The sequence below is a fragment of the Parasteatoda tepidariorum genome, chromosome 8, assembly GCF_982258835.1.
Source record: "Parasteatoda tepidariorum strain Cologne lab strain chromosome 8, Ptep-v5.0, whole genome shotgun sequence".
Taxonomy (NCBI): Eukaryota; Metazoa; Arthropoda; class Arachnida; order Araneae; family Theridiidae; genus Parasteatoda; species Parasteatoda tepidariorum.
Genome location: NC_141762.1, coordinates 5633961 through 5756066, shown reverse-complemented (window position 1 = coordinate 5756066; position 122106 = coordinate 5633961). Strand labels below are relative to the sequence as shown.

The 122106-nt window shown below is 28.8% G+C and overlaps 4 protein-coding genes and 1 non-coding gene across 5 annotated transcripts; 2 read left to right on the top strand and 3 right to left on the bottom strand.

The window, feature by feature from the left end:
- Window positions 1–5007: 5007 nt before the first annotated feature.
- On the bottom strand, window positions 5008–70522 carry LOC107436566 (spliceosome associated factor 3, U4/U6 recycling protein). The gene is made up of 23 exons (XM_087149753.1): window positions 70091–70522; window positions 64113–64239; window positions 63286–63390; window positions 61101–61294; window positions 58718–58805; window positions 57141–57274; window positions 54773–54928; window positions 53025–53163; window positions 47655–47771; window positions 46204–46266; window positions 40177–40232; window positions 38176–38285; window positions 36061–36173; window positions 31911–31987; window positions 30083–30157; window positions 29226–29460; window positions 25606–25727; window positions 23858–23941; window positions 20068–20181; window positions 18780–18869; window positions 15580–15663; window positions 13648–13811; window positions 5008–8169 (listed from the first exon to the last, which is right to left on the bottom strand). Exons 1-23 carry the CDS (start codon window positions 70202–70204, stop codon window positions 7992–7994), a joined length of 2739 nt encoding a protein of 912 aa, XP_087005879.1. The 5' UTR covers window positions 70205–70522; the 3' UTR covers window positions 5008–7991.
- Window positions 70523–77101: 6579 nt separating this feature from the next.
- Window positions 77102–78463, bottom strand: LOC107436569 (nicotinamide riboside kinase 1). The gene has a single exon (XM_016048334.4). The coding sequence runs from the start codon at window positions 78264–78266 to the stop codon at window positions 77700–77702; it is 567 nt and encodes a 188-aa protein (XP_015903820.2). The 5' UTR covers window positions 78267–78463; the 3' UTR covers window positions 77102–77699.
- A 130-nt stretch (window positions 78464–78593) lies between these two features.
- On the top strand, window positions 78594–78666 carry TRNAF-GAA (transfer RNA phenylalanine (anticodon GAA)). The gene has a single exon. It is a non-coding gene; the product is annotated as a tRNA-Phe (tRNA).
- A 21141-nt stretch (window positions 78667–99807) lies between these two features.
- LOC107436573 (histone H1) lies at window positions 99808–101292 on the top strand. Its single transcript, XM_016048337.4, has one exon. It carries the CDS (start codon window positions 99903–99905, stop codon window positions 100461–100463), a length of 561 nt encoding a protein of 186 aa, XP_015903823.1. The 5' UTR covers window positions 99808–99902; the 3' UTR covers window positions 100464–101292.
- An 11881-nt stretch (window positions 101293–113173) lies between these two features.
- On the bottom strand, window positions 113174–114447 carry LOC107436574 (histone H2B). Its single transcript, XM_016048338.4, has one exon. The coding sequence runs from the start codon at window positions 114173–114175 to the stop codon at window positions 113801–113803; it is 375 nt and encodes a 124-aa protein (XP_015903824.1). The 5' UTR covers window positions 114176–114447; the 3' UTR covers window positions 113174–113800.
- Between the last annotated feature and the right edge of the window lie 7659 nt (window positions 114448–122106).

The following is a 122106-nucleotide window of genomic DNA, read 5'->3' as shown; positions in this document are numbered from 1 at the left end:
CAAAAACTGAGAATAAGGTAGTTATTTTAATAATGTTCATCAAGGTGGGAAAAAGTCGCCAAAAATTGGCGATTTTCAAACAAGTTTAATAACTTTTAAAATATTTAAGTTATTTGTCAGTTCTAAAGCTCAGATAATTCTTCACGGCAATATGATAGATATAATGTAAAATCATCGTCTTGCTTCAAGCTTAAGACACTTCAACTGTGGCATTTTTTTTTTAAATTTTCTTTGGCGATAGAGCTTCGAAAAACCTCCTTGGTTACCTTCTGGTTCACTTCCTTGGGAGTCGAACGCTCTATCCCCTGAGCCACCGCGACTCTAAAATACCATTAGAGATTAAGCATAATTTAACATGAAAAGTTCCTACCGGGGTATATAGTGTTTTCTTAAGACCCGACCCGAATGCCTTCAGGTGCTTATTTTGCCAGAATCACAGACAATTCGTTGAAAGATTTAGCTGATGAGAGATAGTGGCATCCAATAGCCGTCTTTGTAAGATATAGAATTTTTTTTCAGTTTGAAAACTAAGCTGTGTGCGTCTTCTGTATTTAAAACATATTCTCTCCTGATAATACTTAAAATCGTCTGATTCGCTGCCCCTCCCTGTATTAAAAAGGTATTACATATCACCACAGAGATGCATAAGCAAAACAAACATCCAATTCAATAAATACAGTGAAACCTCCAGGAATGACAACCACTATGTAGCGAACTACTTATTGTAGCGACTGTGTAGCGAACTAACTGATCATTTACGACCACTTTTGGGAGGCACGGAATTTGTTTCCATAGACTTTGTACTGAAGAAAACCTTCAGGAGAGACCGTTAAAACCTCTCCCAGCGACCGGACAAACATCTACACCGAATGCGGTAAAGGTCAAATAAGGAAACACGAAATAATAAAACAAAAAAAGTAAGCGAAACAAATAAGTAGAAAATGTATTCTAAATATTTGTGTGAGACTCTTATTTAGAGAGTTCTTTTTGACGATAACAACCTCGTGTTGCATTCAGAGTGCATCAAAGATGATGCCAATGATTTACTTTTAGAGATGAAAGTTAAATAAGAAAAAAAAAGTTATTTTAGAAAAAACAAGCATCTCAAACAAACCTCTTCTCACTTTTGAAACCTAACTAATTTTTATGATATGAAATTAAATGCAAACTTGAACAAAAAACATAATTGTCTATTTATTTAAAATGGATTTATCATTCATCATTGGTAAATTTGCTTTTGCAAATAGTTATATCAGTAGGGATCATTTTTATAGACGCTAATTTTAATTCATAGATTTGTCTTTTCATAACGCCTACAGAAGTGGTATTTCCGCATCAAGAAAATGACAGACTAAAAATAAAATCGTTTGCAAAAAAACCTTCGACAACAGTTTTGAATTCGATGGAGGTAACCTCTAAGAACGACCCACCTCCATTCACGACCATTTTACTGTGGAACGGAGAGATGGTCGCTCCCGAGAGGTTTCACTGTATTACATTTAAAAAAAATTTTAAAAAAACTCAATCGAGTAATGACATAACAGGTCAACTCTTTTACTAAGTGATAAGTTCTGCAAATGAAAAGCGAGTAAGGTCATACTCGTGAACTATCTGGAAAGATCAACACATCAGAGGACATCACAGGCGAAACATATCTGAGAATGTCGTTATGGAGAATAAATTTAACTGAAAGATCAAAGAACTGTGATAAAAGGTATGAAGAGTTAGTTGAGAGTCAGAATTAAATCAAAAGTAGCTATAAAGTCACATATAATGCTTGTAAAGTAGAAAAATGAAACTAGTTTTATATAATACAGTCCTGCTTACAGTATATTTGAGAAATGAATAAAACCTATCTTCATGAACTAATAATGTACTATAATGTTTTCAGAAAATATGAATTTTAAAATAAAATCATTGGAGTTTTAATAAAGACTTGTTTGTCCTCTTCATTCAGAACAAGCGTTATACAGAACATGCACAGATCACAACCTCGAATGGATGGTTGACCGTATAAAGCTAAGCACGGGTGGCGCTAAGGTTTGAAATTCGCCGTAAGATTTCCGGGTTACTGCTTCTGGTTGATTTTTAAGCCTAAGCTTGAAAAACCACCCCATCTAATATTATTATAACCGTAGTGCTTACAAAATAACGTGTTCTTTCAATTTAAATTTCAGCGAAACAAACAACAAATGCTATGATGCAATGCAAAAAAATGTGATACTGTGATATTTTGTGATAAACTGTGATATTTTGCACAATTATAGCCACATAAGGGATAACACTCGAAACATGGCAAACCTTAAATTTTATTTATGTTTTTATATTAATTTTCTTAAATTTGTTTTAGGCTCACAACCTGTTAAAATTTGTAAATGCCAGGGAAACTCTTATGAATGGTGAAATGACGCGTAAATTTAAACGCAAATTACAATAATAAAACTTCCTAGAATATTAAGCCTATTCACACATCGCCTCGTAAGCATAACATAAGCGGAGGGGTACACCGGAAGTTTTCTAAATTTCTTCCGGTTTTAGGAAGCTTGTTATTGTTTACATTCGGTCAACCATCCATTCGGTTTACAAATTTCGAAATATTCATAAATTAATGGCATAGGGTTAAAAATATTTCTATTAATCGCCTAGTCTGTACATAATGGACAGTTACAATTTTTATCAGGTATTTCATATATACCAGTATGTTATACATTAACATTTATAGTTACAACATTTTAAAAGCCAGAAAAGTTAGTGTAGTCACATATTCGCTTACCCCGTCTGGGAAGAAGACCGGTTCCATATCATAACCCTCCCCCTTTCTCTCTCCTCCTCTTCTTGGTTGTATAAGAATTTACTACGATATTTTCCCCTTTCTTAATATTTTTGGTATTTAATTGTCCCAAATATTTTTTAAATTTTCCACGACGCCTTCTTTCAGAACTATGTTTAATGAAGTTTGCAGTTCCAAATAGTTGCCTAACTTAAGAAGTTTTTATTCTATTTAAAAATCAAGAGAGAAACTGGTGAACTCCCTTCTCCTATGACTCTCCAGCAGCTAACGGTGAAAACATGCGAAGAGTTGCGATAGGTAGAGAGTTCTGCTCTACGCCACGCCACCTGTAGCCTATTTCGATAGTCAATAACAGGAGAGTTAACCTTCTTCTCAAGAACACGAAGGATTATCAATTATGAAAATCTTCTAGTATTTTTTGGAGCTCTTGTTTTAGTTTTCTTTCAAGTTTAACAATAACTTAGCCTATTGACTCGTTAGATTGATAGCAAGTTCCAAATGCTATTTTTTATGAAGGTTCGGATTCAAATATGTAACTACTAATTCAAGTTTTAAGACTGAAAATGCATTAAAAACTACGACCCGACCGTTTGACCCAGCGCGGCTGAGCAAAACCCAATAGCGGCTTAGCAAAACAAAGCATTTCAATGTTTTTTTTTGCTTTTATTTTTAAGCAGAGGAGATGGAATTGTTGTTGTTGTCGTAGGCCATTAAGGCAAGGAGTGTGGTTATTCTTGTTTTCCAGTGGCGCCATCTATGGCCAAGAATTCGACTTCTGACAAATTCATACATCCAAAAATCGTGATTTTGAACCGAACCAAATCTGTAACCAGTTTCAATTCAGTACCCCCAGAGATAAAATTTGTTATGGGAACATGAAGGACTTTGTGTTCCGACAGATTTAACGTGAACCAATCACCATTTGCAACACGGGAAGTCTGGGTTCGAACTCCCATTTTCACGAACGTGAGTCCAGCGCTCTGCCAACTAGGCTATCGGGAGAGAGAATTAGCAAGTGAATTTAACTCAACACCGGAATCCCCCTCTGAACTTTTAAAAGGCTGTGTGTTACCCCTAAAAAAAGGCACATACAAAAAATTAAAAAAATAATTAAGTTTAAACAAATTAACATTAAAAAATTAAGTTTTAAAAATTTCAGCTTTAGTTCATAACCACTGGAAAAATTATTTCACAAAGACCTTAAATAAAGGGTCATTGAAATTAAACTCTTTATTCCGATGAGAAATCTTTTGCTTTTTAAAGAAAAAAACTTAGTGGTAGTTATAGGAAGGAAATATCTCCTTAATTTAAAAGTAAATACCTTTTTTACATCAATGTTCAGAATCCATTCATTAATATTGTTGTAACCATAAATATATAGAGTAAACATTGTTATGCCTATATATTTATTATGCATTAAAATATTTCAAAAAAATAAAAAATTTGTATTAACATTGACATTGTTATACCCATATAGAGTAATTTATTATCCATTAAAATATTTCAAAAAAATTTTATTCTACCGTGTGTTAATTAAACCAAAATTTATAATTAAAGAACCTTATTGAAATAAAGTTATAAGCCACAAAAAGCAAATACGAAAAAGTGATAGCTAATTTTAAATAGAACCAAAGGCCTAAATCTCAATTATAAAATCAATTCATAACTTTCCTATAATTATTTCTGTATTAAATTACTATGGTACAGGCTTCCAAGTTTAGGGCCATATTATAAAAGTTGAATCAGTAACCACGTTGTTGCTGTCTTATGCTACTTGTCATGCAATACTGACAAGCCTATTTTTAAAGCAGAGGGGGGCGCTTCTTGTTTTCCAGTGGGATATATCTTTGGCCAAGAATTTGACTTCTACCCCACACATAACGTCACAATCCGTTTTACAGGGAGGGCACATTCACGCACAATCCATGCGCAGATTTTTAGACCTGAATCAGAGCACTATCGATCTCTGATCCAGTATCCCCAGAGGTATCGATTTGTTATGGGGATTTGGAGGACTTTGCGACCCTGACGGATTTAGCGTGCACCAGTCACCATTTTGTACCATTGGCCGGCGGGAATCGAATTTACGACCTCTCGACCATGAGCCCAACGCCCTTCCAACCAGACAACCCCGGCCATTTTTTTAAGATGGTAGATTATTTTTTAGTTAATTGCCTACTTAAAAACATGGTGGATTATTAAAGAGTGACATAATAAACAATTTGAAGAACAATTTATTACATTCAACTCTTTAAAAGACAAATACAAACATAATTCTTTCACACATAACACATAGACATAATTCTTTCACACATATAATAGAAATCAGAATGGTAGCAGTAGAGAAACTATTAACTAATTTGTCGTGATAAATGAAGAGTTCACATTGAAAAACAACTTTGTACAAAACATCAAAATTAAACTGCCGACAACAAATTATCGTCAATCCAGAAAAATTTCAATGCTTTCAAACGTTTATTCTACTAAGCTCTTCAAATAATACTACTTTGTCAGAAACCTGTGAAATGAAGTGCCATTCTCAAGCAATTTGAAATGAAACATTTTAACTTTATGTCAGTTAAACATTTAATTTATGAATACGATGATTGTATTTACAAAAAAAATAATGCCTTTTTTTAGTCATCAATAAAAATGAATAATTTTTAGAAAAATATTAATTTCCAACAATTATTTGATTATGTATATCATCCAACATATAACGAGTACAAATATAATATGTTTTAACTGATAAGGGAAAATTTAAATATTATGTAAGCATAGTAATGGGGGTGGGGGGAAGCAGAGATGTGATTCACTTATTTTTGATGACAAGGGGGGGGGAAGGGGTTGAGTAATGGCTGCAAATCACTTTAAAATCTCATTTTTAAATTTTTTTCAAATGCAAAATACAAAATTTAACAAAACATTACACTCTAAAAAAATTTCAAGTTAGAACTTATTTAAAACCAAATAACATAGTCTAGCTTTGTTTACCAGAATTTTCAGAAATTTGTAGCTTACCGATTGATAAATGTACCTTTCCGTGAGATTAGACCACATATCAATAACTAATTTTTCTTAATAATATTATTTTATTAGTTAATATTATTAATTAACATTATTAATTAATAAATATTATAGTTAATTAATATTATTTATTTTTTTAAATATTTCTTTTCTCTTTATTTTCCTAAGTTTTTTTTTTCAGTAAACAAAACAAAAATAAAAAACTAACCTCATACATTTTTTGAACCAATCGCTTAATAATGCACCATTAATTTTTTCTTCTTGTGGTATTATTCATATCTCTGCCCATTTTTTACTTAATCATCATTAATTTTTAGTCCTAGCTCTACAAATTTTATTTTTAAAGAATATTCCACCACAAAATTTCATAAAACTAAATTAAAACATAAATTTCTTTACACCTTTTATTTGAATTTAATTCTAAAATTAGAATACTACAGTTAAAGTAAACACCAGAGGATGTTGTGACTTTCTGACATAAGCATGGGAAAGCTTTGAAATTTGGCTCATGTTTGCAGACAAGGTAGTCCAAAATTGCCAAAAATTTTCATATGTAATATTTGAATGACCCCTTAATATATTGATTGGAATACATATATATCATAGGTTATTGAAAAATTTGGCTTTTTGCTAACAGCAGTTATCAATTACCAATATACCAGGCAAATTGGAATTATTCCAGTATTTTCTAATAAGCAAGACCACAAGCTTATTGAAACCACATATTTTTAGGCTAATTCAAAAATAAATAAATCTTTGATCAATTAGCCTGATTTGTTTCAGACAGTTTGCAATAAATCCAAAATAATGAAGACTTATTGCAAGTAGCCTTATTAAAGGTTTAATGTAATAAAGCTAAAGCAAATTTGACCTGATTAATTTTTTTCATATTTTTTAATTAGCCTAAAAGCATTTAAGCTAATTGTAATAAGCTTAAAGATCATCAAGCGTATTCGTAAATACTGTCAGATATCATCCTATTATGCGGGCACAGAGCAGAATGTCAGAAAAGTTTACAAAGATTCGAATTTTTCAATCAACCCACAATGTATGCCTATCCGTATTTAATATACAATAATTCCTTGTTTTCCAAATATCCATACATAATGTAATACAAGGAATGTGTATTCAAATACTTATATTGGATAAGTACAATATACAATAAACATACAGTAGAACACTGATTATCTGACACACACGGGACCAGAGTCAGAGTTGGAAAATTGAAATTGTCGGATAATTGGGGAACTTTTTTTAGATAATTTTTTTGCTACATAAATATAAAACCATGAATAAAATAACTCAGTATAATTAACAACCATAATAAAATTTTAAAAAAACACTAGTATTTTTATTTTTCAAAACTAAAAAATAACAATATTATGAAAAAACTGATACATTTTAATTTTTTATTTGTTATTTTCTAGAAACCAGATTTTACATTTGACATCACAGCCATAATTGAATTTAATTTAATTTGGAGTTCACTGGCACAGGAAATGGTATATAAAAACAACAACTGAGTAACAATACATGCTATAATCGTGAAATGTTGTTAGCTTGTTAGCTGTTAATGATCAAAAGTCACATGATGAGTTGTTAGAGAATCAGAGTTCCACCGCACCAATAAACTTTAATATATAATATACATAATATCCAAACAAAGAAAACGAGACTTACACCGAAGATTACATCACGTTTTCAAGCAAATGTGAGTTGAACATTGAAATTATAAATTAAATGAACGCCTTCACAAACGAGAAAGTTTTATGATTCTTAAATAATCATAAATAAAATGAGCAGCACCTAAAACAACAAAAATTACCATCCACTGGATACAGTTCTTCAGCAAAATTTATTTTTAAAATGAATTTGTAGTTTATAGTAAGATCAGAAGCATCATAAAAGTCATTGGTGCAAAGAAAGAAAAAAAAACAATTTATTTTTGCATACATGAACATTGAAATTATGAATTAAATGAACGCATTTACAAACGAGAAAGTTTTATGATTCTTAAATAATCATAAATAAAATGAACAGCACCTAAAACAACAAAAGATCCCATCCACTGGATACAGTTCTTCGACAAAATTTATTTTTTTAATAAATTTGTAGTTTTTAGTAACTTTCATCACAAACATCATAAAAGTCATTAGTGCAACAAAAAATATATTTATTTTTGCAGCATCTTTGCAAAGTCACTGTTGCTAAGGGGTTTTCGTTCTTCTTCTGAAGAGCTTGAACTAGAGTTTTGGCCATTTTGTATGGAAGGAAGAGAGGATTTCCTATTGAGTGGTTGACGAGCGACAGCTCGCGGTACAAGAGCCAACTGGGTTCGACCTCTTCCTCTTCTAAAATCAAAATAATATGTCAATCTTAACAACACATCCAAATCTATAATTTCGCATAATTAAATATTTTTCACTCTAATTTACAACAGGGTAATTCCACTACTTAATAATATCATATTTACTGACTTTAAAAGCATGTAACTCAAGTAAAATAAAAATCAAGCAATCAGTTAAAAAATCTTACATATTATGAGAAAATAAGTCTTGGCCTCATTTACACTTACACCAATTTTTAGTAACTTTCATAAGTTTAAAAAACTTTTACAAATTAAAACCTGGATGGTACAGACATGATATGTAGCGTCAGTAACAACCAGTTTTTAATTTGCAATTAAATTTTTAAGAGTACTTAAAAATTTAAGTAAGTGTCAATGATACCAAGATCTATTTTTGCAAACATTATCAGATCTACTTGAACTTTTTTAACTGAATTATATGCTTTTAAAATCTGCTAGTACAACATTCGTAAATGGTGAAATTGATAGATAATCTAAGAAAGAAATACCCAATTTTCAGTAAATTCCATATTAATTAATCTAAATGCAAAAGTTACTTTTTTAAAGTATTTTAGTTTATACATTAATTCAAATCTGAAATGTAAATCTCACCTAAACCCTGTGTCAAGCAATTTATTTTTGTTTTTTGCTTATTTATAACTTTTAATTTATAATTTTTAACAATTACAGTATATGAAGAGAGCACAGAAAATTTTAGCACATGTTTATTACTCACAGGCTTAGTTGCAAAATATATAAAATAATTTTGATGAAGAGACTATCACAAAAATATTTTTAAAAATTAGTGGCGAACAAAGGAATATTATAAAAATTTTATAAGATAACAATGATACAATAAATATGAATACTTTCAACAGTTTAAACATTTTCACAATTAGTCATTTCCTTTCATTTTTTGTAAGATATCTCAGGTGTCAGAGAACCCTCAATTTTTTGTCAAAAATATGTATATTTCACCGTTAAATTTTACTAAGAATTCTTAAAATTTACATAAGACTGAAACATTGATTTATACCAAAAAATGGTTATCCAAAAAATGTAAAAGTTACATAACATTTTAGGAAAGCAAATTAATTTTTTTTACGAATATTTTACCAACCACTTTTAGTAGGTATTCTTACCTAGTAAAAAGACGTTATTTTTACATAATATTTATGTCAATAATACGTTAAAATTTACGTAGATTTATGTTATAATGTGATGTTTAATTAAACATCACATTATAACATAAAATAGTTATCCAAAAAACGGAAAATTTAGGTAAACTTTTCAGTAAAAAAATTATTATATTTCAAGAATATTTTAACCACCACTTTTTACTAGTCAGGAAGTAACTTTTCTTTACATATAATTTATATCAACAGTACATCAAAATGTACATAAGTTGAAATGTCAAATTATAGAAAAAAGTGATTAGCCAAAAAACAGAAAATTAGCATAAATAAATTCAAACAGAAATTTAAATGGTAAATTTGCTTTGTCAATAAAACGTAAAATACACAGAATCATTTTTACTAAATCTAAATAATAAATATTCTTTTGACAATCTTTCCTAAAATATATGAAAGCAATCTTACAGAAGTGTAGTAGATAAAATTCATTTTGTTAATATTACGTAAAATATACCAAAGCTTTTTTACCAAATATATATGATATTACCAATGATCACTAATGAATAATATTACCAAATATCTCAATGGTAATAATATTTCGTCATTATTAGGTAAAATTTACATAGAAAGCGTATTTACTTCACCAATTTCCCAAAAATTTACGTTTAATTTACGTATCATGCTGCATGTGATGTCTTGAATTAAAATTGAACTCTAAAAAGTATAATATTGATAATAAGTGAAAACATTGATACATATTAGCTAATGTAATATACAACATACTGATATCTAACAAAAATATATTATGTATGAACTTCAGTTAATAAGCTACAAAATGTTTTAATGAAATTCCTAACAATTTTCAGAACACTTCAAGACCCTATTAAAATTAATTTAACAGCTATTTAAAATAAAATTTAAAAGTTTACAATATTTGCTTCGAAAATTTTTTAATATGCAGCAAATGAGAGCAAGACCTTTATTTATCACATTTTTTGCAGAAGATTAACATTACAGGGTTGCCACAGTAAAAAATGAACAAAAATAGTTGCTTTTAGTAGCCTCAAGCAAAAATTTATCAAAAACAGTAGCCAAATAATTAAAATTGCAGCTTAATTGTCAAATACTATGATTAGGACTGGTTGATGATAGAAATTTTAAATCGTGATACATCGTCCGTTAGACATCTCGATTTAGCATATGTTCAGAAATTAACTATGGGAAATCTTTAAATCAATCAAAAATAAATAAAAAGAAATAAATCTATTACAAAAGAAAATATTAATTCTAAACATATTCTACTATAACATCAATATCATTGCTTAATTTTTTCAATTAAAATAATAAAGAAGTCAAAGTAAAAGCAAACCCAAGCTTTATTTCATTTTTCTTAAATTAAAAATGATTTAAGATTTATTGGTTTAAAAATAATAATACTGTAACAAAATATTTTACATACATGCATTAAAATTAAAAGAAAAGAAAAACGAAAGTAGAAAAAAGTAGGAAGTAGAAATGTTCACTCTAGAAAAAAAATAATTTTTTTAAAATTATTTGTTGAAAATAAAACCATGCTTTTGAAACATCATTAGACCCTCTTTTATTTAATTATTTAAAATAATATAAAGTAGTATTAACTAATGGTCAAATTCTGTACTTAATAAATATAAAAATATTTTTACATATTTATTATTATTTTCGTTTTTGAAAATAAAATTGACTAAAGATTTATTTGTTTAAAAATGACACTGACTATCTAACAAATTATAAAAGTATTGAAAGAGTTTTAATAAAAATTAAAAAAAAAATACTTCAAGTACTAATGTTAAATTATTAAAAAGCGTCAAAACATTACTAAACTCTTTATTTAATTTTTTTTTTTAAATTTTGTTCTTTAACTCAGTGTTTCCCAAACTTATGACTTTTGTGTACCCTTTCTAAATTTTTCGTAATTCTGAGTACCCCTAATAAAAAAATGAATGAATTTTTTACTATGAAAAATCGCACAAAAAGTAAAAATCACAACTGGCTGTTGACACCACTAATTATTAACTGTTAACTCTGCAAAAAATATCCAATAGAAAAATACGTAATCGTAAATTTTCATGGCTAGCTTTGTTTTTAAATAAAATGTTTTGTAATTTTCGTTTGTTGCAAGATATTTCGCATAAGAACGCGTACCCCTGCTAAACTGTTCCCGTACCCCTGGGGGTACGCGTACCACACTTTGGGAAACACTGCTTTAACTAATAGCCAAATTTTTTAAAACTTTGTTTTCAGTTTCTCAAAAATAAAAGCAAATTAAATAAAGGTAAGCTTTGTTTTAATTTTTTATAATTAAAAACTAAACATTTATTGGTTTAAAAATAATCAAATTATTATACTTACCAACATTAAATAAATTTGAAAAAACTAACTTTTTATAACAAAGTTAAATACAAAATACCCCTATTAAATTGTATCGTTTAAAATGAAAAACAAGTGAAAAAAAGCAATGAAGAATCTTTCTTTTATTTATATTTTCTTTTCATTGATCTATTGAGTTCAGAACGAAAATGTAACGCAACAGAGATTGTGCAGCAATCGAAAGGTAACAGTAGGTCTACAAAAAATAAGTACAAGTATAAAAATAAATTCGCTAAGAGTAAAAAAGTCTCCCAATAGTCGCCTATTCCTGAAAATAGTTGCTTTTTCAGCTTTTTCAGGCAAAAAAAGTCGCAATAGTCGACTAAGGCCAAAAATAGTTGCAAATAGTCGCATTTTAGTAGTCTGTGGCAACCCTGCATTATTGTTGTGTATTATAGGAAAATAAATAACTGCAAAATTTTTTCAAACCTCCCATTTAATGACACCTTGTAAGCTACTACAGTCGAACCCCGCTATAGTGAACCTGGGATATAGTGAACACTCGGATGTAGTGAACTTTTTTAGCGGTCCCGTCCGTATTCCTATTTAAATAATGTTATTTTTAACGCTTATAGTGAACAGCTTAGAACTTAGAAACTCGGTTATAGTGGACTCAAATTTCATTTCTTTAAATATCTTTTTCAGTCCTCCATCTTTAAACTTGTAGGTGTTGGGACTGAAAATGAATGCATTCCTATAAAATGTGTCATATTACTCTCCTTTATGCTTATCACTTTTAACTATACTGTAATAAATGTCAAACAGATCATTTATCTTATACTCCCCCCTCCCTGACAAGCCTCGCTTTCTCTCTTTTCCCCAAGCTTGCTCTACAACTAGTTAACTTGGCCACCTGCTGAATTTTTGGAATTTTCTTATCTGTTCAAACCATATTCTTTACAAATCACCCCTTGACAATCAAAAAGGGGAACAATTTAACTCATTCTACAGCTGCTCTCTTCATATTCTTACATTATTTATTTGAGACAAGATTTTTATTTCAAAAGCAGTGAAAATGGCAAATTCTCTTAAGAGAAAAGCGTTTTCGATAGACGACGAAGTTAAAATTGTAAAGCATATTGATGATGGAACCAATCAATCGACACTGTGTAAGGAATTTTCCTTGTCAAAATCTACAGTTACTAATCGAAGTGCAATTCTTGCGGCATACGACAAAAACATGGTTTCATCGAAAAAACTGCGTGGAGCTGAAAGAGAAAACGTAGAAGATGCTTTGTTAAGATGGTTCGAAATCTTGTTCAAAATGTAAAAATCTTGCATTCTTTGCACATTGTAGATAAGAAAATTGATGAACTCAATTTAAAATCAAATTGTGTTCAATCAAAAATCACAAATTTTTTTCATAAAAAGTGAAAATAAAACTAATATTTAGCGACGTAATTACTTTTTCCATCAATTTTTGCTTTATTATCTGTTAATTAGTTAATAATTTTTTTAAATAACTTATGCAAAATTGCAAAGCCAATTTTCAATCATTCAACTGTCTTATGCAAAAAATATTATTCAAAAAATTTGGATATAGTGAACCATCGGTTATAGTGGACACATTACTGAGTCCGCAGACGGTTCACTATAGCGGGGTTCGACTGTATTACATTGTCATAATTTTAACATTAAATTATATTTTTTACATAAAAATTTTAGAACTGAGCTAAAAAAAAATTTAAAATTTTAAATAGTTCCAAAGATATGCAAAATAGGGAAAAAGTTAAATTAATATTAAAAGATGCAAGCTTTTGCACATTCTCTTTATCGACTGTTAGGAATTAGGACCATGTTTTCAGATTGCAGTTGCCCCATAGTAAGAGAATCAATAATATAAATTGATATATTTTGAATAGCTTGAATAACTTTTGATCCAATAACTAGATCAAAAGTTAAAAAGTTGTTGTTTAATTTCGTGAGGTATAAAGCAGACTTACGGTCCTTTTGTTTGTCCTCCACCTCCTCCAAGAGATTCAGAAATAGAAGCTACTGGAAAGTCCCTTTGCTGCTTTCTTGGGGGAGGATTACTAATAGCTACGGATATCACATTATCCAATATCTGAATACCATCAGTCTTAACCACTGCATTTGCAGCTGCAGCCTGAAAGCATAACAATTTCAGAATTCACTGTAGAAAAAACCATTAAACAACAAAGAATCATTTTTAAAAAAAATAATTATTACTTAAATAATAATGTTTAACATTTTGTAAAAATCAGACCATGATTGCAAAAGGAATAAAAAAGAAGAAAATAAAATCAGATAAGGTAATCAATAAGGTCCAAATTTTGTTGATTTTCTTTTTGTATTTTTGTACTTTGAACTTTTAAAACATTTTTTTCATTTTAGAGCTTTTTTTTTAACATTCTAAGACTTCTTTTGCATTTTAGGATAGCTGTATCCTTAAAAATTATACATAAAGACTTTATATTGTTTAAATTTAAGTTGAACTTGACAATGAAATAAAAATAGAAATAAATCCCTACACAGTTAAGCCTATAATCGAGTAACAGAAAAACAAAACTTTACTTTCTGTTTGTGATGTTCTCTGAATTCAGCGTTTCAATTTGAATTAAAAACAAATCCCAGAAATGTTTCAAAATGGAATCTCAGGTTTTTTCTCTCTGTTTTGTTCTCTTTTTAAGAAGAAAAATATAACTTAGATGAAAAATAATCTGCACTTAAACGTAACTTTTTTTTTTTTTGACATTTATAATATTTCAAACTTAAATAAAACTAAAATTTGATATTATTTAGTAATATGCACTGAACTTATTTATTTATTTTGTTTCATTTTAATATTTATTTATTTATTTGATGCTTTGACCAATGCAACACTATAAATGGAGCACATAAGTCACGTGATCTAGTTTAAAAGTACCATGATTGGAGATTCTAACAATCCATAAACTTGACCAAAAGCGCATTTTTGGAAGAGCAAACATTTGCAGTTCATTTTCTAACGGGGCATGCAATACTAATTTGTTTATTGATATTATTCTCTTTTTTTTATAAAAAAATCATTTTAAGATCTTCAATTACAGGCTCCAAATAGCTGAGTATAAATAAAAAAGATGAGAATTCAAAGAGACGGTTGAGTGAATGTGCAATATAATATGCAGACTACAAAGAGCTGTTTAGCACCAAATTTAATGACAGTATGTTTTCAAAGTAATAAAATCAAATAAGATTACTAACTAGGTCTCATGCAGAAAAAGAGAAAATGGTTATACAAACAAAATTTAATAAATAAAAAAGTGTCTAGAGATAGTGAGATCAGGGTTTACTTGAAAACGTGTTTTAAAAATGCTGACTTACAAATTCAAGGCATTATATTTTTTGTGGATTTGAAATTTTAAATTACAGTACTACATGTTCCATAGTTTTGAAAAAATTAATTAGTAAATAAATTAGAGAGTTTAAAGATATTTCATATGTAAAAAAAAAAACATTCGAACAACAATAAATAAAACAAATTCTCAATAAAAAGCAAACAATAGAAAAATAACATAATAATAAAAAAATTAATAGAAATTTCTATGAAATAATCTAAACATTTTATTATTAAAATGTTAATTAATTTAAACCAAATTTTAAAAGAATACTTTTATTAAAAGTGTTAAAATAAATGTAAGCAAAGACTCTACCCACCACACAAAATAGGCAGCCAATTTCTTAAAAAAAATTCTACAATACAAGTTAAAAATTATATTTATAGCGAGGAAAAGAAATCTTGAAACTATATTTAAAATGCCAGATGTCTTGGCAATGGAGCAGCATTTTTTTAAATGAATATTTTATTTAATTATGTGGTTGACTGATAAATAAGAAATAAAAAGGTTTAACTTCCATATAAACTGAAATCTCACCTCGTCTTGGAATTCAACATATGCTAGTCCTTTGGAGTGACCATTACGATATGTTACAATTCTAATATCTTTTAAAGTCCCATACTGGAAAGGTACAAAGATTACAATGTTATTGAATAAAAAATTTCATCACATAACTTAAAATGTACATCAAATAATAAATACCATAAAGAAATATGTAATAGTCTTTACTATTAAAATGCTGTAAAATACAAAATAGAAAACTCTGTAAATAACATATTTTCTTATTTATACATATTAAAAAAGTGAAAAAAAATTTTATGGGTGTATTTAATTTTTTCATTCACACAAAATAGAAGTAATGCTTCTAATTCAATTAACAACTAAAAAAAGTGGAGAAAAAGCAATGTAAATAAGATTCAAAAGTAAAAAGAAATTCCAAATTCTAATAATGAATGGTATCTAAAATGTTTTTATCATTGCTTCAATATAATGTGTTAAAACAATATATATTTAATCATTTACTCATGCTAAGTTTATATATTTAACTATTTTATAACAATGCAATCTAAATTGTTTTAAAATACGGAATTTAAAGCAGTTTTCTTAAGACTTTTTTTTAGATTGTTACTGCTGCGAGTTTGCAACTGTTACTCATGACTGTTAAGTCAAGTTTAGCCTCTCTACGCTTACTTTGAAAATGGCGCAAAACGTCAATATGGAGAAAACCACAGTTTTACGAAAATGAAAAGCGTTTGTGGTCATATATTTTATCATTAAAAAAATTACTCCAATGTTGCATTACTTGTACTTACAAAAATTTGCAAAAACTGAGAATAAGGCAGTGATTTTAATAATTTTCATCCTAGTGGAAAAGTGTCGCCAAATTGGCAATTTTTAAAAAAGTTTAACAACTTTTAAAATATTGAAGTTATTTGTCTGTTCTAAAGCCCAGATAATTCTTCATGGCAAGATTATACATATAGTTTAATATCATTGTATTGCTTCAAGCATAGGGCACTTAAACTATGTTTTTTTTTGGGGGGGGGGGGCGACAGAGATTCGAGAAACACGGTTAACTAATTTTATTGTAATCTATTAAAACTTAAACATTGCACTTATTTAACTTTTAATACAATAGCAAAAGTTTTAATGCCAATTTGCAGCACCATAATTCAAAATGGATACCAAATTATGCATCATTTTAAAAAAGCTTGGTTTGGCAGCATTAAAAATGCATACAGTAAAATTTATAATAATAAATCTCGGGTACACATATATTTAAAATTAATTTATAGTTTTTTTCCTACATTGTGAAACCATATATTTTAAATCAACTTGCTTGTTTAAATGCAGAGTTACAAATTCTTACTTAATCTTACAAATTCTTACTTAACTACTTAAACCAACTTGTTTGCTTAAAATAAAGGTTGTTTAGGTTAGTAATAAAATTTTTCCAAACTTTTTGTTTTGAATTTATATAGAGAATAAATAAACTCATTAGAAATCATCTCCAAATCAGCACAATAATCTACTGATAATTTGTTGCATTAGATAAGAAAACTTGTGCAAGAATTTTCTGAATGAACAGTGTTTAAATTTGAATAACATATAGAAAATTAATTATTTGTATAAAAAAAAGAGAACAAATTACCCTTTAAACTTATTTCTCACCAGTTGAACTCTTAAAACTGCTCAATCATATTTTTTATTTAAAAAAAAGTATTATAAAGAAACACAAGTTAATGAAAATATAAAATACTCAATGAAAACGCTTGCAGTTAACAATAGAAATGAATGAAATGAAGATAATGCAAAATTTTATTAGTCTGTAATGCTGTGATATAGTTTATAAATGCTCCATTTTAGATATAAAATACTCAAGTTGTCCAAAACATATGGAAATTGTCAAATATTAGGAAAAATACGTTTGGATTAAAAATCTCAAAATATATTTGTAATTTTCGATTTATCTGTTCTCATGAGACTATGATTTTCTCAGGAGATAGATAAGGGGAAAAAAACCAAATACAGTTAGGCATAAAACATATAATAATGACGTGAAAAATAATTAAGAAGTTAACTCAAATAAATTTACAATAAGTACAAAAATTTACTTGAAAAAACTATGTGTTTATGTAATTAATGCAAAAATATTTACTATGTAAAAAAAACGCATTTATTTATTTAAAATACATAGAAATTTTAGTTTAAAGACTCTCTTTTCTTATCAACGCCAACAAAAAAATTTTCGACAATTGCGACACACTGATGTTCTTTTTTCTGTAAATTAGTGTGAATGCGGAATGTTTCTCATTGCCTTAGGGGTTCTGCGAACTTCATCGCCAGTTTCAACTAAGGATTAAAGATCAATCATGGAAGTTACTCTTTTTCTTCCCAAAATAAAATAATTTAACATTTTTATTCAAATATCAGTAAAATTTCTGGGGCAATAGATGCAAAAATCTTCTAAATTTGGAAGGAAAAAAAACAGGTATTATTAACATTGCAAAAATATTTATGCCAGGAATGATAAATCTAGATAATATAGACGAAGAAACGAAAGAGGAAAAACTAATTGATGGAAGTTCGACTAAATTTTTCAAAGATGATTTAATGATACCAAACTGGACTCCCCAAATCTCCAACCCCTAGGGTTGGGAGGTCAACTCAAAATTCCGAAATAGGAATCCTCAACTTTAGATTTTCCGAAATTGCATTTCGGCTAACAAATGACACAGTAATTCTAAAATGAAAATGGAATACTAATTGTTTAAAGATGCCGCAAGAAATACATGCCAGGTCAAAAAATTAAAATAAGCATGTTTGATAATTGAAAAACCTAATTTACAACATTAACCCCCGCCTGCTTACTGGGTACTGGACCCTGATCCAACAAACTCCAAGCTTTTAGAGGGATCAAGTTTATCGACACTGATTGCCTCCTTAGAAAATCTTTCATATTTTTAGATTTTAAGCAAGATAAAGCGAGATATTTTAATGTTTCCATACTTTTGGGACACTCTGTATCGGTCAAACCATTGATTTTTATTATATAATAGGTGTCAATCATGAAATACAATCATATGCTGCAAAATTTGCATTGTTTATAAAATATGCATATTTTATAAATTGAGGTTTAAAATTTAAATCAATCTAAATAAAAATATATTAACTCATTTTGCTTCAATTAAAGCATTAAAATAGATTTTCAGAAATGAAATGAAGGATCCCCTTACTTCTTTATACATATTCTCTAAGTCTTCTTTAGTTGTGGTAGGAGGCAAGTTTTTAAGGAAAAGTTTGTTTCTCTCTAAACCAGTTCCAAACTAAAATAAATGGCACAATAAATAAATATTAATATTTTATTGCAAATGAAATAAATACAGTAGAGTCCCGATTATCCGAGTTAATGTGGACCACGACTAACTCGGATAACTGAAAAACTCGGCTAAAATGAGGAGTATAAAAAAAGAAAGAAAAAGAGTTGGTATAAATGTAATATATTTAAGAAATATAAAATTTATACGAGTATACAATAATTCCTATTATTATTAAAAAGCTTACTTGAACAAACTTAAAAAGTATACTTTGCTAGAATTAAAGAGTTTTTACTTAAAAAAAGTCCTTAATCGTTTTTTGTTTTACATAACTTTGGTGCTTTTCTGCAGCAATGTTTTGCCATTTTTTAGGGATAACAGGAAGGCTGGTGTCGCCTCTTTTTGTTGTTCTATGTATTCAGTAGCATTTTCGACAGCTTTAAGTTCATCTGCATGAGAGATTTTCATATGTTGATTTTCATCGTCACTGTCTTCATCATCTTCGCTAGGTTCATTTTCATTATTGACGATATTAACGATCATTTCATGGGATCAAGTTGTTAGATTTTGTTTTCTCGAGTGTTTGGAAGATAAAATTCAGATTTATTTTTCGGCGATATTTTTAAAAATAAAAAATAAACTAGAACAAAAAAATCCTTAAAATATTTGATAGCTCGGTTAAAGCGGAAACTCGGATAACCGGGGCTCGGATTATCAGGACTCTACTGTATTATTTTTTTTAAGTTTTTTTTTTTAATTTTTTAAATGTAGGCAAATAACTTAGTAGGAGAACAAGTAGCATTTTCTATGTCACTTGTTAAACTTCCGGTCTGGTGATCATGCACATAAAAAGTAACATTTAGAGCTGCATTCCTTTAAATGCAGCAAAACACTTGACCACCAGAAGGTTTGAATCTTTTAATGGTCACTCTGGTAGTCATTTCCTATTGTCCCGGTAAATTTAAATTTTTTACCCAAAGACAATATCTAAAAATGAACCTTATAGCGGGTAGTGAGTATAGAACATAAATTGAATTTATTCATCCGAAATCCAATTTAAAAACTCTTTTTAAAAAATATTCTGGAACCAGATAATACTCAACATTTTGAGATTAAATTTTTAAAATGTTAATTAACACGATCTTCTACTAAGTTTTACCATAATTGAGCTAAAACTAAAAAAAAAAAAATCAAATAACCCACTAACCTTGAATTTTGACTGGAATGAAGGATTGTTTTTTTTATCTTCACAAGTAGATATGTAAACTGGCCGACCATCTAAAGGTTCACGATCTTTAGACAAAGCATTTTTAGCCTCAACCTGAAAATTCAAATATATTAAGTATTGCATGATTTACATAATAAAATAAACACATAAGCCACCTATTAGAAATTTAAAGTAAACTGAAAAATAAAAAGTAGCTTTTTTTAATAAAGGTAGTTATGGTATGTGGACAATCATAAAAATATTTTACTTTTCTATGCCTCAATCAACCACATTTTACTTATAATAATTAACATTTAATGAAAACTTTGTTAGAAACGTATGTAATCGATGTTTCAAAAATTCTCTTTTCTTTTATAGATTTTATTTTAAGGAAAAGTGCACAAATTGGCACATTTTCAAACTAATTAATAAATGTATAATTTTATTTTATGTTCAGTAATGATCTTTTTTAATTCATTTTGCATCTTTCGAATTTCTCAATTTTTTTTCTCTGAAATTTCTGTATTTAAAGAGTTATTGTCAAAAACATTAAAAAAGTAGCTTACATTATTTTCAGTTTAATAAATATTCTGTTTAAAAATAGAATAATCTAAAAAGAAAATAAATACTTAGTTAAATATTAATATTTAAAAATTACTACTTTATAAAAGCATTTTTCAATGGGCTACAATTTTTTTTTATTTGTAAAATTTTTTAAGGCAAATTTATCTTTAAGTAATTTTAGATACTAATTATGTTTTTAATTAATTTTCCTTTTTCTTAAAAAGATTTATTCATTTAAGTCATTTATTCATTTCTCTTTAAATCTATGATATTATAGTAAATCCGAAGAAAATACTTTGAAACTATCAACAAAAAAAATTTAAAAAACTTAACTATAACATTTATATTCAAAACTTTTCAAGTTCTATTTTTTAAAATAAATATTCCATAACTAAAAAGGTAATTAATTGTTTTTTTTCGATTCCCTGCTCTATTATTATAAAAGCTTTTAAGTTGTTTTCCACTTAATAAAGCTTTTTAAAATTATATAAAATTAATTATTGATTTGCATTTATGAAAATTTAATTATTTCTAAAATTTAGTGATTAAAATTGAAAGTCTAGTAATTTAGTTAAACAATTCTTAAATTTATTTTATAAATTATAATTAAATTGTAATTTTATGATTAAGTATGTATAAGTAAAATCCACATTAAATATATCCTTTTATAAGTACATTTAGCATATTATCTAAGAATTGTTTTCAGTATTCATATTTAATTGCATTTGGTTATGAAAATTGGCATCCTATTTGTAATTATGCACTCAATGTGTAACTTGTAAGTATGATACAATAATATATAATTTGATTATAAAATTTTAAAAGCTCTTTTTATAATTATAAAATAAAGTTCTATACTCCTATAAGTGAAACAGGGAAAGAAATTACAACTGTTTTAGCTCCTTAAGAAATTCAAAACATTTATTTCCCTTTCCAATTTTTGCTTTTTTAATAATAATTTATTAAATGATTGGGAAATAATAATATTATTTAAAGTAGATTGAATTTATAAAATGACTAAAATTTTAATTTTCATATATCTTCATTGAAAATAGTTTCTTCCACTTAGATAAACAGATTAAGTTAATTACACTATAACATTACACTTTGCATTATAAAGATTACAGATTAAGTTAAAGAAATAAAAACCTATCAGTTACATTGAGTAAAAAAAATAGAATAACAATATTTGCTTATTCCTTTCTTTCTTTCATACAAGTAAAAAATTTCGTACGTCAAAATAATCAATCTTGTTCATAGCCAAAAAAAACTATAATGAGATTTTAATTATTTTTCATGCCCAGGATAGCCTGGTTGGCTGAGAGCGCTGAACTCACGAGTATGAATGGGAGTTCGAATTCAGCCTGCCGAAGGTTCCCAATGTAGTAAATGGTGACCGGTGCACGTTAAATCTGTTGAGTCAATAAGTTCCCCATGTTCCCATAACAAATTAATACCTCTGGGATTACTGAATAGGAGATTGATCGTTCTCTGGCTTAGGCCAAAATTACTATTTGTGAATGGATGTATGAATGAGTCTGCCCTATAAACAGATGTGGCAGAAGTCGAATTCTTGGCCATAGATGGCGCCATTGGAAAACAAGAACAATTGCATCCCTCTGACTTAATGGCCGACGACAACAACATTTATTTTTCATATCTTATTTATTCTTTGTATCTTATTTAGATATAATTTAGATGTCTGTATGCAATTTTGATATTATCATTCAAACTTTGGCTCGTATGACACAAAAAACAGATTTTATTCACTTTTACCATTTTCAAAGACACGTTTAATTTATTCTATATTCTGTAATTTTGAAACAAATAAATGAATCGGAAAATATTGGCAGTTGAAGTATAGAAACTATTTGGTTGCTCGGAAAGTAATTTCGTTTTTTGGGGGGGAAACGAAAGACAATTTTTGTATAATGAATAAATATTTCATTAAATTATATATTGGCCATTCTGGTCCAACACCTTTTGTCATCTTTCTGGTAGTAGCATGATTCCACGCTCATAAAAATTTTGGTCTTTGCTGGCAAAATACTGATCCAGGTGATTTTTGACATCTTCATTTGAAGTAAAGGTTTTACAGTCCAAAAAATTTTGTAGTGACCGGAACAAATAATAATCCAAATGTGCCAGATCTGGGGAATATGGTGGGTGTGGTAGTATATCCCATTCAAGCTGTAAAAGCTTTTGGCGAGTGACCAAACTTGTATGAGGTCTCACATTATCTTGATGGAACACTATACCTTTTCTGTTCATTAATTCTGACCTTTTCTGTTGAAGTGCCTCCTTCAGTTTGTCCAGCTGACGACAGTAGACTTCCTTGTGTTATCCAGTAAAAGATCAAAAGTATTCCTTTAAAATCCCACCAAACAGACAGCATCACCTTTTTTTGATGGATATTGGCTTTCAAAACGCTTTGAGCCGGTTCATCTTTTTTGCTCCATGATCTCTTGCGTTTGACATTGTTATAAACAACCCATTTTTCATCCCCAGTAATGATGCGCTTCAAAAACGGATCATTTTCGTAGCGTTTGAGAAGCAATTCACAGACGTCAAAGCGATGATACAAATTTCTCTCCATGAGAACATGGGGAACCCATATATCAAGCTTCGAGGTTAAACCCAGGCCTTTCAAGTGGCTATAAACAGTTGAATTCGATAAATTTAACCTCTCACCGATCTCACGTGTTGTTACACAAGCCTTGCTATATCAGCTCTTAAAACATATGATAATGCGGCTTAAGTGTGAAATTGGGTTTGAAAAAATACAATTAAATCCTCAATCGGAAAAACTAATTTACTTTCCGAACAACCCGATATTTATTAAACTGCAATTTTTGTTATATTTTGTTAGAGCTAATTTTAATTTAATTTTACTTTATTTTAAATTTAGTTAAATTTAATTTTAATTTTATTTCAAAATTAATTTAAATTTAATTCTATTTTAATTTAATTCAAATTTAATTTAATTTAATTTAATTTTAATTTATAGGTCCTCCATTTGAATCAGCCATATTTCCCACTAATATGATACAGCAAAGGTAGAGGATAATCAAATAATGAGCCAGTCAAACTTTATCTCCGATACTCTTTTTCAATCCAATACGCCACTGATGATATAAAATTATCGAATACCTAATGAGAGAATGAATAAGACACATAAAAAAGAATAAGAAGCAACACATTAAATAAAAAGCAGATTTTTCCTTACTTGAGTTTTATAAAGAACATAACAAAAGCCTTTTGATCTGCCTTTATAATCTTTAACTAATCTAACTTCTTCAACTTCGCCCATCTGCAAAGAAAAAATATCACATATAACTAAAAATAATATTTTAATGCACCTTTATAGAGAAAAAATAAAAAGAACGAAAATTGTGGACAATAAAGGAGTAATATATTTTTTATTTACTAACAAATTGATACCTCACTCACTGATTTATAGTTTGTTTATAGAAAAAACTCCTCTCGCTACAAAGTCTAAGGTCATCTGATAAGGAAACAAGAAATAGCACATTTCATAGAGAGGAGCTTCTTTCTCCCCTGATTCCCTTTCTATCACCGACCTGAGCCAAAGCCTGTTTTAAATATTGAACCAACGAACTTGAAATAGTTAATCCTTGTAACCATAGCAACCGCCATTACTCCAGAAAAATGGCAAGGGGAGTTCTTTACATAGACAAACTATACTCATTTTTCTTCTTCATTAATGTTCTGTCTCTTACTTGCCAAAACATTTTATTTTGTTTTTATAACCAATACTAAAGAACCAACCCATTTTTGGGTTTGTGACTATTAATGTTTGATGCTGTAGACTTGCAATTTTGCACCTAACTCAAAAGACAAGGGAACTTATGGATCAAGCATTGGGACAAACTAGCCTTGTGGATGACTTACTTTTTGATGAAAGTCGCCCACATTTGCATCATGCAGAGAAGAAAATCTCCCACAGTTACCCAAACAGCAAAAAGATTCAAACCACTGAGGATCTTTTATGTCAGGAGAGTGGTTAGTGTTAGATGGGAGCATAATTCATAATTGCAAATCCTAACTGCGATTCGAACCAGGCTCAAGTCATTAGAATGGATGCTCTATCCCCTGAGCCAATGCGAGTTTTGTCATACATTATGTATTTTTTAAACAAACTGCTATCACAATAATTATTTATTACATACATTGTAGGAGTGCACAACAGCCAGAAAAGAAACAAAATACACTTGCTGATTTCCCTACCTGCTCGCCAAAATTGAATTGGAATAAAATGTACAACTAAAATTTATAACTATTTTTCAATCTAATTTCATTAGCCTATAAAAAATATCAAAATTGTAACCTAAAATTGCAAAAGGTAGTGATATTAATTCAGGATACAAGTTCAACATTTTTTTTTTAATAAAATAGTTTTAATCAAAATATGTTCTAAACAAATGTAGCATAAAGAATCATTCCAAATGTAAATATGTAAGTAATTTGTTTACAGTAAAAAAAGATAATAATAAATTTGTTTTCAGATAAAACTGAAAAACTGCAATCATTTAATTTTATTTAAAAAGACAAAATGTGTAAAACTTTAAATATCATCAATATTCTAAATAATTTTTCTTTAAATTTAAGATTATTTAGTATTATTTTTCTTACACTTAGGAACAATTTCAATTTATATAAACTAAATTCATTGCCACCCTTGAAATGTTCCTTTCTACAGTACTTAATTAAAGATATTGTCAAGCATCCCTATTTTAGTGACACATTTAACATCAATGAAAAAAATAGAAATGATACTCATTAAATCCTATTCCATTCCTTTATCTAAACTGACATAGGTATTTTAAACCTATAAAAACCTTTATCATAACATTTCTGAAACATAATGTTGAAAACTAGAACGTGACAGCTGTAATATAGAGTAGAAAGAAATAGAATATTAACAGAAAGCTACAAAGCAAAGAAGGTGCTTACTTGAGAAAAAAATTCCTTTATTCTTTCTTCTTCTACTTTGAAAGATAAATTACTAGCAAATACTGTTCTGCTGTCTTTTAAGGTATCGTGAGTAATTAAAGAACCATGAGATTCAGGAGTTTCTAAAATTTGATAAAGATTCAATAGATTATTATAAAATATATCTGTTTAAAGAAACACTAAATAGTTGTCAAATAAATCACTGTTTAAAAGAAATTTTAATCAAATTCTTGGGTTGCTAAGATAACTGAGATTAGTATTTATTAAAAGGTGTTTCCTCATGCTTGCACCAGTTTAAAAAAAATAACACCAATTTGAGAAGATGTTCCCTTTTTTATACTTCTTCCAAAATAATGATTTAAAATAAAAAATACATTGAAATAAATTTTATAGTGTCGTAACAGTAAAAAATGTAAAAACACAAAAACAAGGTAATTATCTAAAATACCATCATAGATCTTTATCTATGTGTTAACATTCTGAATAAAAAATAACAAAAATAAAAAAATTAAACCTTTTTCTGTCTATTTCATCAAGTATAATACAAAAACCTAATCTAAAATTAAAGCGTTCATTGATAAATTTAAATTTTTTTCTTCATTCTTCAAGTTGTTTACTGAGATATATAAATGTTAGTGGCTTATTTAATTTAGAGACGAAACTATGAAGATAGGTTTTAAACAAAAATATCTGCTGTTCTTTTATTTCTGAAAACACAGACTAATCTCATTTTTTACAAATTAGTTTAACACATTTATCATGAAATTAAAAAATACACTCTATTAATTTACATTTTATTAAAAGAATTTTTTTTAAAAAAACAATAATAAATCATTTTAATAATATTTATACTATATTATATTGTACTGATTGTACTAATAAATAATAATTATATTGTATTGTATAGACTGTAAAAGAATGAAAAGCTTTCCATTTTTTCTTAGTTAACTGGAATTCTGAATTGCAGATCAATGTTTTAAGAATAAAGAAATAAAAAGTATTATTTGTTTCATCAATAATAGCAATACAAAAAATACAAAATAATACCAACATTTGTATAATAAAATTCCATATCAAATATAAAACTATAAAATCTAAACAATGTTGACTAATCCAGGTTTTCAAAAAATATTTTATTTCACAGAACATTTTTATTAATCACAGTAATTTCTTATAAGAAAATATCTTTTTATGCAAATCCAAAAAAAATAAATCTAGGAATAAATGTGTAAAAAAAAGAACTGAATTTTTCTTCTATTTTGAGCAAATTATCTGAATATTTTGCCTAGTTGCAATTAAATGTTTTATTAAACTTAGTAATTCCTCATAAAAAATACCCTTTTTAGGAAAATCTAAATAAATAAATCTAGGAATAAATCCGAGAAAAAGAACTGAATTTTTTTTTACTATTTGGAGCAAATTATCTCAATATTTTGCCTAATTGCTATAGAATGCTTACAAGTAATAATTCTAACAGACGTTAGAATTTTTTAATTTAAAATATTATTAACTACTTGTTGTTACTGTCAATTCAAAGATTGATTGTTATTGAGGCTAGTTGCAAAATTTATATTTCTATAAATTTTGAATATATATTCAAAAATAAAATAACTGAAAAATATTTCAGTCATTTTTTTTTCAGTCAGAAAATTCAGAAAAAATTTATATCAGTTGAATTATTCACTATAGAATAAATTTAATTATAGAGAGGTGAGAGATTTTAGCAGCTCTGAAAATGCATGCTACAAAATTTCTATTTGGTATATGAGTTTAAAAACATATAATTGTGATTTTTAATTTAAAAGAAATTAAGACATTTTTGGAAAAAAAGTTTGATATGAATGATTTACATTAACATAGAAATATATTGTTGCGACAGTTTAAATATTATATCAGCAATTTGCAAGGAATGGTGTTTGAAATTTACTTATTTTTGCTGAGAAGGGAGCAAAAGTACAAGCAAATGCTTATGCAAGACATTAAAATCCCTAGTTTTTCCAAACGTTCTAAAAACAATTACAAAAAAATTTAACAAAAACAAAAACTTTTTTTATTTTTTTACAGAAATATTTAAAAGGCCCCTTATGTGTCATTTCTGAAATGAATGAATGATGCAAGTCATTTGCCAAAATTATGCTTAGGTAATATTTAAATGACTCCTTATGTGTCATTTCTTACATAAATGATGCAAGTCATTTTAGAAACAGCTACATATGAGAACAAATTGGGTGCAGAAGTTCCGACTTCAGTCGCAACTAACAAAAATCAAAAAACTAAACACCTGAAAAATTCATAAAATTAAGATAATCAAAGATAAAAATCTGGAGAAAAAAAATTTGGGGAGAAAACCACTTTTTTAGATGAAGAATATGTTGTAACATTTTGATTATCTTCTTCACTTATAAAGTACAAAGGAATATATCAAAAAAGTATTTTACAGTTTCGAATTTCTATTTTACTACCATAAGTCATAATAAGATATACAAAATATGAATTATACTGCCATGGGGCTCATAATTTTAGGATGCATACATGGACTTCAGGATTAAAAGAATATAAATATTTCAAATGCTAAATCGCATCTAAAGTAGGAACAAACATGCATATTGTTATATTATGGTCGATTTAAATATGGTCGAATGAATATATTTAATAATTATTTAGAAAAAAAATATTACCCAAGTACAATGCAACACTACATTAAATCTCAGTTTCAAAGCTATTTCAATTATGCAAACCATACAAAATAAATTATTATTAAAAAAAATCTAATACTAATTATAAAAAAATATTTAATTTTTGGGGGTAATATATCAAAATTATGGATAAGAACACAAAAAGTTAAAATTATTAAACTGTACGTGTGTACATTAATATACAACAATTAATTAAAATACACATAAAAATATTACTGAATAGACATAAAATTAAATATTCATGATACTATAAGATTTCATTTGACTACTACGTTGTTATAAATTTTGCCATATGTACCGAGGTACACATACGTAGACGTTCATGTTCTTGACTGTATCGTTTTTAAATATTAAGCATATATAAATTTAAAAGCTTCATATGATTACAGAAGTACTAAATCGATCATTTTCAGAATAACTATATTATATAATATTTAAAATTACTTAAGTTTTTGAGAACCCAGATTTAGCGTCTTTTCTTTTTTTAAAAAAAACGCATCTGTTTATGAGGAATTCTACCTAAATAACAAACATGTTCGACATCTATTGGAATTTGAAGAAAGCTTAAACATCCACAAATGTTTCGGTGAGGGTAAAATTATAAATTTTCTTATAGAGTGTTTTTAGAAGTTAAGAAGCAAAGGTCCACAAATTTGGACCGAGTTATTAAAACTTCTGTCAAGGAAAAATTCTTATAGAGTGTTTTTAGAAGTTAAGAAGCAAAGGTCCACAAATTTGGACCGAGTTATTAAAACTTCTGTCAAGGAAAAACTTTGTTTTAGGGAGGTTCTACTAAAATAGTTAAGGCACTGAATTGTCATAGTGAAGAAATGGGATTTAATCCCCAGTGGCAGCCTGAAGCCTACCCAGATTCAGTCTGTTAGCAGGATTGCTCTACTTATTACTTCTATAGTTAATAAATACCTCTTCTCTTTTTAGATTTAGTGCTTTCCTCTTCATAGGAATTTTTCTTCCGTTTAGATTCGTAAGTATCTTCATCTAGAGAATTCAGTTTTCTTTTTAGTTCACTCCGATCAGTCTTTGCTTCCACTTCTGGTGAATGTATTTTTACAGGAGGAGGCGGTATTTTAAAACCTTCAGAATCCATCTGAACAGGAAGATTTGAATCTAATTTTGAAGAGTCTTCATTTCGAGATGCCTAGTTTTTTAAAAAATAATAACAATAATATTTACTCAGTTTCATAAACAGTCTCGACATTTAAATTAGTTTGAAAATTGTTGAATCCACTAAAAAATATACAAATTTATACGATACATTTCAGTACATCAAGAATTAATTTTTAAAAAAATAAAATTAAGAAATCTGAGAAGACAATATGTAATAGTTAGGTAAGTAAAAAAATATTTATTCTCACAAAAACTCCTCAGAGTTTTTATTCATTTCTAAATTTACTTTTAAGTACATTTCACATATTTTATTCAGGAGAATTTAACTTTTAAAAAAAAAGGTTTTAATGGATGGAATAAACAAATATGAAAAGGAAAAAATTCTTCAAAATAATTTTGGCACATAAACAAAACATAATGGAAAATCTAAGTTAAAAAAAAGCTCAAAGTGATATTTTTATGAACTTAGGAGCATCTGTATCGGGGAAAAAAAGGAAAAAGTGGTAAAAAGTTTATGAAATGCATTTTTCCATTAATAAACCATATTGCTAAATGACATAACAGAGAAAAACTAAGTTATTAATAATTTACTTGAATCAATTCAGGTCTGAATTGATTCAAGGTTATAAAGGTTATATGAGACTTTAACTAACCTTAGTTTGTCGTTTTGAAGAATGTCTTCTTCTATTATCTATCTCTGCATTGCTAGCAGCAGCTTCCTCTAACTTCTGTAAAATAAAAAATGCTTTAAAACAGTTTATCAATAAAAAAATATATTTCTAAAAAATAAAATTTTAGAATTTGTGAACAAAAAGTAATATATTTTAAATAAAACTTACGTAATTTCCTTTTTTTAAAAAATAAATTAAAATTATTCAAATAAAACTTAAACAATTTGTTTTAAATCAAAACAAATAAAAGAAATGTTATAAATGAAAATTCCACATAAAAAGTTATATTATTCAAATACTCAACAGTACAAAAAAAAAAGTGATTTTATTTAAATTTCTATTATTCCTCAACTAAAAATTTTATTTTTGTTGTCATATAATTTTGTTGTTTAATAAATCTGTCAAGCAATTAAGTTGTTATTCTCACGTTTATTCACGTTTATTACGTTATTATTCTCACGTTAAGTTGTTATTCTCTTTGTTTTGTTCTTAAGTCAAAAACAAAGCTCCTCAGTCATTTCTATAACCTAAATGAAAATATTCATTATTGCAAATTAATATTATTTATACACACTAATTACGAATCGTTATTTGCATATTGGTTAAAAACAAGAAAAATAATTAAGTTAAAAATCATTATATCAATCAATTATTGGTTAAAAATCAACTTTAAACTTTTGCATAGCACATAAACTGTTGCTGTACTATATCTAACCAAAATAAGTCAAAGTTAAATCCTTTTCTTTCTTCAAAGAAACGTTTCTATTTTTCTTCAAAGAAATGTTTTTGTTGAAAAACCATTTTTGGGTTATAGAATAGTGTTTTGTAAATAAAATATGAAGTAAGCAGAAAAGTAACAAATTATTTCATAGCAATATTTTGTTAGTTGTATATAAAATTAGAAAAGTAATTTTAATATTGTTTGTAAAATATAATGCACAGTTTGTTTATACTTTAACTGATTAAATGTAGAATTTAGACAGTGCATTTCTAAGTAATGCTTAAAAAAGTTTTGTGTTTAAAATTTGATATCTCAAGAACTATTCATCCAATTTTGCACAAATTTCTTAATTTGCCACCTAAAATGACATTTTTAAAAATGATGTAAAAAATTTTATACCTTACAATTCAAAACTTTTGGAATATTATTAAATAAAAAATTTTAAAAACTAATAAATATTTGCTAAAAGTTATTTTTGGATTGAATATCTTGCATCTTCGGATAAATTAATTTTATAATTGTGAGCAAAAAGTGAAATTAACATTAAGGGGACCACAAACTTTGGATCACTCTCTTGACCCAGCAATGGGGACCATTTTTCCCAGATTGCAGCTACTCCTTATATTTGAATCTCGTAAATCTGAATCAATCAAGGAAACATTAATTATTACTAAAATGAATATAGTATTTTACTTATATAAATGAAAATGAATTTTAGATAATAGTATGAGAAGTTTGTCATAATTATTAAATATTAGTAAATGTCATAATTATTAAATATATAAATAAAATAAACATTGCATAACAGTTTTGCTTTACATTTAAAACTATAAATGTAAAGCAAAAGTAAACTGAATACAACAGCCAGACGCAAATATTATCTGTATTTGTAGAATCATCCAGAAATTATAAGCACAAAAATCCTAAGTTTTGTTTTATTATTTTAAGACTGAAAAAATTATTATAAACTAAAGATTAACTCGAAGAGCATGAGAAAATTCTAAGCTCCGACACCAGGTCCTTTCTAGCACCAGTTAAAATATTAAAAGTATCAAGCAAATTTTTTTTTAAATAAAATTAACAATTTACTTTTTGGCGTTTATTTTCAATATGTTGTATCAATGTCTCACATCTGATCAGAGATTTTTCCAAAGATTCCAAAGTTCCTATAAAAATTTCGATTATGAATTTTTATTATGGAAAAAAATACAATTCATCGTAATAAAAAAGCAATTTCTCAACAAAATATGACTGCGTTTCACATACAAATTTAGAATATTTACAGCACATTCTCTATATCTCGAGCTTCAATATCTTGAAAACTTTGTAATGTCAAAAAAATATTTTTCCCCTTTGCATTATATATCTACCGAATGTTAATTTGAATTCCTATGTCGAAGAGTTTCTACTAAAACTTTATCATGTTGAATTTTTTTCGAAATAGAAAATGAATTTTTTTGGAAAAATTACAATGTAAGTTCAATGTAAACCAATTATTTTCTATTTAATGCCCAATTATTTTTGTCCTTACTTTTTAAAAATAAAATTATCATTGCTTTATTTAGAGTTATAGTCAACTATCATTACATACATATTTATTAGTAGTTATTCTTATGTTTCATGACTCTACTTTTTGGAGTAATATTTTAGAATATATTTTTTTACTTTTTAGAACATAATTAGTTCCAAATTTACTATTTCAAAAACTCCCTATCTCGAAAATCTTTTAGCATCCTTTCAATTTTGAGATATCAAGAGTAACCTGTATATCCATTAAGTCAATTTCAATGTAGGAATGCTTAATCACTTTTATTTATACATAAAAAAAATTTTATTAAACATTTCATACAGTATTTTTCTTTTGTTGTTTTTTTTTCCCTTTTTTTTTCTATGAACAATATTCTTCAATGCGCATAAAAATTTATTCTAGATCACATTTTCATACCTCCAAACATAATATAAAAATTCAAATATTTCGAATAGTTTTCACAGCATTTACTTAATAACCACATAATATTTATTTTATACTAACATAATAATTTTTAGAAAAAGTTTATCAAGGAAACGCGCAAAGAATTTATTAAAAATAAAATTACATTTATTTTGCAGTAAGAGATCAATTTCATATTTTCTGGTATAAGCCAAACTACATTTCAAACATAAAAAAACAACAATAAAAAAAACACAATCTAGAAGTAAGATACATACTATAAACTACAAAAAAAGTGATTGTTGAGTAAGTGCAAATATACAGGCACCATTGAAGCCTAACTTAGGCAATTTTCATTAAATCCTCTTCATATATTAAAGAAAAATGTAGTGCACTAAGAATGTAGGCAAACATATTTGAGAGTGTTTACTCATATTTTCCCCCTAGTCCTTTCAGTTTCTTTATAATTAAAAGTATGTATGAAAGATAGAATCAAACAAGTACACAAGTGAACCATAATGTCTCCTCACCCAAATAAAGTCAAATTTAGGTAACTTTTCAAACAAAGATTAATTTTTATCTCAGATAAAATAATAAATATAAGTGCCAATTTTTTGTAAAAAAAATTTATTTCATCTAAATTTAATTAAAAAATATATCATTTTTTAAAGAAAAATGAAATAAAATGATAAAAAATTTATTTTAAATTTGAAAAAGACAAACAAATAAAAGGAGATTTTTAATGAATTACAAATTATGTTACATTACCATTGATATATGTACTGATTCAGTTGGCAAAAGTAAAAATAAGCTAATTTAAATTTTAAATAAATTCAATTTAAATTGAATAAATTCATTTTAAATCAAATAAATATGTTGCCAACCCAGTCATTTGCTCAATGTCATAGATCACTTTATTATTTTCTTTTTACCATTTTGGTTCCCTTTCTCTATCGTTTGTTTCAATTTCTAAAACATCCCTTTAAATTTGACATTTCAGAAAGTTTGGAGTGTTTTGTCTACTTGACTTTTTGTAACAATGAAACTTTTAATCTTCTTCTTTAAAAAAAAAATTTTTTTAAGATGAGTTTTTACAATTGATAATTTTTAAGCTTTTTTCATATGTAATATTTGAATTTGGTTATACATTTCTTTCATTTTAATTTACCAATTTACTTTTATTAATTTTTCGAATTTACTTTTGTTTTTAGAATCATCTTTTCTTGCATAGTGTTGCAGAGCCAATTAAATTAAGTCAGTAAAAGAAATAATAGGGAAATTTCACAAATTTAAGTTAGTTTCCTTACACTTCCATATGAAAGATTTCAAGTATTTGCACACTTCTAGTGTGCATCTGTCAAGTCTGGTGAAATGCACGTGCGCCCGTGAAAAAATATCAAACTTACATATGTGAAAATAAGATATTTTGAAATAATCTGTAAGTTAAAAATGCTAACATAGTGGAATATGATTTTAACTTTGACCACAGAATCAAAACAAGCATTTACAATGGACGTAGACTACTTCCTTAAAGCTGTGGCATATGATTCAAGATGCTTTATTCTAAGTAAAACTGCAGATCTGTGAGTAGTAAAATTTGGTAGATTATAGATTTTGATGAATTCAGCGATAAAGAATGCAGCTTATTATTATTATTACCAATATTTAAAAAATATATAATTGAACTTCTATTGGATATTTAACTTCTTTTAGCTAAATTCTATAACTAAAATATAAATATAATTTATAATTTTAAAATAGCAAAAATATATCTAGTTTCTTATGGAACTTAGTACAATTAGTCAACCATAATGTTAAACAAAAACAAATAAAAAAAAAATTTTAATTTAATGAACCAATTTTTGTAAGATCACAGAATTTATTTCTAAATATCATCAATATATTTCTTCAAATTCGCAATCCATGTCCGTGTTTTTAGTTCGAAGGCTTAAACAGAAAACAACATTTAACAGCTATAAGCAACGTGCTTGCAGCTCTGTCTTGGTAGCATAAATCATGCCAACATAACGTAAAGATATGTAGCATGTAAAATAAACACGAGCATGTGCTTAGTCAGCTTCCGTACAGAAGAATAAGGAAGCTAACGTAAAAGTGCGAAATCTCCCTTATAAAAGCAAATCTTCATTTTCTTCCAGTAAACAAACAAAATAAATTCAATAGAAATTATGCAGACTAAACAGTTGGTACAATCAAATTTTTAATTTTCATTCCAAATCTGTTACAATTTACTAGTAGAATTTCTGGTAAGGTGGTAACTAAAACTTAACAAAAAAAAATCCATTAGCTGATAATACACTGTCATTTCATATTATTTAATGTTATAATATGTTCATATTGACAGGATTACTCAAGACTAAGTTAACCTGCAATAATTTGCATCCATTTCTTCAGTAAATGAAACTTCATGATTTATTTTTAGGTTTACCAGAACTCTAAACCTCAAGTTTTAAATTTTTTGAAAGAGAATTCGCTAAGAAAGGGTTTCAGCTATGTCTTTCTAAGGATGATTCCCATTCCATCTCAAAGAGTACTCTTGCTCTTGTGAAATATTAACAAACCCAAAATAGATTTTTTTTAGAGAATTTTATTTTAATTTTTTAAATCCATGGAGAAAATTGTGAATAACCCTGCATATGTAAATAATTTCACAGAAATCAAATTTCAAAACATAAAAATAAGAAACTTAACGCAAATACAATACAATTAAAAATAGAAAAAACTTTTCAACTGAAACACAATCCAGTAATAAATTTTCCCTAAAGCAATATTTTTAAAAGTTGAGATTTAAAGAAGAGAATGAAAAATGATAATTTAATTTTAATTTGCAAAATTTTTGACAGCCTTTTAATTATATTGAAGTTTGAAAAGCCAACCCAAATTTGGGTTCGTCACTACTAATGTTCAACTCCGTAGACTTGTAATTTTGAACCCAATCGAAAAGACAAGAGAACTTCTGGATCAAGTATTGGGAGAAATTTGCCTTCGTGGAAGACTTTTTATGGAGATAACCTGCATTTGCATTACATGAAGAGGAAAACCACAAAAACTTCCCATGGTTAGACAGCACAAGGACTCTAAACCATGATTCTGTCTACCACTGAGGATACTTTACATCAGCACTGTGGTCGGTGCAAGCCGGGGCAGGAATTCTTATCAACCAGCCATTACTAAGTTTCGAACCGGGTTCACCTTATTGGAAGGTGAATGCTCTATTTCCTGAACCACCATGGCTCTAACCTTTTAATTTTAAAAAAAAGAGAGAGAAAACAATAGAGTATATTTATTTACCTTCTTCTCTTTCAAATGTGATAAGTAATTCTAAAAATGTCTCAGGCCAGTCATTAACACTAGATAAAGCTTGTAATAAGGTCTTACGATAATGATCTGCATCTCCATAAAGTCTGAAAAGAATAATAATTTATTTTCAGATAATAAATAAACTACAATCTTCTTTCTCAGAAAAAAAATTTTTTAACTGCTATTAGTAATTTACATTCCAAAATCATAGTGAACTTAGAGAATTGTGAAGTCCTCCAAAGTTCTAATAAACATTTCTTTTTTCTTAATTATCATTCTCTCTTTTAAATAATTAAATAATTAAAAACTAAACAGTTTTGCGACTGGTTTGTAAACATGTTAAAAGAATAGCAAATTTTAGAGTATAGTGAAATTAACAGTAGTATTTTATATATAAACATTTTTTTCAATAAAAAAAAATAGTATTCCCTTGTGTGAAAATGTTATTATCAAACAATTTATAAAAATTACTTGGACTGAATTTTCTTTGAATTTTCTTTCAAACACATTTTGAGACACATATTTCATTAAAGCAAAAATACTGCTAAGTACAAATCCATATGCATATCAACAACAAAAATAAGCACTAAGCAATCACATATATCTTATACTCAAACTACAATACTTTGAGATCAGACTTCATCTAAGGGTGAGGTTGAGCTCACCTCTAGCCTAAGCATCAACAAAACAAAATTTATGGTCATGAACAATCAAGAGTTTGATAGTACCCCACTGATGGTGAATGATCATATCTTTGAGAAAGTTGCTGAATTTAAATGAAATTGGGACAACTGGCGCTAACAAAAATGAATTGAGTGCTGAAATTAATCACCAATAGATGCTGGCAAACAGAAGCTATTTGGGTTTAAGAAACCAACTAAGATCAGGACTACTGAACTTTCTTGTGAATTCTTTACAATCACGAAACTTATAATAATGATCAGCAACCAGTAGTATAAGTCATCAAATCAAACCAAATAAAGTATCTTGGTCACTTTTTTCAATCAGAAGATTGCAACTAGGTATTGACCTTCTAAAAGCCAATTGGGCACTGCGACAGCCTGGTTGTTAGGGAGCTAAACTCACGTTCGTGAGAACCCGATTTCGAATCCACCTGGTCGAAGACTCCCCGTGTAGTAAATGGTGACTGGTGCATGTTAAATCTGTCAGGTCACAAAGTCCTCCATGACCCCATAACAAATTATACCTCTGGGGGTACTGGATTGGAGATTGATCGTTAGCCTATAAATGGGGTGTGGCAAATGTTGAATTATTGATCATAGATGGCGCCACTGAGAAACAAGAAAAATCGCACCACTCAGTATGTTAATGGCCTATGATAACAACAACAGAAGCCAAGTGAAACTAAAAATGGGGAATATCTCTATTCAGCAATTTGATAGCATTGAGAAAAAAAATCTAAAAACATTGAAAATAGCTAATTAGAGACAACAAGAATCTGACAGACTCCATTTTAAGAGACTTGTTGGAACAGCCTTGGCCTGTTCTGAACTGTAGTGTCAAGAAATTTAATAAAAAATAGTTATTTAATTAAAGACTCTCGGTGGATTATTAAAGCAATTACTACAACCCCAAAATCATGCACTCATAATGAGCATATGACACTGACCATAGCTTTATAAAACAATAGGAATTGAATTCATCAATATCATTCTGGCCACATTTTGAAATATTTTTTTAAAATGACAAGAAGATAATGTAAACAATCATGTAATGTAAACATTTAAATTTATAAAGTAAGATTAAAATAAAATTTTAAAATAAACATGAATGCATTGCAGCTTTTCTCTGAATTTGTTCCCCAAAGCTCCATATGGAAAATGAATAAAAATATACAAAAACAATTCATATGCTGTACTTTAAATTCAAAATAATTACCATTAAAAATTAATGAATAAATAAATATCTTTACAAAATTCATCCAATCTAGCATCAATTTTTTCACAAATAAATGCATAAATCAAATACAAAAATAATAGGAGTTCACATATAATACATTTCATGACAAGGATCTTTATTGATAGGGGATAGTAAAAATTAATAAAAAATTATAATGTAATGACTCATTAATTTAAAGATTTTTACCTCTCAAAATTAGCATAATCTAGCCAAACATTTGCTTGATCTTTGTGCCCATGGTCAATGATTTCCTTCCAATATTCACGAGCAGTTTTTATGTCTTTCTTATATTTGACCTTATGGAAAAACAGTTTTTATGAAATATCAAAAAGTAATATGTAAATCACAAAGATATAATATGTAAATCATAAAGAAACAGCATTATCATATAAAAATTGTGAAGAAAAAGTAATTAAGATACACACACAACACCCAACCATGGCCAAGCTCCTAGCCCCATTTTTAGACGGCCTGAGCAGGAATGCCGCACAATTTTTACCCCAGTCCAAAAGAAATGTTGATTTAATATGCATCATGCCGTATATACATGCCAGTTGTTTATCCAGCTGTGAAGATTAAACTGGCAATCCCCAGGCATAGACAAGTGGAGTCTGGTAGGGTAGTCATACTGACTACCCTACCAGAGCGCCTAAATTAAATTACACATCTTTATTTTTTTCCACTATATTTTTCCTTTAAGTTGCTTTGGTAGGTGATCTGCTTAGTTCAATTTCAAATTGTTTACAAATGAATGACATTTATCAATCGGAAAAAGTTTCATTTCTTTAAAAAACCTTTTTAAACAAATTAAAAAATAAATAAAAATAATAATAATAACTAATTCCATGTGAATGTGTTTCAAAAAATACATAATGTATTATTAAATTAAGATACCAATTAATAGAAAACTCAGAATATTAAATAGATAGTTATTATGCGTATTTGAATATCTTAAAATAATTTATTTTAATTGCTCATTCGAGGAAAACTAGTTGGTTCTTTTAAAAGTTTTACCTTCTTTTAAAAAAAAATAACTTAAAATAAATATTTATTTTGAAAGAAGGCTCATGTCAACACTTGTTAGAACTCCTACAACAAACAATCTAAGAGATGTTACCATTTTTATAGACAGTTATCTAAAAAAGAGCTTTGCTTGCAGATGAGCATTTTAATTTGTATTGTGGAGAACTCCCGTTTAATGAAGGTGTCAATGAGATAAATGTAGGGATACTAATTGGTTGTTAAAATGTGGTATTTGTTTACGTTAGCAACTGTTCTTTCCATTTTATATCGAGTAAGCCAAGCTCATCAAGTATCAATTGCCTTAAGTGACACATTTTAAATTCTTTCACTATATACTCATATTTACATAAAGACTTCACACAAAAATAGGCACAAAGCAATGTTGAAAATAAACAAATTAGTTATCCATCGAAATTGCCAGGTACACAAAACAAAAATATGTCACGGTTACAATAAAATACATAAATCGATAATAATTCTAAGTTAAGTAAAAGAAGTAAACGAGAAAGAATTATATTTCAACTAATTTAAGGTATGATACGACACTGTATTTAATTAACATTCTAACTTATGTAGAGGAACTTAGCTCAACTTTAATACACCATTTTGCTGATAAAGATTAGATGGCGTTGGTGTCATAAGTCACATGTGTGGTTATTGTGATCTTCTCCTTCTTGAATAGCAAGAACCCAATTGCTACATGAATATCGAGCATACAGTTAAAAATGGGAAATTTTAATCCCATATATATTACTAATAAACTTTGTTCATTTGGAGGCCTTAGTCTATTTGACCAATAAAAAGTAAAAGAACGATTGGAAATAAAGTAAACTAATGTTTTTTGGTTAAATATTCAAACAATAATTCTTGAGAGTTCATTTTGTACATTTATCAGTTATATAATTTATAATAGATATAATATGTGCTATGAAATGGAATAATTTAGAAACCTGATCTATGCTTTTAAATTCACTTCTATATTTTAAATTTCACTCCTCAAAAATTAATAAAGGAGTAAAACTTCTCTTGAAAAAATTCCTTCGGAGCACGGCTCAAAGGGTTAGGAAACTACACTATCCAACACAACCAAAAGGATTTCATTCATCAAGCAAATAATAAGAAAATAAAATGTAAATTGATGCAAATAGGTTTATAAAAACTTACATTAAAAAAGGTATAATACTTCATTATAATGTATTCGGACTCAGTCCCCCAAAAGTCTGAAAGGGAAAAAAAAATTTCATTATAAAACAGATTTTGAAACTTCCCAAATTACTATATAATATAAATAGTATTTAATAAAAATAAATGGAATTTAGCTTTCAAGTCAACTAGTAATTGAACAATTCAATCACCTTACTAATTTGCTCAGATTTATACAGAAAAACTTATATAAAATCAGACAACATGAGAACAGACACAGCCTGTAAACTGAAAATCGAAATTGACCCACAAAATATTTTGACTCATCAGCCCTTGAACTGTCTTATATATGAAAGAGGAAAAAAAAGATGTGCTCTCTATCTAAACGGATCTAAGCTACTGATCTAGTTAAACTTTATATATATGTATGTATATATATATATATATATATATATATATATATATATATATATATATATATATATATATATATATATATATATATATATACCGGTGGGAGTGAGCTTTATATATATATACATATATATACCGGTGAGAGTGAGCTTATATATATAAATACATATATATACCGGTGAGAGTGAGCTTATATATATATATAAGCTCACTCTCACCGGTCATACACCTCAAAATGATTAATTAAAATTAATTTGTTTGCTCTCTTTAAAATCCTGTGAATTTCAAGCTAAAAAAATGCAACTTTTCACCATTTTTAAAGCATGTAAACAAAAAAATTTTGTCTTATCCATAACTAAAAATATTCTTAAGCTATTTCACCACTGAAAAATCAATCTTTCTCCTGTCACCTTGCCTTATCTTTGTAAAAAAAGGACAGAAAATGGTACTGCACTCCTGAAATAATTCTGACATCGGCATCTTTTGATGTTTTCATCTGGACCACACAGGTTATGAGACCCCTCAAGTTTAAATGACATCTCTCAATGCTTCTTCCCCATTGAAAATGTCTTTAATTTTCTTATCAATTTGAAGATTGTATTTAACACAACTGGGGTAAAAAAAAAAGAGAACAGAAGTATAATCTTTGAGGTTTTTATATAAATGAAACATTTATTCAGATACTTGATAGCTGATCAATTGTGAATAATCAACTCCATAGGTCCTCATGACTTACAGGTATGCATTACTTTTTTTTCAAGAAGGTATTAACCATGGTCCCTATCAAATGATAAGTAGGTGTAAAGGGATGTAAAACTAATAATTGAAACAGACTGAGGGCAGAAAGCTCCTATTCGGTACCATATGTCTAACTTGAGTATCTATGCTGATATGAAAATTATATTTATTTATTTATCTGTAGCTACATCCAGAATTATGTATTTATATCAAACTTCTTTATATATTCTTTTTTAGCTTTCTTATTGTTTAAATAAATATTCTTGTAGATATTTATAGTATCCTTGTAGATATTATTTAATTATTTCTACATCTTTGAAAATATTCTAAAAACAATTACGGTGTTAATTTTCGTTATTAGGGTACCCTTCCCGTAAACGGACAACTCTCATAAACGGACAAATTTTTTGGTCCCGTGAATGTCTATGCTGTCTATGCCAAAAGTGTGGACACTTTTTGAAAGTTTCATGTTTTTCAACTTTGTGTGCTTGTAGAATATATTAATTTTCACTTAAATACAAACGTTTATACATCAAATTGAAGGTAATTTAATGTAGAATTTCATAATAAATACAGTATTACAATATCTGTATTACAAAAAAATTATGCAACTAATAGTAAGATCTATCTTAGATTTGCATTTTTTTAGAGTGATACTTACACAATCAATACTTAGTAGGATAACCCTTATTTTTTAAGACAGCTTCACAGCGTCTTTTCATCGAGTGAAAGAGTGTTTGGAGTTCATCTTTCGTAATCACATGGAGCCAAGAATCAATTATAGCTTCAATAAGTTGTCTTTTATTGGATGGACGTTTTTTTTTGTACAAGAATATTCAAACTTCACCACAAATTTTCAATTGGATTGAGATCGAAGCTGTTTCCTGGCCATGGTAATATATCTATGCCTTTATTTTGAAACCATGCTTTGCATACTTTTGCTGTGTGGCACGGAGCTGAATCCTGCTGAAAAATAAATGGTGCGTCGTTGGGGAGGAGTTCCCTGATGGAAGGTTATCAATTTTGGTTTCAGGTCAGTTTCGGTGCATTTTTTGGCATTCAGGGTGCCATCAATCACTTGAATTCGGCCCACACCATCTACAGACATACATGCCCATATCATGACATTTGTTGGGTTTTTTGTAGTTGCTTCAATGCAATCAGGATGAAGTGCTTCACCTACTCTACGTCTCACGTATTTTCCACCATCACTACCAAAGAGCGATATTTTACTCTCATAGCTCCAGATTACTTGCTTCCATTGATTTTCTGACCATCTTTTGCCCACTTAACTCGTTTTTCACATTGCTTTTGATTTAAATATGGTTTTTTCCTTGGAATTCTAGCTTGTAGTCCAAATCCTGATAACCTTCTTCTTATTGTTCTTGAACTTACTGCAATACTTACAGCATTCATTTCACATCTAATAGCATCTGATGAAATTTTTCTATCTTGAATCTTTTAATTTTTCTATCGGCAGTAGCACTTGTGCATTTTTTTCGGCCTGATTTGGCTTTATTTTCCACTGATTTTGTTTTTTCATAACGTAAACAGAACTTTCGTACACCAGAACAAGTCACTGAACCACCAACTTGTCTTGCAATTTCAGCATAAGAGAGACCATTTTCTCTCAATATGACAATTCGGCTTCTTTTTGTAGATGTCCAATTAGTTCTTCTTGTTGATAACATTGTTTAAAATTAGTTTAATTTAAAAAAAAGGACTTTAAATATTCAAAAACAGCCATACTCTATTTAATTGTACTAGTATGCATCATTCCGCAAAATATTTCCACAACAATAACTCTTTTACTATCCAAATAACCTAAACTATAGTTACAGACATTTGATTGGTCCTAAGAACAGTGTTTGTGATTGGCTAGTACGCTTTTATTATGAAACACGTCCTTATTCAAAACTATTTGCGTTTGTTTGTTCGACTAAAATGAGCATAACTTTTTTTGTAATACAGATATTTTAATTCTGTTTTTTGTTATTAAATTCTACGTTAAATTTCCTTCAATTTGATATATAAACGTTTGTATTTAAATGAAAATTAATATATTCTACAAGCACACAAAGTTGAAAAATATGAAACTTTCAAAAAATGTCCACACTTTTGGCCACCACTGTATATATATACAGGGTGCGTTCTGAAAGTAATGCGCATTTTCTGGGAAAAATAGATTTATTGATCCTATGGGCACAAATGGTTAAAATTCTTCAAAATAGTTCCCTTGTGCATCAATACACTTGAGGAGACGATTCTGCCACGTCTGGAAGGCACCCTGGAACTCCTCGGCAGGAATGCGTCTCAGGAACCTTGTAACATGAGCTTGGATGTTCTCCACCGACTCCCAGTGCTTTCCCTTCAGTTCTCTTTTCAGTCGGGGGAGCAATAAAAAGTCACATTGTGCCAAGTCAGGGCTATAGGGAGGCTGGGGCATCAACTCACCAATTCCAGCAATTCTTCACTGCGCAAAACTCGAACACCTTTTTGCTCCTCCGTCAACACCTTCGGCACAGACCTTTTGCATTTGCAAATCCTTCGTCACAATCCCATGTACCACACATCTTGACAAGTTTAGGGTGTTAGCGATTACCTGAATGCTTAACCGACTGTCTGACTTCAAAACTTCACGCACATGCTGGACGTTTTCATCGGGTCGGGCTGTTGTTGGGCGTCCAGAACAAGGCTCGTCGGTGACCTTCCCCCGACCCTCCTTGGAGGCCTTGTGCCACCTTCCACACTGAGATCTCGAAATGCATTCCTCCTTAAAGTCGTCTTGAAGCATGTGATGAGTTTCCGTCACATTCTTCCCAAGTCGCACACAAAACTTTATCGCATACCGCTGTTCCAGCGAACGAACACTCCATCACGCCGTGACTCGATAGAAAAAAAGACTTTGCGCTAAGACACGTCCTACTGCTCCTACTGCTCGGAGCGACCTGAGACCAGGCTTGTTTGGAAGGATAAATCCCCCACTACCTTTTTTGACCAATCTGAGTGCGCTGCGATCAATTATCGCGTCACAATAAAATCATGCGCATTACTTTCAGAACGCACCCTGTATATATATATATATATATGAAATGCTTGACAGGTGCCATAAACCTGAAAACATAAAACAGGAAATATATACTAAATTAATAATTATTTAAAATAACAATTTTAAATAACTAATTAATGATTTTATTTATAAATTATAATATAAAACCTAGCCAATAATTCAAAGAATATATATAAGTTACAGTAGTAACTATCTTAGCTAACTGAGTACTAAGTCAGGGCTAAAGAGAATAGAAGGGCTGGTTCACTCCTTTGAAGTATCTTTCGCCGCGCCGATCCTCCGACGTCACTCTAGTGACGTCACTTTGGCGCAAAGCTCGCACTTTTACTTCAAGAACGGAGCGTTTGGCCTTACTAGCTCTAACTAATATTGGATCATTTCTTTTTGCGAGATATTCTAAGACATTTGTTATTTTCTATAATGACTTTCCTCAGTTTTTGCAGTGAATTTACAAGAATTTAAAACTATTATCGAAATGCCAGTTTGCGCGATTGCAACTTGCAAAAATTCTGGTATAAAAACAAAAGGAAAAAGTATAATTTTTCGCGTGTTCCCAAAAGTAAATGAACAACTATGTAAAGAATGGATTCCGAAATGACACAGTTAATATAAAACAGCAATACGTTTATTCTGTCGTAAAGAACTTTTATAAAAATTCATTATCTAAATAGAAACCGCCTCGTTACTTCATAAAGAAAGGCAGGTGAAAAGAATTAAAAAATAGATAAAGTCAAAGAAAATTAAAATGTAAGTAAAAAGTATAAATAAAATATATAGTATATAGTTGAAATTCTCCTAATTTCATAACATATTTTTTAATGTAGTTATTCTAAATATTTATGATTTTTTTTAAAAATTATATTCTCTTCAATTTAAATATCTATAAATTATATCATCGTAAATTTAAATGTCTATAAACAATTGTAAAATTTCTAATGTCATTATGAACCTAAATTATTATTTTGTTTCAGTAATTAGCGTTTATGGTTGATGTTTCCTAATGATTAAGTGTGAACAAATTGCTATTAACGACATATTTTAAAATCAGGAATTCTAAATTTAACTTAACTTATCTTTATAAAAGAATATGTAGATAAAAAAAGTGTCGATATATGCCTTCATTTTTCTTAATAGTTAAAGTTAAAACTGAACTTTTTAAAATAAAGTATTTATCGTGTCATTTTCACCAACTAGCAAAAATTTTTTATAAGTTTAAAATGGTATTTTTTTAAATATATATTTAATATATATATTATATATATATTTATAATAACCAAGAAAGTTTTTTTTGAACTATGTTTATGAACGGAAATAATGTGTTAATTACATAAAGTTTGAAGGCTAATAACCAGAAAAAGTCTAACTTATTTTTACAAAGAGAAAGATGCAAAGTTATAATATCTTTGCTTGCGATCTCCGAGATCCGTGGACACAGTGACGTCATGAGGAGGGAAATCGTAGCTTCAGCTCTAAGAGCGGAGTGAACTAGCCCTTGTATTCTCTTTAGCCCTGGTACTAAGTAAACTTAAAAATAATAGAAATGCTATCTGATTAAAAAGAAGATCTGTAACAGTAAAAAGTACAAATAAAAGAATTTAAGAGCATATAGCTTCCTCATTGCTAAATCATATTTCTGAATCATCTAAATTACCACTTGGACAGAATCAATAATTTTTAAAGAAATAAAGTAGCAATGAAAGTTGCTTTAAAAAAGTTATTTTTACTTTTATTGGCAGCTTTGCACATAAATAATGAACATCAAAATAAAAAAAATATTTACAGAACAGTTTCAAACTAAATTCCATTCAGAAAAAAAAACTACTTACACTGAGCCATTTGTGTTGTGGCATTAGTGAAAACAGCTTCTATTTCATTTAAATCAGTGATACCTAAAAATTCAATTTACGAAAATAAGATATCTTAATATAGCTTTTAAATGTATGAAATCAACTTTTATAAAACTAAGAATAAAGTTAAAAATTATAAAATATATTCATATTTTTTATTTCTTTTGCATTCTAAATATCATTTGTATAGTTACATGTGTAACATGTACAGGTGATTATCAAAATAATGGAAACACTTGTGAATAAAAGGAACCTTTAAGAATTCGCTTCATAAGCATTAAAATATTAAAATATAATCTAAGCTACCAGTTTTTTGAATATAAAAAGTACATATATTAGGTGGTATGAGAGAGCTTTAGTAGAGTTGTCTACGTTTTGATTTTTTGTCGAAAGCGTAAAATGTCAGACATGACAGATTTTCAGAGAGGCCAAATTGTAGGAGCCCCGACTAGTTGGACATCCCAGCTTTTAGGAGTTTCTAGAGGTACGGTGTCTAAAGTCATGACAGCATACACACAGAATGGAAAGACAAGCTCAGCAAAGCAAAATAGTGGACAGAAGGAGAAGCTGAGTGAAAGAGACCGACAGGTATTGAAGCGGATTGTAATGTCTAAAAAGAAAACAACTGCAGCCAAAGTGACCGCAGAGCTCAATCAGCATCTGGATTCTCCAGTGTCAACAATTACAGTTAGGAGATACCTTCATAAAGTGAACATTTATGGCAGAACAGCGATTCCCAAGCCTTCGAAATCTAGAGTGTTTCCATTATTTTGATAACCACCTGTATATGTGAATAGTAACATATGTAATAAACAACTTAAAAAACTGAGTTCATTACAAAATTAATCAAATGTGTGCTATGTGCACAATAGTGTGAAAAATAAGCTATGTGCAAAGGGAAACTACAATTGCAATAATGTTACAAGAAAAGCTGCATGTAAAGTACTTATTCATTACATATTAACTAAAAACATCATATTATTAATCCTACAATAAAAAGTAATCCATTTATTTCCCAATTGTTTACTTAATTCTTTATTTTCCAATAAAAATAAATAAAACCCATTCAAACTCGTAATCTTTCAGCCTTAAAACAAGGTACGAATAATGTGAATTGAATAACAAGAAAATGCAACTAATTTTTCAGCTTTCGTACATTCTTAAAAAAGTAAAAGGGAAAAAAATTTTAAAAATTGCTACAGTTAAATTCTTAGGCATGAATAGAACACATTTAAGCATATTCAACTTTTCTTTCATTACACTTTAATAAGCTAGTTTTTTAAAAGCTTTCTAATAAAAATAAAACTGCCGATGGAAACATTTTCCTTGTGTTTTCATGCATACCAAGGTCACCATAAATAAGAGGAAAATATCGATAAAAAATGTCAGGCATTAACTCACAAGCAATGAACAAAAAAGAAATTGCTTACCAGATTCTGGATCAGTAGATATCCTACGTCGTAAATAATCCAAGTAAGCAAGCCAAAGTTCTTTAAATTTTTCTTCCTCTACAAATCCACCCGTCATAAGAACATTTTCAAACATATCTAAGAAAAGTAAAAAGTACATACTATAAAAACAACAGACTGCCTTTTACATTCAAACATTGAACTTTAGTCAAAACAAAAAACAATGCATAACAGTTTTTTTAATGTCTCAATACTTAGATATTTCACTAAAATCAGTTGTTGTTTTAATTCATTTCTATGTTGCTATCAAAATGTATCACTCAAATAATGCAGTGTTCTCCCCAAACATTTTTGAAGGCAGCCCGCCCAATAAAATAAAATGGGACATATTTTGGTGGGTTTTTTTCCTTCAGACTAAAAATATCATACCTCAAATTCATTTTAAAATATTGGATATATATAATGTACAGAAGATCTTATTAGTGCAAAACTTGAGAAATGAGACTGCACCATATAGAATTTTGTGTTATATAGATTATGTCACATATCATTCAACTTACCAACTAAATATGACCATATATATCTGGAGAGCAGGTCAATATTAATGCTTTAAAATAATTATTAAATACAAATAATTTAAAACTCATATATACACTAAAGTAATTATTATTTAAGGAAAATTTTAAAACTATCAAAAGCTTTAGAAATTAAATCCAATCAATTTATTGATTTTACTTTGCTTCAGAGAAATATGGAGAATTGTGGTTAATACAGAATTGCATTGATGCATTTTAACATTAATTGCAGTTGATGTATTTTAACAAACTCTAAAGGGTTTCCAATCCAAATAAATAGTGCAATAAGTGCAGTGGCTAAGTATATTTCACATAGTTTGTTTTATAGATAAGTAATGAATTATAATTTAGAAATAAGTTTTTTTTAATGATGCATTTTTTATAATTACAAATTTTATATTTATTCACTTATATTAAATTTCATTTGCAAAAATTAAAAGACTGAAATATGTTTTGCTTGATATAATTAGGTATAAAAAGTTACAAAAATTAAATTAATAAAATAATAATTAGATAATTTCAAACAATAATTTAGTTTGATAATTGCAAAGAAAATTGATTAGAAATTGTAAAATGTGAGAAAAAAAACACTTGATGGGTATAAAGATTGCTTTTTTCATATGAGCATAATCTGAAAAAAGCCATCGGGATTTTTAGGGCTGGGCCCACCTAGCTAGCCAGCCAGACCCTGATTTAAAAAAATAATAATATTAAGATACAGTATTTGATGTAAATCACTCATGGCTAGGGCCCTATAAATGATGCGAAGATGCGGAAGATGCGGAAACCCGCATAATTCACAATTATCCGCATAATTTACAATTTTCCGCGTAATCGCAGCATATCCGTATAATTTTTATTTTTCAGCAAAATGTATTCGTTTACCAGATAAATTTCTCCTTAAGGGTTTTTTTTCTCAATTGAAATATATCTTCTTTTTCAATTCCAAGAATCTTTTTGGTCCGGTGGTCAGATCTTTCCAAGAATCTCCCCCCTCCCTCGGCACATAGCTTCTTATCAGTCGCCATCATCTTCAATAGGTCGCCATCATCTTCAGTTTACATAGAATTTTTTAGCAGTGAAATAAACATTACTCCTGACACTGCTTGTCTCAATCAGTGCAAAGTTTTGGTGGAAAGCAAGTGCGTTTGCAAAGACTTTCAGTTCATCGCAGAACACGGTCAGATATTAATGGATACTCTTCTCTTTTTCGAAACATGTGGTGTATCTATTCACAAAGCTTACAATAAGATTTTTGATCTACTGTCTAAACTTCGATGTAATTCTCAGGCATCATACTCACGAAAAGATTCAAGCAATGTATTTCTTCAAGAAGTGTTTCACAAAACAATTGCAAATTTGAATACTTAATAGTCTCCAGAACTAGACGTACTCAAAAAACGCGAGCCCAAGTTTAGTCAACCTGCATCAAACTTCTTGAAAGCTGCTCGAGTTTTCGATCCAGAACAAATAGTCAACCTCAATATTGAAGACGACGATGTATTCAAGAATATTCCAGGAATGAGTGGTCAAGATATAAAACTCGAGTATGCTGCTTACAAAGAATATGTAAAAGAATGTTCAAACCAGGACTTAATTAGATTCTGGAATTCAGAGGTAGTCTCAGAGAGATTTCCAGAACTTACAAAAAAAGCAAAACAAGTGCTCTCAGTGCTTCCTAATTCAGTAGATTGTGAAAGAGCTGTATCCTGCTACGGCCAAATTTTTACAAAACAAAGACAGAGTTTGAAAGAAAACGCAGCTTCTGGACTAACTTCTCTCCATTTTAATAAACTTTAATAATTGTTCTGATGTAGAAAATGAATGTACAATACATAAGAAGGTAATTTAGTTGAAATCTTTACTGTATTCATTAAATTTTTTTTTATTAAAACAGGAAAGAAAGTTGAACTTTTTTAAGAGATTTTTTTTCAGTTTCAATTGTTTTCTGGATCATTCGCAACCTGCATGCATAATTTTTAAAAGACACCGCATCCTTGACGCATAATTTTTAAAAATCGCCGCATCCTAGCCGCATAATTTTTAAAAAATTTCCGCATAATTTATAGGGCCCTACTCATGGCAAATGAGACATCTTCTAGAAAAGTAAGGCACACATCACAAATAGAAAAAATTAGATCTGTTTCAAAAACTATGACATTATGCATTTAAAACAAAGTGCATCAACTTTACACACAGCTTTTCAAAAACACAAGAAAGCTAACTTCGTTATTGCACTAATTTGTTTATTTGGGGGTCATAAAATAAAAGTTTGATAGACCTATATATCATTGCGGCCACTAGTTCAGATGGTTTATTTTATTTTATTATTTTTATATAGCACTAAAGAAAATGAAGAATTTATGACTATAAAATTAAGGCAAAATACTTTTTAAGGGGAAAAAGTTCTCTAAATAAAAAAAAATGTAAAAAATGAGAAAGAATTTTTTTGGCTGTACTAATTAATTATTCTCAAAAAAAATTACTAAAAATTTTAAATAAAAAGAATACAGGAAAAATCAGTTCCTGACAGTAGATGAGATGGCTGATATAAGCAAATGCATATAATGTTAAAATAGCAATAAAAAGACTAAAAACTTAGACAGACATAGATCCTTTTTAGTTTGGAAAACACAAATATTTTAATTTAAAATAGATATCAGGAATAGACTGCTTTTGCCTACAGAATGTAGACTGAATTATGAAGTTTTTCAGTTTCCAAGAAGATAATGAGATGAATGGTAATACTTTTTGATAACATTGATAATAGTGAATTGAATAAAGAGTTAAGAAAGAAAATAAGAAGGAAGATGAATGTGTCATCAACAAAAAGCACATTTTTTTTGGAAATGTGCAACAGGATTTCTATAAATAATAGAACTTTTCTTTCATTGGGAAGAAGATAACTTAGCCAGGGGTCGCTCAAACGTTGCTTTATAAAAATAAGGAATTAATATTGTTAGAAGGAAAAGATATTCACTTTTACATTTCTGTATTGATATAAGAAATAACGAAAAATGTGTTCCATTTAAACCCTTTTCGTATAATATTATGAGTATATAAAAAATAAGGAATTATGATTTTAAAAAGGAAACGTTTTTTTTATATTACTTTTTAGCACTGGTACTAAAAATAAATAAAAATGTTTTCCATTTAACCTTTTTTCACATAATATTTCTTCCTTAAACAACAGAAAAAAATGTCTTTTTCAAAAAAAAATTATAGTAATAACAGAAAGCTAGTAATTTTTAACTTGCCACAAGCATGCAATTTTCGTATTACTAATACTAATATTTCATATTACTAAAGGGTGCGTAACCAAATTTTTCAACAAAAAATAAGCACCTTTTAAGCATTTTTCAAGCACTCAAAAAATATTTAAGCACTTAAAAAAATATCATAATCAGGAAAGGTTGGCAAATTTTGTCAATTGACAGTTTTATCCGGCTTTAACTGCCTTGTCAAAAAAAAACACTTTTGACATAGTTTTTGAAAATTGTCAAAAAATCACAATTTTGGCTTTAAGGATAATTATCAGCTATTATAAATATGAAGAAATTTTAAATTAACCTATATGTAAAATTACAAGCGTTCCATCAATTACGTTCTAGAATTATATTAACATAAAACTTTCTTTGTTTTGAAAATTACCGTTTAAAACCCAAATTTTGATGTAGAAAATATTAAATAATTTTAAACAAAAATGTGTCAAATTGCAATTTATCCAATCCCTTAATTTGTTTAACTACTGAAAATAAAAAAATAATTTTCTTGTAAAAAAAAACACTTTTCCCCAAAGCAACTTATTATAACCTCTGCACTCCAAGTTCATTTTACAGTTTTGTATGAATAAGACCGGAATTTGAAACTGTTCTTACACTGTAAATAATGTCTTTTTGTATAATTAATGGCGAAAATCAACATGGAAAAGAAAAAAATAGCTGATTTCGGAAAAGACAATATTAAGCACTTTTTAAAAACATCCAATTAAAAAAGCACCTTTAAGGGCTTTTAAGAAACCAAAATCGAAAAAAAGCACCTTTAAGCACATTTTTCAAAACGTTACGCACCCTGCACTAACATTGGGCTGTTTTTCAAGTAAGGGTCGTTTTGTTGTATACCTGTGCTCAGTTTCAGCTGTGTAGGTAACTTGCACGATCAGTTCTGTGCTTTTAAAATGTTCAAATTTAACAAATCGCTCGCCACACACAAGATACAGTCAGTGATGTGTTTTTAGTCGACAAAAAACCTGTCAGCTGCATACACTCACTGGCAGATTTGTAAAGTTACGATATGTGATATAGCAAAATGCTCTGCCATGCTGACGGGGAATTTTTCTACTCTATGATAAAGACTCTCTCCGCAGCTCAGATCCCACCTTTATTGGACTCTTTTGATTGGGAAGTTTTGGATCCCCCCTCCCAACAGCTCAGATCTTTGGGTTGAGTGATTTTCATCTTTTCCGATATTTCGAACACCATTTTGGAGGTTATCACTAGAACGATGACGAATACATGAAAACGGACGTGACCTCTTGGTTATCGGAGCAGACAGAAATTTTGTATGAAAAAAACTTGGCAGCTATGCTGAAAATAAGAGAAACGTATGTAGAATCTGAAAATAAATTTGCTTCCTGAAATAATAATGCTTGAAATTTTTTTTGCTTGTTTGGTTTTTATTTTCAAATGGCTTTAATTAAAAAAACCATAGAAAACTGTATACAATATGTAATGCTTGGATAATTAAAAAAAAAAGAATACAAAATAAACAAATTTAAATTTTGCAAACCTATTAAGATAAAACTTCCATTAATTACCTCTTATTTGTTCGTGTGGTTCGTGATACTGTTCCAATGCTCTTCCATACCTAACCCATATTTGTACACACCAGGGCAAGTTTTTAACTGCTCTTTGATGAACAGGCAATGATATGTCTTTGTTTTTCAGATCCCTGTCCTGAATCATACAAGTAAAATAAAATAAATTACATTTAACATATAAAACGAAAAATAATAATTGTTCTTTTCCAAGATTTTGTTCTTTACCAAGATTTGACAATTTTTTTAAAGGAATAAAATTTGGATTTGTTGGATTTAAAAAAGATTTCTTTTTCAATCATAGCTCTGATAAAATGTATTAATAATAATACTTAATATCATTCAAAAATATATATGGTTAAAATATTTAATGTTTACATCTAAAATAGGTTTAAATAAAAAAATAATAATTATGACCACAACCTCATTAATTACACAGTGTAAAAAAAAATTACAACTTAAATTAATATCCTAAAATTAATGATTTTTTAAAAAATATCAAGTGATTTTAATAATTTAATCTTGTTTCTTATTCTTTAAGTACAAATCAGTGGTTTTCAATCAGTGGTATCTAGAAAGTTTTCAAGTGGTATTGGGAACAGGAATTGAGCAAAATGCTAAGATGTTATACAGAAGAAAGTAGTATTTTTTTAACATTAAGTTTATTAAATTAATAAAATATTAAGCGCCAGCTAACTCAACTTGCCATGTCGCCCGAGTTTTATAAACCCCAAAATAAATAGCATTTTTCATTCTTAATTTATTTTGTTTAAAAAATATCTACAGAAAAGTGCTAAAGGCTTACAATGAAAACAGATCTAGAACATAAGTGTTTATTATTTTATTGTTTTTTTGTTTGTTTGTTTTTTTTGATAAAAAAAATGCTTAGAAAATATAAAACCATACTACTTTGCTTAGTTTAAAAAAAAATATAAGAAGAAGAACAGTCTCAATAATCACTGAAGTATCTAATTCAAACAAGTTGAAATTTCAGTTTTTCGCTTATTGTAAAAAAAAAAAATCATAATATTAAAACAAAAAAAAATTTAGTATCTAAGCAGAAATAAGGAAATTAAAAAAATTAAAAGCAGTAAAAAAATCTAAACCTACTACTTTATTTGTAAATTTGAAATTGCAGATTACTTATGATGTTTTATTAGTATTAATTTCACATTTGCCCCACCTATTGAACTTTCGATAATTAATTCTTCCCAAAATAATTTATCATTATAAGTATAGCATCAAAAAGAAATTTTTATAATTTCTATCTGGCTGTTTCGAGGTTGCAGAAAAATATTAATTTTTGAAGTTAAAACAGGAAATTTTGCTACCTGAGCTTTCATAAAATAAAAATATTTCTTTATTTTCTTTTTAAAAAAAAAACACTTTAAATTTTAACTGAAATTTCTAACTTTAAAAAAAAATTATATTTTTTAAAAAAAATTAGATCTAATATTCATAATTATTATTAAAACTGAGTTGATCATGGGAGTTAAGAACTGTCAGAGGAATAAAATATTAATTAAGATCTGTTAGTGAAATTAAGTATAAATTAAAATTATTAGTGGAACTGATTATTAATTAAGAACTGTCTACGGAATCTAACAGTTAATTAAGAACTGTCAATGGATTTATTAAGAACTTTAAGTGGAATTAATTCATCATTAAGAACTTCATGTATAATTAATAATTAATTTCAAAATGTCATTGAAATTTATAGTTAAGATAAATTGCATTGCAGCACTAACCAAATATTTAGTGTAATCTAACCACAATTCTTCTTTTAAGCAATTCTCAACCAAAGCCCGTTCATACACGTTTTGCACACGGCTAGCATCTCCATTCCTTTTCTCATAATTAATGTATTCTTTGAATTCTTCATAGTGAGGAGATTCTGACTGGTACTGAAAATCAAAAGAGAAAAAAAAGTTAGTTCATTAACAAACTAAATTTTAATTATAAAATTATTTCATTTAAATAAAAGTCAACTTGAAAATAGAAATTTTATTCAGAAATTCAACTTTAAAATACATGATACCAATTTTCAGAATTAAATATCTGGATCAAGAAGGTGATTATATTCCAAATTAACCAAATGGTCAAAATTCTAATGGCCTATAAATGAATCTACATTAATAGAATCACTATATGAAATTTACATAAATGTTCAATAGTAAGTTTAAAATCAAATCTTATTTGCTTGTTACGCCATTAAAACTTAACATACACGAATTTTACAATGCTTAGGTGTAGTAATAAGGTTATATCTCACAGCATTTAATACATCTTAATGATATATCTGATAATGATATATAATGATAATCTAGATACAGTGTAAAGTCGCGTATCCGGAATCGGTGGGACTCCCAGAAGTCCGTATAATAGATTTTTCCGGATAATACACCCCCAAGGTAAACAAAGCTTAAAATGATTTAATAAACGATCTGAATCTAAGAAGCAAAAAATAAATAAACACTATTTTTAAGGGGAATAATGTTTTAGCATTAAAATATCTAATCAATCAAATATAAAATATTAGAAAAAAAATATTATTGCTGAAAATATGGAAAACGAAAAAAATTTAACAGTTACGAAAATATTAATCCGCCATTTTGAACTAGAATGATTCAACAGGAAGGGGAAATTCTGGAACAAAGCTTAAAATGATCTAAATCTAAGAAGCAAAAAATAAATAAACATTAATTTTAAGGGGAATAATGTTTTAGTATTAGAATATCTAATCAATAAAATATGAAATATTAGAAAAAAAATATTATTGCTTAAAATATAGAAAACTAAAAAAAAATTGACATATGAAAATAATAATCCGCCATTTTTAACTAGAATGATTCAAGCAAGAAAGGGAAATTCCCGTCATTCATTAAGGTGGGTAGATGGAGGAGAAAAATTCATTTCCTCCTTATTTGTGAAAGAAAATAAGTGTAAAGAGGAGATCATTTAAGTTGAGGGTGGGGAAGTAACAAATTATTGTTTTCTCTCCAATCATTGGCTATCAATCAAGCATAAAGGCGGGACACGCTGATCAGGTTCTCTTTGTTTTTTCTTTTATGACTGAAAGAATCTGCTAAAGAGAGAATGTTACTCCCTTTTTCCCCCCGCCTCCTAAATATTACATGGTATGGGGAAGAACGAATGTTTTGTTTCTCAAGGACGTGTATCCTTTTAGACCTATTCAAATTTTCCATTCTGACTCCCCCTCCACCTTAACGCTCGCCCCGTTTACCCTTTTCCACAGTATTTCTTCTTTCAATAAAAAGGTTCCAGGAAATGCCTCTTTTACTAGCCACCTGCATGGGAAAGGAGGGGGGGACTCAGTTGCGGTCTTTTGAAAACAAATCTCCCTCTTTTTCCTACATTCCAAGGGAGGAGTGTCACTAACGGTCACTCAATGGTCTTGGTAGATTTTCATTTCCCCTCTCTGGTGATTTATGGGTTCGATGCATAAATCAGAGGTTCAGTGCAAGCTAGAAAAAGAGAAAATTTGTCAAAAGATTTTTTTTTTTTTTTGGAAAGGGGAAGATGGAGAGATGTTTGTTTATTTTGATTGTTAAAAAGTGTCCGGGAAATCGACCCTTCCGGGAAAGGGACGTCCGGATATGGGACGTTACACTGTATATCTGTCTAGAAATAACTAATGTTACTTTCAGCTCAGACATATTTCAATATCAATAGCAATTTTCTTTACATTTCTAATACTGTTCCCATGTTTAGCATCAAACTTAAAATTGGATAACATGCCAAACAGACATACCAAAAATGTGCAACACTATATGGGCAATTCCACAATTTACGTACGTGCAGACTTTAAAAGCATAATTCGATTAACAAATCTGGGTGACTTGCTTCAATTTTTGGTAACTTTCATAAGTTTAAAAAAAAAAAAAAATAAAAACTAGGTGTTTCATGTTTAAAAAATTTTAAACTTCTGAATTTTAAAATTGGAATAAAAGTAAATAACATCAAAATTTATTTTCACTAAGATTCTTACAACTGATCAAATTTTTTTTTAACTGAATTATATGCTTACTATAATTTGCAAGCACAATAATCGTAAATGGTAAAATTGCCCTTATGTAAAACAAAACACAATCATACAAGAGAATTTTCATGAACGGCGATTTGATCCAGTTTCTGCAAGGCTTTCTTATATGAATATTCAATTGAATTTATATCAGGGTGAGAGTTCTCATCAAAAAGTTCTCTAAACTCTTCATACGTTTTATCCATGTCTAAAAACAAAAGAAAATGAATGAATTAATTTTTAAATAAATTGCACTATTTTACAAAAAAAATTAGTTAATATTTATTTTTTAACATAAAGTATCACTCAAAATAAGTATAATAGTAAAATTATTTAATAAGTATAATATTATATAAAATAAGTTAAATATTAAGTAAATTTAAAATTAAATATAATTTTCGTATATGAGAAGACTTTCAGAACGACTTAAAAATTTTATAATTAATCTAAAGTTAAAAAATTAGTCTGCAGATATTTATCTAAGAAATGATTTTCAAAAATTTGAAAATCATTCCTCATTTCTTTAAATAAAATTTCATTTAAATTTAAAAAAATAATAATAAAATGAGACAAAAATCATTTTTTTTTTCATTCTAATAGTTTCATGAAACTCATTAAATAGTTTCATGATGTATCCGTATTAAATCAATGTTTTTTAAAAGTATTATTGTACTAACTAAAGTAACATAAATTTTTAAAAACACAAGTTTTATCATAGTAGAATTTTGCTTTGCTAATGAATATTGAGTTGCAGATCGAAATCGGTAAATTCTGCTACCAGATTAGTATCTACATTGCAAGATAAAAATACATTTTAGAATTCAAATAAGTAAAAAATTATTGCAACTTCAAAAAAAGTCTTATACATAATAGAAAATAAAAAATGGTAAAAATAAATCGTTTTCAGTTGCATATAAGTTTTACTTAAGATTACTAATTATTATTAAATATTTAATTTTTCGTAACACATGTCTACATTTAAAGACAATAATAAATATTTGATCATATTTTCCAATAGATTTCAAAACTATTTAAAAATTTGAAATGTATAAAAAAGAAATCAAAAAATTTTTGAATATAAATAATTAATCTTAAAACTTTATTTTAAAACTTTATTATGCTAAAAGAAATGGATCACAGCATGTAAATTAAGTTGAATTAATGACATAATTTATGTATTAAACGTAAGGGGACATTTTTCTTAAAGAACTTACATTTCTAAGAACTACATTTTAAATGCTCAGATGCAAAATTTATCTGCTGAGTTTTAAAAATTAAAACAATCATATTGATTATACATTAAACAATTTATCAAAAGCTCTATTAATATATATTTCCATAATAAAATTCCAAATAAGATAATATTTTTTCCATAATAAAATTCTTTTAATTGGAAAAAGTCATCAAAAGAAGATTGAACTCCTTAGCACATTTTGAAAATAACAATTATTGTTTTACAAATTTATAACTTTTTGCAACATAACCAAAATGTTAACTAATTACCATTGATCAACTAAAATGGGATTTAAACATTGAAATTAGAAGAAAATAGAACTGTTTTGGCTCCTAAATAATTCTGGTCGAGCAATCTAATAAACAGAAAGCTTAAAATTAAATAAAACAAAAATCCTTTTAAAGATAATATAACTACCAAATAAAGGAACAGAGAGCTGCCTTCTAAAGATGTTATATATCTTTTCTTCTTGTTCTTTTAATTCCTTATCAGATGCCCCTTTATTCTACAAACATAATAAATAAGACATACTATTAATACACTAAGAAGAATATTATTCAAAAGAAATAAAATAATTAAATTGATTTTAGAAAAATATAATGAAATATTTAAAAAGATTCCACATTTCTTCCAGAAGGTATTGCTAATTGCATGAGTTATGTCATATAATATGAATATATATCATAGGCATTTATAACAATTTGAATGTTACTTAATAATCAGATTCAACATATAGAAGAGTCAATATATTAAAAAAAAAGCTTTAAAATACTTCCTATACTTCCCCACAAAAGTATGGCTTAATAAAAGGAACTGTTTTTTTAAATCGTATAAATATACAGTAGAACCCCCCTTTATCTAACAACTCCACAACTAGAGATATGTCAGAAAATCGAAATTGTCAGATAATAGAAGAACCTTTTTAAATCAATTTTGTGAGTATATAAACAAAAAACTATGAGTAAAACAACTCAAAATTTAGCAACAAGTAAAGTTCAAGAAAAACACTTACTTTTGTTTTACTTTTTTATTAAAAAATACCTGAAAATCTGTTCTCCATATAGGGTAAAAAAATTAAATAATTAATTAATGATTTTGCGTTTTATTACTTAGCTTATTGTCTTATTTTAATTAGTACTTATAACTCCAAAAGTAAATAAGCATCATCAGCTTCAATAATAGTAAGGAAATTTTTTACTTTTTTCCTAAACAAATTATTAGTTCCACATCTCTAATAATTTTGCTTTTTATTGTAGTACAAAATTTATTATTTTATTTCAGTTAGCACTTATTACCAAAATTAATTAAGCATCATAGGCATCAGTAATAGTATGGCGATTTACTATGCTTTTTTTAAATGAATTAGTACGATTTTTCTATTATTTTTAACACATACTCTGTTATTTTTATTTCAATTAGTACCATTTGAGCCAAGGTGGCTCAGGAGATAGAGCATCTGCCTTCCAAGGAGGTAAACCGGATTCGAATGCCAGCAATGGCTCATTGATATGTATTCCGCACCAGACTCGCACCGACCACAGTGCTGACATAAAAATATACTCAGTGGTAGACGGATCATGGGTTAGAGTCCCCTTGCTGTTAGGCTAACCGTGGGAAGTTTTCATAGTTTTCCTCTCCATGTAAAGCAAATACGGGTTAGTTTCATCAAAAAGACCTTCATAAATGCAATCTGTTTAATAGAGATACTTAAGCCAGGGGCTAATAGAGATGTCTAAGCTATTATCACTTAATCAATTGCTATGATATTGTAGATGTTGATGGCAACCAATTATTTACACTGTTTTTGATTATGGTATTATACTAGTACACTATTTCCAATTATTTACACTATTTACACTAAATGTATTCCAATTGGTTGCTATAACTGACTGATTGATTATTCATAAATGATCAATCAGCAAAAAATAACTATTGGTTAAGCATCTCTATAGACATTTTTTTGCAGTCAAATTCTGGAGTCCCCATCCAAACAGAAATTAAAAGGAAAAATAATTATAATAAGCTACTAAATGAATTTTTAATAAATTTTATATCTTTGTTACTATGACTCTTAGAAGCAAACATTAATTTTTAATTAATAAGCAGAAAGCTATTGAATCTCAATTTCTAAAAAATAAATAAATGAAAGAAAAAAAATTCCTGACCTTGCATAAATGTTTTAAAGATCTGCAAGATTTATTTATTTTTAAAATAAAAATGAATGACAATCTAAAAGAGTTTTATGCACCAAAAAATCAAATTCACATTAGATAAAGTAAATTTGAGTAAAAAAAATTTATAGGCACTGAATGCAATTATTTTGTGGTATAAATCACATAAACCAGTGAGGCCGGGGCAGCCTGGTTCGCAGGGAGCTAGGCTTACTTTTTTGAGAACAGAAGTTTGAATGCAGCCGGCCTAAGTCTTACCATGTAGTAAATGGAAGTGACTGGTGCACGTTAAGTCTGTCAGGTAACATAGTCCTCCATGTTCCCATAACAAATAATACGTCTGGGGGTACTGAATTGGAGATTGATCGTTCTCTGGCTAGGGTCAAAATTATGATCTGTGGCTGAATGAATAGATGTATGAATGGGGTCCGCTTTATAAATGAGTGTGACATATGGGTGCGGCAGGAGTCGAATTCTTGGCCATAGAAGGCGCCACTGGAAAACAAGAACAATCCCATCCCTTGCCTTAATGGCCTACAACGACGACAACAACAACCAGACCAATGAACACTCGCAATTAAACAATAAGTGCAAAACAATCTGAAACATACCAGAATATAAATACTCACTTTTAAAATGCTGAGATAGTCACTTTCGAATTGCCTGTATGCTTCCCATATTAAACACCCTTGTGTGACATGGATTCCAACAGCTGTGATTGCGTCTTCAAACGCCGTACGTGTCACTTCAAGACCATCGACATCCCACTCTTCACCAATATTGCCAATAGAATAAAGGCAATATTCTAGCCATAATTGAACAGCTAAAATTAATATAAAAATAATACAATAAATGACAGAAATGCTGTAAATATTAACATCTAGAAAACTCAGAGAATTCTTCTTTTTTTTTTGAGAAATATGTTTAAATAAAAGACCATTTTTTCTATCCATTTTTGTCCATTCTAACCATTTTTGTCCATTTTGCACATTCTATCCATTCTTATCATTTTTGTATTTTTTCTAAAAATAGTATCTAGTGGTAGATACTATTTTTAACCATTATTGACTTCAAAATGATATCGAAGGTACATGATACCAGATCGAAAACCAGATCGCTGAATAAAACTTATAAAAATGATCCCAAATTATGCGTAAAAACAAATTTACCCAATTATAATTATAGAGCTATTTTAAGTAAATAAACAATTATGTTTTTTGTTTAAGTTTGCATTTTATTTCATACCATAAAAATTCGATAACTTTAGATCAAGATGTTTGTTTGCTTAAAAGATGCCTAGTTTCCTTGAAAATAACTTTTTTTTCTAATTTAACTTTCAACTCTAAAAACAAATCATTTATGGTATTTCTTAGTGCATTCTGACTACGATATAAGGTTGCAGATCTCTTTCAGAGATCGTCAAAAAGAGCTCGCTAAATAAGAGAATGACACATTTGAGTCTACTTATTTGTTTTGTTAATATATGTAATATATTTTTTTTTTTAATATTTTTTAGTGCTTTCTTATTTGACCTTTTCAGGTCACTGTGAGAGGTTTTGATGGTCTCTCTTTAAGGTTTTCTTCAACAAAAATTCTATGGAAAAAATTCCATGCCTTCCATAAGTGGTCTAAATAGAGGAGATCGTTACACAGAGGCGGTCTTTCTTAGAGGTTAAACTATACAAATAAACTGGATAAGAAGTAATCAAATGCATAATGCACACAATAAAAAAAGATTCCCAGTGTTGGTTTCGATTCTTGACCCCCAGCTAACCTTCAATGTTATCTACATTTATGTAAACAAAGCTCCTTTTTGGTAATTTTTATCTTCTATTTTCGGAAGTTATCAGGAAACGGTCGTATAAAACATAACTGGGAAAATAGCTTTGCTTCGACATTTAAAAGTTAATAAAGTTGGTGGAGAGTTATATTTCCTGCGGGCTTTAAAGGACAAATTTGAGATCGGTACAAAAATTAAAAATAAAAAAATTTATGTTAATTACTTCTAGGTTCTTTGTTGAGAAGATAAATGAAATACAGGATTCCCACTCAATTTTTTACATAAAATTTCTTGACTTTTCCGGGTTTCTCAGGAAAATTTCAATAAAATTGGAGATATTTTTGCTATGCTCAACAATATTTCTTTAAAAAAAACATAATACTTTTTTAAATAAGCAATAAAACTTGCATTTTGACAAAAAAAATAATAATAAATATGCCACATATTATATTTTGAAGAAAAAAAATTTACTAGGAAAAGGGTGAACATGTAGGTATTATAATACTATAGATAAAAGCAATATTTTGCACAAAAATTAGAAAAATTTAAAATTTCGATGAAACAATGTTTATTAAGAGTCACATCAATTATATAGTCCACCGTCTAATATCTTAATTTTGATTATAAACCAAAGTTATTTTATACAGAAAGCTTAATTTTTAAAAATACAATATTATTAAACTGTAAATATGGTTAGATATATAGGGGGGGGGGGAATTCAACAAGAACTTTAAATAAAGAATATTTTTTTACAAATTATTCCAATTTTAATAATTCTAAAAAAAGAATTTACAAAAATATCCAGGTTACAGTTGGATTTTTTACAAGAAATAATTAAAATGGCTGTTAGACTTGTTTAGATTGAATATCATTGACTACTTATTACTTATTGTTATGGTCAATTTTCATATCCGTAATTTTTCAGGTTTTGTCTTAAAATTTAATTATTCCCTAACATTTTAACCCAAAATCATAATACCTGGCACTTCATGTACCTCACAGGAAAATATGTAAAAGAATTCAATAAAACTTACAGGAATAGTCCTTTAATGCTCTTTGAAATAAAGCTGTTAAATTTTCTTTTTGTTCTTTTGTAGTTGCCAAATTTTTTTCGTCACTTATCCAGTCAAGCCATAGCTCTAAAAAGTAAAATAATGAAAAGAAACATAAGAATTAAAGCACTCAATCATTTTGTTGTCTAAGTTTCTAAAAAAACAAAAATAAAATTCTTAAATAATTATGATCAGATTCAGTTTACAAATGAAGCTTTAAATCTTTTAAATGGATGCATTTACTATGCATGCTTTGCTTGGCATTTATATTGTGCATTTTACAGCATAAAATTTAAAACTACATAAACATTTATTCAATTTATGATTTAAAAAACCACCGTTGCAGTTGTTTATAGAAACTTCAGTAGATCAATAGATTTCGGAAATTAATTTAATTTTAATTTCATTTTTCTTATAGCTCATATTTGACACCATTCAATTTGTTGGAAATATTATTCAAATATACGTAATAAGAATAAAACTTAAAAAAATCAACCTGAAAAAAAATTAAGAGTTCAAAAATAAAGAAATTGAAATTGAATAAAACAACTATTAAAGAAAAATTAAAAAGAAGCTATAGAAAAGATGTAATAAAATTGAAAAGAAGTAATAGAATAGAATATAGAAAAGAAGTAATAAAAATAAAACTTTAAAAAAATCAACCTGAAAAAAATAAAAGTTCAAAAATAGAGAAATTTTAATTTTAATTAAATAAAACAACTACTGAAAAAAATGAAAAAGAAGCAATTAGAAAAAATATATTATTATACAAATACTTTAAATAAAATGAAATAAAATAAATAATGAACCTGGAGTTAAGGGAAATAACTTGCTCATCTTCTCTCTGGCAGATCGAAGTTCTTCTAAATTTCCACGCTTACGACAAAGATCAATGCACTGAACGTGGCGATCATACACATAAGGATCACTTTCAATCTATAAGCAGGTGTTTTTAAATTTAAAACATAAACAATATAGACATTTTTTTTAAATAAAACAAAGAAGTATTTAAAAAAGAACAAATAATTTTTTTACGAAAATAATTATTTAAAAAATAAGAATTGACGTCTTTTGAAATCATGCATCATCTTTCAGAAATCTCCAAGCAAAGTATTACACAAAATCCTTGTGCCAAAATGATTAACAAAAAAAAAGGGGGTAGGGAAATGGATAGTTAAAAGGAAAGCTTAATTATATAAAGCTAAGCATAGGTGGCACTAGCAGTTAAAATCTGTAATAAGATTTCTAGGTTACTACTTTCGGTTTATTTTTATGTCTAATTTTAGAAAACAAACTATCTTTTACAGTGAACCATTACTATTCCATATCCAAAATTTCAGGACTTTGGCAAATTTGGAAAATAGATTTTTCAGGATGACAGGAATAAGGTAAATAAACAACAAATCATGCATTATTTAATATATAAAAATAAGAAATAAACCATAATTTTATAAATTTTTTCAACGTTGAATGACCTTTAATTAGCTAATGCTTATTAAAGGTCACTAGAATGCTTAGTATGACAAAATACAGGGTGATTCATTAGGAAGTATACATTTTCAATGCGCTATAAATCAAAAAAATTTAAGACATTAATATGTTACCTGCAACAGAATTGTTTAGGACTATTTTAAGTTTTGATAGAGTTACTTGCAGATGTTCTATGAGAATCCTCTTAGTTCACAAAATACACCGAGCAGCCAAAACACCTATTAAGGTATTATTCAATATGATTACGTACCAATAAGATTACATAAAAAAACAAGGTTTTTGTTTATCTAGTGGACTCGAAACAATGTATCACAGGTAACGTATTTACATACCTTAACACCCTTTTATGCGGATATGGTTTATTAGTTTCATGGGAGCCCTTTGACTAAGGGGTCACTCATAGAACATCTGCAATTGCCCCAAACAAAATTTTATAAAATTCCATATAATTCTGTTGCAGGTGACATATATTATCTTGCATTGTTAGCAATTTATAAGTCATTGAAATCATTTACTTCTTCATGAATAACCTTGTATGTATGAATATAAGGCATTTTTGAAAAGTAAAAATAGAATACTGCCTACTCATAAAACATTATCCCCTGTTGTCAGAGCCACATTTCCACTTTTGTTTTTCCACAGTTATGATTTCATCACCTTTATAAAGGTTTTTACCAGCAAGATGTTTTTTTTTCAGGTAAAGAAATATGTGAAAGTTGCTGGGTGCAAGGTCGGGACTGTATGACAGATGATTGAATATTTTAAATTTGAAACTTTGAGTTGTGCTTTGGTTTGAAGCTCTGCGTGAGGATAGGCATTATCGTGCAACAAGCAAGCTCCTGCATTTGTTTTTAATTGCATGCATTTGATATACCTTTTTCATGACCTTCTGCAAACATAATGTTTTACATAAAGAAAACATAGCACGAAACACACTATATATCTGACGGGATTTTGAATCTACGCAGACATTACAAGGACGCGTCGCTCAAGCAAATTTCACCTTAAAAATTACAAATGATCTCAAGGGCAAAAGTGAAACTTTCAAGGTTACAGCCCCTGTTAACAACAGACTTACAGAAACTATTCTCTTACTGCTATTGTTGGAGTATCTCTTTACTTTCCAAAAAAAACCTTGTGTCAATAAATAAATAAAAGCAAACAGACAATAATTTGAGCTTTCTCTTTCAATAATAAAGAACAGATTTTACTCTCTTACTTTTTAATTTGATGTGAAAAATTAGCAGTGCAGATAAAAAGAACATTAAAAAATGAGTATTTAATTTTAAAAGTAAATTAATAGGATTTAATAAAATAAAATAATAAAACAAGGAACAGAATTGAAAGGTTTATTTTTATTGAAAACATTTATCAAGGGAAACAAATCTTGTCAGCTGGTTTTCCTTTCAAACACAGATGATATTCAGCTATATTAATATTCATCATTAATATTTATAAATGTTTAGCTATTGGAAAAGCAGCAAATAGAAATAAAAAAAGTAAAAAAAAAAAAAAACATTTCTTTTTACTAATATATTATTTTTAACAATTCACAAGAATAAATTTTTTTTTCTCGTAAGGGGAAAGGAGATTTATTCTATTTGATTGTTGAAAATCATCTGAAAAATAGATATTTCCGGTGTCCGGTGTCTGGGCCAGGGATCGAACCCGCAGACTTGGGCTCAGAAGGCCGACGACAAACCAACTGCGCCACCCAAGTTTAGAATATTGAACCCAGAATTCGGCAGAAAACCGTAATCAGTTGAAAGATAAGCATCTCATTTAATTTATTCAATTATTCACTGCTTTCCTTATGACAGCTGGACCAGAAATATTAATTGATAATTTCAGATCAGGTTTAGTTCAAACTGCGATATTGCTAAGGGACAGCAGAAATAGTTTTTGTTACGTTTAAATATTTTAAATAAAAAGAAACTTGAGAATGTATGCACAGTCGGAATGCCCAGTTCCATAGATTGTTCCACGAGAATGGAGCTCCAATTCATAAAGCTTCAAACCTTTTAAAAGAGTCCATGTGGAAAAAATATAATTTTACTAGAATTTCACCAGCATCTTATTTAAAAAGATCTAAGGAGAAAGGAAGGTTGTGGTTTATGGAGGCATTTATTTTTAACTACATCAGAATGTTTCCCTTTTTTTTAATCTAAACTACCTACTTAAAAATTATAGTTAAATCTTGCTGCCAAATTAAAAATGTAGAAAAAATTTAAAAAATAAGGCATAAGAAAGATGGAAAAGTAAGTTCTCATTTAAATATTTAAAAAATACATATTTTTAAAGTTTAGTTTAACATATTTTTTAGTTTTATGCCAAAACAACTTACTACCTAGAAAGAAAAATAGGGGAGATTTCCGTAGCGTTATCTGAGGCAGAATGATCGCCAAGTCTTGGCAACTTCCCGGCAATGGCCCGCAAAAAAAAAAATTAAAAAAACAGGAACCAACTCAAGAGGTACGACTCATATCCACCTCCAAGTAAACAATGGCAAGTTTTTGACACATGACGGTTTTTACCGGTTTTTATCGTCATGTCAAAAAACCCTTTGTCAAAAACCCATAGTTTTGGTAAAACTGTTTTTTTATTTGAGTTAATTGGCTTATTTACATTGCCTTTCCTTGCTTTACAAATTTTAGCGTCTCCTTTTAATTGTATTTGATAATTGTTTGTTTTACCACTTTACTCTCGGAGCATTTTAATTATTTTACTGCTGTTGCCATCAGACTCTGTAATGTTTACATAATGTTACTCTGTAATGTTACTTTTTGTATTTTATGTACTTTTTTGTTTTCTTGATTTTAATAAACATTTACCCGTATGCCCTAAATTGGGGCAGGTCAGGGTAAATATTTCATAATTTAAAATTTATTCATTTTTGGGCAATAAAATTAGAAAAAAAGTTGTTAAAAAATATTTAAGAACAGATTCTTGCATTTTCCCAACATGAATATATCAAAACATACTATTTGGAGTAAAATATTAGGATACTAAAAAAAAAATTCAACATTTCCAAGCATTATTTTGTTTGGCATATTACATTACTGAAGAATGTCAAGATTGATTACTTTCATTCTTAAAATCTTGCTATGAGAAACACATGTACACATAAAAAGAAAGCCTCATAAAATGAACTTTTCTTATCAATTTTGCTTTCAATATTTTACACAGAAATGAGACATGAAAAAGCCTGGGAAATCCTTTTAGAGTTTCAATATTTCTGTATGAATGTATATCCTTCTATAAGAATACATGTATATATAGTTGCAAAATCAATAGCAAATCATTTACAACATTCATTTATAAAGGCAATTATGTGAAAATAATATATTGTCCGCTATATGCCATAAATTAAAGAAAACAGTAGGTTTTTGACAGTTTTTACCACTGTCATGTCAAAAACCAGTTTCTGACGGCAAAAACCCAACCCTGAAACATCTAAATGTTTTTTCAAAAAAATTTGCAAGTTTAAAATAGCTTTGGCACCTTGGCAATTGTAGTTAGCGCGACAGATCACGCTATGGACATATCCCCAAAAAATAAATCAATATTTTATGTAATGCTAATTAAATAAAAAAAAGCTTTAAATCTCAATTTACTTATTTAAAAGTTTGAATTCCTTACGTTTCTGAGTGAGATAGTATATTTAGTTTTATAAATTATTACTATTTCAAATATTTTGATTTCTATTATTTTCAACAGATATGCTAGTTTATTCAAGAATTGTGTAATGTCAAATAAATTACTTTCTTTGTTAAAGAATTAATTATTACTATAAAAAAATTTTGATAATGTACAAACCTTTTTTTCTAAAAATAAGTAGGAAAATATTTCTAAAAAGAGATTTCAAATCACAAATACGGTGTTATTATTCAAACTTCACGTAATATCAAATTTTTAAGCTAAAATTTTTTTGAAATATCATATATTGTGATCTGTAGCAGCTCGCCAACTTTGAAGCAGAGGAACATCACAAAAAAACTAACTAAACTATTAAAAAACAATACAGAAGGGGACCAACTTGAAGGATATAACTTGTATCCACACCACACCAAACCTTCAAGTGGTTTTTTTTTAAAAAACATGTGAGCAAGTTTAAAGTCCATTTGGTGCAAAACTAATTATAGTGGCCATGTCAGATAACGAAGGGATATTTCCGTATCAGGATCTGTCGCACCAACTACAATCGCCAAGATGCCAATTAGATAGATTTTAAACTTGCTAATTTTTCTTAAAAAACATATTAATTTTTGCCCGGGGGTGGCTACGAGTTATACCTTTTGAGTTGGTTTCTTTATGAGATTTTCTTCTTCAGTTTCTCGCAGACCACTGCCCAGAAGTTGCCAAGACTTGGGAATTACTCTTCCACAAATCACAACGCGGAAATCTCTCCGATAACGATATCGAAATTCCCCCGATATATAAATTTTTGTGAAGAGACATATTTTGAGATTCAGATTTCAGTAAAGTGTCCTTATACAGACCCTAATTCTTTTGTAATTTAACTCGTGGAAGCATTGTCATTTTAATCTTTTTACACCTTAATGATATAAAACACATTAATGTCAATATTACATATTTGAAATGCGAAATAACCTTAAAAACTCTCTTTTTAGGGGTTATTTCCGTATCGTGATTAGCGCCGGCTACAATCGCCAAGGTGACCAATAGATTTTAAACTTGCAACTTTTTTTTAAAAAAATATGTAGATGTTTGCCCGGGAGTGGTTACGAGTTATACCTTTCGAGTTGGTCCCTTTCTGTGATGTTTTTTTTAGTTTCTCGCGGGCAAACTGCCCGGAAGTTTCCAAGATTTGGCGATTATTCTGCCACAGATCACGATACAAAAATCTCCCCTTTTTTACGCTAATTAAAGTCTTGAAAACGAATAATAATCAGAAAATTGCTAGAGGATATTTCCGGGGATATGAATTGCCACGCCAACTACAATCACCAAGGCGCCAAATTGGTTTTAAACTGGAAAGATTTAAAAACAGAAGAAAAAAAACGTAGATGTTTGTCCGGGGGTGTCTACGAGTTATACCCTTTGAGTTGGTCCCTTTCTGTGATGTTTTGTTTAGTTTTTCGCCGGCCGCTGCCCGGAAGTTGCAAAGACTTGGCGATTATTCTACTACAGATCAGGATTCGGAAATCACCCTAAGATCGCTTTAATGTTAGATTAAACTAAATTAATAGAACACATTAAAATTATACAAATATACAAAAGACAAATAATTGGGAGTAGGAATTCTTAAAAACGAATAACATTAAATAATATTTACTTCATTTTTCAATTCGGCGATTTTTCCATCATCGACATCTTCTTCAGAAGAAGAGTGTTCCGAAGAATTAGAGAAAGTATCCTCCTCTTCTTTCATCTCAATATCTTCATCCATTGTAATAAATGCGACTTTCAAACAATAGAAAATAAAAACTCAGCTCGAGGAAAAAGAAAAATATTAATCGCTCTGTGTTTTCTGATACAATGCTTGTATGTAAACACTCGTCAATTATGTTATTAATAGACTTCTGGCTACTTATTGTCCCTACTTAAAGCGCCATCAGTGACAAATAACTTTAATAATTCCTTTTAAATGACAAAGTTAACAACTGAAACCAAATTTGATGAATACGATGGTATATTTTTATTAGTACGTTTATTTACTTGATGCGCGTCTTTTTAAGCCGCATATGCTTATCTCATGCGGGTCCCGACAGCAATTACCTTTAAACATTATTGAATCATTCAACTCTGCTTTTTGATCATCTTCCGAACTTGATTTTTGGGAGTCATTACATATTTTGAAAAATTCTAATAGCGTGAGATCTTTCGAATCCCCTCACGCCTGTTTCTTACCTCCCCACTGTTTTATTGCTTATTGGATTTCTGATTTGATTTGTTCATTTACGTCGCACTAGAACTGCACAATGGGCTATTGGTGACGGTCTGAGAAACATCCCTGAGGATGATCCGAAGACATGCCATCACAATTTTTGATCCTCTGCGGAGGGAATGGCACCCCCGCTTCGGTAGCCCGACGACCTGCACGCGAAGTCGAGCACTTTACGGTAGAACAGTTTAACGAGGACCAATACCGCACACCCTCGGTCCCTACGCAGGCTGACCCAAGTGGTCACCCACCCGCACACTGACCGCAGTCAGTGATGCTTGACATCGGTGATCTGCTGGAAACCGTGTCTTAGCGATCAGTCCACTGCGGGACCTATAGTATCCATAGAAACTATTTCATTAGTACTTTTTTTTTTTGCTTTAAGCTATAAAATGGCTTTACGAAAAACAAATCCTAAATTTGAAAGGTGGAAAAAAAATTTTTTTAAAAAAAGGAAAAAATATGTATAAGCAAATAAAGGTTAACGACATTTATTTATATAGTAGATGCATATGAAAAGTAAGCAAAGAAAATGTTTTTATTTTTAAAATAAAAATTTCATTATATATTACTATAAGAATCACTAAATTTATGTTTATTTGTCGATAAAAATTCATATGGAAGTTTGTAATACCCAACTTAAAACGTCATTATCTAATTTTTCTTAACTTACTAGGAATTTTTATTTTAAAAAAGAAGAAAAAAAAGATGCAATAATTGTTCCTGAATCTTACTTTCAATTTATCAAATAAAATTTTAAAAAATTTCAGTGAATATTTTGGCTCCCAAATTTTGGCTGTATTTCTTTTCCACCGGTGGCAACGTTTGCTTTGACGGCGAATCGACCAATGATTGCCTCTAAAAATGTCACATGCCAAATCTAGCTGAGGTGGCTCAACATATAGCGCTTTTAAAAACGGAAACTGAAATAACCAGAGATCATCAGCTGCGGCAATCTCATACTATTAAGCTAGGCAGAAGTGAGTAGTCTTTGTCGATAGATCTCTATTTTAGCATTTTGTCGAAAGTGTTTTTTTTTTTTTTTTACGAATTTATATATTGCGAATTTATTTGACGATTATTGATTTATATCACGAATTATATAGGTTTAGCGAATTACATGTCATTTATTTGAATTCAAATTTATTTTAATGACTTAGTATTTACTAAAAAGATGTAATTTTTTAAAAAAAGGAAGTTTTTATATGGATTTGAATGATTGTTTTGAATTCTTAGAATTTTGTGCATTTGCAATGTACCGAAGTTAGTAGCGAGTGAAGCGAGCTTGGTTTGCGAAGCAAACCATATAAGATTGCGCAGCAATTTTCGAGAGTTGGCGAGCGTTAGCGAGCAGAGGGCGCAGCCCACTAGTTATTTAAATAACATTAACGTTCATATTTAATACTTGAGTAAGAAATGAAATCCTATCCATAAATTAAATTAATTCTATTAAAAAAAATTCTCCTCTTTTTCTTTTATTTACAACTTTTCAAAAGTATTTAAACCCTTGCAGGCATTGCGAATTCAGATCAAATGCCATATGAACGGCGGGTACGTAGACGATTCCAAAAAAAGTTCAGGATAAGACTTTAAGTCCAGTTCAGAAGCCCACATTAATTCTAAGAGTAGATTTCAATTTTTCAAATTTACGTTTGGTGTTTGTTAAATTAAAAATTTTCACTTCTATTATTATTTGCTCCCGTTGTAGAATGACTATAGCTACAAATTATTAATTTACAGTAAGCAAAAAAGAAGTAATTAAACTAACCAACTTGAATAACTTTTGATCGGATCTTCCCGTTCTAGGACTCAATCTTAATTTTTTAAGGGTGAGATCCAAACATGATAATTAATTAACGCAGATGATATTTTAAGTTACGAAATCAGACACAAAAACTTACTTTCTGTAAATAAACGTATCGTTTCTTCGACGGATTCGGATTTTTGTACTGCGTAATATATGGAGTAGCAATCTGGTAAATATGGTATGCATAACTAGGTCAGGAGAGCGGACCTAAGTTTCGACCCCTTAACGTTAATTTTATTTTTTGCATATTTCGCCATATCTCGCGAACTTTTTACGCGCGAATTGAAAGTTTTTTTACACATAATAATAAAATTCGCTTAAGGATAATTCAATGCAATATATATGTGTGTGTGTGTGTGGAGCTGTTGTTATAATATTATAGTGCAATAGCTGCGAACATTACATCATCATCCAACATCACGTAATACTTTAAGATAGTTGCATCATCCTTTTTGTCACTGAGAGGCGCCAGCCAATCCCGATGGGGAACTCCCGAATTTATAATTAAGTCTTGACTTTATACCATAGAACAGTGTTTCCCAAAGTGTGGTACGCGTACCCCCAGGGGTACGGGAACAGTTTATCGGGGGTACGTGTTCTTATGGGAAATTTCTTGCAACAAACGAAAATTACAAAAAAATATATTCAGAAACAAAGGTAGCCTTGAAAATTTACGATTAGGTATTTTTCTATTGGTTATTTTTTGCTGAGGTAACAGTTAATAATTAATGGTGTCAACAGCCAGTTGATATTTTTAACTTTTGTGCAATTTTTTATAGTAAAAAATACATTAATTTTTTTATTAGTTGTACACAGCGTTACGAAAAATTTAGAAAGGGTGCACAAAAGTCATAAGTTTGGAAAACACTGCCATAGAACAATCTAATAAGTCGATATTGCGCGAAGGCAGCACTCACCAGCCATGTCAACGTTAACTGTTATATTCTTTTTATTTCTATTAAATTGTTATGTTTGTTAAATTATCGTCATTATTTCATCTAATGCTGCACTAACTCCCACACACACATATATATCTATGCACATATATATAAATAATACAAAAATTAAATACTTTTGTATTAATAAAAGAATTAAATCTCTTTCGTTTTCATAAAATGTCTTTGTTAGAGAATAAGCGTAGAGAGATTCTATTTTGGGAATTCAAGGCTGAAAACATACCATTGAAATATAAATAGATTTATATTTCAAGGGAAGAGTTATTTTTAGAATCGTTCCCTCGTCCACTTCCATATAAGGAAGCAGAAATGATTTTCCTTAATGCGTAAGGTTACAAGGAATGTACGACAGTGTGCCTTTTTACCTCAAATCTGTGTTGGTATAAAACGTAAGAACGCATAGTTTTGCGTGTCCTTTTCATCTTGATGTGATCCCGATAAGCTGTTCCGGGATTGTCCGGAGTCTTGTCCACTCCCCCTCCTTTGCAGGAGTGGGGACGTGAACTGTTAGCAATACCAGCCTACATTTAAATAAACCTGTTTAGAACGTATGATGGTTTAAGACTGCAATTATTTCAAGCTAAAGACAACACTGATAACAGGGTTGTAGCCCTGTTATTACATATATATTTACAATCAAACATACGACTTTTTTAAAATTCGATTTCTCAGGAACTATTCCGATTTTGCTCTAATTTTCTAATTTGACACGTAAAATTACATTATTTTAAAGATGTAAAAAAATTGTTTACCTTAAAGTAAAAAAATTTCGATTATTATTAAATAAAATAATAACTAAACAAATAATAAATATTTACTAAAAGTTATTTTTTTCATTGAATTATCTTTGGATAAACAACATTTATAATTGTGTGCAAAAATCTTTCGTTTCGCTTTTAAAAAGTTCCCGAGTTATAGCAAAATACGCAAAAAGTAATTATGGGGTCTAAACTTTTGATCGCTCTCCTGACACAACTATAGGGACCAAATTTCAAGAATTACCGGTACCCCCCCTATTTTGTGGATTAGAAATCCGAATCCGTCAAAAAAATGTTTGTTTTTTTTATTCAGAGAAAGTACGTTTTTGTGTCGAATTTCGGAACTTAAAAAATATCGTTTGCGTTAGTTAATTATCATTCATCATCATATCTGGCTTGACAGCCCAGGGTGGGCCAGTGCCTTCCTTAGAATTCGAATCCAAAGGAAGAACTTTTGACACTTTTGTCTACTTTTGACACTTGTTCGCCAGTTTTTCTCCTTTAGAGTAAGGAAATTAGTTTCAACTAAATCCAGCCATCTCAGCCTGGGTCTACCTCTTTCTCTGTTAGGGGTTTGTGTAATAGGATTTTCTTTAAATTTGAGTCATCATTCCTTCTGAAAATGTGAGCTGCCCAGTTCATTCAATTTATATTTATGAATATCACAATATCTAGCTCTCTGTAGATTTTATACAGTTCAGTATTATATCGTCTTCTCCAGGAATTATTTATTTTTATCCCACCAAGGATGGCCCTCAAAACTTTTCTCTCAAAAATGGCAATTTTATTTTCACCAGCTTGAGTTAGGTTCCAGATCTCAGAGCCATAGGTAAGTATGCTTAACACTATACTTAATTATCATTAAGATTCAGTAATAAAACGTGAAGATTAGATCAAAAGTAATTTTATCTTTTCTAATTGTACAGAGCAAATAAAAAAACATTAATAATTTTTGATCTAATGATCAGATTTTCAAATTCCAGTAGTCAATCTTAACGGCTCGAGGGAGTGACCTCAAATATGCTAATTAATTAATATGCGCACGATATTTTAAGTTACGAAATCAGACACAAAAATGCACTTTCCCTAACTAAGCATACCTTTTTTCAACAAATTCAGATTTCTGTCTCCCAAAATAACGGGGGTAACCACAATCTAGAAAATATGGTCCCCATAGTTTGGTTAGGAGAGAGATGCAAAGTTTGAACCCCCTAATGTTAATTTTATTTTTCGCTTATTTCGCCATATCTCGAGAACTTCTTAAACGAATTGAAAAAATCTCTGCCCAACACAATTATAAAAACCGTTTATCCAAATATAAATCCATGACAAAAATAAATTTTGGTAAATATTTACTATTTCTTATTATTTTATTTAGAAATAGTTGAAAACATTTTGAATTGTAAGGTATTTTCTTTGCATCATTTTAAAGTATGCAATTTTACATGGCAAAATAAAAAATTTGGGGGTCAAATCGGACAAGTAGTTCCATCCTAAGAAATTGAATTTTTTAAATTCGATTTTTTTGAAATTTGATTTCTCAGAAGCTATTCAACCGATTTCGCTCTAATTCTGCATTTCGCCATGTAAAATTACATTCTTTATAATTATGCAAAAAATGGTATACCTTAGATTTCAAAATTTTTTCGGCTATTATTTAATAAATTAATAAAAATAATAAATATTTACAGTAAGTTATTTTTTGCATACAATTATCTTTAGTTAAACGAATTTTATAAGTGTGTTCAAAATTTCTTTAATTCGCTTAAAAATTTCTAGAAAAAGAAAAGAAATTGAACTTAAAACTCCATTAGAATCTCTTACTTTTATAATCCCGTATGGAGAAGATGTTTTTCCAAACCTTAGAGTGGCACTTCAAATACTTCTGACTATCTCAGTATCAATTGCTAGCTGCGAATGGTCATTCAGAAAATTAAAATTAATTTTGACATATCTACGATCAACGATGGGACAAGATCGCCTAAGTGACCTAGCATTTTTAAGTGTGGAAAGAGAAAAATTTGAAATGATCAACTTTAATGATATTATTGATAAATTTGCTTCATCAAAAGCGGAAAATTTATATATAGTAATTAGTTTTATTAATGTATTATAATCATATTATTAAATATATGTATTTCCTTAGAGATAATAAATATTTACTTTTTTATTGTTTTAAAACTGCGTACTTTTAAAATATTTCTTTATAAATATGTAAAATAAATAATAGGTATCTTTTGAACTAATTCTAGATGATCATATACATTTCAAAATCTAGTCTTGTTTTCTCAACTAGATTTTTAGTCTCAAATTTAATGCCTAGCTTGAGCCTATGACTTTATTTATTTTACTTTATTTATTTATTACTTTGCGAGTATATTTTACTTATAATATTAGATGGTTTCCGAATGGGGGGGGGGGGGCGCTAAAAAGGTTATGTGCCCCGGGCGCGAGTTAAGCTCTCTACGGCACTGGAACTTTTATGTTTTTACTATAAATCGTATTGAATTGAAATATTTTCTAATTTTAATAAAATTGTTAAATACTATAATATTCATCTATCTGTAATGCAACTCATTTCAATCTGCAGTGAATTAAACTTAAGTTATATAAATGCCGGCTGTATTTGTTTTTTTATTCATTGAAGTTTAAAAGTAAACTCATTCATTTTGCGTTTAATAACACGCTAGTTTCTTGCTTAAAAGATAAATTTGCTCTTATATTGTTATTAATGTTTCATTTAGGCTAATTGATAAAAATTTAAATAAAGGATTTTTTAAATTTTCGTAAGTGCAACCCTTTATAAACATAGCCTTTCCTATAATTTTACAATCTTTCTACAGTAATTTCTTTTCAATATTTATATATATATGTATCGATATTTATTTCTTCTTTAATAAAAAATATATACACAATATTTATAAACATTTTGCTATTTGATATTATTTTCAATGAAAATAATATTTGCTTGAGGAATGCAATAGATCTTGTCGGATACTCATTAACATATGAATTATTTTTCATAGGAAAAAAAGTCTTTCTACATAATTGAAAACCCAACAAATTGAAAGCATGAAAATTGTAACAAATTTTAGAGGGGGGATGGCAATTCCATCACTATAAAACATTTTTGTTTAGGTTTATCAAACAAAAAAGAAACATAATTTGTCGAAATTTAAAAATGCTTTATAAAAAAGCAAAAGCAAAAAAATGTTTGTAAAAAAAATTTAAAAATATAATTTTTTGCTGATAATTTTTTTTTTTTTTTTTTTTTTTGAGAAAGAAAAAAAAGAGAAAAAGAAAGGATAGTATAGTATAAGCAGTATATAGTGCTGCCATCTACTGATTTCAAACTAATATTTTGAAACAAATTTAACTTGAAAACATTACACCTTAAAACAATAATCACTACTAGTATAATTTTTTTAAACAAATTTAAAAGAAATTTCACACTGTACTAGAAATGTTGTACTATGATTTCAAAAGTTCTTCTTTAAATAGCTTTTCAAATCTTGCACAACTGAATCGAATATCACTTCACGTTTTTTAGTACCATCCAAATAGTAAACATCAGGGCAATGCTTTTTCACATCTTCTAAATTCGTGAAGTACATAGGCCAAACACATAGTTCAAAATATCCAGGAATATCCGGGGGGTCGTACACACGCGTCACTCTTCGCTTCAAACATTCATCTTTATTTAAAGTCAAAAAATATTTTTTATTAAAAATGCCTCGTAGTTTAGGGTGATTAAATATTATGTGACCTTCGACAATGAGTAAAGAATGTGCAGACGGAATTGGCGAAGCTAATATTTCCTCTAACTGTTCTATCATGGGTTCCCAGTTTACAGATTCTAAACGTTCCCAATTTTTGTGATTGAGTTCTGGAATAACAACATGTTCTGGACTATCATCACTTCGAAAAAATGTATCCTGATTCACAACTACACTTCCAGGGAAAAAAGACAACAATGAATTAGCAAGAGTTGATTTACCGCCATTTGTGCATCCGGATATTCCGACACAAATCCATCTGTTTTCCATATTGATCTGGATGTTGATTTAACAGAAAGATAACTTCCCAGCAAAAGTTAAATGAAGAGCATTTAAATTCTTTTCAAGATAACTAAGTTATCTTCTAAGAAGTAAGGGAATGTAAACAAATCTATTTACTTACAAGCGCTGTTGAAGGACATATATAAATTATTCTCATATCTATTCCGTTTCTTCAAATTTTGCTTCCTGAGATTCAATATTTTGTGAGATAATCACGTAAAAACAGTTGTAAATTATTATATTTATATATATTTTAAATCCAAAATTTTAAAAATATATTTTGTTTTTATAATTTTAAAAACCAATATTCAATGTGCCGAAATAGCTCAGTTGGGAGAGCGTTAGACTGAAGATCTAAAGGTCCCTGGTTCGATCCCGGGTTTCGGCATTAGGAGATATTTTTTTACCATGCTAGTATTATAAGTTTTTAGATTAAACTAATAAATAGAATTCGTTCCGAATACTTTTTTATTAATTTTATCAGACGAAATTTTTATGGATTCAAATTTTAAGTCGTTAAAAGTTCCGGGCAATCCTGCATTTTTTTAGAGATAAAAAGAAAATAGAAAATTTTAAAAGGTAATAGACAAGCAAAATCGGTCTTGCCACAAATTTTTCATGAATTTAGAAATTTAAAGCTGTGTATTCTTAATGATATTAATAGTTTAATATTTTATTAATTTAAACACTTGAAATTGTTTTTAGATGAAAAATAAAATAATATTGTGTAATAGACTTTTTTTTCATAGGATACAGTTTAAAAATTACTTATGCATATTTTTAGCAAATTTAAACTGCCCTGGTCAGCAAAATTAAGCTAATCACAAACCCCTCCCATGCTTACGTAAGAAACTTTTGACTTCCTGGCTTCTGCCTCGACTTTTACTGCAGTAATTTAATTTAAATATTAAATTCAAATGAAAAATATAACTTTGCATAAAACAAATTTACATTTTCTAATTAAACATAGTTTTATAAAATGTTAAGTAGAATATTCTTGAGGAATCTTTTGAGTTCAAAACTTTTGACTTCTAAAACTCAACGAAGAACTTTTTTCTTTTCACAAATTAAACTTTGGTTCCAAAATTTGAAATTTCTATCCACGAGTAATTTTTTTCGTTTCATTTTTAAATTTGCTTATTAAATGAAGTTTTAAAATAAGAGGATTTTAATATCTTACATAAGCATTTTCTATCCCCCCCCCCGTCCTCCTTCATCAGCCAAAAAAAAAAAAAAAAAAAAAAAACTAATCATACACTCCCTTTTTGCTTACGTAATCTAAATGAAATACCACTATTCTTACATTTCGTTGTTTTTTGCTAATAATATCTACCATTGTTAAATTACAATATACTACACTGTATTAGTATAAAGTCGTAAATAAGAAATATAAATATGACCATCAATAGAAACTTCGAAGTTTAAAAAGGAAACACGCGGCAAGAAACGTAAAAAAATAAATAAATACATAGTATCAGGAGCCTGTAATAATATGTTTTAACAATTTTAAAAAATAATCAAGTGTAAAATAAAATAATTAAACAATTGAAAAAAATTAAAAACAATAAATTCGTATTAAATACATTTAATGGAACGGTCATCATAGTGAAAAAGATAATGGCTCAAATGCTGTTTGCAAAATTCATTATTCTCTTTTCTTAGGCTAACACCGATTGATAAACGTACAAGGGAAAAAAAAAAACAATTTTATTTTGAATGAAAAGGTATTCATGACAATTTCTTTTACGTTTAACAGTAAGGAATAGTGGAGAGTCTTTAAAAATAGTAAAAGCTTTAAGTACTCATAACTGCTTATAAGCCATAGATGACCTTTTAGAAGTACAGTGAAACCTACTAAAGCTTTTTCTTTCTTTTTTCTATTGTATATGTGAAAGGTGATTTTGCTTTTATCACAGCTATCAACAGTTCTGCATTTTGAAATTTTTTATTTTTACAATTCAGGTTATTGCAAAATTTATACTCGATTGATTAATTTTTGTTTTACCTGTTAGGTGATTCAATTTGATAAGAGAGAAAAATAAACTCGTCCGTAAAGTTAATACTATTATGACATTTTACATAACGGTTAAAGAAAATCAGATGACTAAAATAAATAACTAATAAAGTTTATGTTACTAAGGAAGGGATTTTTACAAAGGAAAATGGCGGAAAAAAAATTGTTATCTGGAATCACAATTTTTGCGAAAAATAAAGAAATAAATATAAACGGATAAAAAAGATCGTTGTTAACTTTTGTTAAGAAGACTTTATATTTTTTAATAAATTTAAAAAGAGTTTAAATTTATATTCCGGAAACCTCCGGCCTTGTTCTGTTTTTAGAAGATTTCGACGCGTAGGCTGCTTCTGGGGCTGAGAAAATTGCATAGCCCCTGTCGTGGTTTTTCGCGCGGAGTGGGTCGTGACGTCACTATGTAGAGGTACTGCTCTGCAGGAATGTGAAGACTTGCCAAACTATACGTGTGTTTATTTATTTCGTAGTATTCTGTTAATAATTTTATAAGAAACTGTATTTTTCATTTGAAATTGTTTTAATAAAAACCACGCAGAAATAAAATCATACAATTATTACTTTTCGGTGAAACACGCTTGTATCCATGGGCGTCATTGTCGGGTGGGGGGAACGGTACTTATATGTCCCCCTCAATGATTCGAAATCTCTTGAAGTTCACCTCAATGTTTCAGACAAATAAACAAAATTATCACGAACCATTATTGATTTAAATTCATCAAAGTTAAAAACAATAAAGATATAAAAATAATGCAGTTAAGCAGATATAAGAAAACATTCAAGAACTAGGGTGAATGTGTTTTTAAATTTCTTCCCCCCTCAGAAAATTGAACTCCTGTAACGTCAATGTTTGTATACATCGTAGATATTTAATTTCCGCTCTTTTATTATTTGCTAACCATGCATTTACGAAAGAAATAAGTGTATTTCATTTTTAAATTTTACTGAGCATTCGTAAAATTTACGTGAAACTAAAATGTCGAATTATAGCAAAAATGATTACCCCCAAAAATTTAAAATTTTACGTAAATAAATTCGTTTTATTTACGAATATTTTACCAACCACTTTTTACAAGGTAAAAATGAGTATTTTATTTTTACATATTTACGCCAACAATACATCCAAATGTACGTAAATTGAAACGTCGAATTACAACAAAAATAGTTATTCAAAAAACAAAAATTTACGTAACATTTTGGGTAAACAAATTATTTTATTTTAAGAATATTTTACCAACCACTCTTTACTAGGTAAGAATGAACTCGTTATTTTTACATATAATTTACGTCAAAATGTAGACAAGTGTACAAATGTAAAATTATAGAAAAAAATGGCAATCCAAAAAAAAAAAAAAAATAGAAAATTTGCGTGAATAAATTCGAACCGAAATTTAAATGGTAAATTTACTTTGCCAATAATAAGTCAATAATTAAATACACAGAATCATTTTTACTAAATCGTAAATATTCTTCCGTCAATCTTTTCGTAAAAAAAAAAAAAAAAAGACAGCAATCTTACAAAAGAGTAGTTGGTAAAATCCATTACGTAAATAATTATGTAAATTATACCAAAGCTTTTTTACCTCTCAAAGGTAATATCATTACGTCAATATTAGGTAAAATTATGTATAAAACGTATTGATTTTACCAATTTCCCAAAATTTAATTTACGTATCACGCTAAAAGAGAATTTTAAAATTTTAGAGCGTTCATGAAGAGCAGATATTATCTTTAATTTTAACGATCATTGTCATGAAAGAAATTTTAATTATTGTTTTAATTAGTAGCGAAGGGGGTTCCTGAGGCGATTCGCTACTTCGGGTATTTCCCAAAGGCAGCTAAGCAGCGCCTGATTTGGAAATGTGAGGGTTCTATGCACAGAACTATCAGGCCTATAACTTTTAAAAAATTTACTTTTTGTTTGTGTATGAAGTGCCCTTAAATTATTTATAACATGAGTAAATGATATAATAGTAAATTTGAGCTTTTATTTTTTACAATTTTTGTTTAACTCATAATTCTAATGGGTAATTCTCAAGGAAAAAGTTTAAAAAAAAAAATTATAACAATAATGGGCTCCTAGAAATTAGGCCTAGGCCTCCCAGGCCTTATAATAAATCAGGCACAGGCTCAGTTACTAATACACTACTTTCACATTACTTTCCCCATTCAGTTTCTTATCTTCAAAAAAAAAAAAAAGAAAGAAAGAAAAAACTTGTAAAAATTAAAGGATGTCAAAATTGTTATGGTCAATTTCTTTTTTCAAATATTTTTGTTTAAAAAAAATGTATTTATTTATTTATCAGTTGTAATCAGGGAACGCCTAGATCATTCATTCTCATTCAATTTACAAACAAATTTTAGAGCTTATGCATCATTTTGTAACTGGCGGACACAGCTGACCCATTTTTAGGTTTACAACTATCAATGTTTAACTCCGTAGCTTTGGAATTTTTATCCCAACCCAGACGACAGGAGAACTCTTGGACAAAACATTGAGACATATTAGCCTTCATGAAAGATATAGAACTAACTCGTACTTTTGTTTAATGGAGAAAAACCTCCTTCGGCTAGCCCGACAGCAAGGGGATTCTAACATATGATCTATCCATCAAGGAAGATATTTTACGCCAAAACTGTTGTCGGAGCAGAATATGTAGCTGGATCAACCTGGGTCATCTTATTGATAGGCGAGCGATCTATAACCTTTAGCCACCGCGTCTCCCGATTGTAAATCATTGATGTAATTTCCTTTACACGTTACAATAAAAGCTAAAAAAGGTACTTATCGTTATGGGTCAGAAATTCTTAAATTTTATAAGGACTGGGAGGCCAAGATCGCCGACATACAGGAATAACGCTAGATTCCGGTTAACGCAGGTCACCTAACAATTTTCACATATGTGTATCAAACACTGCATTATCGCGGTTTTTAATGATAACAATACATATTTAATTCGGAAATATCGTGGTAATATTTAACAACTACAATTCTCGAATAGGACGATATCGTGATCATAATCGAAAATATAACATCGCAAATATTAAACTATAGTTATTGAATACGATATTATTGTGAGTCTTAATGTAATATTTATTTGGGAAACAAAAATATAGATTTTTGTAAAGACAATTAAAAATTAGTTGAATCGAAAAACTTTTGCGATATATTTTTAAACATCGATATTTTTTGACAATACATCGCGATACTTAAATTCTCCACTTATCGAATGGAGAAATGATGTTCCAGCCGCCCACAACTCAGAAAAGAAATTACGGATTACGTATTTTTCCGATATTTATTGTTTTAATTTATTAGTTTTAGTGATCTTCTTAAATATTACATTGACGTTTTCCTAAATGAGAAGTAGAAATTTATCGAAACTGAATTCATTTTTTTTTTTTTTGGAAAATTGCTATTTAACAAAATAATTTTGGTTAATGTAAAAATTCGTAATATCGGTAAAATGAATTTTCGTTGTTGCTTTGGACCCCTTGAATTCGTTAAAACAGGATTAGACTGTATTTCATTCACAACCATTCATAATAGCACAATTTATAGCCTTGTGTTTTGATTAGAATTTATAGAGAATTCTCAGTTCTTTTTTTTTTTGGGGGGGGGGGCGAGGTTGAACGTCAAAGCAATATGAGGAACACTTGATCATTGCATTGTTTAATAATGATCAACCTCAAACTATAAATACGCTATTTTTTATTTAAAAAACAAATAGAATATTAAAAACAAATAAAAGTAAAATAAAAAAATGAAATTCTGATAGCGAAAGAAAGATCTAAAATAAAAAAGAGCGAAAATAATTGTATTTAATTCCAAGGGATTTCCACAGTTATAATAACGTTATATCATGCTACGTTTATTTTATTTTCCTCTCGTCTAGTTTTCTGTAACAATGAATAACATTACAATTTCATTAAAAAAAATGGGAGTGCCATGTGCGGCTGAAAAAAAAATAGTAATAAATTCCCAAACATTCATGCGTGATAAAAACGTAAACATTGTATTCACCTCGCAAGGAACGTACAGGTAGTGCGGGTCGTCGTGACCAATCAGAAGCAGGAACGAGCAATTCAAAACGGATTTAAACCGCGCTGGAAGGTCACGTGGTCATAGGGCGACGTCCTTTTTGCGAATGGACTGTAGCAGGATCGAATAAACGAAACCTAAATAGATCAAGTTTCGAATTTGTAAGGGAAGGATGATTGTTTAATGTTTTTTCATTTTTGGTTTTTGAATTTACTTGGCTTTGATTGGACGGGGACAGAGAAGGATGGGATGGGAGGAAATCATGATATATCATATCATATAAGTCATGACAATTTCAAATGAATTTATAAGATCATTTACTAAGAAGTCGCGAAACAAAATAAAGTTAGCATGCATTACAAAGCATAACCAGAAATGTTGAGAAAGTAATAACTGTTTGTAGGAAACCAAGTTCGCCAACACGTAAGAACTATGCCAGATCCCAGTTTAGACAAATTTATCAGCCACCCATACTTCAACATAAGTGTATTAAATACAACAATACCACGTTCATTAACAATGCATATTTTTAGCGACACTATCGCAATAGTTTTTGATGACCATCACTATCGAATATGATAATACTGAGATTATTATCAATAACATAATGCATTAAGAAGACAATATCGCGAACTATTAAACGATAATTATTGAATACGATATTATTGTGAGTAATAATATAAGTTATTTAATTTGAAAAACATTACGATTTGTTGTTAAATACCGATATTTTTCGATAAAATATTGCGATATTAAAATTTTTATTTATCGGTTATAAGAATCAATGTTCGTGTTGGTAACAACTTCGAAAAGCAAGACAAATTTAAAAATTTTTTCAAAACTGTATTATTTTTTACACTTAAAATTGTATAACAAATAGCTTTTAGAAAATTTAAAACCATAAAAAATTATACATATTAATCAAATTTAAACTTATCAAAATAATATTCTTCCAAAAATTGTAAAAAAAAAAATATTTCAATGACACGTAATTGAGAAAGAGAGGAAAGAACCAGAACATGTAATTTGATTCGGTAAATTTAGAATTTCATTTGGTTAAATAGGGAAAATGTTTTAGAGGGTGCAAAATACACTGATTTGAACAAAGTATAACTAAAATAAATAGAAAAGAAGACAATTTTTTGTGTGAGTATTAACTCAATGACTATCTTTTTGTTCCCACTTGTCCCGCCAAAACACATGACCTAATTCTAGTCGTAGCATGCATGTGTGGCATTATTCCAAACTCGGGCACTTGTAGAATTCGAAAACAGGTCATAGTAAAAAAGGAAAGCAAAAAAAAATTCTATGGGAATTGTGATTCGTTAAGTCTAGTTCCCGCCTTTATCTTGAACGAAAAATCCCGGAGGCTTATTTAAATGTTTTATTTTTAGAACAGATATATACGTTTGTGGAATACTTAATGAACAACATTGTTTGTAACGATTAAGTGTTCCGTGAACAGGAAATATAAAATATTTACCATTATTATACGCATTCTAATAACAATATGATGTCATTATCGGTCTCTCGAATAATCTCAGATCTGGTTTCCTCTGTGTAATGCAGAGCTGTCGTAACTACAAGGGTGGGGTTAGCAAAATTTTTGGTCAGGTCCACGCGCCTCTCATGTTCGTAAATAAAGCATTTTTAATAATAAATTTATTTTGCAAAAAAAAAATTTATTTTTACTAAAAAAATTATTATTACCGTGTTTTCTTATTTTGTAGATAAAAAAAGGAAATATGACAAGCGACTAGGGACAGGACGATTCCATAATACAAACGGACTTAAAAAATTTCGAAAGGGGAAAATGAGCTCGATATCGGGAAAGCGTAGCTGGTGAGAGCTTTAGCTTAGCAAAATATCGCCTTATTTTAGCGCCAACATTGGAAGTCAAAATTTGACGGGATTTTCTAAAACAAAAAAAAACTTAACTAGGGTCATCAAAAAAAAAAAAAAAATTGATTATTAGGCTTTACAGAGAAGACAGTCAGAATTGATTTTTTTTTTACGTACCTCAGTACTGTTAACAATTATCGGTTGCTGTTCCAGCAATTCTGCACATGTTGGAGGAACGTGAGGGGGGGGGGGAGATCGTGAAAAGAATTCCGTGTATAAACCGGGCAGTGGCACTTGACCTTAAGAAAACATCAGTGCAGGGAATACCGGGCAGTGGCACTTAACTAGACCTTGTATATATTTCTGACATTTACTAAAAGTCTAGTCAACTAGACCTAGTAGAAGTGCCACTGCCCGGTATACCCTACACTGATGTTTTTTTAAGGTCAAGTGCCACTGCCCGGTATACCCTACACTGATGTTTTTTTAAGGTTCAGTGACATTGCCCGGTATACCCTACACTGATGTTTTTTTAGGGTCAAGTGCCATTGCCTGGTATATATTTGCCCGGTATACCCTACACTGATGTATTTTTAAGGTCAAGTGCCACTGTCCGGTATACCATGCAATTATGTTTTTTTAAGGTTTAGTGTCACTGCCCAGTATACATTTGCCCGATGCTCCAAACACTGATGTTTCTTCTAATCTATCGTCAGTAAGTATTAAAATATCGAATAAATGTAATTATATCCACGAATAAATTAATATCAAATCGGATGTAATAAATACTTCGGACATTCACCGAAGCGACAATGTGATTGTCAACATTCACCGGTGAAAGTCAACAACCACCGATTTCGGTCATTCACAGTAACATGCACATCATTTACATAATAACCGCATCAGGACGTTTATTTCATACTTTGCCTAAATAGCATTTGTCATTCTACAGAATGCTTAGGCATTATATACAATGCTTAGGGAAAATATGTTATAATTCTCATATATCATACTTTACCTAAAAACATCCAGCATTCTATACAATGCCGGCGTTTCATACTTTGCCGGTAACTTACATATATTAAGATCTAACTAACTTCAAAGTAAAAAAAAAATTTAAAAACAAAAGCAAAACAGATAACAATAATAAAAACAAAGACATAACGAAAAAATTCAACAAATAACATATTTTATACGAGTTCGAAAATGACAGTAACTGTCGCAAAAAATAAACGTAAAAAAAAAATGTGAACGGTGACGGTAAACCTTTGAAATTTAGCCAATACGCCAAGGAAAATAACAAAAAAATCCCCAATATTCTCAGTGTAATTTACCTCTTTCCCTATTTTCACTCTTCCGACGAAACTTTAAGTTTTTAACATTATGGAATCGTCCTTCCCCTAGTCGCTTGTGGAAATATGTCAACAATTTCACATTTTTAAAAAACCCTCATATATGACCGAATACCCGTTCTTTGTCACTAAATCAGTACTGAACAACGCGAAGTCATGCATAAAACTGCAACACTCATTCGAACACAATTGAAAAGGTTAAAAAAAAAAATTCCGATTTCGTTTATCTAGTAATAATTTTGTCCTTTCCGGTAACTTTACATTAACAGATTAAGTAATACACGTTTTTTAGGAAGTTTATTCCATCAAAATAACGATTTACTGTATTCAATATTATTAGGCGTGATCAGTGCCGTAGCGAGCTTAACTCGCGCCCGGGGCACAATACCTTTTTAGCGCCCCCCCCCACTCGAAAACCATCTAATATTCTAAGTAAAATATACTCGCAAAGTAATAAATAAATAAAGTAAAATAAATAAAGTCATAGGCTCAAGCTAGGCATTAAATTTGAGACAAAAATGTAGTTGAGAAAATAAGACTAGATTTTGAAATGTATATGATCATCGAGAATTAGTTCAAAAGATACCTATTATTTATTTTACATATTTATAAAGAAATATTTTAAAAACACGCAGCTTAAAACAATAAAAAAGTAAATATTTATTATCTCTAAGGAGATACAGATATTTAATAATATGATTATGATACATTAATGAAACTAATTACTATGTATAAATTTTCCGCTTTTGATGAAGCAAATTTATCAATAATATCATCAAAGTTGATCATTTCAAATTTTTTCATACCCTATTCACTGAATAATAGAATCGTCGAGTAGATGTAGTAAGTAATCTTATTTGTTTTATTACTAACCAAGAATGCTTTGAACTTGAAAGGTAGCAACTCAGTGAAATATACACTATAATTTATGCTAACATTAAACTTATAACATTTCATTTTAATTCTAAGCAGAGCGCGATGACAAGGACGCAAAACTGAAAAATACAGGCACAAAATAACTTAAACTTTAATATTTCGGGTATTTACCTAACTTGTAGCGGAATTCCACAACCTGTCGCAAGTGTCACGGATAAGTACAGTCACGAAAAAAAGTATCCGGAAAGTAACAAATAAAGAATCATTTATTTTTTGAAACAGATAATTCTCAGGTACACAACAAATACGGCGTTTGTGTCCTTTCCTAGTAACAGCAAAACGCTGTATTTGTTGTGTGTCTGAGAAGTATCTATATTAAAAAATAGACAATCTTTTAGTTGTTATTTTCGGGATACTTTTTTCCGTGACTGTACATATAAGTACATTAGAGTGCTATTGTTATCGTTTTAAAATAAAAAGCGTAAGCTACATTGCGTTTATAGAAACAAAAATAAATAGTGTTCTGAAAGAAAGAATGTTTGTACTTTGTACACTGTACAAATATACAAACACTTTGTACACTGATGTTTGTACTTTGTACACTGCAAATATTTGGAGATAATATATGTAACCACACAGCGTAGATGCCATAAGGAAGTGCTGACAGACACAGGTTGAGCCAGCCCAGTGGAAAAGACGTGTCATTTCTATTATGAACATATTATTACAGTTTGATTAGTGTTCCTTTTCATTTACGAATTAACATTTATTATATTTCATCGGCACCAAATTTAAAATATATTTTCCAGAAATAAATTATAATAAAAATAAAAATTATCCAACAATTTTTCTTGTTTTGCTGACCATTTGGCGCCCCTTTGCGTGCAGCGCCCGGGGCATGATGTCCCCCCTTGCTCCCCCCTCGCTACGCCACTGGGCGTGATGCTATTACTCGTGGTCAACTCTTGTTAGTCAGAATTAACTACAATCAGGCGATTTTTTCTAGTCTTTTACCTTTCGAGGAACCTTAAAATTTCTCTTTCTACACCACAGTCTCTCTAATAAAACTGCACACTATCGATGCAGGTAACAAATATAGTAATACATACACTGAGACTAGAATATCCACTTTTTTGTCATATTCGATACACCTATGTGTATTATCGCGGTAGCTGATGATTTGGCGTGATTCTACTTGTCGGCTAACTTGGCTTCATAGTACTAATAACCGATAAGCACTGATTTTTTTTTTTTAAGTTTATGTTATTTTCATTAAATTTGAGAATTAAAAATTCGTAATCAAAAACGATGCGAACAATTATTATTAATAGTTGGCAATAAAATGTTATTTTGTTAATGTTATATAAAATGTTATGTTAAAATATTAGAACTTAAAAAATTTAAAAGCTTCGCGTTTGAAATGTCGTTTAGACGTATAAGAAGAATGGACATATTTATGTTAAACTTATGTTAACTTGCTTATTAGCAAGCTTTACTTTTGCACCTAAACTATGAATTTAGCGAGCTTTAAGGATATTTAATTTTTTCTCGTGGTTCCATCTGCCTTTATATTTTTATTATTATTATTTTTTTATACTTATTTTGTGAAAATGCTGATACCATGGCAGCGCACGTTTTCTTTTAATGCTTTTTATTTGAATTTGCGTATTTTCGATATTGTGTCTGTACCGCATTAAGCAGGTAAGAGGTGATAGTTCAAAAACCACCCCAGGAAAATTTGCAAAATGCTGAAATAAACACCCTCTAAATCGCTGATTCCTGTTCCCGATTTATTTATTTATCCTTTTTTTTTCTTTCTAAAAACTTGTATATTTGTTACCGTGAACGACCGAAATCAAGAGAATGTCGACTTTCACCGATGAATGTCAACAATCACATAATCGCTTTAGTGAATGTCTAAAATATTTGTTACATCCGATTTGACATTAATTTATTCGTTGATATTATTATATTTATTCGATGTTTTAATATCTGCTGAGGATAGATAGGGAGAAACATCAGTGTTCGGAGAAACGGGCAGTGGCACTTGACTTTAAAAAAAAAATTGATGTAAGGCATACCGGGCAAATGTATTCCGTGCAGTGCCATAACTAGACCTAATATATATTTCGGACATTTACCAAAGCAACTATGTGATTGTCAACATTCACCCCGGTGGAAGTCAACGACCACCCACTTCTGCCATTTCACATTAACATTTAAACCAAAATTATATAAATAATTAGAAAATAAGATTTATGAAAGCATCTTGAAATGAATATGTACGCTGAGGCCATTTTCCCATGTCGTCAGACTAACGGTGGGAGGTTTTCGCTGTTTTTCCCTTCCTGCAACGCAAATGCAGATTAGTTCCATCAAAAAGTACTCCACGAAGGCAATTTCTCTCGATGCTTGATCCATGATTATTCCAGGAGATTCCCTTGTCTTCTGGCTTGGGTTCAAAATTACAAAGCTACGAACTTGAACATAAGTAGTCGTAAACCCAAAAGATTGGGTCAGCTGCTCAACGACGGTTATAAAATAAAAATAGAATTGTGCTCTCGACGAATTGTGTTTGCGACGAATAATGCCCAGTGCGAATTGTTGCCGTGACGAATTGTGTGCGTGACTCCGAAAATATATCTGGTAACAGGCATGAAATTAATTACGACGATTTCTTTTAAAAATTTAAATCTATATACAATTAACAGTATTAAAGGTACACTTGAAGAATAATGAGAATTATGGAAACAGGCATAACAAATTTCATCTTGATAAAGATATCAACTAAAATAATTTTGAAAAAAAGAGGAAAAAAAGAGCCGTATGAAAAACTTTTACGTACGAGGGTTGCTATTTATATTTCTGGCCTTGGCAACAGTAAGTGTTGCTAGGCGACCGCAGGCGATTTTAATCGATTTAAGTTTGATATTTTTAAACATAAATTCAGCAGACGATTTACCATTATAGCTTCATTTGTGTTGTTGACAGTAAATTGAAAAGTTCTTCTCTTTCAAAAAATGGAATCGAATCGTGAACATTTTCGTGCCATTATTTTTCATAACTTTTGACGTGGATTGTCAAGACAAGAGTGCTTCGATGAACTTAATTCTTTATTCAGCGATAACGCGCCATCCTACAGCACTGTAAAAAATTGGTATAACGAATTTAATCGTGGTCGATGTTCGATCCAGGACGAATCCCGTGCAGGTCGTCCAAAATCCGTTGTTGTGCCAGAAAAGATCGATGCTGTGCGTGATCTGATACAGCAAGATCGTCATGTGACATACCGTGAGATAGAGGCGTCTTTGGACATTAGTATGACTAGCATCAATAAAATATTGCATGAACATTTGAGCGTAAAAAAAATTTGTTCGCGTTGGATCCCGAATAATCTGACAAAAGCTCAAAAAAAGGCTCGTGTCGATTGGTGCAAGAAAATGTTGGAAAAATACGTTCAAGGTACAACAAAGGCTGTGTATTACATCTACACAGGTGACGAATCATGGATCTACGCATATCAGCCGGAAACAAAACAGCAATCAACTGTATGGGTCTTCCAAGACGAGGCAAAACCAACAAAAGTTGTTCGAGGAAGAAGCACATCGAAACAAATGATTGCCTGTTTCTTCGGCATTAACGATCATGTGGCAACAGTGGCGTTAGAGCAACGCAGGACTGTCAATTCTGAATGGTACACGACCATTTGTTTGCCAGAAGTCATCGGAGAAATTCGAAAAAAGCAGAAGAACAGGCGAATCATTCTTCATCATGACAATGCGCGCTCTCACACATCGACTCAAACAAAGGTATTTCTGACGGAGCGAAAGATCGAACTGATGGGTCATCCGCCGTACAGCCCTGATTTGGCACCCAATGACTTCTTCTTATTCCCACACATCAAAAATAAATTACGTGGACAACGATTTTCGACCCCCGAAGAAGCGGTTGATGCATTCAAAACGCATGTTTTGGAGTTACCTCAATCGGACTGGAAAAAGTGCTTTGAAAATTGATTCAAATGCATGGAGATATTTTGAACATTTTAATCTTGGAGAATATTTTGAAAAACAATAAAACCAATTTCGATCCTACATGTTTGTTTTTTCATTATTAGGCCAGAAATATAAATAGCAACCCTCGTAATACAGAAGAAGTACAACACTTAATTCATTATTTTTTAAAAAAAATTTTTAGTCTCATAGAACAATTTTTTCATTCAATTTACAAATGAGACCGAATTTTGGAAAGGATACGTATATACATACATACAAAATATCAGTTTCGTAAACGAGTAACCTTAACCGTTATATTGTAATAAAACAAACTGCCCATAAAAATATCAACATCAATTTCCGTTACTTTCAAATTTAAGATAGCAGACACAGGAACTAGTTTTAAGAGGCCCTCTACCCCTGTTTTATGAAAGACGGGGGGAACTATAAGGTTCAAAAGCAGATGTGGGATGCATTATTTAGTAATATTCATTCAACATAAAATCTATTTTTTAGTCTGCATATTTTTTACATCAATCACGGATGAATGAATTTTATGGTGGTTTACATTCCGTAACTCCTCTTTGAATAAAATGATGATTTTATACTGAGTTAATAATTGCAATAATAATAGTTGTAATAATGTGCTAAATGTGTAATACTAATATAATTTTCTGAGGAGAAAATATTTCAGCGCAATAGCTTGTAATGTTCTAATTTATATTCAGTTTTTGAGTGCAAATTGACCTTAACACGAGGTTCGTGATTTTTTTGATTTAAATCAGATTTTTTTTATTCAAATACACTGTAGGAACTTTAATTTATGATTAAAAAAACTTTATGAATGTTTAATCAAAAAATTTAATTAATATTAAAACTATATTATAACAATATTTTAGGAGCTCTAACTTACTAAAATAATTTTTCATTATAATACATAGCTTTGAATGTATAGCAACAATTTTGAAACAAATGCACGATTGAAATTTAAAGACTAGATGAAATAGATAATTTAAAGAATACTTCAGGGGTCTGTTTAGATTTTCCTGAGAGGTACCTATTTTTTGAAAATTTAGACATAATTTGTGAAAATTAAAAATTATATTAAAAAATCAACACAAATATGGTAAAAATATGAATTTATCGTTTCTTACGAGACACAAAAATAAAATTTTAAGAAAAAAGTTTTTTGTGAAATTATTCTACCGTTTTTCCTAAAGTTGAATTTGTGAAGGTACCGCTAAACGGTAGCAAATTTGACTTGGGCTTTAACTATTAAAGCAAAGTTTCAATTAGCAAACCATAATTTTAATTTAAAATTGTGATTTCTTTTTTTTTCCCCTCTTGATTTTTAAAATGACAAAATAAATGTAACAGATTGTGTTTATAAATGTAGTCATTCATCAATAAATAAATATTTAATCTATATATTTTTACATTAAAATATTAATTCTACATCCAAATAGATAAGTTAAGCTAAAAAAATTTTTTTTTTTAAATCTATGTACTCATTGGAATTTCTTTTCCACACATTTATTTGATAGAAAATCAGATAATGTCAAAGATACTGTAATCATATGAGAAAAAATACCCTACTGCTTCAAATAGACTTTGAAAGGGAAGAATGACACTATATCAAGGAAAAAATATCTGAATTCATCAGTCTATTTCTTTTTTCTTTCTATTTTTGGCATATTAGGGTAATATCTTTATAATATAACCTCAAGCTTCAGAAATATACATTTTCCACCAATAAAATATAATGCAGATTTTAGTTCCACGTTTCTTAATTCAAAAGGTAGAATTTTAATTAACATTATTTGCATTATTTTTTGAAAAAAATGCATGTTTATTAATTACTTTCTAGAGCTATTATGCAAGTCTATATTAAGACAGCATTAAATGTTTACTCTAATCTGTACTTTCAATGTCAAGAATCAAAAGATTTTTAAAAATGTAATTTCAAATGTGTTGAAATTGAACACACACCAAGAAAGAAAGTAATTTCGTTAACTAAAATTAATTAATGCAGCAAATTTATTTAAAATAAATGTTAAAACTAAGAAAAGAAAATAATAAAAGTATCAATAATTTAAAACACTGTTTTTTAACTTTTAAAATCAATATATATATATAAAAAAATTTGTTGATTTAAATCAAGCTGATTTAAATCAACAAACCCTGCCTTAACATACGATTCTTCGATACAGGTCAAACACTATTGGTTAAGGCCCCTGTTCGATGACGCTCACTAACTTCAATGAATGCTCCGCAAAAAGCTATGTCTTGGCATAAAATAGTTGAAATTTTTTGACTAATAATATATGCACTAAAAAAAACACTTGTGCCTCCACTTCCCACTATTTCCCTTATTATACTATATTAAGATCTATTAGTGAGCATAAATCCTTTTTCTAAGCAATCATTTTTTGAAATAACATTTAAAATTAAAAGTATATCGTTATAACAAATTTGGGGAGTTCACAACACAAATTTAATATTTGCTTACCAAACGGACGGATGTATTTTAAATACACTTTTTGTATATTAATGTAGTATATTAATGTAGTTTGCACCAAAAAATAATAATTGTAAAATGGTTAATAAGATCAGACACCGATTCAAATAACTTTATCTTAAAATGTAATGTAGAATTACATTATTCTAATAATAATAAAAACGTTCTTCCTAAACTCTTCATTTAGAAATCAAACGAAATCAAAAACGTACAGTACAGGTAATTTTAACCTTTAAATTAAGAAAATAAAAATATTTTTAGGAAAATAATAACTTTACGACTTATATCAATTTTATGCTGGTGACAACCGAACTAAAATAAAATGAATGTGGAAAAACTGTATCCTACCAGGAGATTTTCCAGCTAATAAAAATGTATTGACAAGAATGGAAAACTACGACACTATTATTAGATTTTTATGATATGTATTTACACAAAGCAACTTTTTAATGCGCCTTTTTCACCTGGAAAAAAAAAATCAGTACTTTAATCAATATGTTCGCTTTTTGTATTATGCTTAATTTTCTGTAATAAATTTATCAAAATGTACGATTTTAATTTTGTTTAAACATATGTATTATCGCAATATAATTGCATTAATTCTTCTTTTTCATCTGGAGAATCTGTTTCAGAACTAAAATCTATATGTTCGCCATTTGTATTATGCTTAATTTTTCGAAAAAAAATTATCAAAATGTACGATTATATTTTTGTTTAAACATAAGTATTATCATAAATATTTTCTTTAATCAGTCTTTTTTATCTGAAGGAACTATTTTAGAACTATAATCAATATGCTCGCAATTTATTTTACGCATAATTTTTTGCTATAAATTTATCAAAATGTACGATTTTATTTTTGTTTAAATATATATATTTTCACAAAATAAGGTCTTTAATCGCCTCTTTCATCGAGCGAAACTATTTCAATACAACATATTCAAATCAACATGTTCGTAATTTATTTTAAGTTACATTTTTTACAGTTCAAAATTTATCAAAATGTATGTTTTAATTTTGTTTAAAGATTGTATTAACACACAACCATTTCCTCATTCAGTATTTTTCCCTTCATTTTTTTAGTGAGGGAAATAATTTTTTATTCGAAAAAATAAAGGTTTCAATTTTTTGCAAATTTAGAAAAATGTTATATACATTCAACTTTTCTTGAAACTAAAAATCTTTGTTTGTAATTTTCTTGATTCATAAAAATCAATTCATTATTATTTTAATAGAATAGAGAAAAGTAAAGTTCTATAGGACTTTTGAAATACATCCATGCGATTTATGATTTTTATAGTTTATGAAATACAAAATACAATTTTAAAATTTTTTATGGTTATTGCAAACTATTTTTTACGCTCCCGTCAAAATAAAGTCATGGAAATGTTTTTCGCTTACATATTTGAATATAAGTTATGGAAATCTGTTCCGTAAACTTAATAGATAGAAGTTCGAGGAATGTTGCAACAAATCATGATATATTACAATTCACAGATTTTATGTTTTTTATTCGGAAATTAAAAAAATTTCATTATCGTCATGCTTGCCTCTTAAATAAAAACATTTAATTTTAATATTGCTAAAGATATTTAACCATATCGGTTGTAGGAACCATGAATGGAATAGTATTTCTCAGTACTATATATAATTATAAAAATTATTAATATTTTTTTGAAAAAAATTTCATTATTTTTTTTTAATTTATAGAATAAAGAAAAAAAAATTGGAATAATATCTATTACAGCCATAAAAAATTACTCTTAAGCTCAAAGTTTTATTAAAAAGTATATTTTTTTCCTATCGTTTTATTAACTTCAGTAAAATACCAAAAATGAATTTAGAAAAGAAGAAACGCATTCCTATTGCTCCTTTATTTTAAAGTTTTTGTAGTTAAAATTATACATATGCTGATAAAATTTCAGTTTTTTTTTTCCCCCTACAAAACGACCATTTTGAATGCAATAAAAAAAACCTGTTTAAGAAAATTCTAAAAACAAAAAAAAGTTCTATTTGAGAGAAATGTAACTTAATTTTAATCTCCGATTATTTTTTCGAATAATATTTTTTTAATCACATGAATATAGACTGTATAGATATTTATTAATTGCCTAGACTGACAAGCAATATGCTTCTCTTTTTGGTTAATAAATTTATGGATTATAATTTTATATAATTAAAGATTTCATCGTAAAAACTGAAATGGATTTCAAAAAGTTAAGCAGTTGAGTATGAATAACTACTTTAAATATTCTCAAGTATTTAAAATGGCACTTTCCCCAGTGACAATTCTCGACACAAAAAAATGTGCTATAGAGTATTTTAAAAAATAAACATTCTAACCTTTTTTGAAGAAATATTCTTTTAAATTTGTTCTAAATTTATTCTTAATGTTTTAGTTAAATATTAACGAAAACATTTTTTCAATAAACATCAATTTAAACTTTAATTTTTATAAATAATACGAATAGATGTTTGAATTTTAGTTGTAGTAATAATATCTTTTTTAAATTTTCAAACTTCCATAAACAAAAGTTTCTTAAAAAAATTTACATTAAAATTCCTTATGAAGAATAGCAGGCATTATCATAAAAATCATACGATTTGGTCAAAAAAATTTTTCCTTCATTCATGTTTTTAATTCTGTAAGAAACACAAATTGTGATTCAAAAATGATATTCCGAACCAAACCCTGCTCTAGCTTAGGTTTTTGGATAAATGATAGCGTCCTCTATAGAAAAAAGTTCTAACTAATTTCTCCTACAGGAACTACTAGTTTTATTTTATTTCTTAATATTTCCAATTATATATTTGAAATAAGGATCGTTATTTTGATAACTCTAAGAAAATCAGTAAAATTACATAATATAAAATAGCTATTTATACAGTATGTTTCTTGATTTTTTATGAATCATTAACAAAAATTTCTGTTTCATAATTTTTTATTTTATGATTACTTTGTATTTTAGATCATCCATTTGTCACTTGAACAATCATGCAAAAAATTCGTATTTTTTTCTTTAAAATAAACTTTGAAATATAAAGTGCTTTTCAAAAATACTTAAAATATATAATTAGAACAAGTAAGTAAAAAAAAAAAAATTACAATCAATTTACATACTTAACTAAATACACGTTATAGTTAAAATTTGGTATGAATACATTTAATAAAACAAATCATGCAGATCTTATTTATAATTTTTTTCCCCTTCGGATCAAAATTTTTTTTACAATTCATTATTATTATATTTTTTTTTTCACTTTCTAGCGCAAACGTGTTATTTATTATTAGCAGTAGTATTGATTTTAAGTAAAATTACAAAAAACGGGACCAATAAAATTTAAAATAGTGAGGTACTACATGTTGCTAGAAAAAAAGACAGCATATTTTAAAAATATGTTAAAATATTTAAAATATAATCCTCATCTTTTGTTATATGCAAATTTTAATTTGAACTATTTTGTTATAAAATCGCAAAATAAAAATAATATTAATATAACTTCTTTTTTTTTTATTAGAAAAATACAGTTAAAAAATGTCACAAGAATTTAAACATGAACTAATGTTAATTAAGCATAATAAATACTTAGTTTTTAAAAAATAACAACACTCTTATGTCATTCAAATTTAAGGTTAAATTAAGAAATCATTTTGATACCAAATGCATGTTTTGTATTTTAGAAGAACAAAACATGTCTACGAACTTAACGAAAAACTGTTAAGAATTATGACACTTATAATGACAGAAAATAAGGATATAAACAATAGAAATGAAATATTGGAAGATTTTTTCTTTTTATATAGTTAACATCAACTATTCTTACACTCGTTAATTTGGCACCGAATTAATGTTTATATAAAAAGTGAGGACTAAAATTTTATTTCTCCTCACTTAACTGGAAGATATTATTTAAAAATTTGAAATTTAGTTTTAAATAATAAATTGTTTTATATTATTTCAAAACAATTTTTTCGTGTACGTGTTAATTTTTAGATCGTAGCCATCTTGAATCTCGTTCTTCTCTGAAACACAAAAATTAAACATTCGCTTAAATAAACAAAAACGATTAACCAATTACTAAAAAACTCTCAAATAACTCTTAAAATGGACTTTTGGGTCATTTTTTATGGATAATAAGACGTTTTATTCTGTAAAATAACGAAAAAACATAATATGAAACAACATCAATACAATCGCATTGAACTCCATCTTTCATTCATTTCTAAAGCGATGTTTTTTCTTTATTTTTTTAAAATAAATATTACACTTTTAAAATTTTGATAACAATTTATTTCGATATACAATACACATATCTAAATTCTGTTTTACTCTTTAAGAAAAATAACAAGTGTTTTAAATATTTTTATTTCATATTTAAAAATTGACTTAGGAACACTGAATAGGATAGCGTGTGCTAATAAGTCCCGAAAAGGAATTTTTTCCCGTAAGTTGTACTATTTCTAAGACATTCTTTTCTATAGGTATTTATAGCTGGGATTTCTGTCTTTCATTTCACATATTATTTCGGTCATAACTAAAAATTTTAATCCGATATAATTAAAAATCAACAGATGTACCCTTATTCGCTCGCAGAGGTGAGTCTGAATTCAGCTATTTTAATAAATCACAGTGATATGTGGATGCTGATTTCTCGATTATTTATTAAAGTAGAGAATATAAACTAACTAATCTGAAAAGTTTCAATGAAATATCTTTGTAATTTGATTTATTAGAAGGCAATCAAGTCGATCAAGAAACACAATTTCCACCTCTTGCAGCTATCGGACGACTCACTCCCTGCCTTTACCGCGCTCCCAAAGTTTACAGCTTTCTGCGACGTCCGCAAAGAGTCTATATTAAGAGAGCGCTTCAAACCGAAACCATCACACTCTCTTCGTCAGTTTCGTTATCTGCGCGTCAGAATTTCGCTCCTAATTTGAATCGTCATTTCTCGATTTTTCGTGAACTATGGTTGAATCGGAAGCTACAACTGCTGCACCTCCCGCAGCTACGCCTAAGAAGGCTAAATCTGCGAAACCTAAAAAGCCTAAAACAGCTCCATCGCATCCAAAAGTATCTGATATGGTAAATACTGCTATTTCGACTTTGAAAGAACGAGGGGGATCATCGCTTCAAGCTATAAAGAAATACGTTGGAGCTCATTACAAAGTGGATGTTGAAAAATTATCTCCTTTCATCAAAAAATATTTGAAAAATGCCGTTGCGTCTGGAAAACTCGTTCAAACCAAAGGTAAAGGAGCATCAGGATCTTTTAGAATGACAACTGGTGGAGTCAAGGAAAAATCTACTAAACCCAAAACATCAAAAGTGGTGACCAAAGCAAAAACGGTCAAACCTGCTGCCAAGAAAGTAACAAAACCCAAAACTCCTAAGAAATCTGCAGTAAAGAAAGCACCAAAGCCTAAGTTGGCCAAATCTCCAAAGAAATCCAAGACCCTGAAACCCAAAGCTCCAAAACCCAAGAAAGCCAAGGCAGTGAAGAGAGCAGCCCCCAAAAAATCCAAATGATAAACTGTATGCATCATCACTTTCATTCTACATCTTCATTGTTTTCATCTCATCTTGAGCATCCCATTGTTTCATCTTGAGCATCCTCATCACTTCAGCAATCATTGCCATCGTCATTTAATTACCATTGACTGTCATTATCATCATTCTGTTCATTATGTCATTGACTGTCATCATTCTCCCATACATCATTGACCATCTTCATCATTTTATCTGATCATCATCATCGATTGTCATTATCATTTGTCTAGTGAACGTTGACTGATTTGAAATTTTCGGAACTCTTTATAAAATTGAATTTATTTTATTACTATTTCATGTGAGTATCGAATTTAATTATCTAATAATATATTTAATTATTTTATTTCTAAATTTAAATGCTTATAGTTTAAAAAAAAATCTCGTAAGCATTATATCGTAAAATTGATTGTTGAAAAGTATTAATTAGTACTAATATTATTCTTTAAAAATATGTGAACGCCCGGTAATATCTGTATTTCATGATAGTTATATTTGCGCTGATCTTAACTTGAATACAGAAATGTATATTATCTAGCTTAGTAGTTTTTAATGGTTTTAGATTGTGAACATTCTGATTGTAAATAATGTTCAAAATGTTTAAATTGAGTGTATGTTTTAGTATTGCATTTAGAAACTGCTTTACTTTCTTTTTTTGTCTTCAATTATAAAATTTGTTAATGTTACCACTATAAATTTGTTTGTAGTGCAAATTATCAATTGTTTATTTATTTAAAAGTTACATAACATCATCATTTAAGAATCATTGTTGTATATATTCAAATTTTTGTAATAAAATAATATAAAGTCATTATTGCATTTTTTTATTCCTCAAATTTAAATTTATTAAGATTTTATTGTTATGATTTGAAATTGAGTAGTTTTTTGTGGTAAGATGTTGATAAAATTGAACAATTATTAACTAAATATTAATCTTTATTTGAAATAATTTATAGTTTTAATAAGAATTATAGTTCAATGTATTAAAAATCCAATTACGATTATAACTTAATTATATTGTTTGTTAGAGAAATAATATTTTTTAGATTGATACTTTTTGGTTAACTGTGAGCAAGTAAATATAACTACTTTTTAATAATTTATTTGTGAGTATTCATTTTTAATAAATAAATATTAAATGAATTTACTTGTGTCATACTAACCGAAAAGTACTGTTAAGATCACACGTATTTAATTTCAACGAGATCATACATAAATTTTTAATTTTAACAAATACCTATTAAAATAAGATTCAACCAAAATTTTTATTATAAGCAATTTTAATTATTGTGTTCCAGAATTTTTGTTCAAGATGTAAGTGCTGTTTTTTTAAAGTTAATTCAATAATGCTTATTATCATAATATTGACCCTACTAGATAAATTTAAACACAACTTGAGATTTTGGTTTAGAAAATGTTGAGTTAAATGTTAACATTTTTATTCGCTGACTGAAAACATAACAGATTCTGGTAAGTATGTTTTTTTTCCAGCAATTTTTTTCCTGTAATGAGTGCTTTTTTTTTGCTACTAAATGCAAAAGGTAAGTATCAAATGGTTAAATGCAAATAAAAAAAAAAATAGATATGACAATGCATATTAGAAAAAAATATAATGGTTAAATATTAATTAACCCATTATAATTTTCAATAGAATGACATTCAATTTATTCCACATTAAATTAAGAATATTTGTACATTAAAAAAGACTAATTGTTTAATAATCATCACAAATTAATGATAAATATCATTGAATTTATACTTTTTAAATACTATAAAGTTTATTTTGAAAATAATCACTAAAATATTTTTCAGTTATAGTTCTGTGATAAAAAATTTTTTCTAATAATAATTTAATGCCTGTAAATTGAATAAAAGTGTAATTTTTTTTAGTTTTACTTAGCTATATTTTAGATCAAAATTAAAAATAAATCTATGTAATTATTATTAATAAGGGTTTAAGTGAAGTTTTAACATTTTGAAATAAATTGAGAATATAAAAGGAAAGTTTTGTGGGTAAATTCTTCACAAGTTGAAATAGAAGCAGATCTGAAGATCAAAGAAAAATGATCTTGCTTCAAAATTTATTTCGTGGCATGGTGCTGCCCTCTAGAGGTTAAAATAATTATCAGATATGACTGATAGCATATTCAAGTCAGGACTGATCTAGGTTCCAGGTTTAAAATCTATTGATGAAAAATTTGCTTACTTTCCATCGTACTTTATCAATAATAAAATATAAAAAATTTGACGAATATTATATTTTGTTTTAAGATTTATCTAACTTTAGTTGAACATACGAGATACATGAAAGAAAGATATTAAAAAGTTTTTAGGAGTAATTGTTCCCTTTTTTTCCTAGCATATTATAAATTTTAATCACATAGGACATGATATATTTTGTAACATTTTCATTCGAAGGGCATATTGTGAAATAACGGAAAGTCTTATTTTAATCTTTTAATAAATGTAAATAGTGGTAATATATTACTTTTTGGAAAAGGAAGTCCTTAAAGGTATTTTTTTACGATTGGTGTTTTTAAAAAGTTCTTAATTTTATTTGCTCGAAGCATTTTAAATTTTCAAGATATTCAAGTCGAACTTTTTTCATTAGTTACTAAATACAATTCCCACAAAATAATGAGAATTTTTTTTTTTTAAATTTTTTTCCGCGAATCGTAGTATGAAAGTACAAATTTAAATGCTCATATTTTGTTCAATTTTTAACAAACTTTTTTCAAATTTTAAAATGATAACTTTAGTTATTAATTAAAACTTGCTTTAAATTTTTTAATATTTTATGAGTTATAGCGAAAGAAATGTAAAACAAGTAAATTAGTTATTTCTTATAAAAATGTCCATATCTACATAAATATTAAGCTAGGCTTACGAAATTTTATGCAATTATTGCATATATTAATTAAATTAAGCAATCGAGACAAGTTTATTGCTATATTTTCTGGCATAAAGTGTTTTAAAACAATTTTTTTCGCTCGTAATTTATTGCCAGTCCATCAAATCTCTGAAAATTTTCAGCTTTAAGTGTGAGAAATCACAAGACCTATACACCTTTAAAGTTATAAAATAATAATATAAGTGTTTTTTGAGAAAATGAAAAATAATTATTCAAAAACTTAGTGTTTTACCAATTTTTATGGGGTAGTGAACTTTAAACAATAGGGAAAAAAATGTATAGCCTTAATTATAATTTTTTAAACAAAAAAGTGCTTAAAATATTTTTTTATTGCTATAAAGTGCTTAAAAGGTGTTTATTTTTTGCTAAAAAAATTGTCTACGCACCCTGGAAGAGAGGTTGTTGCAATCGGGAAATAGTTTTGGCTGGAAAGCAATCAAAAGTTTGGGCTTCTTAATGTTACTTTCACTTTTTGCATATTTTGCTATATCGGGAAGAAATCGCATTTTTTCTTTCTCAGGAACTATTCAATCGATTCCCTTCAGAATTTTATGTTTAAAATTACCTAGTATGCATTTGTATGCCTTACCATTCAAAAATGTTCGACCCCTTGGTTAACTAAATAATTTAAAAAGAAATATCTTACATGGATTTATTTTTGAATAAACAAGTTTTTTGATTGAGTACAAAACTTTTCATTTTTGTTGATTCGCTTCGCTAGTTCTATGGCGAAATTAACATTATGAGATCCAAACTTCCCTAAACTATTGGGACCCAATTTTTCAGACTTCGGCTTCCCCCTCTTCTTTTGAAAATCGAGAATCCAAACCAGTCGAAAAAAATTTTATTTAGAAAAAGTACGTTAATTAATTTAATTATTTTGCAGCATAAATCGTCTGCACTAATTGATTAACATATCAAGGTTTAGCACAAATCATTAATATTGAGTTATGGTGCCTAAATATCCAACCATCAGATTAAAAGTTATTCAGGTTTTCGCTATTTTTATTGCACTTTCCATAAATTAAGATAGGCTTGTAATAAATGATGCGATCGCTTTGCTTTCTCTGAATAAATATACCTTTTTTTTCCGACGGATTTTAATAGGGTCCCGATAGTTAAGTCTACATTATCGTGAATTTACGTTTTTGCGCATTTTGCCATATCTCTATAACTTTTTAAACAAATTGAAAAATTTGTGAACACAACGGTAAATTATGTTTATTCAAAGATAATAATACCATGTAAAAAATAATTTGTTGTTATTTATTATTTTATTTAATAAGGGTCAAAATATGTTCATTTTGAATTGTAAGGTATACAAATTTTTGCATCATTTTAAACAAAGCAATTTAAAATAAAATAAAAAAGTAAAATTTGAATAAAATAGTTCTTGAAAATAAAATTTTAAAGATATTTTTTTCGGGGGGGGGGGATTAATTATGCAGAAACTACTTAACCGATTTTGCTCAAATTTTGTACTTTGTCATTTAAAATTACATTGTTAAGAATGATGCATAAATTTGAGTATCTTGCAATCAAACTTCTTTTTGACTCTTATTAAATAGAATACCTAAGAACAATGAAATTTATTTTTTATATGAAATTATCAATCGATAAAGTATAGTCCTATGGAGAAAAAAAGGTATGTTTATTCAGCGAAAGTACGTTTTCGGGACTTGATTAAAAAATTAAGAATAATTTATTTGGGAACACTCTTTTGGACCCTTAAGATTTGCACTTCGTGAAAATAGGGTCATTGGAGCAAAAGTTATTTTAGGGGATATCTTTTTAATTTTACTTAATTGAACAGTTATATCTTTATAAGATTAGTAGACCAGACTTTAAAATAAAGACAGCTGTGCAAACATCAGGAGATGAAATTAATATATATATATATAAAACTATCTATGGTATGATGGTTCATCTGGTCAAAATGACGAGCATTTAATTTAAAATTATTTTAAACCACCACAACATTTTCATTAATGACAAAAATCCCAACAAGGATTTTCCGAATTTTTTTTAAGTGGTAAAATTTTACAAACTTTTGCTCATTTTAAATATTTTGGAGAGTTAGAACTTCCTGGACTGATCTGTCACAGTTTCATTATTTTTGTTCCCCCCTCTCCCGTTTGTCACCAAATTTTTCTTTCCACAGTATATTACGATAGCATAAACTTGTCATTCAGAATCAACGTTCTTTGTTATAGGTCATATTTCAAATTTTATTTTTAAACCTTATGACTTTTAAATAACGATAATTATATGCGTTCTTTTAAAAATAATATAAAAATATTTAGTTAATGATTTTAAATGTTTTAATCAAAATGTGTCACACTTCCCCTTGGCACGAACTGTCACTATTTCATGACCCTCCTTCCGTCACCCTAAGCATGTCAACATTTGTGGACCGACTCTAACTTAAACTTGACCAATAACTTATTGTAGAGCCGTGGTGGCTCAGGGGATAGAGCGTTCGCCTCCTAATGAGGTGAAATAAGGTTCGAATTCCGCACCCGACTCGCATCGACCTCAGTGTTGAGTAAAATATCCTCAGTGGTAGACTGTTGAGGGGTAAGAGTCCCATAGACAGGGTTAGTCCTACGTCATCAACGACGTCACTAGCTCTCCTCGTTCCAAACAAAGTTCTGAACGGAGCAAACAATATGGCGTTTCTCATGTAGTTAAAAGTGGGTGAACTAAATCTTTGAATATATTAATATAGAGTCGAATTTAACCACTGCCATGGCAAGAAAAAGTGTTGCATATATTAATATTACGTTAATCTCTTTTTATGATATTAATTGGAATAGGACCAATATTGTATTTAATATTTACCATATAAATTGTATTTATAATCTGGAAATCGGAAATTTGTGAATTTTATTATTTGGAAAAGTTATTTCTAATTTATGTTTAATTTTTCTTAAAATATGTATATTATATTAAATCAATTTTTTTTATAATATTGAGACAACTTATTAATTGTAAATAATTATGAGAATTTTAAAACAAATTAAAAAGTTATGTAAGAAGCATGAATAAAGTCAGATAAATTAGTGAAAATTATAAAGCATTTTAGATACACGTTTTTAAAATAGCTCAAATTAATTGGTAAATTTACTAAAATGATAGGAAGTAAAAAAAAAAAAAAAAAAATTATATAAACAAAAGAGTTGACAGGTCTTAAAACATATTTACAACCAAATTATGAAATAAATATGGATGACTTGAATGTTACTTTCACTGCAACAAGTAGAATATTACTATGAAGGTAATTTAAAAAATTTTAATTTAGACTGTCAAATGCAAATTTTATTCTATAAAAAGTGATAACAGTAACATTTGCCAAAATAAAAGCTGTATAACTGAATATGCATACATACATTAAAGAGTTAAGTTTCTAAATTAAAAAATTTCTTAAAAATTTGAATTTTATTTATTTGAAATGCATGCGAAATTAATATTATTAAATAGGTAAAATTTAAACACCTATGTGAATACATAGATTAATAAATATGAATGTTAAATAAAAGTTTATGTATGGGATAAGTATGTTTTAAAGAATTCTAAAAAAATTCATGTTGCACTTTCTTATCGAATAAAATAGGAATCTGAGATTTTAAGATAAATTCATATATAACACCTAAAAAAAATTGTTCCTCTCACATTTTAAAATGAAAATTAGAAATTTAAAATTCTGAAATAATTTAGCTATTCTATATATTAAAATTCTGGAAACTATGCATGGTATTGACCCTTTTAACATAACACTACACTTTAACATAGCACTACACTAGTTACGTTAAGAAATAATCTAATATTAATTATTTAATAATAAGGTATCTTAATTTTTTCAAAAAATTAATGCATAAAACTACTGTTAAAAACTGATAAATACAAACAAGAAAAAATCTCAAGTCAAAATAAATCTGAGTTTAAACTAAAACTCTGTGCAGATTTAACTATATGTATACATATTAAATAAGTTAGTTACATAATTTATTCCTATTTAATAGTTAAAAACTAAAGCTTATGAGAATTAGCAGCAATAATCAGAAAATCTTAAGCAAACAAAGTTTACAATAACTACAAATTTAATCATCAGGTATAATTTAATAAACAGACATTAGTATTGATAAATACAATCTAATTATAGATTAAAAATTCATTTCTGATCGTTTTTAAACAATGCATGCCTTTCCATAACTAAAGAAAAAAATTAGATGTAGGTTAAGAATATGTAACAAATTCTAAATAAAATAAGGTATTATTATAAACATGAAACAAGAGTTAAAAATAGTACTGACGTGTAAATTTTTATACATCAAAATTAAAGATAACCATTTTGAAACTTTTTTTATAGCATTTAATGCACTTAACTCGTAAAATCTACTGAATACCCCGTATAATGAAAATTACATAAATTAGGAATCTGTCCCTTAGAAGCGCTATATAAATTTATTTATTTCAATAATTAACGAAAAATCTTGACATCTTAAATTCACATAGGAAATGCCATTGAAATGGTTCCTTCGAAAAAATGTTTGGAACGCGTTTGGAAGGAGGCGGGGTGAAATACGTCATCACTGTCCCTGTCTATTGCTGTCTGGTTAACCGTGGGAAGTTTTCGTGGTTTTCCTCTCCATGGGACGCAAATGTGGGTTACTTCCCTCAAAAAGTCTTCCACGAAAGCAAATTTCTCCCAATACTTGATCCACGAGTTCCTTTGTCTTCTGGATTGGGTTCAAAATGACAAGGCTACGGAATTGAACATCAATAGTCGTACACCCAAAATTGAATCAGCTGTTCAACGACGGTTATAAAATTACTTATTGTATACGAATAGGGTTAAAACGTAATGTGACAACAGACATATGATCGTTTTCGTTGTAAATGAAGTGCCTTCTTCTTTGTCAAATTGAAAAAGAGATACCAAAAAAACCATAATCAAGTTACAAGGGGGAAAATAATGTATTGACCATTAGCATAAAGCAGTGTTTCCCAAAGTGTGGTACGCGTACCCCCAGGGGTACGGGAGCAGTTTAACGGGGGTACGCGTTCTTATGCGAAATATCTTGCAACAAACGAAAATTTCAAAAAAATTAATTTAAAAACAAAGCTAGCCATGAAAATTTACGATTACGTATTTTTTTATTGGATATTTTTTGCAGAGTTAACAGTTAATAGTTAGTGGTATCAAAAGTCAGTTGTGATTTTTAAAGTTTGTACACTTTTTTTTAGTAAAAAATACATTCATTTTTTATTAGTGGTACAAAGCGTTTTGAAAAATTTAGAAAGGGTACACAAAAGTCATAAGTTTGGGAAACACTGGCATAAAGAGACAAAATTGTTTCATTTCTATACGCCTTGTATAGTAGGAAAATTATGATGTAAAAACAAAAGTTTTAAAAAACAATCCATTTAAATTTTTCGAGTTAATGTTTTGCAAAAAAATTTTTAAGGAATGCGTCCTAAGCTGTTTTTTTTTCTTTCTCCAAAGTTGATAGAGCTAGAAAGCATAAGAACCACAGTGATGGAAATTATTTTATGTACAAAAATATTATTTGTTTTCGAATAGTATGTATTTATTATTTTGAGTTAATGAATAAAAAACTCTTCTTATTGCGTTTTAAATAAAGTTAATAAAAGTTTTCAAACAGTTCAAGAACAATATTTTTCCCAATAATTTAAAAAAAACAAATTTCAACTTTTCCTTTAATTTTTAAATTACCTGTCCTTGGCTGGATAACGTGTTTATATTGGAAAAATACCTATGCTGCATTTGTTTAGATACCCTAGGTATAGTATTTGTATAATAAATTTGATATTGTATTTTTATTATATATTTGCCTAAATATTGTATTTATATTAGAAATTTGTTTAGATATTGTGTTAAATAGCTATATATTGTATTTATGTCAAATGTTAAAAAAAATTGATTTTTGGCATTTGATTTAATTGTCACATTATTTAAAATTTAACTATCTCTCTAAATATTTGTGAAAATCTTCAGTTAATTGTAAGAAAAATAGCAAATAACATAAATTTATTCTTAAGATTTTTAGAATCAATAATTAAAAAAAAAAGAATATCTCCATGAACATAAAAACATAATGGTCTAACACAGTTTTTGATTGTTATTGTTGTATTTTTATTGGCAGGAAAATCACGTATAGTAGGATATATTTTCCCTCATTCATTTCCAAATTATTTTGGTTGTCATGAGTATTTTCCAATACTGCTATTATTACGCTTTTGATTTAAGAGCTTAAAATTAAGAGAATTGTTTTTTTATTTTTCATTATTATAATGTAATTCTGCGCTACCTTCTAAGATAAAGTTAAGAAAGGTCTAATCTTATTAACTGTTTTACAATTGTTATTTTTTGTGCAGATAACATTAATATATTGTTATAAATTTAATTACCATTATGGAGATTCGTTAAATGATTTAGAGCCTTTTTTAATGCACAATGCAGGGTTTCCGCTACGGTAGCTTTTTTCGCAAAATGCGAAAAGACCCCTCAAAAATGCTAAAATTCAGCAAAGCATTTTCGCATTTTTGCTAAAGGATTTTACTAAATTCCATTAAAAAAAAAGCTTCCGCGAATATTATTTATTACTATTATTCTTCTTATTTATTCTTCTTTGATAAAGACACTTGAGAGTTTGAAAATAGATGTTACAAAATGCTCATCCTTAGGTACCTTCAGTTATGACTGGTGTTAGAGCCGGGGTTGCTGCTCTGTTCAAAAACCAAAATCCGCATTTAATTTCAGTACATTGTGTGGCACATAGGCTAGCTTTAGCCGTGAGCCAAGCAGCGTCTGAGAATGCTTACCTGGTAAAGTTTCAGGACATAGAATTCACTCTTATTTTGAATGCTCCCCTGCAAATACCAGGCGATTGAAGAATGTTTAAGATATCCTTGAACAAAAATCAAGGAAATTCATAAAGTTATCAACAACTCGGTGGTTGTCTTTGGGGAATTCAGTTACAGCTCTGGATTGCAACTGGCAAGCTCTTGTTAGTGTTTTAATGGAAGACAAACGTCCTGTTGCTCAAGGGTTGTTAAAAAATATAACTACTTTTTTGTTTTTAGCAACCACTGCCATCATGAATGATATCATGCTCAACATTAATAAATTAAGCCTCATATTTCAAAAATCTAATTTAAATTTTGAATATGTTCAATCAAGTGTGAAGGCTTGTATTTCAAGTTTAGAAGAAATAAAAAATGGCACCGGCACTCATTATATGAGTTTTTTAGATGATGTGCCTAAGAAGGAAAGTGAAAAATTTGAGTTTCAGGGCCTATAATTTTAGATGGACTGAAACAGAGGGAAAGATTCCGTAATTTGATGCACAATTTTTTAAACTGTATCATTGAAAATATTACTGATAGATTGGGAGATTTGGATAAAATCGAAATGTTCAATATATTTATACCTAGCAGGATGCCCCGTAGTTCGGAAGAATTACAGCATTATGGTGTAAAGGAAATCCGTTGTATTTTCAATTTGTTTTCGGAATCTCCCAGAAAAAATTTTCAGTTTACAGAAACTGAATTACTTTGTGAATGGGGATTATTTAAACACATCTTAATGCAACGATGTAAAAACATGTCATTTAATGAATTACTTTTATTTTTATATACCAATGATGTGTCTGAACAGTACCCATTAATAACTTCTGTTATAGAGTATTGTGCAACAATACCAATGCACACTGTTGACTGTGAAAGGGGCTCTAGCTGCCTTAATTTGATTAAAACTAATATTCGAAACAGGTTGTTAATCAACCATGTAAACAATTTGTTAATGATTAATATTGAGGGCCCTGAAAGTGCATTTAACTTTCAAGAAGCATTTGTAAAATGGGCAAACATGAAAGAAAGGAAGATTGTTAATTATAAACCAAAATGTTTTGATAAATAATAAATGTGTTTTTTTTGTTATAGGTATTCTTTTTGATATTCTTGTACATTAAGCTATTCTTTGTCAGATAACTTACAGTACTTGTTTGATATAAAGTAATTTTATAAGCCTAATGGCATATTAGCATTTTGCTAAAACTTTTTTTCAGATTTTAGCTTTTTTGATAATGAATTTTTAGACTCAGCATAAACCCTGGCACAATGTGATGCAAGCAAAAATAGTATTTAATATATTCACCCGCCTTCAAATATTAAATTACGGTTATGAACTCACCAAATTTGTTAGTACAATGTAATGTTATAATAATATAAATGTTATTTCAAAAAATAATTATATAGAAAAATTATTTCTGTTCAGCAATAGATCTAAATATTTATAACACTAATAAGTATATTTATAGCACTAATATTTGGAGGTCAGAAGTGGAAGCACAAGCGTAAGCAAACAGAATTCTTCTTAGTACATATAAGTTAAGAGAATAATTTCAATTTTTGTAAAGAAAAACTGTTTTCTGCTAAGAAACAACAATTAATAACATCGAGGTTGGCGAGCGGTAGCGAGTTTATCACCCTAGTTTAACATAAATTTCTTTTCCAAATGACATAAATTTTCGTATAAATTCCTTTTCCATATCTGTTGACGCTTTTATTTTCATTATTTTTTAAATGTTATCAAAATATTTAAACAAACTTTAAATTTTTATTAGATCAATTACTTAACATTGAATATCAAGTTAAAAATATTATAAACCGAGTTTATCACCCTAGTTTTACATAAATTTCTTTTCCAAATGACGTAAATTGATGTATAAATTCCTTTTCCATAGCTGTTGACGCTTTTATTTTCATTATTTTTTTTTTGAATGTTATCAAAATATTTAAACAAACTTTGAATTTTTATTAGATCAATTACTTAACCTTGAATCTCCAGTCAGAAATATTATAAACCAAAAAAAAGTATCTTAATTTAATTTCACGGTAATGTACAAGTTTTTTGTTAGCCGAATGAAAATTATTAAGAAAATATTGTTTTATACGTTGTTAAAATACACATTATAGTGAGAAAAAATAAAACTATATAAAAATTAATGTGAAAATTAAAATTTCCATGAACGAAAATATTGTATCATTTTATCTTCCCAAACAAAGACGAAAAATTGCATTTTTTTGATGGAAGAATATGAAATATTCTTCTATTAGAAGAATATGCTAGTTTTTTGCAAGAAGAATATTGTATATTGTGTTAATTTGTATGTACATTATAACGAAATAAAATAAAAATGATAAACAGTTGAATGAAGAAAAAAAACCCAGTTAAATAAGTAAATAAAAGGAAATGATGTAATTATTAAAATTGACATGGACAGAAAAATTGCATTATTTTAGGATCACAAATAATAGTAAAAATTGCATACTTTTTATAATTTTTAATAATTCCGAGTAAGTTTAAAATTGTAAATTTCTTTTTTTTAAAAATGTAAATTACAACGAATCAAATTCAGATCAACATAAAATTACTATTATTTCTCATGTTGTTTAAATACATAAAACTGAGGGGAAAAAAGCATTTAAGTAGAAAAATTCTGACAGAATTAAAATTTTTACGGACAAAAAAGAGAAAAAATATGTTATTTTCACATCACAAAGAATGTTAAAAATGACATATTTTTCCGAATTTGTTAAAATATCAATCTAGAAAAATATTGCATGATGTGTTGATTTTTTCGTAGAATATAACGAATCAAATTGAAATCGGCGCAAAATCTATGATATTTTACTTGTTTTTATAATATCGGGAAAGAAAACAAATTAAATAAACAAAATGTGTAAAAAATCAAAATTTTCATGAGAAAAGAAATTGTATTATTTCATCATCACAAAAAAGTTATAAGAATTATAGGAAATTAGTTACAATTGGAAATACATAAAACTGCGAAAACAAAAATATTAAAGTAAAACATTTGTGCCAGAATTTAAATTTTCATGGATCAAAAAATTGCATTATTTCATCGTTACAAAAAGTGGTAGAAACTGCATATCTACATTATTTATTATTATTTTCATAATTCCCAGCAAGTTGAACAATGCATACCTGTAAGATATAAATTACCACGAATCAAATTTAAATGAACACAAAGTAAATGGTATTTCACACGTTGATGAAATATATAACAAGAGAACAAAAGTATTTAAGTAAAAAGAAAAAAAAGAAGTCATAATTGAGGTTTCTTGACTTTTTTTTATCACCACAAATAATGGCAAAAATTGCATGTTTTACAATTCCCCGCAAAGGGGACATTGCAAAGTTAGTAAGATCCCGTGAAAATCGAAAAACTGCATATTTTGTACCACCTTATCATTTATTTTTTAAAAAAAATCACATCATATCTCCAAATGCATTTTAATTCACGTGGCATGAGTTAGGAAATAATTAATAGACGGGCACATCGCGGCAAAGGTATGTCTTTCATTTTGAACTAGTATATTTGGTAACAGCTTTGGTGCCTTCGGATACCGCGTGTTTGGCCAGTTCGCCGGGCAAGAGCAGCCGGACAGCGGTCTGTACCTCTCGGCTAGTGATAGTTGACCGCTTGTTATAGTGGGCCAGGCGAGAAGATTCAGCTGCAATGCGTTCAAATATGTCATTGACGAAGCTGTTCATGATGGACATGGCCTTGCTCGAGATGCCAGTGTCCGGATGGACCTGCTTCAGGACCTTATATATGTAAATACTGAAACTTTCCTTCCTCTTCTTCTTCCTGCGTTTTTTGTCACCAGCTCTAACAGCTTTCTGAGCTTTGCCAGCCTTTTTAACAGCTTTTCCACTGAGTTGGGGAGGCATGTTGCTTCGGAAATAAAATTCCAATCAAACGCTGGTTTTGACAGCTGTATTTAGCGAATGAAATAATCTCAATTAACAGAAGTGTTAAAAATTCAATGTCAATTTCATTCCCAAGCTAATTCAATTCCTGGTGGAACAGTTAAATTTTAGTCCGATGGCTTATAATTATTCAATTTTTCTCGGAGGATTTATTTATTACATCCGCGATTGTTGCGTTGTTACCGGCAAGTGATGATCCTACCTTACCTTAATAATCCAATGGGAAACTCCGCTGTATGTATAAGCGCAGAGTTTGGATCAATATATTTCCCACCATCTAACCAATCAGAATGCGTTCTGTAAAAGTTATGCGGCGGACAGGAATGTATTGATTTTGTGTGATATGAATTCCCGTCATTTCTAGTTTCGTGAAAGTAACATTTTATTCTAAGAATTTATGGAAACTATTAAGAGAGTCTCTATTTGTTATGAATATATTTAATTGTCATAGAATGAAGAAATTGATGAAAGTTTTGTGTTATAGTTCAATGATTTATTTTTTGAAAAAAATAGGTAAAATAAAGATTAATTATTTATTTTAGAATAAAAGAAGAGCCTAGGAGAAACTGTTGCTTTTATATCTAGGGTTAAACACCGGTTCGTGCTTAGGAAGGGGGGACACTAAAAATGGATTTATTCAAGAATTCAAATCAAGTTGATTCAATTTTAAAGTTGAAATTATTTGTGACACTTAATATTTGCTTTTAAATTTTGCAATTATAATTGCATTACAATAGTTTTATAATTCAATAAAAGTTGCAATTGTGTTTTTCAATGTTGCATATAGAAAAGCTCCTATTATCAGCATAATCGAGTGGCAGGGTAACCACGGATAATAAAAAATGCCAAATAATTAGAAAAAAAGTAATTTTATAATGTATTAATATATGTGTATATATTTTAAGCAATACAACAGAAATCTTAGTTTTACATTTAAGCGTAGATTAGGGGTGGTCGCCCAACTCCCCCACCCCTAAGCACCGCCCTGTTGACACTTGACAACAATGGAAAGTTTATAAACTAGTTTTCACATTCTTTTCGGAGATTTTCTGGCAATACGGCACTTCAACCGATTTTACGAGTCCAAATCAATGATTTTAGGCAGCAGGGTAACTGGACATAAAATTCGGATAAAAAAATTTCTGAACTGCAAACAAAAGTTTCTTTTTGTTATGTTAGATTTAGTTTATTTGGAAGCGTTTCAATGGAAAAAAAAGCAATCTGACATAAAATCTAATCGCATAAAAGGCAATCTAAAAATAAAATGCTATATGATTCTTTTAATTAAAATAATTAATTTGTAGTTTTGTTGCTCAATAAAATATTTATCTTTTTTTACTTTCATTCAAGAACATTACAGTAAATTTATTTTAAAATACACTTTTGTATTATATGATCTGATGAAGAATCGTCACTTTTTACCCATCTTTGTATTTTTCCTTTTTCTTTTTTTGATGAAAAGGAAATATTTTTATTTAGAAGAGTATCAGTTCGCTTTCTTCAGTTTTAAATGCTAATGTTTAAAAGAATTTAATTTTATGCAAATATATCACGAAGTTGAATGTTGAAAAGAAAAAAAAAAGAATTTATTAAAAGAATTCAGATAATAAAAAAAGAATTATAATTATTTAAAAGAATTTAATTTAATGCAAATAAATCACCAAGTTGACTGATGAAAAGAACTGTGTCTAAAACACTTATTATATTAAAATTACCATAATTGTCACCAACGTATCTAAATACTTGGGCACGTAGCTCTTCATTTAAAAAGGTTGTACTATATGAAGATATTTTTTAATTCATTTTATAAATATAAAGAACCCTTAACTAAACTTTGAAATAATTACTGTAAGAGTTATTTCCTCGCATTGTTAAGATAAATTTCCTTTCAATGTTTTTACTCAGTAAGAGTATACAATGTTCCAATTTATTACTTTTTACAAATTCCACCTTTTCATCGCGATAATTTCTTTATTAATTCATATTAGAATAATTTAAATTAAAATCTATAAATTAATGTAAATCAAAATGAATGATTATGAATTCCCGAATGTCTCATCATAGTGTTCTTGTCTCAGTTATAATTTTTTTTAAAAAAAATTGTGTTATGTCTAAGATAGGGCACATTTAAAATTCTCGTAGGGGTGCACCTAAATCTATGTCGGACACAAGGAACAGACTATACGTGAGTCCAAAAACTACTCTGTTGTACCGAAAAATCTTAAATTATTTCTTTTCTAAATCTTCCCACCGAAATTATCTAAATAATCAGTCTTCCTTCACGATAGAAATTCGCAAGAAAACTTTTTTAACATCAGATACGATACTATACCAATGCGTTTCCTTCGGAACCACATCAAGAATGATTATAGTTTTTCTAAAATATTTGGCTCCTTTTCCAGAGAATCGTTTAATGAAGTGAAGCCTTTATCGTGTGACGATACACCAAATATTCACATTACTCCAGTTATACAATGTTCTTTAAAAATTCCTTTGTGTGGCGGGTAATGAGAAAAGTTATCAATTTCAGAGAGTAGAACCACTTCAATTATTTCAGAGTGTTCCCATTCCTTGAAAACGGCCTCGTGTTCTTCATACATATCTTCAGTTTTGAACTAGAAATGGATCTTGCCTCAGCAATGGACTTGTTTACACCAGAGTGTTTAGTTTCTAGCCACGGGAAAAAGGACTTCTTATCATCTCTTTTCATACTTCGTAACAGTTTCTTGAAAATTGGAGACTGAAATGGGCAAAAGAGGGTGCAGAGAAGAACTCTCTACATATGGCAACACTTGGCATGTTTTAACCATTAGCGTGTGGATAATCATAGGAGAAGAAAGTATGTTAGCTCCTGTCTTGATTTTCAAATAGATAAAAATTCTACGTTAGGAAACTTCATGGAACTTAAAATTGCATTTAAACATGGTTCTAATATAAAGCATCGTGGTAATTTTATAAAATATTTTTGATAATCAAATACGAAAAAATATTATGGAATGGGAAAATATCGTAGTACATTTCCTTACAGCTAAGAAGAGGGTCAATACATTGAACCGGCCTTCTCCTCTGATTGCGTATTCGAGCGTTGCGATTGCGAATAATCGAAAGTGGCAATCTCTAATTCTTTTCTCGGTTTAGTCTCAGCTGGAACTTTCATACCAAAAATGTCTATGTTCCACAGTTTCGATATGCTGCAGGCTTGAGATAGAAGTGAATTTTTTAGGGGGTAAAGTTAATCCATTTCTTTTTTCTTCATGAACTCGCCCCATAACGATCCAGCCTTATTTAGTTTCCATGAGCCGTTAAACCACATCCCAGCTCATGCTTCTTTCCAGTGAAGAGTTGGCCGTTAACCAAATTTTCCAACTCTTTTTTTCCCCAACTGCCTTTTTAGTTGTCTTGGCAACTTTCTACATGTGACGCTTTGATCCTTGGAGATAATACAGCTGTAAATATTACTCAAACCAGCAGCATTTATGAGATCTAATCTGTTCAATGAATCCTTCGAGCAAAATAAGTGTCAAATCGTTTGAGCTTTTTAACCCAAAATCCATATTATTGGCTGTTTTTTTCAGAATATAAGATTGCTGGGGGCCGCAGTCAATAATTACGCGTGCAGTTCGATCTTTCGAACCTTGTCACCAAGGAAAATATAAATATCATAGTTTAAGTGTTTTACACTTGATACAATGCGCTGATTTTAAGCTATATATATAATCTCTCCGTGAAAAATTATCCGGTCTTTAGAACAGATAAATAACTTAAATATTTCAAAAGTTATTAAACTTTTTTTTAAGAAAATTGCCAATTCGGTGACCTTTTTCCACCTTGATGAAAATTATCAAAATCACTGCCATATTCTCAGTTTTTGCAAATTTTTGTGAGTCCAGGAGATACAGCTTTGGGGTAAGTTTTTAAATATTGAAAAATTAGATCACGAACGCTTTTGATTTTTACAAAACTTCTCCATATTGAAGTTTTGTGTCATTTTCAAAATAAGATAGACAGCGATAGCTTTAGATAAGCTTAACTTGACCTAACTGTCATGAGTAGCTGTTGTAAAGTCACAGCAGTTATAAAAATAGCATATTATTAGAAAAAAACATCATTACCATATGACGACGGAGCCTTCGAAAAACAATCTTAAGCTCATTAACTGATGTTTACTTTTTCAAAACATCTGTTTGATCTTGTTTCATTTAATAGTAAGTCCGCATTACTCTCAATTTCGTTTGAAAATAAAAAGGATTATTATTTGTCAGAATTGTTCCGTTCGATTGAATTCGTTCTTTCGATTGAAAGTGTTTAAGTTTGAGAAAGAATTGAACTGAATACTATATAGGATTTATATAATGGCACAAAGTAAAAAAAAGAGGACATGCTGCGCCGAACAATATGACAGAATAGATCAAAACTAAAATGCATGTTACACTTAAATTATCGTGAAATCCAATTTGATGAAATGGTATAAGTAAGTGAATTAATTCAGATAAAATGTATGGACATAATATATAATGAAAAAATTATGTAAAACAGTACGAATATGGTAAAATATTTGCAGAAGTGAATAAAATTGTGAATGCTTTAAAACTTTTATACGCACTTAAAAATACCAACGGCACGTAAAAACGCAAAAATGTTAGGATGATGACTGTCATCCAACAAATCCTGTATGCATAAAATGGAACTCCCAAAAAAGGTAAAACGTTGTCGGTTAAAACATGGGCAAATTACTAGAATGTGATAAATGGTGAGAGGAAGATTACACGCATTGCATTGAGGAGGACGCTCTCCGAACAGCAAATGAAGATGTGTTAACCAGGTGTGACTGATTCACAGTCGAGTAAGTTTAACGTCTGTACTACGCAAGCACAGCACAGGTAAATGGCCCAAATTGGTTTCAACACTGTGTAGCTTATTGAGAGTTTGGAGATCAAACCTTTACTGCCACAAAGATGCTATATATTTCCGAACATGAAGCTTAACATCCGTGAGAGAAACAGATAATGACAAGATAACAGTGGCAGACCGGGCAACAGAATCATAAGTTTGATACATAAATGTTAAATAATACCGCGAATCGTGAATATAAGCACACCGGACAAAAAAATATTTACTTAGAGAAATCAGGAAAAACATAATTTAATAACGTGTAACATCGCCTCTGGATTTGATAATCACCTGGATTCGATTAGGAAGTGAGTCCACAAGGTTTTGCTGGTATGTCGAAACTAGTTTAAGCCATTCTCTGAGGATTTGATGGCACAAATCCACCAAATTCCAAGGATGCTGATTTCGACGTCTCAGTCGATTTTTCAACGTGTCCCACAAATTTGCAATTTGATTCAAATCAGGTGATCTTGCAGGGCAGTCGAGATGTAATTGAGTGTCTGAGTGCTCATAAAACCAGTCATATATTCTTCCAGTAAGATGATATTTGCTGCTGTCATTTTGATAATTAGAGGTATCGTCAGCATACACTTTATGAAAATGTTCGCTGAAAGGCAACACCTGATAATTCAGAGTGCTCAAATAAACATGTTGATTCATTTTAGTGGCTACCTCAGTGAGGGGCTCAATCTATAATAAGAAAAACACCCCCAAAACATGACAGACCAGGGGCAGATTAAGCGTACGCTGGGTCCTAGGCCATTCAAATTTTTGGGGCCCTTAGATTAAATTTTTTTTCTCGTATATTTTTTATTTATTCAAATATAAAAGTATTTATATATCTTTTCATTTAAGAAAGCATATTTAAAATTAAAATAAAAAATCATAAATTAAATTTTACTTTATTTTATTAAATTTTTCTTCTTCTTCAGCACGACAGCCCTTTACAGGCCTTGGCTGCCTCAACCTCACGTAGCCTCCAACGCCTCCTGTCCATGGCGATTTTTATACAGTTGTTTATCTTCAATACTTTTAGATCTTTAGCAGTGTTATCCAGCCATCTAGTTGGAGGTCTTCCTCTAGCCCGAGTTCCCGAAGGATTTTTAAAGGTGGCAATTCAGACTGCATTATTTTCTGGACCTTTCCAGATATGGCCAAGCCATCTTAATCTATTGTTTCGGATGACCTGCACTATCTGTGGCTGTCCATAGAGTCTATATAATTCAAAGTTGTATCTGATTCGCCAACAGCCTCTTTCCTGTACTGGGCCAAAAATATTTCTAAGGATTTTCCTTTCAAAAACACCAAGAATATGCTGAGTGTTTGCGTTTAGTGTCCATGTTTCACTTGCATAGAGCAATACAGGTAGAATAAGAGTCTTATAAATTTTAATTTTAGTTTTTCGGCTGATTAGGCTTGATCTTAGTTGCTTTCTTAGTCCGAAGAAACACTTGTTTGCTATTTTAATTCTGTTGTCTAGCTACTTCCGTTTTTATGCTGTTTTGGTCATTGATCATTGTTCCAAGGTATTTGAATTCATTAACCTTTTCAGAGGTGTAACCATTTATGAATAAAGGATTTTATTAAATTAGAACTGAAAAATAATCATAACATTTTGAAAAAATTTGAAAAATCATTGTTTTTCTTAATTTTTTTCAAAAAATCCATTTTAAGGGGGCCCCTAATGATTGGGGGGTCCCAGGCCATGGCCTAGTCTGGCCTAATGGGTAATCCGGACCTGTGACAGACCCACTTGAACCTAACCTTGCACAAAGTCAGGATGAAATGCTTCTTCTGGTCTTCCGCGCACTCCACGACGTGGGTCATTTGAATAAAGGCAAAAGCATGATTCGTCAGACCATATTACATTCCACCAATCAGGAACTGTCCACGTTCGGTGATTTGTAGCCCACTGAAGTCGCCCAGCTTTATACGATTGTGTGAGCAATGGCCTCTCACGAGATGCTCGACTCCAAATGTTCTTTACATGCAGCTCCCGTCTCATTGTTTTCTCCCTAACAGTTTGGGATGGACCTTCATTCACTAACTGAAGCAATTTATGTCAGGTTAGGAAGCAATTTTGATTGACAAGTCGTGAAACACGTCTTCGGTCCCTTTCATGCAGGATCTTTTTCCAGCTACAATTTTGATGTCGCCTTTCGTGACAACGTGCATTACACCCCTGCTTGTTGACACGTTGAACAGTCCACATCAAAACACCAACAAGTCTAGCAACATATGTACATATATTGTAGGTACAAGTTACTGTAAATACATATATTGTATCAGATGCATTGTATACACGTATGAACATACATACATTGCAGGATATATATTTTATATGCGTATGTAAATAAAAGGTAAGAATTGAATTGAATGTAGGGTTTAATGGCACTAAGTCCAGAAAAGGACATGCTGCGCCAAACAAATGGTTTTAAAATAAATCTTAGGTAAATGCACACTACAAATTTTTCTTACTAAAATCACAATGAATTTATAAAACTGAATGCAATGAAACATACGTATTCAAAAGTGAGTAAAACCATATAAAATGCACGTGCAGTAAAATATCATAAAACAGTTGCATTCAAAGATGATAAAAACAGATGAAATTATAAATAACATAAAACAGTTATACCGATTGTAAATAGAAATGCAAAAATATTAGGATGATGCGAGTCACCTAACAAATCCTTCTGAGTTAAAATAGAACAACCGAAAAAAGTAAGACGATGACGGTTAAAAATGGGCAAATGATTTAAATATGATGAATAGTGAATAAAACTTTTACAGTCCCCTCTCCCCTCCAATGGTCAAACGAAATATTTTTCTGTCCATTTTACTGATTTTCTGACAATTCTATGTCCGAAAATATCCGATATATTTCCGATATATTTCATCATGCCGAATGAAGTTTTCTGATTGTTAACTTTGTCATCTAGCTACGAATAATTTATATCCTTGCTGATATTAGGACGGAATTCAGCTAAATTTTTGCAATT

Bases quoted from the DNA above. Each gene is read 5' to 3' on its own strand.
- LOC107436566 (XM_087149753.1), bottom strand. From the start codon at position 70,204: ATGGATGAAGATATTGAGATGAAAGAAGAGGAGGATACTTTCTCTAAT. The intron at 57,275-58,717 runs GTAGTTATATTA...TTTTGTTTTTAG, and splicing joins GCTCTCTGTTCCTTTATTTG to ACATGGATAAAACGTATGAA. The intron at 13,812-15,579 runs GTGAGATTTCAG...TTATGCTTTCAG, and splicing joins ATGTTGAATTCCAAGACGAG to GCTGCAGCTGCAAATGCAGT.
- LOC107436569 (XM_016048334.4), bottom strand. From the start codon at position 78,266: ATGGAAAACAGATGGATTTGTGTCGGAATATCCGGATGCACAAATGGC.
- LOC107436573 (XM_016048337.4), top strand. From the start codon at position 99,903: ATGGTTGAATCGGAAGCTACAACTGCTGCACCTCCCGCAGCTACGCCT.
- LOC107436574 (XM_016048338.4), bottom strand. From the start codon at position 114,175: ATGCCTCCCCAACTCAGTGGAAAAGCTGTTAAAAAGGCTGGCAAAGCT.